Source organism: Canis lupus, chromosome 11, assembly GCF_011100685.1.
Source record: "Canis lupus familiaris isolate Mischka breed German Shepherd chromosome 11, alternate assembly UU_Cfam_GSD_1.0, whole genome shotgun sequence".
Taxonomy (NCBI): Eukaryota; Metazoa; Chordata; class Mammalia; order Carnivora; family Canidae; genus Canis; species Canis lupus.
The window spans coordinates 1,630,270-1,756,316 of NC_049232.1; the positions used below are offsets into that span (position 1 = coordinate 1,630,270).

Consider the following 126,047-nt stretch of genomic DNA (forward strand, 5'->3'; position numbering starts at 1 on the left):
CCATCTGAGGAAACTGCAGGACTTCTGCTGGAATCTCTGGGGAAGGAGCCCCCACTGGAGGTGCTCAGTAAGATATAAGCCTGGGACTACCAGGAGCCAGCAGGTAAGGGAAGCCGACCTGGAGCCAAAGCAGAGATAAGAGACTGGACACGGGATCTGAGCACCTGGATCCAGTTGCCCCTGTACCTACTCCTGCAATTTTGAGTTATGTGAACCAGCAAAGTCCCTTTCTGACTTGCCACAGTTTCAATTTTTTTTTCTTCCAGGTACACACACTCCAGATCGGTTCTAGGAAGAGTGGGTCACTTCCTCCACTTGCTCCTTTTTATCTGTTGTACTGTGCAGCACAGTGGGGATTCACATCTTCCTCCCGGCTTCACCGTGAGCTGTCAACGGCAGGGATTGGAACCTGACTTATCGCCATCCCTGGTGCCAGTGCAAGGCTGGTGCATGGCCAGCCCAGGAAGTGCCTGAGGGGTAAAAGAGTTTGATCCCCTGGTGGGGGAGGGGTCCACGCAGGGAGTTTTCTGAGTGGATCCCCATCCTTGCCTTGGGGGTTATTGTATTCCCTCTCAATCCTCTCAGGAAAGAGACAGGACTGCTCCTCTCTGGGCAAAGAGAAGACATAAGAAAGGAAGGTTCTCCCTGCTTCTGCAGCCTCTCTCAGACTGAACCTACTCAGTGAGTGTCATTGATGGCTGGCTCTAGTCTCAGACCACCCGGCATCTTCCCTTCTTCCCATCTGAGGACCCTCCCTTCAGCAATCATTCCAGGCGGTTCCAGGGCAAACCCCAGTCCTCAGCTCCCAGAACTGGTCCCCCTGACCAGGGAAGAGAGCTCCCTTCTCTCCCCACCCTGGGGGTGGTTCACTGTCTAAACCTGGCAACCAGGCCGGGCACCTGCCTGAGCCCCAAGACTACCTGGACGTGGGTGAATGAGGACAGCACCACAAGGATGCTATTGGAGCTCCTGGATCTATTTTTTGGAATAGAAGATTTCCTTTCTTTTCTTGCTTAAGTTGATGTCTTAGCTCAGGTGCCATAATAAAATAACCAGGTGATTCAAATGAGAGATACTTATTCCTACAGTTTGGAGGCTGGGCAGTCAGGTTCAAGGTGCCAGCAGATGGCGATTCTTCCAGTTCTTGGTAAGGGTCCTCTTCCTGGCACCGAGACAGAGCCCTCTGCTGTGTCTTCCTGTGGCCTTCCCTCGGCGCCTGTGTGTGGAGGGAGAGAACTCTCCCTTCCTTTTCTTGTAAGGGCACAAATCCCAACAACAGGATCCCACCCCCATGACCTCATCTCAATGGAGTCACCTCCCAAAGGCCTCACCTCCAGATCCCATGACACTGGGAGTTAGGGTTTTGACACACGAATTTTTTGAGGGGATGCAAGCATGCAGTTAGGCAGCCAGCTTGAACTGAGCAGGGACCTGAGGCCAGAACCATATGGCATTCCAGGCTGGCCTCGTGGCCGAGGTCGTGTTCAGGGGACAGAAAGCAGAAGGCGGGGGCCCGTCCAGAGTCCTGTGCTCAGTGGAGATCTTGGAAGTCCCGTCACGAGGCAGCTGTTGAGGTGCACAGGATTTCAGGGATCTCTTTGGTGGCCAATGAGAAAACACAGTGTCACATCCGGAATTATTTTCACTGTGCCAGATGTAAAAGGTGCCTGGCGTAATGTCACATAGTGGCCAGCGTCCCTGGAGGAGGCAGTCACCACGGACCAGCCCGTGTGTGTAGGGTTGGTGGGAGTTAAGACGAGGTCCACGTTTCCCCTCCAGGAAAGGCTTCTGTGCTTGTGCGATATCAGTATCCCTGCGTGATCCCATCTATGCGCATGGACGTGCCAGACTTGGAGGGCTAAGTGTCCGGATGTTGGCCTGCTTTCAATTATTTCCACTCTACAACATCTGCAGACCCACGAAAAGATTCAAAGTATTTCATTCCATAGACAGATTGGTCAGCTTCATGTGGGACAGTTTGTATCCCTAGAGGACACAGAGTGCCTTGTTCTCCCTGCCCTGGCTTCTCTGCCAAGGAGTGGGCTGGCCAGGCAGCTTTGCCAAGAGGCCAGCCCTGTGTGCGCCTCCACAGCCTTTGGCTTCATGGGGCCGGCTGGAGCCTGAGTCACAGGACTGGCCACTGGTTACCTTGCCAGCAGGACAGGAGGCCCACACTGTTCTTCCTGGGCTTGGGTAGGCCCCTCTGCTTTCCAGGAGCAGGAGGCCCTTTGTACAAGAAACTTTTCCTGCCAAGCTTGGAGGCTCCTGATTTCTTTTCTTTTTTTAATGGGAAGATGATGAAAATATTCTCTAACCGATTGTGGTGGTGGTTGGACAACTCTGAGAATAAATATACTTAAAAGCATTGAATTGTATGCTGTAAATAGCTGAATTATAGGATACATGAATTATATCTCTACAAAGCTGTTATATATGAAACCAAATGCAATGAGTAGAGACTTTGTAGCATCTCTGTAGCCCTTTTTTCCTGCCAAATAACATAGCCAGTACACACCCATGCCTCCCCTGAGTCCGAGAGCTGTGCAGTATTTCGGGGTGGGTATATTCCACACCATGAAACCAGGCTCCTGTTGATACATATTGCCACATTTCTCTCCTGAAGGCACTTTCTCAGGCACTATATGATCGCCTGCTATCCTCCACATTCTCTGGAAGAGAATGCCTTTCTCAAGGCCATACCACAAGGCTGCTGAGAGTCAGAGTGCAAACCTGACCAGCCCAACTAGGCCAGAGGCCAGCTCTCTGGTCTCCTTGCCTCCTATGAGCTCCGCGCCTCCTGCTTGCTCTGAGCCAGGCAGGAGACAGATGTGCCAGGGAGCAGATACTCAGCCTCGCAGGCTGTAAAAACACTTGCTAATATCAGACCATTGCATGTGGGAGAGGGAGATTGTATATGTTTTCGCGGATTATAAATGTAAAAGTCTTACAGGCATACCAGCCAAAGGCGACCAGTAAGACCTGTTGGGATCCCAATATAAATCAACAAGCAAAAAACTAAAAAATAAAAAAAGAAACCAACGAGCTATAAAAAGACATTTTTGCGACAATCAAGGAATATTGAATATACTCCAATATATATCAATAATAAAGATGAGGTGAGTGTTAGATAATATAAATATATCACTATTAATTCTGTTTGGTGTGATACTGGTTACAGCTTAAGAGCCTTACACATCATGAATTATTTAAGGAATAAATCAATCATATCATGACTTATTCCAACAACACAAAAGTTGGAGAGATAGTTGAGACAAAATCAATTACACATTACAATTATTGAATTGTTGACTCCAGGGCACCTGGGTGGCTCAGCGGTTGAGCGTCTGCCTTTGGCTCAAGGCGTGATCCCCGGGTCCTGGGATGGAGTTCCGCATCGGGCTCCCCACAGGGAGCCTGCTTCTCCCTCTGCCTGTGTCTCTGCCTCTTTCTCTGTATCTCTCATGAATAAATAAATAAAATATTTTTAAAAGTTTAAAAAATAATTGTTGACTCTGGGTGATGAGTACATGGGGGTTCATTAGACTATTTTTGAAATGTTTCAAAACAAAAAGTATGTGTGTACATATGTGTGTGCATGTGTATACATATTTGCCAAGGTCAAAAAGATTTTCTAAAGATGATACTTCTAGGGAAGTTAACAAGGGCACCCTCTGGTTGCCATTTACAAGAAAAGAAAGATGGTTTTTGCAGGCAGATCCAGTTATTCTAGAAAATATGTAAGACCTTCATGTGCCAGCAGAATGGGGAAACCCTGTGAGCTCTGAGACTCCCTCTCTCCCCACACTCCACTGAAAATCAAAGTTATGTTAAAGGTCACATTACCATGGTGATGTTCTCACCTTACAGAAACAGGTGGTGATGCTAAAAACCTCCCATGAGGAGTTCACAAAGATCAGTGCCTGGAGGACCATGTCCCAGGAAGGACCCGCCTCCACAACTCACAGCACATGAAGACAATGACCCCCAACTCAATGTCTGGGCAAGCCGCCTGGAAGCCCCCAAACACAGCCAAGAGCAGAGCCGCAGGAGTCAGGGAGAGGGCAAACAAGGTATCAGTGCCTGAGGGCAGGGGTCAGCCTCACCAGGTAAGGCAGGGCCCCCAGCCAAGCAAGGACAGAACGCCTGAGAAGCTCAGGCATGCATGCCTTCCAGCAGGACTGCAGCCAACACAGATCTGCTTTCCTCTATTTTCTCTACACTCTTGAATTCTCCCCACTGGGGTCAAGCTGGCACAAGCAACACCCCCAGTCCCATATTCTAATACCTTCACTGGACTTCACTGGAAAGAAAACTTCCTTTTTCCAATGGGTCCTGCAACACTCTTCCAGGATGATGTTCCTGGTTCTGGTTCTCATCGGCCTGATTTAGGTCTCTTGAAAAGCCCAGACCCAATTCTTGTGTTCTGAGGATGGTGGCCTCATTGTCTAGGCCTGGGCTATGTGCCCACCACAGTAGTTGGGAGGGAAGCCAGCTGCATATGAGCCAGCAAGCTGAGAAGGAGAGAAGGGGTGGTTCCAAGGAGGAATCCAGGGTGTTGTCTCCAGGGGAAAGGAAAACAGGCCCAAATGTCCTCTTTGCCCATTAGTCACTCCAGACATCTTGGCTTCTGTGTCCTAGTGAACTCCCAGGCAGACCCTCCCCGAAGCCTCCTTCTCACCCTCATATCCCACCTGCCTCAACAAACATGAAAACCAGGCTGCACATGAGACAAGAAAGGCTTCGGATTTGCTCTGGAACCCAGACCCTGCCCTATGCAGTTGGACTGATGCTTGCATAGGATGCGCTCCACTGAGCATCTGCATGGGCCACCCAGAAGCACACCCCCTCCACTGTCCAATGGAGATGGACACCAGAAGAGTCCTGGACCCCAAACCTTCACCCTCTGTCCCTGTCCTAGGCTCTAAGAATCATAGGCGAATGTCACTGTTAGACTGGACGACTTGGAGAGGACACGGGCCACCGCATTTGAAGAGCCCCTCCTCTACCCGCCCCCAGAATCTGCACAACATCAGTAGTGGATGGAGTAGTTGACTCAGCTGCCCTAGGGCCCAGCAGGAAACCAGGGCTGGAAGGACAGCCAGCACTCAGCCTAGGAGGGAGGCTAGGGAGGACATGGAGGGCAAGCCCCTCTAAGGATACAGCCACACTCAGCACCAGGCAACAGTGGCCAGAATTGTCAGCTCTTCTAATCAGTCAGAGACACTGGAAGCCCAGGACACAGACTGAGCCCTTCTCAACCCTGTCTCAACAGACAAGAAGGCGAGAAAGCAAGAATGGAGCATCAGAGCATCCAGAGAAATTGGTAGCAGCCAGAGTGGCCAACCACCCCAGTCTGCCCAGGACCGAGAGGTTCCTTGGGATGTGGAAATCTCAGAACTAACCCCAGGACAGTCGCAGTTAAAAAAAGTCAGACAGCTAGTCACCTTGGGTTACACCCTCAGACAGGATGACAGAGCATTTCCTGAAGGGAACGTGCAGGGTTAAGACAACCAGCAGGGCTGGGTCAGCTTCAGGGGTGCTCAGCCGGAGCATCACCACCCAGAGACCTGATGGATTGGACCCTGACAGGGCAGTGTGGGAGAGGCCACCAGACTTTACCTGAGCCCTCAGGGAGAATATTTATATCCTGACCGCACCCCCCCCTCCAGACCTTCTGCTGGCCAGAGCCAACCAGTAGCCAGGGAGCCTGGGATCCCCATGAAGGCCAGTCTCCCAGGGCAGAGAGTCAGGGGAGGGGTAAAGAGTGGGTCTGGTGCCTCTTTGTCCCAGAGGAGATGCTTGCCTGAAATAATGGGGCCTGAAATAATACACGGCTTGGAGTGGTGGAGCTTCTGTAGTCACATGCAAGCCTTACCATCACCAGTTCCCTGGACCTGGCCAGAGAGCCCCCAGAGTACTCCCAGCGCCTGTACCCCTTGGGGTATGCTACTTCTCTCCATTCACAGATACCCAATAGCCAGTGCATGCAATCCCAGGCTTCTGCTTGCCCACATGCACTCCCACCCTCTCTCACTCCCACCCAGTTTTTCCTGGGTGCCAAGGCAGCAGAAGTGCATTGGTAGCACTGGCTCTCCTGGGCCAGATCTGGGCTTCACAGCACAATTTGAAATTATTTCTAATCAGAGATCAATCTCTGGCTAAAAAAAAAAATTTGTAGTACAACCATATTATTGTTTAAATAATGACTACCAGGGGCACCTGGGTGGCACAGAATGTTGAGCGTCTGATCCTTGGTTTCAGCTCAGGTCATGATCTTGGGGGTCATGGGTTCAGGTTGGGCTTCCACACTTAGCAGGGAGCCTGTTTGAGATTCTCTCTCCCTTGCTACCCGCCCCTCCCCCCCCCCGCATTGTGCTCTCTTTTTCTCTAAAATAAATAAATAAATCATTTTAAGAAAAATAAATAATGACTACCAATGCAAAGAATAATGTTATAGGGGTTGGTAAAAATCTGACAGGATTAACTCTTAAAAGTGTTTTTTTATTCTTTATTTCCTAAAATGAATAGGTATCTCTTCTGGAAGAAAAAAGTTACAAAGATTTATAATTAGCCTATTTTTTTTTTAACTAACTTACAATCATAAAAGAATACAGGAGTTGAGGCTTAAGGCAGAACTCCCCCTCGGTCCCCACAGGACAGAGAAAGGAGGTAGAACAAGTCCATGGCTCCAAGGAATTCCTCAGGAAGATAACCTGTGTGTTGTGTTGAAAGGGATGGGGGGGGGCCTCTCCTGCCTCAGTGCTGAGGTGGGTGGTGGCAGTGGGGTGGAGCCATCTGGCGGCCAAAATTGCACTGGACAACCCTCCCACTTTCCCATGCCCGGACAAAGAACCTGAGGCCTTAATCCCTCCAGGATTCCTGCCTCAGTTTCCCATCCAGCTCTCCATTTCAGGCTGTCCTCAAACCCTGGCCTCGGGCCTGTCTCTCAGACCCTCCTTAGCCCTGAGCCTTTTGCATCTCACCCCATACCTGTCCCCATCCCCAACCCTATAGGAGGGAGGAAGGAGGAGTCTGAGGAGGTGGCTTCCTGATTGACCCCAGCTCTGGCCTCATGTTTTGCACTGCTTTGCACTCCCCACCACAGGTCTCATCTGAGGACCAGCTACCCGGAGGCAAGGAACTCCATCCAAGTCACCATACCTGGGGGTTCTGACCTGGGTTCCCCCAACCCTGTCTGTCATGGGCACCGCTCAGGGTCCCCTTAGAATCTGGCGCCCTGCTGCTGGATGGAGTGATCTAACTCAGAGCTCCAGCTGCAGGCTTCAGCATCCTGCACACCCCCCCTTCCTTGAATCCTCTGCCGAAGCCTGGGAAACCCTGTGCTTCACAGCTCTCTGGGAAGGGTTGGATCTCTGGGCTGAAGGAGCTGACACCAAGGTCTGCCTGGCATTTTGGCTCTCAGAGGGGAATAAGAAGACCAGGAGGAACAGGTGACTAACCCTGGTCACCCTGCAGCCACAGCCCAGCTGAGGTAAGTGAAGACTGGTGCTGAGGACCCTTGATGACAACATGGAAGCTGTTGAAAGCCCAGCAAGGACTCCCACAGGAGTTAAGGGCAGCCCTCATCATGCCATGGACCCCATAACCCTGCCCAGGCCCCAGCAGAAATGTTACAGAAAAAGGCGGCTGAACAGGGCCTGTAGCCAGATGATAGCTGGCACCATTCCATGTCTACCAGGACAGTCATGGGGCTTAGTGGACTGTGTGAGAGGAGGAAGCAGATCTCCGGGTTGTTTGGGAGAATCCAGTCAATGAACAAATCCCCTAAGTGTATCAGAGTTGACCTGAGGTTTGGAAAAAACAGTGCAGGTGAAGAAGCTCTTTGCAATCCCAGCACATGGTCCTGCTCTGCTGGCCAGAAGGGTCAAGGTCACTCCTGGAAAGTGGGACAAGAGCCAGGCTTCCAGCTCCTGCCACTCAGGCTCACTCTCCCAGGAAAACGGGCTGAGGCAAGTGTCTATATACATGGTCTTTCTTTCTCCTTCCTCTGAGAGGGGCCACACAAGGGCCTCCTGATCAGACCAGCCTAGCTGGTCTTCCTCTTCCTAGCTGAGTGACTTTGGGGAGATTGCTTAATCTTACTAAGTCCCAGGGGCCTCCTGGGTTGTACCAGGACAACTCCCTGACAAGGCTGACGGCAGGAAGGGTCTCTAACCAGCAGCACCTTACCAGCTGGGGTCACCAGCTGCCTAACTGCTCCCCTGAACCTCAGATCATGGTTCCTACAGGTCAAAGGAGTCAAGACTCTATTCAGTTGCAAATGACAGAAGTCACTTCAGAGTGCACGCAAAGATGGGAACTTATTGAGTCTTGATACTGAGAATTCCAGGGATAAATGCTGGCTTCAGTTCCAACTAAATCCCAGAGCTCAAAAAAATGTTCATCTTTCTCCATCCCACAGATCTGTTGTGCTCTGGATTGCCTCACTCTCAGACAGCCAGCCCTTCCCCACCCCACCGCACCCCAAAGTTGACAAGAGGGTCCCCAGCATCACTAGTTTACCTTCCAGCCAGCTGTGCCACCAGGCAGGAAAGAGGCTCATCTCCTCTGATTTGTCCCATGTCCCTGAGCAGGCAGAGCTCAGCACAGGCCACATGCTGATCCCTGAACCAAGGCCAGCACCAGCCAGATCTAGTGGCTATGTGGCCAGGCCCAGACCACAAAACTAGCCCCCAAAGAGAGGAGATAATGCTAACCAAGCTGCAGATACCTTCATGGGGGTCCTAGCATCCATGCCACTCCCCACTGGGGAGCTGTGAACCCCCAAGGAGGATGGGAGACAGATCTGGACCCTAATAGGCCCCCAGGGCTCCTGGTGTCTTGGTACTAGCAGAGGGCCTGATGACATGATGCTGTTCCCACCTCAGTTACATGGGGGGGGGGGGGGGCTGCTGGTCTAGGGTAGCTAGCACTCTAGTAGTCCTCAGCTGTGGGAACTTTGCATACACCTGAACCTCCTTTCTCAAGTCTGTTAACTTCCTCTGGCAACCTGCCATGGCTCTACTCTGACCTGCACCAACTCCAGCCAGCCCAGTCCCCAGGGAGAGCCTGGCACCCTCTCCATCAACCCCTCCCCATTCTCCCCCCACCAATCCAGATCCCACCTGGAAGTTTCTTCCTTTCTGTATGACACTGGATTAGTGTCTGCCTCCCACCACTATCCAAGCACCACGTACATGCCCAGGCTGCACCATTCTCACTCATCATGAAGTCCCTTTACGCATCAGGACAGGCATGAAGCAGCTGCTTAGGAATGAGGGAATGAGAGAATGAAATGAAATGAAAGCAACCCTGCACCGTGAATGGGGACAGGCGGATACAGTGACTCCAGAGCTGGCTCCACAACTTCCCAGCAGAATGAATCAACCAAACCCCTTCTTTACGGTCACTGAGCCTTAGTATCCTCAACGGGCAAATGGGCAACTCTGCGTAGGACCTGCCAGAGCCGTGGTGAAGCTAGGGAAAGAGTACACCAGGCAAAATGCCCCAGACAAGAGGCAAAAAGCTTCGTTTTGTTCTCTAACACGACTGGGAAGTATCTGTTTAGAATTTCAAGATGTTTTTTAAAAAAGTAAAATAAAAAACACCAGATGCCTTCAAAGTACGCAAATGATGGGCCAATTCTCATGACCTTCCTCGGGAGACTGAGGCCCAGGCCCGGAGAGCAGTGAGGAAGGGAGGAGCCAGCCAGGAACCGGGCGGAGGAACGAGTGTCAGTGACTCAGAGCGGGGCCAGACTCGGGCTCCTGGCGGGCAGGCGGGCGGGCAGAGATGCCCCTGCTGCCTCGGACCGGACCGGTGCGCTCAGGAGGGCCCCGGGGTGGGGGTAGGGTGGGGCTTCCACGACCTGCGGAATCCCCGCTTTCCCGGTCCAGCCCTCCTGTAAAGCCCGGGCTCGAATTCTGCCACTTTGACTTTGCCACCGCCGGCCTCCCCTCTCTGGCCAAGTCCCTTTCCACCTGGGAGGGGCCCCAGTTCTGCCCTCCCTCGGGGAGGCCCCTAGGGTTCTCCCCGCGCCGGGCGGGGGGCATGCTTGAAGGCCGTCCACGTGCTCGCTTCTGATGCCCTCGGGGAAGCCTGGCACCCGGAGGGGCCCCAGGGGAACGCGGGCCTCGTGCCTGACCCTGCGGTCTGTGCCCTACACACAGTCTTAATCCTCACCGGGACCGGGTAGGAAGCTTTCACTGTCAGCCCATTTCGCAGACGGGGTAACTGAAGCGCAGAGCTACTCAGTCCCCCGCCCACAGCCCCACGCCCGGAGCGTGCGGAGTCGGGCTGTGAACACGGACCGTCTGCCGCCCCCGGTCCAACTCCAGGACCCGACCCCCGACGCCCGCGCGTCACAGACCCGGGCTGCGCGCCAGCCGCCCCTCACCCAGTTCCCGGACTCCTGGGGGCCCAGGCCCCGCCGTTGTCACGACAACCGGGGGCCAATGGGGAGCGGGCGGCGGCGGAGGCCCCGCCCCGCCCCCCCTCCGGCTGCGGGCTCCTCGCTATAAGGGGCGGAGGCCGGCGCGGGAGCGAGGCCAGCGGAGCGCCGGGCGCGCACGGGATCCGAGTGTCCGGAGCGCGCAGAGTCCCCGGGCCGCGAAGGGCGCGAGCAGCAGCCACGATGTGCGGTGAGTGCGGTGGGCGCGGGCCGTGCCCCTCCAGCTTCTCGGCCCCGGGGCCTGGGAGCGGGGCGCCGGGGACCCTGACGGGCGCGGGACGCGGCCTCGACCTGCGCCCGCCCCAGAGGTAGAGGCTTCCACCGGCCGGGTTTGCCGCCTCCTGCCCCCCGCCCCCGCGGGGGTGTTCCAAGAGGTGTGGGGCAGGAGGTGCCCCTCCGCGGGCTCGGACTTGGCGAGGGCAACCCAGCCTGGCCCCCCACAAAAGGGACAGAATTGATCCTGTCCTGGGCCGGCCCTTCACGGTACAGAGGTCCCCCCCATGTCCAGTGAGGAAAGCGCCCTCAAGTCGTCCACAAAGGCGGCCACGCACAAGCTCACGCGTCCCAGCCCGGCTCTCAGCCCCCCGCGCCCCCCAGGAGGGGCCACCCCACCTGCACCCTCCCTGGCAGCCCGCCAGGCTCGCCCGCGTGGCGCCGGGAGCAGCCCTCGTGCGCTCGGGAAGGGCCTGTGCGTTCTCCTCGCGTCCCAAAATGAACCTCTCGTCCCTGGAAGGGTTGATGCCGTGTTGCCGCCTCTTTGCTGAAACAGCTCTTGGCGAAGCTTGGGGAGAAGGCAGCATCGCCCGCCGAGCCTCGAGCCTCGAGCCGCAGCGGGGAAGGAGTCGGGTCCGGGGAGCAGGGCCGGGCTCGGGCGTCCCCCGCACGGGGCGGCGGCGGAGACGCGGTGCTGTCCCGAGAGGCTGCTGCGTGGTGGGGAGGGCGGCTGCGGCCCTGCGCGCACATCTGCAATTCCTTACTCTCCTGGCTGGGCCGCCCCCGCCGGCTGGGGAGAGGGCCCGGAACTTCTGCAGGGACAAAAGGTCACTGTGCCTTTTTTTTCCCTTGAGTAGGATTCAGTTACCCATTTCAGCCTCCTGTGGCTGGAGGACCTGGTGGAACTTTTGAAGCCATGAAAGGCCTCTGTCTGACTTCTCGAGGGCTGTGCGGTGGGATGTGCCAGCAGTGAGCCCTGGGCCAAGATCTGTACAGGCCTCGTTTCTGAGGCCAGCCGCTTCTGAAAGTGAAAAAGAACCTCTGACTGAGAAGCCCGCAGCCCAGCGGCTTTGGGATGCAGCCTCCCCAAGGCCAAGCAGGCGTCAATTTAAATTCCTGAACCGCCAGCAAAAATCTCAGGGCTTTGGGGCATCATTAACAACGTATAGGGCTGCCTGTGGGTATTTCTGGGCTGAGAGGCAAGGCAAAGGTGCCACTTTTGCCAGAAGCCCATTGGAGTCTAAATCCCTCAGTGTGGCATTCAAGGCCCTTGACCAACTGGTAGCCCTAGCCAGACTAGTAAACCCACCAGGATCTGCCCGTCCAACATCTTCCACCTCCCTTCTTGCTCCTCTCAGGTACTTTCTTGCACCCTTCCCCACACCAGCACCCCAGCCTTCCCTCCTGCTTCCTACTTGCATCCAGCTTTCTCTGTGGTCTCTTTGAGCCTAGGGGAGAGATGGGCTCAGACTCTCCAGATCTGGGGTTTGGTTCTGCTTTCTTAAGGGGCCGCACATATTTGGTCCCCTAAGGAAAGGATGAGCTTTGGGCTGTAACCACCTATGTCCTTACATCAGGGCTCCCCACTAGCAGATCCCACTCTGAAGGACTCAGTGAAGTCGAGGAGCCACGTGGAATTCCCACATGGGGGTTATTTCCTTTTCAAGTAGCCAGGAGAAAGTCTCAGCTAGGTGCTAACGTGTCTTTTACAGCTCTCCTACACTTGCCAAGCACCCCTTGCACGAGGACACTGCCCCAAGCTCAAGCCTCATGGCGGCAGCTGGCTAGAATTAAACCTGTTGTTCTGGGTTAGTTCTGGATTATGGTCTGTGTATGTATGGCCGGTGATACTCGATTTCGTTTTATGGTTGTGCTCTTTCACAGTGCATTTATTTAGGTTTTCAAAAACTTAATCAATTTCATAGAAAACTATTAAGGATATGATTGCATGTTTGGTACAAGGATTTGGCAAAATTTGCAAAGATGCTCTTAGAATAAGTCGCTTGCCCTTGTCACTGAACTCCAAAGAAGTCTATGCGCACCTGTGTCTGAACACGAGCTGTTTTAGGTCCCCTTTCTGGGCAGGCTCTGGCCCCCACTACGATCTGCCACTTCGAAGCCTCCTCCTAGAGAAGTCAAATCTCCAGGGCTGCTCCTACAGAGGTGAACAGGGACTGAGCTGAAGGCCTTCCCTTTAGTTGCTAATGACCATGCTCAGATTGGCTCTCGTTCACCCTCATCTCTCTGCATCTCCCACAGAAAGCCAGACCCAGTACTGGCTGATCCTCCACACACTAAGCAGCTGATGTACTGAGAGTTTAGCATGGCAGCAGGGACCAACACATGCATGGGAATTTGGCAAAAAGGATTACACTTTCTGTCCACGGATTTTTAGATCTTCCCTATCCTTTACCACTGCATTTAGTAATGCATGGCGGTGGAGGCTGGGGGGAGAACTTGGCTATGCAGAATTAACGAATTCTTTGTTTTTTCTAGAAGGTAAAGCCCTTGCTTTGAATTCATTATCTTTTGTCTTAGTTGGTGTATTAGTGTCTGCTGGCTGCTGTAACAAGTTACCTCAAACTTGCTGGTTTAAAACAACATGAATGTTATTTTCTCACAATTTGGGAGACCAGAAATCCAAAACTCAGTTTTACTGGGCCAAAATCAAGGTGTCAGGAGGGCCTCACTGACACTCTGTTCTCTGGACACTCTAGGGAAGAATCTGGTCCTGTTGCTTCCAGACTCTCATGGCTGTCAGCATTCCTTGGCTTGTGTCTGTACCTTTGTGGTCACATCACCTTCTCCTCTTCCAAGTCAAATCTCTCTCTGCTTCCCTTTTATAACACTTGTGATGGCATCTAGGGCCCACCTGGATAACCCAGGAGTCTGTCCCATCTCTAGATCTTTAATTGAATTTCACCTGTTAAGACCTTTTCCCATATAAATATTTTTACAGATTCTAGAGGTTAGGACATGATATCTTTGAGGGTCATTATTTATCTTGCTACAGTTGGGCTCTTGCTTTTGGGCACCCTCTCCAAGAATAACTCAGTATCACTAATCCCATATGCTCAAGACACAGCCTCAAGGATGTTGACCAGAGGGCTACCAGTGTCCCCTCTATGCCCAATGCATACACACACCCAAGTCCCCGGGTTCCAGAACTTGCAGATTGGGCCCACCATAGTCAGAAGATGAATATAGGCATCAGTTAAAGATCCCGTCCTTCACTGGCATGGCCAGTTGGAGCAAATAGTCTTCACAATTTTTCTAGAAGTCAGGTCTTGTGTCATATAAATATGGTGCTGACCTTATCTCGCCCTCCATGCAGGTACATACTCTTCCTGCTCATGTCTCCCCTGCAAGAAGCAGACGTGGTTTTATTCCCCAGAATCAGGAGGGGCAGGATGCGTGTGCACGCCCTTCCCCCACAAGCTCTCTTTGCTTACATAGTGGTCTTCAGAAGAGCTTGTTATGTGCTTAGGGGGTTTGTCTCTCATTTCAGCTGAGGAAACAGCCATCCAGAAAATTAGATGACACCGGGGAGAACTCACCCTTTTGTTCCAGACTACTTCTGGCTCTGGGAACCCCATCATATATGACACCCATTTCCTCCCTGTAATGGTTCAATTCATGGGATGGATGCTTCAGAAGAGACTAACCTGGAGTTGATGGGGCACAGACTCTGGAGGCAGGCCACTTGCCTTGCCACCTCCCCAAGCCACAAGAACCTTGCAAAACAGAGCCCCTGCTCCAGGATGTGCAGATAAATGTCTGACAGCTGGCTCCCTGTGGCTAATTTCAAGTCATCAGTGTGGGGTCCTTGAGTGTGGAGTTGAGAAGAGATGAGTATGTTTGGCTCTCAGGAGCGAGCCCTAGCAGTTCCCGCACCCTGCTCACACCCTGCGTGCAAGATTCCTGTGGGCATTCTCGAACAGAGGGCTTCATAGGGGCCAGCTGGGGAGGGGCTCAGCACTGGAAGTGACTCCCCACGTCCCCCGCCTCCTCCCCATTATTACGCCATTCCTCCCTCACTCAGTCTTATTCATCCGGGGTTTCCCAAGTTCGCAGGAACCTTCTGGAAATTTTGTGATGTAACCTTAGTGAACAGTACTTTTAAACCGAAGGATTCTCTTTATGTTTAGTGAAATTTGCTTATAAAGGAAGATTGCCTTGAGGTTACAAACACTCCAAGAAGAAAGTTCTGGAGAATTAATTGGCAAAAACAAGCGCTTTCATCTGATTGTCTGTCTCTTTCATTTTCAAAGGGAATATTTCACCAAAAAAAAGTTTGACCTTTTTTTTTATAGCCAAATTTTGGCAGGTTAAGCAAAGACTTAAACTTTCTTAAAAGTATTTTTTAGTACAACTTAGAGTATCTGTTACTTCTCCCTTTGTTCTTTGTGAAATTCTAAAATGACAAGGACACCAAGAACTTTTTCATTAAAAATAGAAATGCCTTGCCCATGTTTACTGCAGGAAGCAGAGTCTCCTGTTATCTCAGAGATTCCAGTGGTGCAGTAACTTTAACTCATGGAGTCCCAGCGAGGCCAGAGGCAGGGTGAGGCCGTCCTGACCCTGAGCCAGGCCCTCAGGTGCCTGTGTCTGTGTGGGAACCCTGTGGTGGGACCTCTGCCTTGGCCCACTTCTGTGAGAAGATGGCAGCAGCTGTCGTTGCCATTTTATCAATACAGTGCTGCCCCGAGAGGCCACAACCTCCTCGGGGGTCGTCCCTGTTGGCACAGTGGCCTCCCCGAGCTGGGCACCTCACCCAGGAGAGTAGACCTGCCCCACCTCTCCTAGCACACCACATATATGCGCCCAACCCTCAAACACACACTCACATACGCTCAAACACGTACCCAACACTCAAACACAAACTTACACACATCCAGCGCTCAAACACACATTCACACCCATACGCATTCACGCACCACACACACTAATATGCTCTCTCACCCTGACACTCAGACACTCACATATATACATACTCTCACGGACACACACGCTCAGGAATTCTGGGAGGCAGGAGTCTGACTGGCTGGCACGTCTTCTGCCTGAGTGGGGAGTGACCCCACTTGAGAACCGGACTAGTATCTAATTTGTACTAGGCTCTGGGACCAAGCAATGCTAAGAAGCATGGGATGGTGGTGGGAAGAGCACCCTCAGTCTCGTGGAGCACTGGGGAAGGGATCCCCAGCCTGGTGGGGTGGTGGCGTGGACCTGCGGAGTGAGCCCCTACCCTGGTGGGGTGCAGACTGTATCTCTAGCTGCAACTGTCCACCCTCCCTCACAGTGAGGGCAGGGCTTTCATTGAGGAGGAGAGAGGGTGAGATTTTCCAAAACGACAGCCACAGATTCAGAACACAGACCCCAGCCTGCCAATTGTGAATTTGACCTCTTCCCATGTGCACTAGGCCCCAGACAGCCCCTGTTCTCCTCCACCACCTCAGGCATTCCAGGGTTGTAAAGAAGGTTCCAGGAGTTCGGTGCTACTAGTCCTGGCCATGAGTCCAGGGGACACGGCCACCAGACCTGATCATTGTCATTATGGTTCAGAGTCCCCCTGCCTGAGTGAAAGGACCTCATCATCCTGGTGCCTTTGGTCCTGATTGCCTGTATCTCTCAAACCGTTTACAGAGGGAGCGCTAGAACCCGCAGGTCCCCAAAGGGAGCCAGGCAGAGGGGCTGCAGCCCCCTTACAAAGGGCTAGTCTCCATTCTACGTCATGTCTGGAGCCTTCCCTGGAGTTTATCTTGGCTTTTCTCCCTCCAGAACCTTTTCTCACTCACTTTCCCCATAATATTTAAGAGCAGGGCCCTAGAAAGCTGTTTAGAAGCTCTGGATGCCGGGGTGGGGTGTGGGCATAGGGCATGTACTGAGCTGGAGTGGTTAGGCCACAGCAGCCTCTGTCCCAGGGCCAGACATTTCTGTAAGCCACCTTGGGAGGATTTCACCACCCTGCCTGTGTAAAGGAGGGACAGATGGACGTAGGGAGAGCCAGACTTGCTGTAGTTGCCATGTCCTATATGGCAGAGAAAGTGGAGTCAGAAATAGCAATGTCTGGTGGGGCCAGGGGGAGTCTCTTGATGTCACCAGGGCCCAGACCCTACCAGGGAGCTTGGAGGTCTTTCCATCAGGGGTGAGGTGGGCATCTCTCCAAAGACCAGGCCCCTTCTACACAAGCGATTTCTCACCCCTCGAATTGTAAGACGGGGCTTATGCTGATTTGAGGAGCAACAGGGAGACACTCGCCATCACTCAGATAGACCCGGCTGTGACTTCCTCGAGTCTTGGACTTGGAGCTAGAGATACCCTGTCCGTTCATGGGAACCACAGCCTTGGCACAGGATGTTGTGAAGATCAGACGAGATAAGGTTCTGAAAGTACTGGCTTCCTGTGTGCTCCGCGCATCTGCTGCTTGGCGTCTCACACTCCCCGGGAGTGGGAAGACCCTTGGGTGGCTCTGAGCCCATCCTTCTATGCATTGGAAGGTGTGCTCAGACAGGGCTTTCTCCTCGAGACCGTCATTCTTCTGGGTGAGCAGGACTTGGGAGCCACGGAGAAGTCAGGTTGGGCTGGATGACAATCCCAGACCTACCAAAACTAATTCATATAGTGGCACATGGTCAGATAGTGTACATGGGCAGAAATACTGTGACCATGCAAAGAACACACATGCAGTAGGAAAGGAGTTTCTGCCCTATAGCCAATGCCCTCTTCTGAGGCAACCACTGCCCCCCCCCCCACTCCCACCAACCTCAGGTCTTGAGAGCCCTTCCAGAAATACCGTATGTGTCTCCCAACCCCTCCCTGCATGATTTACTCAGGTTCTGCGAATTGCTTTTTCCCTTAACAGATCTTGGAGATGTAGCTTGTTTTCCAAGAGAATACAGAGCTTCACCTTGTTCTCTGCAGAAGGCCACCTGCCGGGATCCCTGGGTGGCGCAGCGGTTTAGCGTCTGCCTTTGGCCCAGGGCGCGATCCTGGAGACCCAGGATCGAATCCCACGTCAGGCTCCCGGTGCCTGGAGCCTGCTTCTCCCTCTGCCTATGTCTCTGCCTCTCTCTCTCTCTCTCTCTCTCTCTCTCTCTCTGTGACTATCATAAATAAATAAAACATTAAAAAAAAACTATTAAAAAAAAAGAAGGCCACCTGCCTGTGGTCCCATAGTGGCCCTGCCATGTGGCTATGCTGCCACCTACCTGGTGGCATCAGGGACCATCTTCAGGACCAGGATCAGGATCCCAACCTTGCCCCCATCTTAACTCCCACAAACAGTGCTGAGCAGTGGCTCAGGCCTTGTGCATGCACACATGCCCCTCTGCAGAGATAGCCGTTGGAGACATTCCTAGCAACAGCTCTGGTCAACAGATGTGTGCATTTTTAATTTTGACAGATTGCCAGATCCTTCCAGAGAGCGCACATGCATTTAAACTCTCAGCTTCTTGTCAAACTGTTTGATCTTTACCAATTCCGTAGGTAAAAAACCGAGTCTCCTTGTAGTTTTTATCATGGATGATCTGGATCCCAGAAGGGAATTCTGACACCAATAGAAATGCCTGGGAAAGCAGCTTTATTCCATTTCTTTATTTTTCTAAGCTAGTAAGAGTATGATGTTAATGCTGGGTGTTGGTTTTTTTAGTTTTTTTTTTTTTTTTTTTTTTCACTTCTTCTCGGGAGAGTGCAGGGAGAAGCCTGCCAAGAGGGAGAGCTGTGAGAGGAGATGGAGGCGCTTCGTTAATGAAAGAGCTTACTGAATAGGTGTCTGAATGCAAGAGATTTTTATGTTGAAATTAGATTTATGTTGTCATGTGCAAAGACCTCGAAAACCACTCCCTGGCACCCCCCCTCACCACAGTATTCTCCCAAACTGTGCTGGGGTGGCTGGGAACCTCCTGGCTGGGTGTGGACACAGCTGGTAGTCCTGAGGACAAGGCGGCTTTAACCAGCCCAGCTACCCCCACCTCGGGTGGAGGAGGGGCTCTGGAGGCAGCACCCCCACCTCCCCACCAAGCAGGCTACCCTGGATCTAAGAGCCAGGGGCGCCTGACAGGAGGACCTCAGAAGTGCAGTTTAACCCAGAGGAAGGAGAATCATAGGGGAAGATTGAAGGATTGCAGAGTAGAGCCTGAGCTCACTCTCATAGAGGCATTTCAGATTCCAAACCTTTCCAGGGTTGGTATATGGGCCTTTGAGTCATCTGCAGTGCCTGTCAGCTCCCCTCAGTGAGGAGCCGCTGTAATTCTAGAAGGATTCCCGGGATGCCGGGGAAGACTACAAAAATGATCTGTGAGTGGCTCCCTCCTTCACATAATTGTCTCCCATGGCTATGTGTCTTTACAGGGACTGGAATTGGCCCACGTCCCCCCAAGAAACTTCCTGATATTTTGCAGGATAATTAACGTGAAAAGTTTCACCCAAACATTAGATTGTAGTGGTGGTCGGACAATTCTGTGAACATAGAGTTGGCCCTTGAAAAATGAATAGTGTGTGTGTGGAGGAGTGGGGTGGGGTTAGGGGCACCAGCACCCTGCACAATCAGAAATCTGCATGTAACTCTGATTCCCTGAAAACTTAGTGACTATTGACTAGAAGCCTCACCAATAAGCATTAACACATATAACTATGTTATATGGAGCCTATACTGTATTCTCATAATAAAGTAAGCTAAAGAAAAGCAAATGTTATGAAGAAAACCTTTAGGGAGAGAAAATATACTTATGTACTATAGTTATCAAAAAAAAAGTGGAGTTGGTAGTTCAATCCCATATTGTTCAAGGGTCAAGTGTCCTGAAAACTATAGAGTTATACACTTTAAATGGGAGAATATTACGGTATGTGACTTACATCCCAATAGAATTGCTCAAAAATTTTTAATGTTTCCATTAGAAGGTAACTAGTGGGGTATTTTTTTTTAATGAGTAAGGTGAGAAAAATACATCCTCTGCCCACGTGTTGAGCTCTGAAGTGTAGGGTAAGGTGTGAGCTCCTGTGACCACACCTTCAGCACCTTCACCCAGCAAGTGCCTGAATATACACAAGCCCCTAGACACAGTGGCTCTCACCTTAGAGTTAACCAGGAACCAAAATAGCTGACCACCAAGATAACCTTAGCCATGTTAAAAAGAAAGCATCTGTCACTGCTCAGAAAGCATAGTGTGCATGTTTTTATATAGAAATTCTATACTTTAATACTTGTGTGCAAATATATCCTGTGTACAGTAATATACAGGACAGAATGCAAAATATCATTTTTAGCACTGTTTAATTTTATTGCCCAGCTTTTGACTGTGTCTAGAATGAATTTTAGCAAGTTGATTATTCATATGCTGTGCCCCTACTCACTGCTTAGAGATATAACATCCCTTTAAGTGACATTGGATAGCTCATTCAGAAATACTATATTGACTTAAGTCTAATCTTTTTTTAAAGATTTTATTTATTTATTCATGAGATAGAGAGAGGCAAAGACATAGGCAAAGGGAGAAGCAGGCTCACTGTGGGGAACCCGATGTGGGACTCGATCCCAGGACCCTGGGATTCTCCCTGAGCCCAAGGCAGACGCTCAACCGCTGAGCCACTCAGGCATGCTTGAATCTAATATTCTCAATGACTGGAAATATTACAGGTGGTTTTCTGTAAGTTGTCCCCTCTGAGGTTCATCTCTGACATTTCCCCCCAGTTTTATTGAGATATAGTTGACATATAACATTGAATAAGTTTTCAGTGTACTAAATGATTTGGTATATGTATATATTGTGGAATAATCACCTCACTAAGATTAGTGAACAGCCATCACCTCACATTGTTACTTTTTCCTTGTGGTGAGAACTTGAAAGAGCTACTGTCTTAGCAACTTTCAAATATACAATCAAGTATTATTAGCTTAGTCACTGTGCTGTACATTGCATCCCTAGGACTTGCTTACCTTATAACTGGAAGTTTGTACCTTCTGACCATGTTTACCTAGTTCCCTCAACTCCTACTCCCCCACCCCTGGCAACCACCAGTCTGATCTCTGTATCTCTGAGTTTGGGTTTTTTAGATTCCACATATCACACAATATTTGTCTTCTTCTATCTCACTTATTTCACTTAGCATAACGCCCTCACGTTCCATCCATGGTTTGCAAATGGCAGGATTTCCTTCTTTTTTATGGCTGAGTAATCTGTCATTGTAAACATATACCATAATTTTTTATCCATTCATCTGTGGATGGATAATTAGCTTGTTTCCATGTCGTGGCTGCTCTAGATAATGCTGCAGTGAATACAGTGGAGGGAGGTGGATATCTGGCAAATTTTTAATCCCGGTTAGACCTTTCTGTCATCCCAGGAAAACAGTGGGAAAATTAAAAATTAAAATAAAATCATTAAAATTAGAAAAATAAACCTTCTACACCTATTCATCCTTGAGGCAGCACTGCCCAGTGGTTAGGAGCATTTAAATCCTTTGGTCAGATCGCCTTGGTTCCCAGTCACAGCCTCCCAGGCTTCTGTTCCAGAGAGTAAAGGGAGGTCATTGGTAGGTCCAGTGCCTACAGCTGATGTGAGCTTTGATTGACATCTGTATGGGAACACTTGGCCCAGTGCATGAGTTCTCAATAAGAAGAGTTACTAAGAATGTTCCTGAAGGCCAGTATTGTTCACAATCCAACCTCTTGGCTTCCCTGATGAATGCAGATTTACAGTCATTCTACTCCACACACACTTATCGAAGAAGCATGGTATGCCAAGACATAGTGAGAAAGATAAAGATAGAAGTGCCAGCCTGTGTCCTTATCAGGGGATGTAAGTGTTCCAGGATGTAAGAGCACCGGGGTGGCCCAGAGCAGAGGAGCCCATCTGGCGGGGGCCTGAGAGGGATAAGCCTGCTATGGGAGGTGGTTGGATCTTTGAGGAGCACAGGTCTTCCCAAGTCAGGTAGGGAGAAAAAAGGGCAGAGAGATGTCAGGACAGGCAATTCGCAGGAGACCAAGGGTCTAACCTAGTCTCGAGCAGGCAGGGACATAGAGGACTTTGGCAAGAACCAGCATGATGACTGGTTTATCTCCATTTAGGAAACTATTATTTTGAAATACAAATACAGAAAATGCAGCCAAATAAAATCTTCTTGGTATGCAGATCTCCCTTGAAGATAAGGATTCTCCAGGGGCCAAGAGATAGTTTTATTTTTGCTGTTGTAAAAGTAGCGTTTATGGATGTTGAAGCTCAAGGCAATAAATAGAAAGGAATAAAGGCCCCAGTCCCTGTCCTCACCTGCTGTAAGAGGCTGCTGTGACCTCCTTAGGACTCTCTCCAGGCCTGTTCTGTATGGATCAAGGAGTCCAATAGGCAGGGACTTCCAGATGCCCCTGGGTGGCCAGGTGGTTTTGCTGATCTTTGCTTTTGTAAATATTGCCACAGTGAAAGCCCTGTTGGAAAGTACAGCTGTAGGAGAAATTCTCTGCAGTAGGATTGCAAGGCCAAAGTGCGTGCATGTGCTCTTCACGTGACTTGTGAGACCTTTTGTCGGTCTCACGGATGAGGCTGTGGGCCATGTCCTTCTCAAAGCAGGAGGGGAGCACGGCTGTCGGGTTATGTCAGGGAAAGGCTGTGCACATGGCCAGAGAGCCCTCCAGCCTCGTCACCTGTGCCAGCATCCTAGGAGCTTTTTTTTTTCTAAACACCAACCAAGCAATTGATAAACCTGTGGCCTCCCGTCTTTTCACAGGAATCTTCGCATACATGAACTACAGAGTCCCCCGGACGAGGAAGGAGATTTTTGAAACCCTCATTAAGGGCCTACAGAGGCTTGAGTACAGAGGCTATGACTCAGCAGGTAGGTCCTGCGGCCACCGCATGCAAGGACGCATGTTCGTTTCACTTGACAACTAGAGACCAATAGGAAGAAGAAATCAGGGCAAGCAGATCTCCACCGGAAGTGTCCCATCCATATCTTCGTGTCCCTGTTCAGGTCACTGCTGTGCATCTGCTGGGGTGCTCAGGGGTGGTGAGATGTCACAAATAGATATTATTTTTTCTATCTGATTTCATGATAGAATTATAATTTTATATCCTGTGTTCATTTCTCTCCCACATTTTCCATTGTCTCAAACTCTTCCTGACGCTCTTTCTTGGTGGCTGCACACTCTGACAGCCTCAGAGTTCACTCTCCATCTACTTGACCTATAGACATCTGGTCTGCTTTCCATTTTTAATTAAGCAGCCTGAGGGAGAAGGGGGAGGCAGATGATTTTATATATCCATTCATTTTTTTAAAGATTTTATTTATATATTCATGAGAGACACAGAGAGAGAGGCAGAGACATGGGCAGAGGGAAACAGGCCCCTTAGGGGAGCCCATTGTGGGACTTGATCCCAGGACCCTGGGATTGCGCCCTGAGCCCAAGGCAGACGCTCAACCGCTGAGCCACCCAGGCGCCCCTATCTCTGTTCATTCTTAATGGAGAGCAAGTCAAATGAAGGATCGCAGGAACACTAATGCAGCAAGGATACCAGCTAACACAGCAGAGTGCACAGTGCACAGCATGACAAATGCCCTCCAGTGAGCCTACTGCCCTCACTGGTGGGCCTGGAGGTGCCTCCCTCACAGGCAGGCTTCCGGGACTGCACCCCAGTTGGAAACCCCACCAGGCAACCACAGCCCAGGCCCAGGCATGCGTTCCCTGCTGGCTGTTGAGCACTGCTACAGCCTCTTTTTCCGAGTCGACATCCTGAACACTGTCTAGTTCTCTTCCAGGCCACAAGCCTGGTGAACGAGAACCGATAAATCCACAGTGCTGTGTAGCCCTCACCCGGGGTTGTACTCTGTAACAAAGGCAAACTTAAATTCCAAAACCAAAAAAAAAAATCATGTGTATACCACAGGTGTGGCCATCGATGGACATAATAATGAAGTCAAAGAAAGACATATCCAGCTGGTCAAGAAAAGAGGAAATGTCAAAGCTCTTGATGAAGAACTTTATAGTAAGTGTAACACAGGCCCTGTCAAAGCAGTAAGTGCAGGGTGCATCAGTTTAAAACCTTTTATTGCAGCAAGACTAAGAATAGGAACTTAACAAGGGGAATCAATAGAAGAAGGGTTCAGCCCACATTGTAAACTGTGTCTCTGAGGGTGTGGATTTTTTTTTTTTAGGAGGTGGTGAATGAGCATTTTTAATTTTTTAATGTTTTATTTTTTCTGGCAAATGATAGTGCTTTTCCATTTATAGTAGTGCTCTGTAATTTTCTTTTTCAAGTAAGCTCATCTTGGTTAGTGAGTTAGGATACTGAAGAGTACTGAGTAAACCACAGTGGTGGAAGGTGGGATGTGCTTCTGACCTAGCTGAGGGGACTCCTGTGTCAGTGCTTATTTTTCTTTGATCTAGAACAAGACAGCATGGACTTAAAGATGGAGTTTGAGACGCACTTTGGCATTGCCCACACGCGCTGGGCCACCCATGGGGTCCCCAATGCTGTCAACAGCCATCCGCAACGCTCAGACAAGGGCAACGGTAGGTCCTATGGCCCTGTTCCCCATCCTGAAGGTTCCATCGGGCCCTGACCTGTGCCAGTGTTGAGCCACACACATCACCAGCGGCTGGCTTCTCTCACAGCCCTGTCTTCCCCAAGGACCCAAACAGGTGGCACCAGGCCCAAAACAGGAGGTGAACTCAGCCTGGCTCCTGGGCAGCGCTGACCCTCCAGGCTGCCACAGGAAAACAGTGACGCATCCCAGGCCAGCTACTGGCCCTTGAGACCCAACCCGAGTGGGACCTGGCAGCATGAGGGGTCGAAGAGTCTGGGCACTGTTCTTTCCTCGACAAGGGACTGCAGTGTTCTGGAGGGCTGGGTGCCTCAGGGAGGGGTAGGTGATCTTGAGCCAAGGCCAGTGGCAGTGCTGATCTTGGTTAACATCTGAAGTGCCCGCTCCAAACCTGGGCCTTGCAGTGAGGCCTTGGCTGCCAAAGGCTTGAGATCTGGAGACGCAGAGGCTGCAACAGGCAGCCTGGGGCTCCCTCCAAGCAGCAGAGCCCTCCACTTGGTTCCCTACATGTTTTTTTAGACCTGAGAATGATAATACCTAAAAGTCTGGACTTCTGGCATCCCTTGAAAAACTGAAAGGTATGGTGACGGGGCTCACAGTAACTTGGAGTTCAGGTGGCAATCTGAGGCTACAAGGTAGGATTCCAGACCCTCGTTGGAGGACTGCAGGTTCCCCAGTTTCCCCACCCGGCCCCTCCACATGGCATGCCTGGGCCTCCAGGACAGTTCTCCACACCATAGTTCTTCACGCCCCCACCCACTCTCGTAGGAGGACTGATAGGTCTAGAGATCCTAGTGGGTCTCCACTGTAGGTTAGGCCTGGTCAGGTCAGAAGCCCCCAGTGACCCACACCTGGGCATGAAGGGGGAGGGTCTCTGGCCTAGAGAATGATCTTTGGAGTCAGCAGGGACCCCCACCCCAAGACATCCCCGGCCCCATATTAAAGTAGAAATCAGATACATCAGAGTTTCTGAGTAATTGAGGAGTGGTTACTGGCAAGCACTCAGCTAAACTCTTGGCCAACCTCACTGCAGTTAATCGTCATGCAAGTAGCATCACAGGAGAGACTGGTGCCTCCCTGCTCACTGTCCTTTACCCCTGTGAATGGTGGTTCATCATGCCTGATTTGGAAGGGTGAGCTCTATGCCCCCTGCTCGGCAGAACAGTTGGGATAACACAGGGGCTGGTCAGAGTCTTGGGTAGTGAGGGTTTTTTTTTTTGCTAGAGATTGACCCTTGGATCTGGTGCATGCCCAGAACCATGGGACATCCACTACTGGGGCAGGTGCCCCATATCCAGGAGGCAGATAGCAGACTCCCTGGTGCTAAGGACCCAGAATGTATGCCCAGCCGAATCCCAAGCCAGATACAGACGCTAGCCCCTGGAGCAAACAGAGTCCCAAGATCATGTACCCTGAAATGTTGCCACCCCAGGTGACACAGTGAACCCCCACTTCAGCATAGATGATGACTCCATGTCCCCCCAAGCAGGGAGGCTCCAAGAAGATCCCCCCACACCCAGACTTGAATATTCCTGCACTGACTCAGGATGAGTAATTGAAAACAACGTGAGAAGGAAGCAGAGATTTGTAGAATTCCTTTAGCAACTCACCAGGGATTAAACCAAAGAGCGTATTTTTGAGGAAGACTTCTACCCAGCAACAGCATTACACAAGAAACTCACTCAGAATTTTCACAAAGAAAACACAGATTCTAGGAAACAAACTACCGATGAGAAGTTAAGACAATTGAGTGAAATGAAAAAAAAAATGGGACAGGGTTAAGAAAATAATCTGAAGAAACCGTGTTGGAGTTGGTGTGAAAAATAAGAGGGGGATGGATATGGCGGCAGTTAATAGAAGTCCAACAGGTGGGTATCCCTGAGAAGAGAACAGAACAAATAAAACAGTAAAAACAAAAGACAAAAAAAGCCCCATACATGTAAAGCTGTACTAGAGTTCAGCTGTGCCTAGCACACTTGCTGAACGTGGCTTTTCTATTCAAGCCCTCCAAGTTTTTGCATGACTTCCCCAAAGTAAACCATAGGTTATAAAAAAATAAAAGAGGAAATTATGATAAAAATAAAGAAAAAGAATAAAGGACCAGCCTGTACTAAAGAAGAACTTGAATTGGGGAGCCAAAGTTTCACTGAACAATAATATGTAGACACATCCTGGTAGAATTACTGACTCTCAAGGACAATAAAGGGTCTTTCTATTATCTGAACTCAGGAGGAGTGGGAGTTACTTACCCAGAAAATTTCTCATGCTGGTATTAGACCTTCGAGTTATTTATCAGCTACTTATTGAGAAAATGCAGTGTTGACTAAGCTGATGTATCCTTGCTCTCTCAGGGCTGGCGGGCAGGGGTGGGGGTGGCTGTTCCTCGTGCAGGGAGTAGCCTGACCTGAGCAGGGTTCTGGAAGGCCGGAGAAGCTGCAGCGGGCAGACCTGCAAAGAGGAGTGTTCATGGCCACACAGGAATGTGGCTGAGCCTGGAGATGCCAGAATTTCTGGGAATTCTTCCTCCCCTGAGAAAATCAGGATTTTTTAAAATAGATTTTATTTATTTCTTAGAGAAAGAGAAAGCATGTGTGGGGGCGGGGTGCGGGGAGAGGGAGATCGAGAGGCAGATGCTCCGCTGAGCAGGGAGCCCAACGTGGGGCTCCATCCCAGGACCCTTGGGACCATGACCTGAGCCGAAGGCAGACGCTTAACCCACTGAGCCACCCAGGGGCTGTGAGAAAAAAATCAGGATTTTTAAGTGAAAATTCAAAAATTTTAAACTTAAATCTTTTTATAATGCGATGTGGGTCAAACAAAGCATCTTCATTCTGAATAATGAAGGGTTCATCCTCCCCCATTTGACATAAATACCAAAGTGTGTTTGACAATACTGTAGGGCACCAGCCAGAGCTCTGTGCATGGTCTGGCTGGCAGGTACTTTCTATCCAAAGAGAACTGTGTATTTCCTTGGGTTTAGATTGTAGTCGTAGTAGATGGTAGACGTCAGCTCTCATCTGCATAAGTGATGTTTGCTAAATAGCAGATGCTGTGGGAGCAGAGCTTGCAGAGTTTCAAGCTGTCAAATCAGTGTCCTTCACTGCTGACTTGAACTTCACTTTCTCATGGCATTTCTGTCTTCACCCAACTTTTCTTCCAGAATTCGTGGTCATCCATAATGGGATCATCACAAATTACAAAGACCTGAGGAAGTTTCTGGTAAGATACTTGCCCTGGATTAACATGTAACTCAAGTGATCTTCCCCAGAAGCTTTCCAACCTGCTCATTTGCCTCCGGGAATGGAGACAGGAACTGAGGGAGACCTACTCTCAGTGACATCTCCAAGCATCGGGTGTACTTCATCCCAGCTCAGCCGCCTCCCCTCACCTTGCTGGAGAAGATAGCAGGGCATTTGCATGTACTTCAAGTGCCACTGCAGATTCACAGAATCAAAAGAACTTGAACTTTCTTTTATTAAAGTGTCTGCATTACATAAGCATATCCACTCATACACCAAATGGAATGTGGGGTGGGAATGCAGATGGCCAGTGTCTGATGTATGACAAGGTTGTGGTGCTGGCTGGGACGTGGGTGGATTTGACTCAACATATTTGATCATTTTGACGGCTGCTGTTTTGCAAAGTCCAGATTAACAGCAAGGACAGGCTTCTGAGGAGGGATGATCTCAGGGAATACTGGAATGACTCAGCTGTGTTGGGCTGTGTGATTCAGGCAGACAGTTCTCATCCTCGCTTTCCTTGTTCTTATCTTAAGTCATGTGAGGGTGGGTGGGTCATAAGAAAGGAGGGGAGCTGGCCACGCTCTATTGCGCAATGACCTTTTCTGATCCTCGGTCCCACGAAATATTCCAGGAAAGCAAAGGCTACGAGTTTGAGTCAGAAACAGATACCGAGACCATCGCCAAGCTGATTAAGTATGTGTTTGACAACAGAGAAACTGAGGACATTACATTTTCAACACTGGTCGAAAGAGTCATTCAGCAGTTGGTGAGTTCCTGGTTCCACCTGGTGTCAATAAAGCAACTCTGTACCTTCACTCTTCAATAGCGTCTATGATGCAAATATGTGCAAAGCACCTAAAGTTTAGAAAAGGTTAGTCTACAGTGTCTGTCCTTAAGATGTCATATTGTGGAGAATTGAGAGAAGTCCTGAGGTTTTGGTAATGAACACCAAGTGGGGAGTGCCTGGCTTCATTTCAACCGCCTGAAACTGTGGTCAGAACTTCCCATCTGTGGCTCTCACGTGCAGGACTCAGTTGTGGTGGGTCCTTTGTCATCTGTCACTTGTGTTTCATGTGCCGTTAATTACATACCCAGGGGTCCATTGAACTGATGTGGGAGACTCCGAACTGTAGCCTTCCCTCCTGTTCCAGTGAAGTGATTGTTTACCACGTGTCCTTACTGAGCAGAGTTGGGAAGAAGAGGAAGTAGAGACAGCACGTGTGGACTTTTGAGAAGCTTGATTAAAGTGTGTTGAGAAATGGCCCAGTGGAAGCAGAGGCTTGTGGTTCTGAGGAAGGACTGTGTTTTTGTGATAGGAGCCATCAGATCAGGTCTGTGTGCTGATTTAGGAGAGACAGAGGCCAGTGGTGTCCCAGAGGGCTGGACCCATAACACTAAGCCTCGAGAAGGGGCACATGCTTTGGGAGATTGTCCACGAAGAGGAGGCAGAGCAGACCCAGGCCATCTGCAAGATGTACAGGGAGGAGGAGAGGTGTCCTGACTTTTCAGAGTACCTCCTCCCAGGCATCTGAGATGGCGGTAGCCTGGAGACAGTGTTTGGGGCCGAGGATCTGGAACATCCAGTGTCAGAGGCTGCTGCAGGCACAACACTGTGGTTTAAAATCTATCACCCTTTGGTGTTTTAAGAGCCTTTTTAAGAAATAAATCTAGCGTGAAACCCTTTGCCCTATGACTCCTGTTTTTGGGGGGTCATAACTCAGAAGACACTTATAAATAAGAGCCTGTCCTGTATGAAATGCATAGTGTACTGTACTGTGTGGTTTACAGTAGGCCGATTTGGTTTTGCAAAACAGTATTTCCTCATTTCCATTTGTAATTTTCAATTTTGGAACTACCTCCACAGTGACAACACTTGTAAATTTCAGTGAGTTCTCATAAGGCAGAGAATGGGAAGTGTTTTTCTCTTCAGAGCGACATTTTGTTGCCAGAACCAGCAGGATGAAGATCAGGATCCTCAGGATCTTCCTGAAGCCTCTTCATTTTGGGTAGTTGGAAAGGCCTGGGGACACTACTCTGGGTCCCTCTACCTGTGTGAGTCAGCAATCTGGCCAATGCACACTGGCAACGCGGGGTCTTGGGTCTGTCCAGGAATCAAAAAAATGGGGCATTTCAGGTGGAGATCCATATTTATAGCTCGTGGTACATAACCCAAGTCTACTAGGGTTGTGGCAAATTAGTACAAAATGGTCAGAACATAGAGAATTTTGCGTCAAGGATTTCAATATAGCACTTGGAGTCTTGAGTTAGGAGAACTAGATTTATTCTGGTTTGCACAGTGCAACAAGCTGAAGCACAGAGAACAAACGACAGTCATTGCTAAAGAAATAATCACACTGAAAACAGCCCATGCCTCTATTGGGTTTTCCATATGGCAGCCACTGTTCTAAGTACTTTAAGCGCATGAGCTCATAGCAGGCATAGAAGGTAGGACTATTCTCATTTCTGTTCACCACAAAGCACACAGTGATTGCCAGTTACAGGGTTTAAACCCAGGCTGTACCATGTGTCATGAATTTTGTTTCTCATAACTGCTCCCTGAGTAGGTACCATCCCGGAGGCCCCAGGCAGGACCCCCAGCCCCAGTTGTCATTTCCTGAGGCTCTAACTGCACCCATCCACCCATATGGTCACAGAGCTGGGAATCACTCCTTGTGGGCTTGGGCAGGGGTGGTTTCCGTCGAGTACCATGAAATCCACAAGTTCTGGTCTTTGGTTCTTCAATGTAGTCCTATTTCACTTTCTCCTCCTGTCATCACCCTGAATGAGCTGTCCTGCGTTCAGCCCCTTGAAGGAGTGACCCCAGGACCCACCCACTGTGCCAGTGGCCCCTGTCTGGGGCAGTGGGCCGGGCTGGCCGGGCCAGAGCATGTTGTTCCTCACCCTTGTTTGCTGTGTTTGCAGGAGGGCGCATTTGCTTTGGTTTTCAAGAGCATCCACTACCCGGGAGAAGCTGTTGCCACCAGGTGAGGCACAATACATTGACATTTCAAGAATAAATAAATAAAATAAAATTGTTTAGATTGAGGTCCAGAGGAGAAGTAGAGTGTCTGGCAAGCTGGAAGTTACCCTCTAAGGGATAGATGTGGCTTGTGTACCCCACCATCTCTGTGGCCAGAGCTACTGATTCTTAAAAGAGAAACCAGAAAGTTGGATATTTATTTGAAATCTCCATATTTTCAGAAGTTGACAACAAATGCAAACTAAAAAAATAAAATTGTAAGGGGCACCTGGGTGGCTCAGTCGGGAAAGCATCTACTTTCACTCAGGTCATGATCACGAACCGAACATCTGAACATCCACATCCAGCTCCCTGATCAGCAGAGAGTCTGCTTCTTCCTCTGCCCCTCCTCCACTTGTGCTCTCCATCTTTCTTTCACTCTCTCAATCTCAAATAAACTCATAAAATAAAATAAAATTTTATAGTGAGGGGCATATCTAGGTTGCAGGTCAATTTTGGAGATTCTCTTTAGAGAAAGCATGCAGAATTATGAACATGAAACTAGGAACAACTAGTTTATTCATCCACCCAAAATTTGTTACTCTACGCTGGGCCCTGGGGGACCTAGTAACCCCTAGCCCGGTCCTGCCCTTAAGGACCGGACAGCAGGACAGCGTGGGGTGGAAGGTATTGATGTTCCACATTCGGGGCTGGGGGGTAACGCAGTGGGGGCATGAGGAGGAACAGGTGTCAGCCAAGGGGAGTCAGGCAGAAGGACCAGCATAGCAAAAGCAAGGGGTGCAGAGTGAGCTCAGCACTTCAGGGATCTGCAGGCAGGTCAGGAAGTCGGGAGGTGGGGAACTTTCTTCTCTCCCAGGGCCAGCGAGTGCTCATTGCCTCCTGCTGTGTGCTGGGCACAGGAGAGGGAGACAGCTGTGAGCAGGGTCTTGTACACACTTTCCCTCCAGCTTCAGGGGAGGTGGGGAGTGAGGATGAGGCAGAGGCCCAGCTCTCTGAGATCAGAGGAGTACAGCAGGCTGCAGGCTTCGTTCTGAAGTTTGGGGGAAGCCACTGAGAAGGCACCTGTGGCCCTGGGCAACCAGTAGAGACGATGAGGCAGCCCTCGCAGACTGCCAGACTCTCTAGGCAGGAAATGATGCGAATGTGTCATGATTCAATGTTTTCCTAGGAGAGGAACTAATTTACTATCCAACATCGAGCTCCTTCAATCGTAGGATTGTAAAAGACCACTGGGTCCCTCTCAAATTTAGAAACCTCTTTTAGGGCAGGCCTGGTGGCTCAGTGGTATAGCGCCGCCTTCAGCCCAGGGCCTGATCCTGGCCACATCGGGCTCCCTGCATGGAGCCTGCTTCTCCCTCTGCCTGTGTCTCTGCCTCTCTCTCTCTCTCTCTGTATCTCTCATGAATAAATAAATAGAGTCGTTAAAAAAAATAGAAAGCCCTTTTAAAATCTGGTATTATCATGGGATTAACCATTTGAAATGTAAACAAAGAAGGCAGCAGTGTGAAGAAGCTATAAATTTTTTTCTAAATTGACTATAACTAGTGGCTCTGTAATGCCCAGAGCAATCTTTGGGTTGTCTTGGGAGCATTATCTGTGGCAAGGCTTAGAGAAAACATAGACCTCAATCTACAATAAAATTTGGGGGGGGATGTTTGCCAAGAAAGTTAGATAACCACAGTATCTTCTCATTGTCAGTATTAAAAAGGCTGTTTAAACTGGATCCCCACTGGACTCAGAACCACATCTCCTCTTTGCTTTAGATTTCTTTATTTATTTTAGAGGGAGAGAGAATTTCAAGCAGATTTCACTCTGAGCACAGAGCCCAACTCGGGGCTTGATCTCATGACTCTGAGATCATGACCTGAACTGAAACCAAGAGTCAGACGCCCCCACCTCTTTGCTTTAGATACAATAAAAGTTGTCCAAAATATTCCGGTGCTCAGAGCACCTTCTTCAAGGCCATAGACTTTGTCCCCTCACTTGGAGAAGCCAGAGAGGGGGCTGGGAATAAAAAATCTAGTTGCAGGTGCTCACTTAGGTCAGCTGCAGGAACTCCCCAAGGCTTTGTCTTGTGAAAATCACTGTCCGCTTTGCAATGGGGTCCACCTCATGCAGACAGGTCACTGCAGTCACCCAAGCAGACAAAACCACCCTTGAAAGCATGTTAAGTGGCTCACCAGGTTGAGCAGACCCAGAGTCAGTCATTTTAATGCCCCCAAAGCTAGAGAACAACTGAGTTAGGCAAAAGGCATGGAGGCAGGGAGAGAATCTTTGGGCAGAGTCTCAAGGACTCCTCCTTTGGAGATGGCAGCAAATGGAGGCCAGCTGGGGATGCCAAATGTTCCAGTATGTTGCCATGGACTACTGAAAGTCTCAGCCTCTGTGATCTAACTCTGGGGATTCACTGGGCAATGGGTGGCACCATGAAAACAAGCTGAAATTCTCCCGCTAGTCTGTTGGTCCCTGCTTCAAGCTCTGGGAGCATCTTCCTGTGGCCAAGGACTCTATCTGTGGCATCTCAATAGGACACCTTCCCCTGGGGGGAGGGTTGGATGTGGGTGCCCATCCTGAGAGCCTGGAGGCCATCCAGCCCTGCCCAGGGTGGCAAGGCAATGAGTAACCGGACTTTTTCTTGTCTCTACAGAAGAGGCAGCCCCCTGCTCATTGGAGTGCGGAGCAAATACAAACTCTCCACGGAACAGATTCCTATCTTGTATAGGACACGTAAGTTTTTCGAGAAGGACCTGAACGGGGCTCTGGTGCAGCCAGCCCCCTTCGGAGACAGGATGTCCTCACTCTGCTGGGGCCAGCCTGCACATGGCTCCAGGTTGGAACGGTTTTTGAATAACTGAGACTTTGCTTCATTTTTTGTAAAAGCTTTGTATTATGGATATTTAAAAAAAACTCACAAGTCCAGGGAGTGGCATGCAGCTCCGTTATATAAAGGCGTCCCCGCTCTTGGATGAGTAGTGATTTGGTTTTGTTTTGTTTGCAGCCATTTAAATGCTCTTGCAGTGGTACTGTGCTATTTGGGGATCATTTGCACAATTTGGCTGATGCAGCCAAAGCTAAAAATTGCAAATTTCTCCCACACATATTCAAAGGGGAAGCTGGAGCTTTGCTTCGTGTTATTCAAACAAAATAGTTTAATGGGACTGGAGATTCTTTCCTTCACTTGCTAGGCAATTTTGAGAATGTGAAGAATATCTGTAAAACAAGGATGAAGAGGCTGGACAGCTCGACCTGCCTTCATGCCGTCGGCGATAAAGCAGTGGAATTCTTCTTTGCTTCTGATGCAAGGTAGCTGAACCTTGTTTCTTTTTTTTTTTTTTTTTAAGATTTTATTTATTTATTCATGAGAGACAGAGAGAGGCAGAGACAGGGAGCCTGATGTGGGACTGGATCCTGGGACTCCAGGATCATGCCCTGGGCTGAAGGCAGGCGCTAAACCGCTGAGCCACCCAGGGATCCCATTGTTTCTTTAATTTTCTAGGATTATGTAATCAAAAAAAGACTGGCTAAACACCAGTGTTTCTAATTTATCCCCTTGTTTTGGCTGTTTTCTCACTGCAAGGAGCAGGGATGATGGCAGATTCAATTCTCTATGACCCTTCTCTGAGAATCCTTCTGTAGTGAGCACCTTGTGACCAGAGACCAGGTTGCCTGACATGCACAGTGTTTGGGGCCTGCACAGAATAACTGAATTATTCGCCAACATTTTAAAAGTGGGAGATTTCCTGTAAAAGTCTGGATTTCTAGCTTGTCTGGAAACTCAGCAGGTCTGAGCACACTGGGCTGTGCTCCCTCTGGCCCAGCCTGTCTGGGGCTGCTCAAAGGCTGCTCCCATTAGGTGGGGCAGATGTTCCCAGCCCCATGGTCTTTCTTGTACCCCAACTGCCTTGCCTCAGTCTGACCACTCATAAAAGACGGTGCCAAGATGTAGGGGTTTGGTGCAATTGATTTCAAAGTCCTTGTTCTCATACAGACAAAACCGTGATCCTGAAATTGGAGGAAGTCCGCTTCATACTCATTTTAGTACCAAAAATTTAAACACAGAGCAGCCTGGGTGGCTCAGAAGTTTAGCACCGACTTCAGCCCAGGGCGTGATCCTGGAGACCCGGGATCAAGTCCCATGTCAGGCTCCCTGCATGGAGCCTGCTTCTCCCTCTGCCTATGCCTCTGCCTCTCTCTCTCTCTCTCTGTCTGTGTCTCTCATGAATAAATAAATAAAATATTTTTAAAAAATTATACACACACATACACACGTGTTCAGAAAAGTTGACACACTTTCCTGGTAGTTGAAGTAGAAAAGCACCATAAACACCACCACTATCTTCTCCATGCAAACACTTCTCATGCCCCCTTCCTGCCGGCCTCTAGTAGGGTCTTCCCACAGCAGAAAGCAAGTGTGGTGGACACCAGACAAGATCTCCTGGAATGCATGGAGTCATAGCAACCTAGAGCCCTTGGCTGTAAAGCCTGGTGCAGCCCATAGCCAAAATTGTACTCAGTGCTCATAGGAAAGGGCAGTGTTTCCCAAACTGTGTTCCTTAGAGGACCATTCCAATGACAAGCTAATACAATCTCGGTGATTCTAAGACACACAATTATCTTACAGATTTTAGCATCTGTATATGGCATCTTACAATGGTAATTTGCTGCAATGTCTGTGTCTTAGAAGTGTATGAAATAATTGCAATCCCTAAGACCAGTATTACCTTATATTCAATGAAATATCCTAAGTGTTTTTTAAAAAAGAAAAAAGGCATGAATGCCTACAAAGAGATGAAATAACTATGTGTAGGCAATAGAATCCTATGATTTTAAAATCCAACTGAAAGCCTTTTGGAACCAATCCTAGAGGCTGGTCAGAGAATGAAGATGTGGAAATTTGACCTCCCAGCAGTAAGCTATCTGCTGAATGGGACAGTGGGATCACATGCATCCCGTTTCCTCTGTGCCTCCTCACAGGGCTGGCACAGGAGACTCTCAGCAAACCTTTCTTGAACAAGAACAAAAAGGAATCTATTTGCCAGACCTGGAAAAACTATTTTAATCCCTTAAAATGAATTTGAACCAAAATAGTCCAGAATCTGTTTGGAGAAGGCTACAAAAGTTCACTGTGAAAGACAGAAACGGATTTGAATAAAGGGAGAGAGTCCACATTCCTTGGCAAAAGGGCTTAGTATTATTTTTAAAAATTTATTAGTTTAAAATTATTTTATTTTATTTTAATATTTTATTTATTTATTCATGAGAGACACAGAAAGAGGCAGAGACACAGGCAGAGGGAGAAGCAGGCTCCATGCAGGGAGCCCGACATGGGACTCGATCCTGGGTCTCCAGGATCACACCCTGGGCTGCCGGCGGCACTAAACCGCTGTGCCACCGGGGCTGCCTATTTTATTTTATTTTTAAAAGAGATTTTATTATTTGGGAAAGAGAAAGAGTGAGCACAAGCAGAGGGAGGGGCAGAGGGCAGAGGGCAGAGGGCAGAGGGCAGAGGGCAAAGCAGACTCCCCGCTGAGCAGGGAGCCCAACTCTGTACTCCATCCTAGGATCCTAGGATACATATACAGATGTATATGCACATATAAATGTAAGAGCACTGGTTTTATAATTTGAGCACCACAATATAAGTGGTGCTTACCTCTTGGAGATGGAATCAGGCCATTTTCTCCCTCTTATTATTCTGTGTTTTCTACTTTTTACACAATGAGTTTATACTGTGTAAAGTTTTTTTCTCCAGTGCAGTGGCTTTCCATCCTTCTTTGCCTGTCTTCCTGAGTATCTGTCTGGAGACACCTCTCTCAGGGCCACAGAATATGATCATTTTTCTCTTTAACTTTGCATTAGGGGTTATAAATGTTCATATTTCTGCACAGGGCACATGTGGGTGTGGCACTTGGTACAATGAGGGTTTTTTCTCCCATGGTCCTATAAGCACCATCTTCATGGGATTTTTTTTAACCACTTGTGTTTTTGATTACCTTTTATTTTCACTTGCCAACTTTTCTAACTCCATTTATTTTTTTTAAGATTTAATTTATTTATTTGACAGAGAAAGAGAGAGCATAGCAGGGGGAGGAGCAGAAGGAGAGGAGAGAGAGAAGCAGGCTGTCCATTGAATAGGAAGCCCAAAATAGGACTCCATCCCAGGACCCCAGGATCATGACCTGAGCCGAAGGCTGATGCTTAACCAATTGAGCCACCCAGGCTTCCTAAATTAATTTATTTTTAAAAGAAACCTTGTGTTGCCATTTTGTGAGACAAAAATCATCACTACTTTCCATGCAGAGAAAGTTATTCTAAAAATAAGCACAGTGAAAAAAAAATAAGCACAGTGACCTTACATTTCATTGGTGGACATATTTTGTACTTTACTATTAAAGTATCCTTTTTACCTTATAAGGTATGAGTGTGTGTGTGTGTGTGTGTGCATGTGTGTGTGCTCATGTGTGTGCCTGCGTTTTGAAACTGAGTCATTTGTCCTGATGACTTTCCTACTGTCACAATTTTGCTGAGTGAATCCCCCATGGTGTCATTTAACATGTTCCCCTGCCCATCATATTTTCTGTGCCCTGGCATTCACAGGTGTCTAGAAACTTGATCTCCCTTGGGTTTGATTTTTTTTGGCAAGACTGCTTCATAGGTGATGGTATGTCCTTCCATCCAGAGGCAGGTAGATAGATAGATAGATAGATAGATAGATAGATAGATAGATAGATAGACAATATATTATTGTCTGTTTTTTGGGGGCTGTAAAGATGGATTGAAGGGTTTAAATGTCAGACAGCCTCACCCCTCCATGATAAAGCTGCTCTCTGCTCTTCACCTCTTGGTTTCAGCAGTCATTGATGGTCCTTGCTTAGAACTGTTAATAATTGGGAGTTCTGATACCATCATTCCTTCTTTATTAGCTATATTCCTTCTATAAAGAGAAACGTGCCTTCATAAATGCTGTGTGTATTCAGAAAGGCAAATCATTTTAAAAGGCAGGATAAGTGTTTCATTCTTTCCCATCCTGGTTCAGAATACTGTGTTGGCTCCCAAGCATTGTCCAAAGGAGATGACACTGTCTGGATCTTGACTGGAAAAAAGTAATCATAAAAGGACACCTGTGAGATTACTAGGGACATTTGAACAAACTGGATATTCAATGAGTTGGAGGAATAACTGACTAATTTTAGGTGTGATCATGGTATTGTAGGTGAAAAAAACAATCCTTTTTCAGAGATAGAAGTTAAATGTTTACAGCTGAGGTGAGATGATGCCTGGGTCTGGCTTCACAATAATTCTGGGGGGAAGGAAGGGGGTGTGAATTGATGTTTATCGTGCACTGTTCCTGTCCCTCCTAAAATGCCATCCAATGCTACTCATATGGACCCACACTTGGGAGGCAGTGACCGCCGTCTTGTAGCAGTCAAGCACAAGCCACATCTGTGACACCTGTATTTTCCTTGCTCCAGCGCTATCATAGAACACACCAACCGGGTCATCTTCCTCGAGGATGATGACATTGCTGCAGTAGCTGATGGGAAGCTCTCCATTCATCGGGTCAAGCGTTCAGCTAGTGATGATCCATCTCGAGCCATCCAGACCTTGCAGATGGAACTGCAGCAAATCATGAAAGGCAGGTGTCCTCTGAGGGTCCGTGGACAGCAGCCTTGGGCGGGGGGTGCAGGTGCTCTATGGGGGTGCTCCGGAGACTCTCTGGCCTACCCTGAATGGGTACCACAGCCCTCCTGCCTGCCATGGCCATTGGGGCAGGACTGAGGGGAGGGGGGTCTGTGGCTTGCACAGCCCAGGGGAAGGGGAGCTCCTGACTAGAGCCAGGCACCGGTCTCCCAGCTTGATCTGACCAGTCCATCCACTGCCTCCCTTTACTGGCTCTCTGGGACACATTCCTATATCCAGACATCATTGCTCCTTGGGGTCAGAGGCCTGCAATAACAGGGGTCTGTGGCCCACTTCTTCTTTCAGGGAGAGTCTGCCTATAACCCCTTCTCCGCAGGGCAGCCTGGGTAAACATTTAGGAATGTGAATCAGACCCTCTTATGCTGCTGCTTAAAGCCCTCTGATGGCTTCCCACTGTTCTTAGCATAAAATCCATACTTCCTGCCATAGCCCACAATACCCCACGTCCAGCCTGGCCCCACCTCACTCTACCCTTTCCCCACTTCGCCCCGCCTACCTCTCTGGCCATCTCACTGTGACTTAGGCAGGCCAGGCGCTTCTCACCTGGGGTCATTGCCCTTGACTGGCTCCTTTTGATCACCTACCCCAAAACATCACCCCCCTCAGAGAGCTCTTCTTTGACCCTCCTCCCTTGTCTCTGCTGAAGGTGGCAGACAGGGAACACTGTAGTGTTCGGTGTCACACGTGTTGTGTATCCCAGAAAACATTCCTACCTTGTCTGTGACACCTCCACAGCTTCAGGCACGACACCTGTCAGGGCCATAACCCCACTGCAGCCAGATCATCTCTTTGACATCACCTGGCTCCATTCAGATCAGAGCCTTAGAAATGCATGTGTGGCAGAAAAGGGTTTTTTTCTTTTTTGAGATTTTACCCATTTATGAAAGAGAGAGAATACAAAAGCAGGGGGAGGGGCAGAGGCAGAGAGACTGATGTGGAACTCAATCCCAGGACTCTGGGATTGTGAGCTGAGCCAAAGGCAGACACTCAACCACTGAGCGACCCAGGTGCCCCCAGAAAGGTTTTTCTTTAAATACAGATGCTAGGAGGGTATTTCTTCAGAAGAAAATTGCATATTTCTCTGGGCTTGCTCCATTTGTACCCCTGTAAGTAGCTTGGTTTTTAGAAGTAAAGCGTTTTCCTTTCCTCTGGCCTTGCTAATAGGAGTATGGCCCAGCAGGAGCAGCCACATACTTATCGCTTCCCTCCCTCACTCCTTCAAGCTGCAGGGTCCTATATGTAAAGTGGAAATAGTGATCTTACCTGACCTGCTTCCCTCTCACTTATCCCCATGAGCATCAAGCAGGACTGTTCCCGGGAGGCCCTTGGAAATCTGCAGCGCCCTCCACGTGTGTCACTGCAACTAACTGCTTCCATGACTTTTCACCCTGGTTGGAAGTGAAGCGCTGGTAATGTAACTAAATTAAAATTTACTCCTTTTGTTGATGTTTATTTGACCAGGCAACTTCAGTGCGTTTATGCAAAAGGAGATCTTTGAACAGCCGGAGTCCGTATTCAATACTATGAGAGGTCGGGTGAATTTTGAGACCAACACAGGTAATCGCTGGTCTGTGCCCTGGGCTGATGCACCTACCCATGTGGGGTCAGCACTGATGCCCTGTGTGTGTCCCGCAGTGCTCCTGGGCGGCTTGAAGGACCACTTGAAGGAGATTCGACGCTGCCGACGGCTCATCGTGATTGGCTGTGGAACCAGCTACCATGCCGCTGTGGCTGTAAGTGCAAGGCGCTGGGCCCTTGTTCGTGTTGGGGAGGGAGCGGTGGCCGAGAACAAGATGTGTCTTAAATGCTATCGTGTGTCTGACCTCCTGAATCTGGTGCCCGTGAGCCAGCATGAGAACTGGCGCCGAAGCCTTTCTCCCACGTGGTGGCTGGTGCATGCCTGCAATTCCCTTACCACCTGGACCCGGGGTGCCTGTGTCTCTGTAGCATCTGTGACTAACTCTGGTCCTCATTCTTGTTGGCTTTAGACGAGGCAAGTTTTGGAGGAACTGACTGAGCTCCCTGTGATGGTTGAACTTGCTAGTGATTTTCTGGACAGGAACACCCCTGTTTTCAGAGATGACGTTTGCTTCTTCATAAGCCAGTCAGGTAAAGAAGACAGGTTTGTGTTAGTTCATCTCAGGGTAATGTACCTCTTGGTAATATGCCTTACGTCTTCCTCCCTCCTTTATCCAGTGAAAGTCTCTGCACACTGACCATGTGCCAAGCTCTCTTGTGCATAGGGTCACTTAATCCCCAGAGCCATCAGTTACTATCCTGTTTTATGGGGGTGACCTAAGGGACCACTCACCAAAGTGCTTATTTATGTGTGCTGGGTTTATTTAGAGAGGAGAAAGTTCTTCAAAATTCTGCCGGTTGAGAGTCACTTTAAGAACTATGTGCCTGCTTTGCAGTGCCCATGCTGCCCAGCAGGGGGACACATAGAGAGACATTGCTCAGGTGTTAGGGCCCACCACACCTTCAGTAAACACTAAGCTTGGGCGTTTGCTCTAGTTGGGCTGGGCAGAGAGTCAGGGAGGTAATTCATGGCTATATGCCTGGACTCTCTATGACCTTTAGAAGGATTTTAAAAACATTTTAATTATGGAAAATTCCAAGTCTCTGTAAAAGTAGAGATTCATTTAAGGAATTGCTTATCCTCAGCAATGATCAGCCAGGCAGGGCTTGTGTCATGCAGATCCGCATTAACCTGTCCCCTCCACTGGGTTATCCTGAAGTCAATCCCAGGCATCATGTTGCTTCATAAATACTTCCGAGTGTATCTCTACATAGTAAAAGAAAAAAAAAAAACCATAACCCTGATGTCATTATCACAATGAAAACATTAACAGCAATACACTAATATCCACTGGGACTTTGAATCCTGTTTCCAATTTGAATTTTTAAGACCATTTCTTTTTTTTTAATATTTTATTTATTTATTCATGAAAGACACAGAGAGAGGCAGAGACACAAGCAGACTCCAAACAGGGAGCCCCATGCGGAACTGGATCCCAAGACCGTGGGATCATGCCCCGGGCTGAAGGCAGACACTCAACCGCTGAGCCCCCCAGGTGTCCCTTTAAGACCATTTCCATTTTCAATAACAAACTAAGAAAAAACAATACGGACACACCCACCATCTGGCTAACTCCCTGGAGCCATGTGCTGCCATATGACTTCAGATGCCAGTGTTGCCTTTGGGTTTGCGATCCTGTCAGAGCCTCAGAATGTTTCATGAATTGGGTGGGAGCTGTCAACCAAAGCAAAGAGGGAGATTTAATGTAAAAATAATGCAGTGGCAGCTTCTGGGTATCTACACAAAAAGAATTTAGTTTCATTTTTGTCCAGCCCTTAAGTTAAAAAAAAAAAAAACACCAAACACTGGGAGGGGGGTTGATGAAGATCGAGCCATCCTGCTCCCTGCCTCTGAGCCCTAAGCCCCGTTGGCACCGAGCAAGGGCTGTGTGACAGACACCCCAGTGCCCTAGACACACATGGGAAGAGAAAAAGGAGATGAAGACTGGACCAGCCTAGCACCAGCCTACACTGCAGAAGAGCAGTGGCCATGTGGACATGGACGGGTTTAATTTTCTGATTGGATCATATTTAATTTAGCTTCAGGTTTCGGGACTTACAAATACAGGGTTCTTGTGCTGGCTTATCTGCGAACCTATTTCAGTAGCTTTATCATAAAAATAATTTTGAGTTTGCACTGGCAGACTGCAAAAAGTGTTCTTTAAAACAAGATCTATTTGAGAAATGGTATTCAGGGGCATTCTTGCTTTTTAAACGTTAAATCTCAGCACATTCCAAATAAGGCAGCTTAAAGTCCTAGAAAGGAGACTGGGAGCCAGGCTCACCTAGGTAGGCACCAGCTGTCAGTCCCAGCTGCGTGGCCCCAAGAGAGCAAGGCACGACTTCCCTCCACCTCCGAAGACCTCGTCCTCCAAGGGAGAGCAAGCCAATGGCCCCAGGGTTGGGGGTCTGCCGTGAGAGTTCAGCGAAGCAGGGATGGAACATGCTTGCCACATAAATAGCCAAATCTCAAATCCAAGAAATAACCAGAAGCATTGCTGAGTGTGGATCTTCCTTTCTAAGAACATGCCAACTGTGTCTGGGCCCCGATTGGTGCATGAGTGACAGCAAGACTTCGTGAGTTGGGGGCTGGGGGGAAGGGCTTGAGATGGCACAGCCACACTCCTGTGAGCATGTGGCTGAAAGGGGGGACCCCTGTGGCAGGTGAGACTGCGGACACCCTCCTGGCATTGCGCTACTGTAAGGACCGCCGGGCCCTGACTGTGGGCGTCACCAACACGGTAGGCAGCTCCATCTCCCGAGAAACTGACTGCGGTGTCCACATCAATGCTGGGCCGGAGATCGGCGTGGCCAGCACCAAGGTAGCACCTCCCACCTGTGCCCCCAAGAGCACACTGCAGCAGGAGAGGGGGAGGCAGGGGGTTGTGCGTGTGGGTGCTTGGTGCTGTGCCTCCTCCCACGTGTCCCACAGGCTCCCATTCGCCCCTGCTCTGCCAGAGTCACCATTTTATCCACAGGCTTACACCAGCCAGTTCATCTCCCTGGTGATGTTTGGTTTGATGATGTCTGAGGACCGGATTTCACTGCAAAATAGAAGGCAAGAGATCATCCGAGGTTTACGATCTTTACCTGGTATGTTCCAGAACTGAAGTTTCTGTATGACTGTCTCCTGTAAACAATGCTGTTAATCACTTCCTCCCCCTCAGAACTTCCTAGTCACCATGAAATGCCTCAAGAAGCTCCCCCCAGGCCGTGATTAAAGTCCACACTCCTCACCAGCCCTTAGGACCCTGCACACTGGGCCCCTGCCACCTCTGACTTCATCCTACTCCCTCCCTTCCCTCCTTGGGCTGCCTCACTGACCTTCTGATCCTCAGCAATACCAAGCTCTTTCCACCACAGGGCCTTTGCACTGGTCCTTTCTTCTACAGAAACCCTCTATCTCCAGCTCTCCACACAGCTGATGGCTTCTCATCATTCGAATCTGAGTTCAGGTGTCACCTCCTGGGACCCTTCCTGGCCATCCAAACTAGTCCCCCATCCCAGCTACAAAAGATTAGCCCATTTCTTTTCTTTATAGCACATGCCATGATCTGAAATCACCTGTTCTCCTGTGTACTGGCTTGTCCCCCAACTAACATGTCAGCCCAGTGAGCAGATAATCCTATCTATCAGAATCACTACTGGCTGCCTGATGTCTGGGCAGGGCAGGCATACAGTAGGTGCTCAGCAAACATCTGGGAAAGAGCAAATGGCCCTGAGCCCTTTCCTGTCCCAGATTTATTTTCACCAAACTCCCCTGTTTTGCTGGGTCCCATCTGTAGTAGTCAGTGAGATGCAATGTCTATGACACTAAATCACAAGCTCTTTGAGGGGACCATGGTTTCAGTCATTCTCCACACATTGATCAGGGCCCAGTGGTAGTACCCTGCCCATGTGACATCCTGAGAGTGCCCAGATAAGCAACGGCTCCTTTCTTTAGGATACTTGCACTCCAGGGAAGCACAGACACCTACTGTGTTTTCTTTGTGCAGCTCTAAAAACCTGAAAGGAAGCAGACCTCACCCCTGGGCTGACTTGGAGAAAATGCCAGGGTACCATGGTCACAAGGCTATCGGGCAACCTCTCCCAGAGACAGGGAAGGACTAGGTCCCCCCTGGGGGCCAGGGGCAAACCCCAGAGAAGGCAGTGAGGGAAGGCCACCATCTAATCATGCAAAGCCCAGACCACTTCCCACCTATTATGAATATCTCTGATGAGGCCATAGTAGTTTTAACAGATGTGATTTCTAAAAAATATTTTTATGATAAAATGTGTCCATTTTTTGAAGATTTACATAACTCAGGCAACCTGTGTTTCGCAAATGGCTAACACATAATGTTACAAAATTATACACATGTAGAACGTCCATTTAAATAACTGTAAGATAGACCAATAAATTTTAATGTAACAAGGTAGGAAAAGTTTATTGATATGATTTCAGATTCTACATTTGCAACTGCTCTTTTAAGAAATTACTGTTTCTTGGGGTACCTGGCCGGCTCAGTCAATAGAGCATGTGACTCTTGAGCTCGGGGTTGTGAGTTCAAGCCCATGTTGGGTGCAGAGATTACTTAAATAAATTAACCAATTTTATAAAAAAGGAAATTACCATTTCTTTTTTTTAAAAAGATCTTTATTTACTTATTCGTGAAAGACACAGAGAGAGGCAGAGATGCAGGCAGAGGGAGAAGCAGGCTCCCTGCAAGCAGCCCAATGTGGGACTGGATCCCTGCATCCCGGGATCACGACCTGAGCCAAAGGCATACACTCAACCACTGAGCCACCCAGGTGTCCCTGAAATTACCATTTCTTGAGTTGGATATAATATCAGGGAAGAACATTCACAAATAGTTGAAAAAGTTATTTAAATGTTCCTCCTGGGGATCCCTGGGTGGCTCAGCGGTTTGGTGCCTGCCTTCAGCCCAGGGTGTGATCCTGGAGTCCCGGGATCGAGTCCCATATCGGGCTTCCTGCATGGAGCCTGCTTCTCCCTCTGCCTGTGTCTCTGCCTCTCTCTCTCTCTCTCTCTCTCTCTCTCTGTGTGTCTCTTATGAATAATTAAATAAAATCTTAAAAAAAAAATAAATGTTCCTCCCTTCTCTAACTATGAATCTGTAGGAGGCTGGATTTTTTTCCTATACTTCAACCAAAAGAACATATTACAAGAGGCTGAATGAGGAAACAGATGTGAGAATCTAAATGTCTTTATTACAAAGTCAGACATTAAAAAGATTTACAAAAATGTAAAACAATACCATTATTCTCACTAATCTTTAAAAATGTATGATAAGTTTACTGAGACTTTTAAATGAATGAATAAAAACACTTATAATTTTCTCAGTTTCTAATCTGATACTGATAGAACCAAAAGAAATGAAGTGTCTTAAGGATTGACAATAATTTTTTAAAAAGGTTTTATTTATTTCTCTGAGAAAGATAGAGACAGCACATGAGTGGGGGGAGGAGTAGAGGGAGATGGAGAAGCAGACTCCCCACAGAGCAGAGAGTCCAACTCAGGAATCGATCCTAAGACCCTGAGATCGTGATCTGTGCTGAGGGCAGAGGCTTAACTGACTGAGCCAGCCAGGTGCCCCGAATTCACAATAATTTTTAAGAGTGCAAAGAAGTGTTGAGAGCAAAAAATTTGGGAAGCGCTGGTCCAACATACACTGACATTGTTTCCAGAGTTAACATATGGGCTGGATTGGTGGGGCATTGATTTGGAGTGTCAGCTCTGTGGCTAGCCAGCTGGTGATTTAGCCTCTCTGTGCCTCATGCTTTACGTGTAAAATGGAGCTAGAAATAACACTTCCTGCTTGCCTTACATGCTCAAGAAAGCATGAACATAAACAAAATCCTGGCTATTAATAACTTATTTCCTATAATCTACATTTAAAATCCTTTTAAAGTAATGCAAGGAAGCCAAGGGTATTAAGTGATGTGAGTTTCAAAACTTTGTCTTATCACCATTTTTCTTTGTGAATCTTGCTATAAAGTCTATGTGATTGGCACCCTTCTGCTGTATTCATGACCTAGGGCTGATCAAGGAAGTGCTGTCGCTGGATGAGAAGATTCATGACCTGGCCCTGGAGCTCTACACACAGAGGTCGCTCCTGGTTATGGGACGGGGCTATAACTATGCCACATGCCTGGAAGGCGCCCTGGTGAGCCTCCTCTGCACGCCACACGCCCCCCACCGCCTTCCACCAGCCCCTGCAGGAGGGCAGGCATGGGAGACGCACTGAGACATAGTGGGAAGGAGGGCAGGGCACTGGACGAGGGAAAGGGAGGGCTGTGTGGCAGCATCAAGCACCAGATCAAAACCAGCTGGTCTAGCCTTGGGGACACCAAGGTGGGGGCCCCAGTCTCCTGAGAAGAAAAGAGAAGGGCACCCTCAGGTGAGCTCCTGAGGTGTCATCCTGTGCCAGGTTCCATCTGCGCTGGCCCAGTCATACTCCAATGAGCATCTTCTGAGAGGCTGACAGTTATTGTCCACATTTTACCTAGAGGGAAACCAAGACTCCAAAAAGTGCATCTTGCTCAAGAGGGAGTGATTATTCTGAGATTCAAATTCAGATCCATATGGCCTCAGGTTTTTCCAGAACCGCACGCAGCCCTCGTTGGAGGATTTGGGCAGATCAGAATTGTGGGGTGGGCTCTCTGCAGAGTTTCCCTGTTAGCCATCAAACTTACAAGGGGAGCTGTAGATCCTCAAGGAATGGACTTCGAAGGCCAGGCTGCCTTTTTTTTTAAATTGGTAACTGGCTACTTTGTGTCAATGAAGATCCAAACTTGAATAAGAGAGCTGATGGAGGATGGGCAGGTGCTGAAATCGAGGGCTTTCAGCCCTAGGACGGACAGGGCTGTCCAGGGGCAGAATCTAGTGCCAGCTCTTACCTCATTATCTGCTTGCTACTTATGGATGGGGATGCCAGCCAAAGCAGACAGGAGACAGTGTCACAGGTGAGGGAGCACTCGGTGCCCAGGCAAGGGCATCAATCATCCCTGGTCCAGCTTGGCTTCCCTCCTCTTCCTAGGGAAGAAGTCCTTGCTCTTTCCAGGTCACCCCCATTTGAGAGAAACATTCAGAGAGTTTTACAAGTGGTGGTGGTGGTGGGAGGGCACCAGCCAGAGTTGCCCAACCTTCAGTGAGCTCCAAATTCCACATGCGTCTATGGTCAGAACCTATAGAGGTTCTGACCCCTACCAAAGGAAGTGGAGGGCTGGACATGCTGCTTCCGGGGGCCGGGCACAATAGGAGCAATGCCTGGGTGGAGTACATGTGCAGCTCCCCCTGCCTCTGCTGCCTGGTGCGGGGCGGGGGGGGGGGGGGGGCGGCGCTGCAGAGCACCAGTGTGCTGTGAAAGATGCATATTGAGCTGTTTCTCCAAATTAGTCTTTGGGGGAAGAAAGAAGTTTTTACGATATTACTGGCACCTGTCAATGGTCCCTCTGTGGTCTCTTAGGGGCTGGCACTCTAGCGTCTGTGGTACCCCAGGTGGAGCCACACTCCTGACAGTGTCCCCCCACCAAAATTAATAGTTCTGGGGGAGTTGAGAAATATTTTATTTGACACTCACCAGTTCAGTGACATAGGTTTGATGGTAACTGAATAGAAATGAAATAGATCTCCCTAAACATAGGGGAGAAAATCTAGGAACAACCCAATGTGTGTGATTTTGCTTCATAAGTAAGTTGGAGGAACCTTTTGGAAATTATTAATGGTCTAGAATTGGGGGGAATGACAATCATTACAAATTAGAACTGTGGGGAGGCCATAGGGGCAGCCACAGAGCAGAAGGGGAGAGCCAGATCAGCACCGACTTGTCCATCCAAGGGTGGTGGCTGTGCTGCATGCTGGGCCTCGTGCATGCTCTGGACAGCAGCCAGCTCTGGCCCCTGCCTGTGGCCCCAGCCTTGTGAGATGCCTTCAGTGCTGTTGACCACTTGGTGCATTCGTCCGCCCTGCAGCCCTCAGCTCCCTGCTTCTGGATTCATCCCTTCCACAGCTCCCCTTCCTCCCATCGGCTGATCTGCTCCAGCACCGCCCACCCTCTGCCCCATGTCACACTGACCCCACCTTGTGTTTCCCCAGAAAATTAAGGAGATAACCTACATGCACTCGGAAGGCATCCTGGCTGGGGAGCTGAAGCACGGACCCTTGGCACTAATTGACAAACAGATGCCCATCATCATGGTCATCATGAAGGACCCTTGCTTTGCCAAGTGCCAGAATGCCCTGCAGCAGATCACAGCCCGCCAGGTGACAGCTCTCAGCTGGGCTGGGGCCCCTTCTTTCTTGTCCCCTTCCACACAAGCCCACCTTACCCACTGTCTGCCAGTGCTGGTTAATGAGTGGTCCTGCCACTGAGCAGGCTGGACCACACACTCTCTCCCAGGCCCTTTCATGAGTGGTACACACACTCAGAAATGGCTGGCCAGCCTGTGGCCATGTGCACACTGGGTCCTCAGGGAGACCTTGTGACCCACATTGGCTCGAGCTATTCTGGATCCCAAGCGTGGAGTGCCTTGGAGGTAGGAGCTCGCAGAGCCCCCCCAGATTCATCATGAAATTAACCAGGGCTCATGAAGTTACCAAGAGATGAAGTCCAACAATGACCTTGAGCTCAGCACAGTGGACAGAGAGAAGCTATAAAGCACAAATCACTTTATGTCCCTACTTAAAACCTTCCAGTGGCTTCCCATAAAACTGTAGTGACCACAAGCCTGCATTATCTGGCCCCTTTCTTCTTCTTCCCCTCATGCCAAGCTGATTTCTGCGTCATGCCTTAGCGCTGGCTGTTCCCTCTGCCCTCCATGTACTTCCCATACCTTTTCCGAGTTGGCCTCTAGTCATTGAGGTCTCTGTCCAAATGTCGCCTTTTTCGAGAGGGCTTCCCAGACCTCACTGGTGTCCTGCAGTCATATAACCACGTTTTACTGCCTTTGTGGCACATATCTGGAATTCATCGTTATATAGTGGTTGGCTTGTTTGTTTTTATTTTCTACCACTCAGTTATGAGTCCCCTCAGAATAAGGAGTGGGTGTGCCCTGCCCTTGGGAAGGCTCATTGAGGCTACTCAACGAATGGGAGCTGGATGAATGCCATAGGCTGGCGATCATCCTACCAGGGGAGAACAAGAGAGACTCACCAAACAGCATCAAACACTTTGTCCTTCACACTATCACCTCCTCCCATAATTGCAACAAAAGCAAAAGATCACTGTTATCATTGCAATGAGGTTTATCTCAGAAACTCTGCTGTGTGTGAGGGGTTGCTTCTTTCAGAGACAATCTGCATGTCCTGATCCTATTTCTGTGCTTTAGGGTCGCCCGATTATACTGTGCTCCAGGGATGACACTGAGAGTTCCAAGTTCGCATATAAAACGATTGAGCTGCCCCACACAGTGGACTGCCTCCAGGGCATCCTGAGTGTCATTCCACTGCAGCTCCTGTCCTTCCACCTGGCTGTTCTCCGAGGATATGATGTATGTCTAAAACTGCGCCGAACCCACCGAAGGGGAAAAACATAACCCCAGAACTTGATTTTGTTCTTAAGTGCTCAGTTGGTGTAAATATTCATAGGAGAAATTTTTTCATTTAAAATAACTCTCTTCTCAAATGAACTTATACCCCTTGAGAGCAAGGTGAGACCTGCAAGATTATGAAGACCATTTCATTAGGCTATAAACTCATCACCCAGAGAAGCAACGTTAATTAGTGCATTTAATAATTTACTCAGTCTTTTCCTTGTACATGTGAATTTTTTAAGATTTTTATTATTATTTATTTATTTATTTATTTTTAAAAAGATTTTATTTATTTATTTATTTATTTATTTATTTATTTATTTATTTATATGAGAGAGAGAGAGACAGAGACACAGGCAGAGGGAGAAGCAGGCTCCATGCAGGGAGCCCGATATGGGATTCGATCCTGGGACTCCAGGATTACACCCTGGGCTGAAGGCAGGCGCTAAACCACTGAGCCACCTAAGGATCCCCAAAGATTTTTTTATTTTTTATTTATTCATGATAGAGAGAATGGCAGAGACACAGGCAGAGGAGAAGCAGGCTCCATGCGGGAGCCCGATGCAGGACTTGATCCCGGGACTCCAGGATCGCACCCTGGGCCAAAGGCAGGCGCCAAACCGCCGAGCCACCCAGGGATCCCCCTGTACATGTGAATTTTTAAACATTTTTTTGAGATTTTACCAAGGATGGCATTTTACATCTTCCTTTTAAATATATTTATAAGCATTTCCTTATATCTTGAACTTATTGTAAGCAACATTGACAATATTCCCTATACAATAACGGGTTCATGTTGATACTCCAACACAATCTTGCAGCATGGATTATAACAGTGATTTAGCCAGTCTTCTGTTATTTAAACTGTTGCTAATTTGGGGGGAATATCTGCACAAATCACAACTGCAGTCAACATCTTTGCACATATATCTTCCTCCCGCATTTAAGATTTGTCCTCAGTCTGGCAAATGATTCAACATTTTGAGACTCCCTAAACATATTGTCAATTTATATTCCAGAAAAGAACCAATTTATGATCTCACTCGCAAGTGTATAAAAGCATATAATTCGCTGTGTAAAGAAATAGAAGTTTTGTTACAATTTTATTTTGAGAAGCTTTTAAAGATACATAAACATACCAAAAAAAAAAAAAAAAAAACCACACACATAATGTAACAAATACCTCATGGTGTACATAGCCAGAACTGCCATGGGCCAACATTTTGTCATATTTGTTTCTTTTTGTAAAACAAAAAACAAAAAAAAACAACAAAACCCCCCCCACATTATTGTCACAAAAAGACATTGCAGATAGAGTTGAAGTGTGCCCTGTCAACCATTCCTAATCACCTCTTCTTCCCAACCCCCACCCCAAAAACAAGTCTTGTGGATTTAGTGTGTATCCTTCGAAGAAAAGTGAATATTTAACAGGTATTTAACAGGACAGACTGAGCCAGCTGGTTTTAATAGCATGAATCATATCCTTTTAAAAGTGTTCACACAGAATGACACATGTTAGGTGCATACTAAATGTTTATTGAATGAACTAAACATTACATAGTTGAGTGCAGTTTCTAGAGTAAGGAAGCACTTCCAAGACGTAGGTCTCTGGGAGCTCATGGTCGAAGGTGACCAGGAAGCCCATGTCCTTGTCTTCAAGAACTCTGATAAGAGGCTGTATGATATGGCATGTTTGCTGAGATCTGTGGAGTCCTGAGCGCTTACTTTCTATCTTTTCAGGTCGACTTCCCCAGAAATCTGGCCAAGTCCGTAACTGTGGAATAGAGAACCAGAGGCTGAGGAGGCCCCTGCCACCTATATAGTATGTGGTTCAAGGCCTGCCTCAGGGACGCCCACGTGGGAAGAACAGCGGGCATTCTGTGTGTTCCGAGTAGATCCCAGTAGAGCTTGATGGCTTCCACGTGCCTTGTACCCAAGTGCTTTGCTTACAGCAGATACTGTTTCTCTGTGTCCTGAAATTGCCAGAGGAGAAGGGAATCATTGTTTACACATGGGGATCAGAGCAGACTTTCCCACTACTGTGCAATAGAGACACAGCTCTCTTCAGAGTAACTGTGAACCTTTTTTAACCAACACTAGTTAGTTTTAAAGACAAAATATTTATGATGATTGTATAGCCTTTAAGTTATTTTTCTAGTATGTGGCTTTCTGTAGCCAAGGCATCTCCCAAACTGTGTGGCCCAGCCTCCCGGCAGGGACACTCATCTCAGATTTGAACACAAGGCATTGCCCCTCTGGACTCCATCCTCCAGATTTCCTGTCCTCTCTTGACTCTCCCTGAATCCTGTCCCTGACGTCAGGGAAGCCCTCCCACCATTGCCCTATGCCTTCTAGAAATCCCTTTAAAATCTCAATGCCTTTCAATGATTTCTTCTCCTATAGATTTCCCCACCTCCCCCCACCCCCGCCAGACTCTCCAACTTCTGTTCAATCTGGTCATGGTTCTTTTTAAGCCCAGGCAGCATTTTGGTCCCTGCTCCGACCTATAGTAAAACAGCTTGAAATATCCCATGCAAGAGAGTAGTTTCAAGTGGGCTATCCTGCCCTCTATTTAAAAGCGTGCACAATCAAAATACTATGCAATTTTAAGATAATAAAGACAGTACAATTCTTTTTTGGTTTATGCGTTTGGATTTTTGTTAATCTCCTGCTTGTCATATACTTGGATCTTGAGGGCTCCTCAGGACAGGAAATCCACAGTATCTGGTGGGTGAGTCCTGTTTCTGGGTAGCCAGTGTCACCGTCCCCACATCTGTAACCTGCGTGCTTTCTAGCATGAAAATGAGTATTTATTTTGCGGGACCGAACAAAATGTAAGCTATTTGGGACTCTTGGTTGAATCCACTGAACAGCTATTGGAAGGGGTTGGACCACATGGTGCTGTTTAGGAGGATTGCCCAGAACCCAAAGGCAGCATGCAGGGGTGAAACTCTCAGATCTGTACTTTTTCTTTCCATGAGTCCATTTATTAACTATGATGGTCAATAAATGGTCAATAACTGACCAATTTTATTAATATAATCGTGCAGGAAGATAAGAAGCCAGGGACAGGGTTCTGAAAGCTTGAGGGGTCAGAATTTAGGCTCCCAATGAAAGTGGCCATCCCAGACGGCTTGAACGGTTTCTTCATGACCACTCATTGGTGTGAGTAGCTCTAGTATCCCATCAGACCTCTGTTCGGGATTACCTGCAGGCTACTCAGCAACTATTCTTCCCTCTTCTATGCTATCCCCTGTGTCATAGAGGTTTGCAACCTGGGAATTACATTTCCAAGTTAAATTCCACCAGGGAGAAGCATCATGGAAGGTCTGGAAGGTAGTTTAGAAATCATGTTATTGGGATCCCTGGGTGGCGCAGCGGTTTGGCTCCTGCCTTTGGCCCAGGGCGCGATCCTGGAGACCCGGGATCGAATCCCACATTGGGCTCCCGGTGCATGGAGCCTGCTTCTCCCTCTGCCTGTGTCTCTGCCTCTCTCTCTCTCACTGTGTGCCTATCATAAATAAATAAAAAAAAAATAAAAAAAAAGAAATCATGTTATTGAGAAATTATGTTACTATTCCTCCTCTGATAGAAGCAGAGAGAAGCATGGCTTCAGCAGAAAGGAGGGCCTGCTATGGCCACTAGCCCCAAAACACACACTATGACTAGCTCCCTGCAACTCCCCCACCATCCGGTGCTCTGGGCAATGGCAATCATCAGCAGAGGTTTCCTGCGGCTCCTCCAGAATCCCACTTCTGAAGAGCTGGCAGGCACCCTGGAGCCATGGTGGCATTCTCTGAGCCACATCCTCCAGACTTTCCCACAGATTATCCAGGCCTAAATCTTGCTGGAAACACCAGCATTGGTTTCTGTCTTCTTTTTTTTTTTTTTTTTTTTTTTTTTTTTTTTTTTTTTTTTATGATAGGCACACAGTGAGAGAGAGAGAGGAAGAGACACAGGCAGAGGGAGAAGCAGGCTCCATGCACCGGGAGCCCGACGTGGGATTCGATCCCGGGTCTCCAGGATCGCGCCCTGGGCCAAAGGCAGGCGTCAAACCGCTGCGCCACCCAGGGATCCCATGGTTTCTGTCTTCTAAACCAGACCATGGTCATTACAACTTCTGAGGTCAGAAGGCTTTACAAAGTAGCCAGAACATTTTTATCTGGACAAGAACCAGAGAGGTGCATTTCATCTTACACCCAAAAGGTGATTGCCATCCTGACTTTTGTGCTAATCATTTCTTTGCTTTTCATTATAGTTCTACCTGGGTTCTATCCCCCAGCAATACACCACCTAGTCTTGAAAATGGGGGCAAACACACACAAGATCATGATCCAATTTCCCCCTCTCTGGGAGTTGACACATGTTAGGTGCATACTAAGGCCCCTTCTGGGGAAGTTGCGAGCAAAGTCACAAGTAGTCTTGGGAAATATGGATCTCTTCACATTTGGCTGCTTAGCAAAACTAAGGTGTGGACCAGGCACTGGACGTGCAGTAGTACAGTCAAAGGGAATGGGCTGCCATGCCTCCCGCTGTCAGGGAAAAGCCAAGAACTTCAGTGAGTGACACCCATGTCCTCAGCAGAGCGTGAGGGGAGAGACCTCAGGAGCACATGGTCAGGACAGGCCAAATCCTGATGAGAATCTGGGCCAAGCTGCCCTGCGTGTTCTGTCTTTGGTTTAAGAAGACAGCCTGATAGAAATGAGAGGGTCTTAGTGATGACCATCTCCCTGGGGTCACACTGCTGTAGGACGACGGCTCAGCTCCCTCCACATCTGGTGCAGAGCTGCCTTCAGGGATCCCTCTGTCATCCTCCAAGGGATCCCCTGGTCATCCTGCTTCCTGTATCTCCCATCTTCCTTCTGAGTTTCCTTTTACATTTTGGTGGAGTATATCTTTCTTGAGCAATGGAGCCTGGGAGTTAAATTTTTGAGATGCTAGGAAATATATGACTCCACACCTCACATGGGACTGAGGGTTTAGCTACATAGGAATTCTAGGTCACAAAAAAAAATTTTTTTTCTTCAGAACTGTAAAGGTAATAATCCATTAGCTTGTTCACAGTTTTGCAATGGAGGGCTTCAAGGTCACTCTGTTGTAGGTGACTTTTTCATTTCCTTCTTCTCCCCCGGTTTTCTGGAATGCCACCCTGAGGTGTCTTGGGTCTCTTCTCATTTAGTGTTGATTTCAGTCTGATACCTTCTGCCTGTCAATTCCAGGGAATTTTCTTGAATTACTTTTTTTTTGTGGATTTCTTTGTTTTTCTGGCATCTTATTTCAGAGGTTGAAGTTTCTGGACTGGCCTCTCTTTTCCTATCATTTTTATTGTGCTTCTTACATTTTTGCTCTACTAATGGGAGATTTGACTTATTCCCTCAACCTGTTTACTACTAAGGGTTTTCCTCTCTGCCAATACGATTTCATTTCCAAGGGCTCTTTTTTCTTTTTTAAATTCTGAAGATATAAATTCATATATATTTAATAACACATATTTTTAAGCCCATACTTTATTCACATTTCCTTAGTTTTATCTAATGTCCTTTTCCTGCTTTTTCCTGACATCACATTACATTTTTCCTTAGGCTCCTCTTAGCTGTGACCATTTCTCAGACTTCCTTTGTTTTTAATGATCTTGACATTTTTGAAGGCCACTGGTGGCCTTTCTAGAATGTTCCCCAATTGGGTTTGTCTGATGTTTTTCACATGGTTAGACTGGGGTTATATGTTTTGGGGAAGAAGACCCCCAGAAGTATAATGCCATTCTCATTACTTCATATGCAGAGGGGTACATGCTATCAACATGTCTTGTCACTGTTATGTTAGCTTGGTCACTGCCTGAGGTAGTGCTTGTCCGGTACTCTAATTTTTCTCCTTTTTATACTGAACTTTTTTGGAAGGAAGTCACTATGCCCACCCCCATTGAAAAAGTGGGGAGTTATGCTTCACCTTCTTGAGATTATCTACATAAATTTTTTGGGATTCAATACAGACTTGTCTGTTCTTCCTTGTTTTTTCATTTATTAAATCATTTATTTCTATTAGTATGGACTCATGGATTTTTTTTTTTTACTAAGTTATAACCCAATACTGTTATTTCTTTTTTTGCTCATATTGTCTCCCACCATTGGAAGCTCTTTCAATTGGCTGTGTCCCTTTGACTACCCCCTATGTGTGTGTATTTTGCAAGCAGTTCCTTATTTTCTTGTACCACAAGATGCTTCAGGCTCCCTGCCCCAGCCCTAGAATCAATCATTGCTGATTTGGGATCACTGGTTTCTTTTGCTGGAGAGTAGCAGTAGAAAACAATTCCTGGGCTCTGGGTGTGCTTTTGCTATTGGGGTGTCACTGCTTTTATACCATCTCAGCTGAGAGCAAGGACATAGCAGTGCACTAAATATCTTTTTAATGGCTTCAAGGATGCAAGACCTTGTCATGCTCTCTGAAGCTGGCAAGATATTTTTCCTTTTAGAATTTCCTTTCTTTTTCACTATAGTTTCTGTTTCATTCTATATAATAGGCTGTCTTAGTTTTGTGATGTTTTGTTTTTGTTTCTGTTTTTTTGTTTTGTTTTGTTTTGTTATTTTTTTCCACATGGCCTTGGGCTGTCCAGTCAGATTCAAGGTGGGGGGGGGGATGTTTTGAGTACACCATGGGACCCATTGATGCCGAGATTCACTGCTGGGCAATCTGGGGGAGTTTGCCACAGGGGGGTCGGGGGTGCTTTAGGTTTTAAGAGGTCTGGAAATATCTAGTGGGTGAGGTCTTTGTTTAGGTTTTAGGGCTGGTCTGACTTCCAGAGAAGAATTTCCCAATCCCTTGCCTGACAGCAAGGGTCCAGTTGCTGGTGCTTTGGGGGATGCCTGGAAAAGGAGGGCTGAGTGCCACTGTATTCATTTATACAGCACCTATGCCCTTTTTCTTATCAGAGAATAAGACCCCAGCCTTCTGCCTCTCCCGGCTGTTCCTGCTCTTTTCTCCTGCCATGTTTTCCCATGAGTATGACTGCCCAGCCCAGGGGTGGGAGCCCATGCCCCAGGAGCCCATCAGAGTCATCTTCTGGAGATCTTCAAATTTGATTTGGGACAGAGGGCCTGCCCCCACTTGGGTGGTGGGAGAGCAGAAGGTGACACCAGGAGAAGGAAGCTGACCCAGAGGAAAACAGGGTGTGATGAAAAAGTTTCCCCATAGCTTCCAAGGCTCTGGCCAGGCTCTCTAGGTGGTGGTCCTATGGCCAAATCCACCCATGCTCTCCCAGGTGTTAAAATGCAGAAACATGGGATCAATTGTCCCCACTGGATTAAGCGCAGATTGGCTTTCTCTAACACACAATTGGAACAGTCTTGACTTCCATTCCCTGGCATATGAAGTCCTGGTCAGGGTTGGGGAGGAGATGGGGAGGGAATGCGGGAGCAGGAGGAGAACGGGCAATGTGAGGAGGGAGCAGAGGAGGCCAGCACAAGGACACTCACTGTCCCCTCGTGCACTGGCTATGCCCTGACCTTGGCACTTCTCTCCTTGAGCTCTTGAAGCATTCCCATCAGGTGGGGGTCACCACCCATGCCCACTCCCCATGGAGCTGAGGCTCCAGGAAGCAAACCTTTTGCCTAGAACAGCACAACTAAGTGAAAAGCCTAACAGGAACCCAGTTAAGGCAAGTCCAGATGAGTGGATGATGAGATTGGAGCCATGGAAACCGGTCAGCACTGTGATCCCTGGACCAGCCTCCAGTGCACCCAGCACTCCCAGGTCATGGCATGGAGCCTGAGTTCTTCTTTCTTCCCTCCTGTGCTCCACGCCCCCCCCCCCCCGCCTCTGCCGCCCCAGGGCAGGGAAGTGGGCAATGTCTGCCAGGTGGGCGGTGTTTGGTGTCTGCAGCTGCCACCCAGCCCATATAGGAGCCAATGGACTTCATCTCAGAGGGCACATGGTCAGGGCTGCAGAGGCAAAGGTGACAGGAAAGGGGGAGGTGACAGAAGGCAGGTGGGCAGTCGTGATGCAGGTACAATAAGGCCTTCTTCTCAGCAGGAGAGGGAGCAGCCAAGGCCAGAGGTCCCCACCCCAAAAATCAAGCCAGGAACCCTGGCATCCTCCTTGACTCCATCTCCTTCATCACCCCCACATCCCACCTCTAAGGCTGACAATTTTTTCTTAAACAGACTTCTTTACATCAAGTTTTTTAGTATAATTTACATCCACTAGAAGTTACACTTTTTTAGATGCCTAGTTCTCTAACTTGAAATAGTGATATGACCATTATCATCATTAAAATAGAGTATACCTGCCTGGGTGGCTCAGTTAAGCATCTACCTTTGGCTCAGGACATAATCCCAGGGTCCTGGGATCAAGCCCTGCATCAAGCTCCCTGCTTAGTGAGGAGCCTGCTTCTCCTTCTATCTCTGCTGCTCTCCCTTTCTTGTGCACTTTGTCAAATAAATAAAATCTTAAAAAATAATAATAATAAAATACAGAGTTTACCCATCATCCTCCAAAATTCCCTCCTGGCCCCTGGGTGATCATTCCTGCCCATGCCCCTTACCTTGACCTCTGGCAATCACTCATCTAATTTTGCTTTTTCTAGAATGCCCTATAAAGAAAATCATAGAGGATGCAGCCTTGTTTGGCTTCTTTCACTTAGTATAATGTCTTTTTTTTTTTTTTTAAAGATTTATTTATTTATTCATTCAGAGAGAGCGAAGAGAGAGGCAGAGACACAGGCAGAGGAGAAGCAGGCTCCCTGCAGGAAGCCCGATGTGGGACTCGATCCTGGGTCTCCAGGATCACACCCCGGACCGCAGGCGACGCTAAACCGCTGCGCCACCGGGGCTGCCCAGTATAATGTCTTTTGTACTTTTTCCATGTTGTACATTTGTCAGGCCAGGGTTTTTTGTTGCTAGGTAATATTCCACTGTATGGATGTACCACAGTTTGTTCACCCATCAGACAACCTACGGGCATGGGTTGTTTCTAGTTTCTGTTTTGAATAAAGTCGCTATATTTACGTAGAGCTCTTTGTGTGGACATGATTTTATTTCTCCTGGATACATATCCAGGAATAGGATTGCTGGGTGGTATGATAGGTATATGTTTGATGTTACACGAAATTGCCAAACTGTTTTACAAAGCAGACATGCCATTTTGCTTTCCCACCAGCAGCAGATCAGAGTTCTAATTGCTCCACATCATCACCACCTGATATTGTCTGTCTTTATTATAGCCATCCTAGCGGCTGTGTGGTGGTAGCTCACTGTGACTTGTCACATCCCTCAAATCTTGAAATAGTTTTCAAATCAGTTCCTTCCTCTTCACACCTGCCCCAGGCCAGGCCTCTCCTTCTCTTACTAGGGTCTTCTCTTGCAATAGCTCCCTAAATGGTCTTGTGAACATAAGCCCCTCGTCCCTGAAACTTCATGTGCTCTACTGATCTTTCCAAAATAAACACCTAATCACATCATTCACTTCCTTTCTTAAAATCCTTCAAGAGCTGCCCTTTACCTCCATGGATGGGCCCCTATGCTGCAATGCCCCAAGGGCCAGCTAATGAAGTCGTGACCAGAGATGGGTCATAAGAAGTAGCAGGGACTATGGTGACCTAGGAGCTGCCCCTAAAAGCTGCCACTCAGTTCCAGCTGGTCTCTGCCTTCTGGGAATGCAGGCCCCATGTTGCCAGAGCTTCTAACTATTCAAGAGAAACCAGCAATTGAGATTCTTTTCCAAGTGAAAGCTCCCAATTTTCAAATGTTGGCAACTAAGTCAATTAAAGAAACAAACAAACTGGGCTAAACAAGGCATATCAGTGAATTGAAGTGAGCCCATGGGTTTCCAGTCCACCTCAAGGCCCTACTAACCCCCAGTCCACCTCTCCCCATCTCCAGCAAGACCAGGTGACCTCTGATTTCCTGAACACACATATAGGTCCTTATGTCTGAGTTTCGGGTCTCAGGGCCCATTCTGCCTAAACCACTGGCCTAGCACATTCCTGTTAGCCTTCCCGCCTCAGTGGGGGCTTCCTCCTATCCAGGCCTTCTCAACTACTTCTCACCACCTGGCAGGCTAAGTCAGCTGTTAGTCATGCTCATGTGTGCAAATACCCTCTCCCTTCCCCCTGCACCCTTTATTCACTTGGCCTCCACCAAAATTCTGTGCACTTTTCCAAGCATGGACTAGATCCTTCCTCATCACCTCAGCTGTGTCCTCAGCTTTGCTCCTTAAACCAGAAAAGGCAGAATCCTTTTAGAAAATTATAAGTGTGAGTGTGTGTGTTTGCACATGATTTTAGGTACTCACTTTTCATGGGGTGCATGTTGTAAACTTGACTGAAGGGTGTAGCAATGGGTGTCCCATCCTAATCTAAGGGGAAGCAGCCATGAGTGCTTCTTTATGAAACGACAGCTCTGACAGCCAGGCTTTACTAGTCTCCCATAATCCTTGATGATAGCAATTTTTGGATGTGTTTTCTCTTGTGCACCTGGGGCAGGTGAGGCTGATGTGAGGACCAGTGTGGGCAGGAACCCACCGGATGGGCCTTCAACTCAGAAGCTACAATTTCAAGCAAGGATGGGCCATACTCAAGTTCAGAAAACTCCCTCTGGTGGCCAAGGTAAGGAGTGGCCTAAGGGAGGACACCAGGGCTGGATCCCTTCCTCTTCCACTCCTTCGCGGAGGCCCTGGAGCCCTCGGTCTGGCCCTGAATCTCAGACTTGCCATCCTTCCCAAATTCTCTCAGCACCCTCCATGCCCCCCAGCTCCTTGACCTCCCTAGGGTCCTGCTTCCTCCTCTCCGTTTGTCCCCTGCCTTATCACGCAGTGGGTTCTGGCATCCTGTGAAGGCTGCTCCTCTTTCACAATCCTCTACTCATCCGGTCCCCAAAGTGTGCATCGCCCCCCACCCTATTCACGGACCTCTGAGCTTTCTTTCCAACGTGTCCAGCCCCCTTGCCTCACTTCCAGCTTTGCTTTTACAAACGCAAATCTGGCAACACGCGATACCCTGGCCTCTCCCATCATTTCACACGACCCAGGCCTGCTGGAACCTGACCGAGGGCCAGAGTGTTGCAGAAGTTGGCTCAGAACGTCAGCGTCCACGGAGTCCAGGCCCTAGGGGGATCTTAGCACTGCATTCCCTTCAAGGCCTTGCCTTTCTCCGAGTCAGAGGCTTAACCCCAGCCCCGGATACACCCGCCTGTCCCCTCCTCCATTCTGTGAAGGACCCGCCGGGGACTCGAGCACGCGGCCACCCGTACTCCTCGCACCGGGCTCCCCACTCCTGGGAGTTCACAGAAAGCCGCAGGGTGCAAGACCCCTGCCTCTCCTTCCCGCTCCCTCGCCGCCTGCGGGTCCACATCCCTCCGGGGCCACACGGCTCCGATTCCTGGCCGCGCGACGCCAGGGCTCGGATCTCCCCTGGCCCTGGGCTCCCCCCTACGGGCCGCCTCTCCGCCGGCGCCGTGCACCTGCAGCGCGGAGGGCTCCACGTCCCGCCGCTGCGCCGCGGCCCCGGCCCCGGCCCCGGCCCCGGCGGGGGGATGGCCGGCTCGCACGCGAGCGGGGCAGGCCCGCGTCCCCCGGCAGGCAGGCAGCGCTCCGCACCGGCGGGAGCAGCTGCGCGGCGGCGGGCGCCAACCCCGCGGCCCTCGGCTCCGAGCCCCCGGCTCCGCCCGCCGCCCCTCCCGCGCCGCCCGTCACGCCCCGCCCCCCGGCGCGATTGGCCGCGTCCCTCCGGCTTCCCGCGCGCTGATTGGCGGGAGCGCGAGTCCGTCAGGCCGGCGGCGGCGGCGGCGGCGGCGGCGGCGGCGGAGGGGGAGGAGAAGGGAGCCGGACCGGAAGGGTCGAGTAGCCCCGGCGCCCCTCACACCCACTGCGGCGGCGGCGGCGGCGGCTGGGTGGAGCGGGGCGGGGCGGCCGGCCGAGACCCCGGCAGCGGAGCCGCGAGGGCCGCAGCGCAGCGCCGCCCGCCCGCCCGCCCGCCCTCTCCCCTGGCGCGGCGGCTGGAGGCGAGGTGAGCGGGGCTGGCGGGCGAGGCCTGGCGGGGCTGCTGGAGCCGGGCCCCACCGGGCCGGGGCGGCGGGGGCCGCGGGGCGGGGGCGGCGGGGCCGCGGGGCCGCGGGGCGGCGGCTGCCGAGCGGGCCGGGCTCTGCGGGGCGCAGGCGGCCCCGGCCGCCGCCCCTGCCCCCAAGGCTGCCGCAGTCCCCCTCCCGCCGCCGTCAGCATCCAGGGGCTGCGGGCCTGCTCCCGGCCCGGCTGCGCGGACCCAGACACCCAGGATCCGGCGGGAGGCGCGCAGCTGCGTACCCGCGCGGGGATGCTCGGGATCCCGGGTCTGGCCCCCGCGACCTTGGCTAAGGCACTGGCCCGCGCCGATCCTCTGCCTTCCCCTGGGGGAGTGGGGAGATGTCTACCCTTTGGGACAGGGCTGTTGTCAGGCGGTAGGAACGTGTGTGAAAGCGCCTGGGCAGGAACCCCCGGATTATAGGTGGAAAATCGGGCGGGATCCTGCCCCATGGTGGCGTGAGTAGGGCAGGAACCCCTCGGCTCCCCGTCCGCGCGGAGACCCGGCCCCCGCGCCCTGCCAGTGCCTAGTCATCGCACATTCAAGTGCCCGAGCGGGCCCTGCCCACCTCCCCCGCCGCTCCCACCACCCAGAGTACGCGTTCCTGTCCCATCCATCGTCTCTCCTGCCTTGACCGTGCAGCCCCGTTTACCTCAGGACCTTTGCACTTTCGTTTCCAGTGCTTCGAGCTGTCTCTGGGATCATTCCACAACAGTCTCTTGCTGGTCAGATGTCTCATTTTCCACGAGGCCTTCCTTGACCACTCTCTTTCTCCCCTTAGTCATTCTATCTCATTATTTTGTTTAATTTTCTTCCTAGCATTCACTCTGCTTTGAAACTATTTGTTTATTTTGTTTCTCCTCCTAGGATGTAGCTTTATGAAAACAGGTAGTTGTTTCACTTGTCCACCGCTTTATTCCCAGTGCGTAGAAGGCACACAGTAAAGTATTCAGTGATAGCAGTTCAGTGAACGAATGAATGACCCTGCCTGCTGTTGCTTTTGCTCTGTCCGCTTATTTAGTGACTTCTGACTAACTTGTGAAATATGTAAGCAGATGGAAGCTTGTTCTCATTTTGCAAAACATTTTAACGTCCTTGACCCCTTTATTTGGTAACTGTCAGAACAAGCTGGGATATAAAATTTTACGTTTTTGTAATATTTTAGCTCTAATTGCCTTCCACACATTCAGGAGGCGTTTACCAAATTCTGCTTTATCTAGGTCAGGCTTTCTGCTTGGCACTGGGGACACAAATGCAATAGCAACAGGGTCTCTTCCTCCAGAGAGCCCGGTAGAGGCAGCAGACATGTGGACAGGTTAGTGCCAGGACAGTGTGATGCTTGCTGTAGTGGGGGGTCCACACTGTGGAAGTATGGAGGAAGTAACAGGTGGTGCTAGAGTTGGGCCTTGAAGGGTGGTGAGAAGTTTGCCAGGCAGGGAAAGGCGAAAGAAGGACTGTAGGCCAGCGTGGGGTCAGGAATCAGCCTGCAGGGCCAAATGTAAAAGATCATGGACTGGTGGGGACCCTGGAAAACTAAACTTCAACCAGCAATTTTTAAAAGAAGTCAGAACTTTATGCTGTATTTCTGTGCTCCTGATTCTTAAATGTTGGCAATAGCTAATTCTTAAAAATTTTTAAATGCTCTGAGCCATGCAAAATTCACTTCGTGTGGTTGCAGGACTGTCGATCTCCAGGGCAGGTTATATAGGAGGGAAGAACTGCAACGAGCTGGAAAGGTAGCCCAGGGCCAGGGGAGCTGGGCCCTGTTTGTCCAGGTACTCTCACTTAATTGTCCCTGGAGCCCTGTGTGCAGCAGCCGTGAAACCCATTTCTGCAGAAGAGGACGTGGAGGCTCACAGAGTTTCAACAGTCTGCTTCCTAGCAGGCAGCTTGGAAAGTGAAATTTGAACTGGGATCTCTCCCCAGCTAACATCCTTTCCTGGGTGCCTCTGCTCTCACTGTTCTCTTTTGGCTTTTAATTTGTTCTGAAAGAACAACATCCAAGGTATTTTTCTTCATTAACCTTTTCTTTTTCTTTCAAAAGGATCCTGTAGAATTAAAAATAATCCTGTTTTGGCATAGTCTTCTCTGAAGAGCTTTGATATTCCTGAGGATTTAATTTTTGGGATGCCAGGACAGATTAACATGTGTTTAAAATAAGTGTCGGAGGGCATATTCAATTTGTCTATCTAAAATAAAATGTTCTTAATTTTCTGGATAAAGAAAAGTGCCAGATGAAGCAATTAACAGTGAGTAAAGCAGTTGTTTTCATGATGCATAAGGTAAAACAGAAACCACATTTTCTTAACATTTGATTTGGCAGTAGGGCAGCTATTTGTGGTTTAAATATGTAGCTATACTTTACCACTGATTAAGAAGATGACTTGTTTTTTTTTTACAGAATTTTCTTGAAGAATAATTAAATCTGTACTTCACCTTTTGTGATTGCATGAACTAGTTTCAAGGCCAGTCTTTATTTTAACTGTTTATTATGAGAACTTTCAAACAGACAAAATTAAATTAGTATCCAGCTTCCAATGTTATCAACTCCTGCCCCATCTTATTTCACACACAACTCATCTACTCATACCCTAATCCCCCTGTTCTTGTCAAGCAAAACTTAAATGTCATATGTCATATCTCTAAGAGATAAGGACTCTTTTAAACTTAGAAATGCAGTAATTCCTTAATATAATAAAATAATCAGTCAACATTCAAATTCCCACTTGTCCCATAAATGTCATAGTTCTTTAACTGTTTGTTTATTGGAATCAGGATCTAGATAAGGTGCATAATTGTGATTGGTTGATACATCTCTTAAGTTTCTTTTTAATCTGTAGATTCCCCCTTTATTGCTTTTTGTTTGTTTTCCTTGTAGTTTATTTGTTGAATCAGTTGCTTGTTCTATACCATTTCCATGGTTGGTGTCTTACTGACTGCCTCTCTGCAATGTAATTTAACCTGTTTCTTTGTATTTCCTGAAAATTTATAGTTGAATCTAGATGTGGCTTGGTCAGATTCAGGATGCCCTAGGTGGGGTGCTCTCTTCCATCTAGAGGCAAGTAAGCTCACTCTGTGATGTTAGCAGGTATTGGTGCTCAGTGCTTAGACCCATTGATGCATTAGGGGTTGTATTATTTGGGAAGCAAGTTTATATATCTTTTGCACAACAGAAGCTCATTGTTTTGGATTTTATATTGCTTTTAAATTGCCAGTTAAAATGTTTTTAGTTGCTATCTCAAATCCTCTTTGGAAAACGTTAGGGTATAGATTAATAGGTATAAAAATGAGCAAAGATAGTAGTGTTTTAATATCAGACTTTCTTATTGCTAAAGAAGTTTACTAAACATTTGAAGGTAAAATTCAAGAAATTTGATTTGATTTCATGCATTTGGGTTTGTTTGTTGAGGTTTGGTTTGGTTTCGTTTCGTCTGTAAAATATTCCACTCTTCCTCTCTGCCCCCAGCTAATTTTACTAATTTTTAGTATCTTTCTTACGCAAAGACTACACACTCTAAAACTTTTCAGAAATAGTAAAATTGGACTCTAAGGATACATGGATAACAAATGAAATAATTACCTTTTTCTTAAAAAATGAGGCCTTAGTATTAACTACCTGTACATTAAATGGGTTCTTGCCTATTCTGAAGTTGTAATTTTTTTTTTTTTTTTTAAGATTCTGTTTGTTCATTCATGAGATACACATGGAGAGTGAGAGAGAGAGGCAGAGACAGAGGGAGAAACAGGCTCCCCACAAGGAGTCCGATGCGGGACTCGATCCCGGACTCCAGGATCAGGATGTGAGCCCAAGGCAGATGCTTAACCGCTGAGCCATCCAGGTGTCCCCTGAAGTTGTAATTTGAAGTATTTCTATAAGTGGATTTTGGGCTTTAGGAGAACAAACACTGTGAACACCTTGTAGTGGTATGTTAAAAGTTTGTCTTTCCATAGGCCAGGATAGGAAAAACTTAGGGATTCGTTTAAAAAACAATTTGTCCTCCCTCTGCCACAACAGTGCAAAGGATAATTGAGAAAGAATGACTGCTTTTAAAAGAACTTCCTTTAAAAACTATATATGTGTATGTGTGTATATACGGATTTGTATAGATCTATGAGTGATTTAATGCGTTAGACTACTTAAGTGTTGTGCATCTCATCCAGTGCTGCTACTAGTTTGATTTTAGTGTATCAAGGGGTGAGGGTGCAGCCCAGGTAATGAATCCACCAGCTCTGATTCTGAAATCAAAATCTGTTTCACCGACTCTTAACTCTCCTCTCAGAAACATAGCACCTCTTATGAAGTAGATGTCTTCAACAAATGTCCTGAAATATCACCTGCTGGGCCCAATCTAGAATGAAAAGTGAATTCTGTGCATTGCCTCCTGTGTGTTGTTTTTGTTTTTGTTTTGTTTTTAAAGATTTTGTTTATTCATGAGATAGAGAGAGAGAGAGAGAGAGAGAGGCAGAGACATAGGCAGACGAAGAAGCAGGCTCCATGTAGGAAGCCTGATGTGGGACTCGATGCCAGGACTCCAGGATCACACCCTGAGCCAAAGGCAGATGCTCAATCACTGAGGCACTCAGGCATCCCCTGTCTGTTGTCTTTGACTGTGATGCTCGCCCAGTAATGGCCATGTCATCAGCTTTCCTCTTACCTGATCTTAGTTCACATTTTCAGAATGCAATTGTTTGTTTGGGGGAGAAGTAAATAGAATGGGTGTGGTAATATCTGTCCTAATGGCAGCAGACTTTGAGACCTTGCCCTCTGCGGGCAGTGTGCTCACTGTCCCCTGAGTTTGATCCTGTGCTTTTTCTCTGTTATACTGATGATTGTGGTCCAAGATCATCTGGCTACGTGGCAGGCCCATTGCCCTCTGACCCCGGAGTCCTAATCTGTTTTTTTTTATTTTTTAAAAGATTTTATTTATTTACTTGAGAGAGAGAAAGCACAAGCAGGGGAGGGCAATATTGTGTTTCCCTGATAAGCAAGGAGCCCGATGCGGAGCTTGATCCCAGGACCCTGGAATCGTGACCTGAGCTGAAGGCAGATGCTTAACCGACAGAGCTACCCAGACATCCCTAAACTGTTTTTTTAAGTAGATATCTTTATTGTGCTATTATGTGTCACAAATATCTAAAGAGAAAATATAGAAATCCTAATCTAGACAGCTATTTTGATAATTCTTACAAGAAATACTCACTCTAAATCTTAACTCTATATACTATATTCTAGAGGAGAGTAATACATGTTTTTTCTTTCTACTTTTTGGTCTCCTTCACCCATTTCTCCCACCCCCAACTGCACCCCTGGCAACCACCAATCTGTTCTCTGTATTTATAAGGTTGGTGGTTTTTATTTTGTTTTTTTAGATCTCACATATAAGAGAGATCATATAGTATTTGTCTTTTTTTTTTAGATTTTATTTATTTATTTATTTATTTATTTATTTAAGAGAGTGTGAGCATGAGTGGGGGGAAGGGTAGAGGGAGAGGGACAAGCAGACTCCTCACTGAGCCTGATGATGTGGGGCCCAACCCAGGACTCAATCCCAGGACCCTGGGATCATGACCCAAGCCAAAGGCAGATGCTTCACCCACTGAGCCACCCAGATGCCCCAGATTGTCTAGGTTTTTGTTTTTTGCTTTTTGCCATTGAACTGTATGAGCTTCTTACATATTTTGGATATTAGTACCTTATGAGAAATATGATTAACTGATATTTTTTCCCATTTTGTAGATTGCCTTTTATTTTGTTAATAGTTTCCTTTGCTGTGCAGAAGTTTCTAGTTTGTTGTAGTTCCATTTGTTTATTTTTGTTTTTTGTTGTTTTTGGTGCCAGATTAAAAAAATCATTATCAAGACCAGGAGCTTACCGCGTATGTCTCCTTCTAGAAGTTTTATAATTTCCGGATTTATGCTCAAGTCTTTAATCCGTCTTAAGTTAATTTTTGTGTATAGTGAAAGAGTGGTTGAGTTTTATTTTCTTGCATTTTCCACCATTGTGTGGTGTCCCGTTTTCCCATGACCATTAATGGAAGAAACTGTCCTTTCCCTGTTATATATTATCAGCTCCTTTGTCATAAATTAATCAACTGTATACATGTGGGTTTATTTCTGGGCTCTCTATTCTGTTCCACTGATCTGTGTGTCTGTTTCTTTGCCAGTACCATACTGTCTTAATTACTATAGATTTGTAATACTTAATTACTATAGCTTTGAAATCAGGGAGCATGATGCCTCCAGCATTGTTCTTTCTTAAAATTGCTCTGGCTATTCAAAGTCTTCTATAGTTCCATATAAATTTCAGGATTATTCGTTCTATTTCTATGGAAAATGCCCCTGGAATTTTGATAGGAATTGTATTGAATCTTTAAATTGCCTCAGGTAGTATGGACATTTTAACAATATTGATTTTTTCTAATCCATGAACGCAGAGTATCTTTTCCATTTATTTGTGTCTTTAATTTCTTTCATTAATGTCTTCTGGTTTGTTTTAAGTTATTCCTGGGTATTGTATTCTTTTTGATGCAGTTATGAAAGCATCATTTACTTTCTCTTTCTGATGGTTCACCAACATAGAGAAACATGAAAGATTTTTGTGCATTGAATTTGTATCCTGCATCTTTACAGGATTCATTTATTCTACCAGTCTTTTGATAGAGTCTGCCCAGGAGCTTGCCCTCTGACTCCAGCATCCTAATGCTAACCATGGCACCCCACCGCCCTACTACATTTATTCTCCTACTTAGTTTTGCCTTTAACAGACATTTACTGGGCACCCACTATGTAATTAGTAAAGGATCAGACACATTTTCTGCTCTTAAGGAGCTCACAGAGTGAAGTGGAGATAGACTCGCCATGCAGTATAAAATGAATATAAGTTGTGCTGCCAAACACAGGGCCAAGGCCCCCACAGTGGGAAGGGAGAGGCTGTAGACGAAACCTTGCAAGAGAAGCGGGTGCATTCACTAGATTTTGAAGGAGGATGAAGCTGGTCAGGAGAATAAAATGGGGAGGGAAGTCACTTCAGGCAGAGGGAAGAACTCAGGAAGAGGACCAAAGGTGGCCAGGAGCTGTGATGTCAGCCTGGGTCTCTGGTGATTTCATATTGCCTGAGAGTGGGCCAGAGGTCCTGCCATGTTAAAGGGTTAGAGCTTTACTCTCCAGGCAGTTGGTCACCATCAAAGGAATTTAAGCAAGAGAGTGGTATGATCCCTGTGCATGTTCAACAAATCTTTTTGAATTTCTTATTTTGAAAAAATTCTAGGTTCATAAGATAATGTAAAAGTCGTACAGAGAGGTCCCATGCATCCTTCACCCAGTTTCCCCCATTGGTTGTATATTTACATAACTGCAGTATAATACCAAAGCCAGGAAAGTGTGTGCATACAGTTCTATGGCGTTGTATCACCCGCAGAGGTCGGCATAAACACCACCACCAAAGTCAAGATTCACAACTGTTTCATCATCCCAGAGATCTCCCCTGTGCTACCCTTTACAGCCACATACCCCGCCCTGACTCTCCACCATTCATAACCCCTGGCAACCACTAATCTGATCCACAGCTCTATAATTTTGTCATTTCAAGAATGCTGTGTAAATGAAATTCTACTTTGCAGATGGGCTTTTTCACTTAAGGATAATGCCCTTAAAATCTACCAAGTTGTTTAGTGTAAGAGTCGTTGGTTTATTTCTGTTGCTGACTGGTAATGGTACGGATGTACAGCACTTTGCTTAACCATTCACCCACTGAAGGACACCTGAATTGTTTCCAGTTTTGAGCTGTTAAAAATGTAGCTGCTGTGAGCATCCGTGCATAGTTTTGTTTTATTTTTAAGATTTTATATATTTCTTTAAGAGAGAGAGAGATAGTGTGGGGGACAGAGGGAGGGAGAGAAGCAAGCTTCCCACTAAGCAGGGAGCCCCAAGTGGGGCTTGATCCCAGGACCCTGGGATCATGACCTAAGCCTAAGGCAGACACTTAACCAACTGAGCCACCCAGGCAGGCGCCCCATCCCACCCCACTCCTGTCATGTGCAGTGTTTTATGCGGGCAGATCTCCCTTTCTAAATGGCATGTGTACAGTGGTTTGGAGGTAGCAGGAATGGAGGCCTGGAGAGCACTTGGGCAGTTGCCATATCGAGGGAGCTCTGAGAAAGCCATAACCAGAGCAGAGGAAGGCAGGGCTGAGGAGGGGAAATGGACAGGCCCAGCTATTTGCAAGGGACCTGTAGGGAGGAGTCCTCAATGGATCCTTCCTTTCTAATCCAATCGTGGGGACTGTGATCACCAAACACTAGTGGTTGTCCTTTATCATAGTTTGTAGTGTAGTTTAAGAACTGACATCCGGAAGGATGTCTCTGAGATGCTGTAAGTCTCTTGATGATCAAAAACAGAGTAAGTTGTTATGCTGTGCCATTTTTGATAACAAAGTAGAAAAAATAAACGGATTAAAAACTTGAACAGCAAGTACTGAAATTAAGAGGGCAGTTGTGAAAACCTGCTTTTAATGGCAGTGGTCAGGTAATCTGTAGATACTGTATGTCCTGGGTATTCTGAACCATTCCTGTGGTTGAAGGTTGGTTGGCCTGAATCTGTAGATGACTGACTCATCATCATCAAAGAAAAACAGTCTTGGTGGAGTGAAGCCAGTAGGATGAGATGTAAAGGCCTGTGTTTTTTCCTGGCCTGGTCCTGACCAGCCCTTGGACATACCTAAATACAGTGAGAGAGATGAATTAGAATGGTCTATTGGGAAAGACATGAATATTGTCATCAGACACACCTAAATTAAGACCCCAGACCACGCCACTCTCCAGCTGAGGATTTGGGCAGCTCCCTCCTGTCTTCCGGCTCTTGTCTTCAGCTGTAGAGTGGGAGCAGTCCTGCTCACCTGCCAGACTGTGTGGAGGGCATTTATATCCATGTAGCTTAGAGCCTGGCCCACTCCTGCCTCCAGTCTCAGCTGTACCAAACCTACCCTACATTTAGGTCTCAGCTCTTCATTTAAAAAGATTTAATTTGTTTTTTGTTTTTTTTATGTGAAATATGTGCATGACTAAGAAAAAGCAACAGAAAGTTATAGTGGGAAGAGTGAAAGTCTCATTTTCCACTGTGTCTCAGCACTTGCTAGCATAGTGTGTGTATGCACAGGTGTGTTTGTGCATGCACACGTGCATGTGTGTGTATGTGTGTGTGTGGCTTTTCCCATAGATTGACATTTAATACGTGCACTCTTTAACTTGCTTTATTTCCTTTATATATCTTAGATATCATCCCTTTTCAGGACACAAATCCCTACATTATTTTTAATGGCTTTATTATGCTTTTATGCCATAGTTTATTCACTCATTCCAAGTGTACATTTTAGGTTATTTCTCATTTTTTTTTTGCCAGTTACAAGAAGTGCCACGAAACATTCTTGCACAAATATCTTTGAATATTTGTACATATATGTTTATCAGATACATTTGAGGAATTGTACTTTCCAGGTTAGGAGTCGCATGCATCTAAAATGTTCATTAGATATTACATATTCTCCTCCCCAAAAATGTTGTGCCAATTTACGGTGCTTACCAGCATGTATGAGAATGCCTGTTCTTTCACACCTGGGTTGATACTGTGAACAGACTTGCACTCAGGTCTTGACCCCTCTGGGAAACCTTCCTTTATATCCACTCTCACTCACATACTCCTGCTCATTCACTGGCTCCCCATCCCCACCCCCACCACTCTGCTGGGTTCCTGCTCTTAGGCCCACATCTACCCCCAAGCCACTTCCTAGGTGGTGTGATAATTATACTTTTGGCTGTTCATGGGAAGGGTCTATCTGGTTAGTGCTCTTTCAACAACCTTTGCCTTGTGCTTGGTGCACAAGACGCCCTCATGAAATGTTGGGAGGTCCCAGCGGATGATACCTGATGTCCCCGCAAGACTTGGACATTAATATTGTATTTATAGTAGTTGAATTGCTTATATTTAGAATGTCAGAGAATTTTTTATTTTTTAATGTTTTAAATTTTTTTGAGAATTTTTTTTTTAAAGAAACATTTCTTATTCTAGGCTCTAAACAAGTAGGATGTTCCTCCTACCCACTGCTTGTCTGTAGAGTGGGTAGATTTTACTCCAGAATCCTGGAGAGGATTCTACAAGTCTTCAGTCTTCGACAAATAGGGATTTTAGATCAGAGTGCTTCATTCAACAAGGGTTCATTGAAGCAGCATGGTAAAGAGGGAAGGGTGTGGATGTGAGCCAGATGCCTTTAGCAAGGGCTGTGCTCACTCCTTCCCCAGAGGGGTTCGCCCAGCACACTCAAGTCTGAAGAACCCAGGGAGCAGAGCGTGGCCCCCAGGGAGCTTCTTCAATGGCTGATTGGTAGACATTGGACATTTCCTTACATTTCTCGATGGAGGAGAGGGAAGACAGACCCTCCCTGCTTGTGAGGTGCTCCCGGCCTGGGGAAGGGAGACACAGGCCTACGGAAACTGACAGTCCAGAAGCAACTTGGGATGGGCAGGGACTGGGTCTCACTGCAGGGATCCCAGGGGAGGAACTAGCGCCCTGTACTGAGGGAAGTGAATGCACTGACTGCACCTTCAGTGTGGTGATAGCACAAAAATTCATACTCTTCCCAATTTGTAAACTGTCTTCTAAAACCTAGTTGACGTCCATTTTGTTGAAATATAATCTCAGCAGAGTTGATTTCATTATTGGCTAAATTACTGGCTTCCTTGGGTTGCCCTGAGGTGCTCACGAAGCCCAAGTTGGGCAGAGAAGGTGGCTTTGACAACTTCTCTCTTAGGTGAGTTTGGTTGGTTGGTTGGTTGGTTGGTTGGGTTTTTGGTTTTTTTTGTTTTGTTTTGTTTTGGTTTTTGGTTTTTGGTTTTTGGTTTTTGGTTTTGTTTTGTTTTTGTTTTGTTTTGTTTTGTTTTTGGCAACTAAGGGCAACATGCTTTAATTTAAAAATTATTTAAATCCTGAGATGAAAATACATCAATTCTCAAACCTAATGACATTATGTTCTCCCCATATTCACAAAAGCTAACCTATTGGTGTACCAGTCAGAATCTAGGCTACAGCAGCTGTGGCAGAGAGAGTTGCAGGGCTGCTCAACAAGGCTTGACTTAGCTTCAGTGTGGGCAGGTGGACCAGAACAGGGGGCGGCTCTGTGCCACAAGATCATTCAGGACTCTGGCTGGTGGGTGGCTCTGCTGTCTTCAGCATGTGACTTCCAACTCTGGGATCTATGACAGCTATTCCCCCAGCCAGCAGCAAGGAAGAAAGGTAAGGTGAATGGCAAGCAGCTTTCTTAAAAAAAAAAAAAAAAAAGAAAAGAAAAATGATGTTGAAGTGGCATACATCATTCTGCTCGTATCTCATCAGCCAAAAGCTGGTCATCTGGCCATTCCTGGCTGTCAGGAACGCAGTCAGATGTCATCTCTGGTTGGGCAGCCATCCGTCCAGCCAGAGCACAGAGGCTTCTGTACTAAAACCAAAGATGGAGGCGTGGGTCCTGGAGCTCGTCAGCAGCCCGGGGTTATCATGCTGCTCATCTCTCAGGCACTGCACATGCTTCTGCCCCAAGCCAGACTCGCAGACTGCATGTGTGCCCTGCCTATCTCCACTTGCTTCACCTGATTTCTCCTCCTTTTCTCTGGGTCCTGTACACCCTTCCTCCACACCGTGCATTCCTTTCCTCTCCACACCCGCCATGGCCCTGCTGTGTTTCTCCAGATCTGTCTTCTGTCCTGCCCACCCAAGCCACCGTTCTCTCAGCTTCCCGAATGAGCACTCTGGAAAGCACATCAGAGCACTTGCCTCTCTGCCTTGATGGCTCCACAGCCCTCAGGCCCGGGCCCAGATGGCTCCCAGCAGCTTCCAGGGCCCATGGTGATCTGGCGTCCTTCTCTTTCTCCTGCTTCTTCCCCTACTGCCCAGCAGAACGAAATCCAATGACTTGTCATGCTCAGAAGGCACGTCCACCTCTCTGCACATGCTCCTCTCTTGCCCAGAGCCTTGTCTATCCTCTGGGTTTAGGGGTCTCCTTGTGTCGGGGGCTCTTCCTGAGTATGCCCACAGTGTCAGCTCACCAAGGACAGACACACTGGCTGTTCCAGCATAGGACCTACCTTGTCCACAGTGGTGTCAGGAAGTGCTTTTTGAAGGCCAACAGTGCTGGTGTACTGCAGTAGGGCTAAGAAACAGCGGGTTGTAGTGGCCACCTGCCTTTCCTCTGGGTCTCCCTCTGATCCTTGGCACTTGCACGCCAATCTACCAACTTGAGCAATTCAGGTCTGGGCACAGTCCGCTCAAGCTCTGTACCTCTGCTGTCTGTCTCTGGCAAAAGAGTCCAAGGCAGATGCCACCTCCTCCATGAAGTCGTCCTTGCCTTCTGCACCCCTGCCAGTGCGTAGCACCTCTTTTGCCTTTTGAATTAGTTTACTTCTTGCTTATGCCCTTATGTTATTGTAACTTGTGTTATAATATGGATAGCAGCCTCAGTTCTCACATTTCTTCCCTCAACTAGCGAATTATGTGTGGTTTCCAGCCTAGCTGATTTGGGGGCACCTGGGTGGCTCGGTCAGTTAAGCATCCAACTCTGTTGTCCAGACCCCTGTTGGGCTCCACACTCAGCATGGAGTCTGCCTGAAGTATTCCCTCTTCCCCTGCCCCTCCCCCTGCTTGCCTGCCCTCTCCTTCTCTCTCTCTCTTTCAAAATAAATAAAATCTTTTTTTAAAAAAAGGACTAGCTGATCTTGCTATATTACCTATGTCACTTAACACCTTTTTGTACAAAAGGACCCCATGAGTGTTGAGTTGAATTGTCTCAGCCTCATAAAAACTATTTAAAAAATCCTCTTTAGAAATGGATATTCCTTCAGATGTCAGTAAAATGAAGCAACGTCATGAGAGAATCACTAGATACTGAATTATGGATCAAGGCAGCAAAAGTTTATTGAATGCTTATACTGTCATCCTGTCCCAGCAGTGTGAGATGCCTCAGTAAGCAAGACAGACCAGTTCCCGTACACCTGGACCTTAGGCATGGCTTGGCCAGGCCATTTAGCTCACAGCCTACCAGGCACTGATAATCCTGCTCTGGGTTGTCACAAGCCCGTGAGTCCATTCATCTAGCGCAGTGCTGGCTTCCCAGAGGTACTCCCTGCCAGTGTGCAATGAGTCTGTCACAGCGGCTTCTGGTAATCATGAAAATGGGTTAAAAAAAAAAAAAAAAAAAACTGGCAAGGGGCAGTGAAAGGAGTGGCCAGTTGGAGAAACTATCCAGTTGGAGAAACTATTCATTCGATCCAGATTCTTTGTTTACACTTGTTATTAATCAACCTATTTCCAGGTTTAATGGAAATTCTAGGCATCACTTTATTGAAATACAAATTATCAAAATTATCACTCCAGAAAACTCAGCAGGTCGACATCGAATATTAGATGGTAGAACAAACAGGAATTTGCTGGAGCTGTGCAATAAAATTTCCTGTTTTAAGGCATACAGAATGTTATTGTTGGCTTGGTAATTTTTTTAAAAAGAGCAAAATAAATAGCTTGCTGACTTTTAAATAAATGTCTTCAGACAAGAGCCAGGGAACCAAATTAATGTAGCTGCCTGCTGATTTCTGTTTGCTTGTTTTCTGTATAAAATCACACAGGCTCCTGCATGGTAGGGATCTCAGCCTATTGCCTGAACTACCAAAAGGCCACTTTGGGACTGCCAGTTTTTACTAATTTATCATAAATAAATGTCAGAGCATCCATGTCATTGACCATAGGTTACAACAGTTCTCCATCTAGGGATTTTACTGAGCCTGCTGGATGTGGGGTTTGGGCAATGCAGGTCCGCTCCAGGATGTGCCCAGGCACATACCCATGTCATCAGGCCCGCCATCCCATTGTTCTGTAACTTTCTCCTTTTACAGTCACTTTGACATAGGACTTGCTTTCTGCTTCATCACTTCACCTGAATTTGTGGACTTAGAAGAAGATAGGCCCTTTTGTAGTTTTTTTTTTTTTTTTCCTTTTTTTTTCCTTTTGTAGTTTTTGCAGGAATCATAGAAGGATCCCTTTGAAACCTCTCCCGAATGCCGTCATCCCTGAGACAGCCCAGCATATGCCAGTTCCACAGGAAGCAAGCTGATAAGAGTCATACAGTGACATAATCTTGTCATGGCTAGCAAACTGTACAAGTAAAAGAAAGGCTGTTATTTCCTAGTCCATTCCCTGGAAACCTGGTCATCCCTGGCCTGAGTGTTCCTTCCTTTCACGAGGGCCTCGTACCTCTGAAATGTTGCCTTTTTTTTTTTTTTTTTTTTTGCATGTTGCTGAAGTTCAGAACTTGGTGCAACTGAGTTTATCAACTTACAGCCCCATTGTCTTATGCCAGAAAATTTGCAGCACTCTTTAAGTGAGCTACACATGTGTAATCTCAGAATGTATGTTCATTCTGTTTTCCTTTTAGGGAACCTGACGACTGTACCAACTCTTTGGAATATTCTATGATACTACATCATGAGTGACAGTAAATGTGACAGTCAGTTTTACAGTGTGCAAGTGGCAGACTCAACTTTCACTGTCTTAAAACGTTATCAGCAGTTGAAACCAATTGGCTCTGGAGCCCAAGGAATTGTTTGGTAAGTATGATCTGTTTCAGTAGCGTGGACTGAGTTTTTTTCATCAAAAAACTAAATAAAACTAAATTGTCAGGACTTAGAAAACACCGATGATAAAAAAAAAAATACTCTTTTCATTGCAATAGGTTTTTGAACTAAATTGAGTCAACCTCTTGCTCTAGTTATATGTAGTCATATTGTAGGATACAAACCTAAATTCTTAGAATGCTGCATAAATTTAAATAGGTAGCAGTTTTTCTCTTTTTTCTTTTTTCTTTTTCTTTCTTTTTCATTCCTCCTGTCATTAGATAACTAGAGTAATAGGTATGACAGTGAGTTGTAACAGAAATTTGGAGTTTTATTCATTTCTTCATCCTGGCCACCTCTCCCTCCCCCCCTTTTACCCCCAATCACTCCTATTCATTTCTAGGCGCCGTCACTGCAGTGCCTTGCCCTTCCTTGGCAGGACGAGGCCACTCAGTGTCATTATCACCCCATGGATTAACCAGGAAGGGATGCTGTGTGAGGGGTTGGGCTGGCCGTCTCTTCCTTGGTGTCTCACTTCAGCCATGTGTCCAGCCCGTCAGAACTGTTGGTCTGACCGTGAGCCTTAGTCTCTTGCATGGTAAGACAGTCAGCTGCCGCGACATCACTGCCCAGCTAAAGGTAAAGTCTTTCACGTGTTTTCTAGACTACAGTTTTCAGCACTTCTCCAACTTTTTATCCCATAGTTTTCCTGGGCAAGACTTTTTTTTTTTTCCTTTTTTGGGTCAATAAAAACAAGATCATCTCTGCCTCTAAAAGAAACCCTGATAAAGCTAAATATCAAATGTTAACTGCTTGTAGGCAGAGGGGATTCCAGATAAGAGAGGACTCTTCTGGATGTTCTGGTAGGGGTGCTTGTTTTCATTAGAGATTTTGAGTTTAGAGACTCTGCACCAGTGGTTTGTAATGATCCTTGGTTATAGAGACCTGCAATCAGGAAGTCAGGTGCTTCCTTCAGCCTAGGTGGTTGGAGGCCCCAGGGGGTTAAGAGGAGATTGCAGTTCAGAGCTTCTCAGTTCAGAGCTAATGCAGGAGAAGGGGCTGTGTGGAAGGAATGTAGGCATGTGTCTAAAATAACGGTAATCTCAATTTCCAAATGATAGCATGCTGTACTGGTACTAAAATCCAGTGTGCCAAGAGAAGTTTTAAAGTCACTGGATGGTCCGATTGAGGACACTTCAATTCATATAAAAAGGTCTAGACAACAAAACATTCTTTTGATTCATAATCCATCTCTTATTTGGAATCAGTTGGTCATTTGACACAGGTAATTTGGCAAGACTGTTATCAAGGGCATTTAATGTAGTAACCACAGTGAGAGCCTGACTGGAAGTTTAAAAGTCATTGTAAAATGGAAGGTTTTATAAACGGCAGGCAGCTAAAATTAATGACTCAATACAGCATGGTGAATAACAGTAAAATCATGTGCTACTTGATGAAATACTATTTTACAGAGATTGGTTTTGACTTCCAGGTTGCATAGGCCACGTTTCATCTTTATTTTTTAAAGAAGTGTTTAATAATGAAATTACTCATTATGGATGTGTGGTTTTTTTTTTAATTAAAAAAAAATTTTTTAAGATTTTATTTATTTATTCAGAGAGAGAGAGAGACAGGCAGAGGGAGGAGCAGGCTCCATGCAGGGAGCCCGATGTGGGACTCGATCCCAGGTCTCCAGGATTACACCCCAGGCTGCAGGCGGCGCTAAACCACTGCACCACCGGAGCTGCCCTGGATGTGTGTTTTTCATTTAAAAATGTTTAGTTTCAAACACAAGTTCCTAATATGCCATTATAAACTAAACTTCCTCTGGAAAAGCAGTGGCAGAATTTTACAGGATGGAAAATTCTGAATTAAAAAAAAATTTAAAAACTCAGAGTCCAGAAATAAACCCATACATTTATGGCCCGTTGATTTTGGAAAAGCGTGCCAAGGTTATTCAGTGGGGAAAGAACAGTCTCTTTAACAGTGCCAGGACAACTGTATATCCACATGCAGAGGGATGCAGTTAGATCCTTACTTCATGTCCTGTAAAAGTTAGCCCAGAGTGGATCATTGACCTACGTATGAGAGCTAAAAGCATAAAACTCTTAGAAGAAAAAGTGGGAAGCTTCATGACTTTGGATTCTTAGAAATGACACCAAAAGCATGAGCAATACAATTAAAAATTGGACTCCATCAAAATTGAAAACTTTGGTTCATCAAAGGACATGGTCAAGAGAGTGAAAAAACAACTCACAAAATAGAGAAATGTTCACAAATCACATATGCAGTAAGAGTCTAGCATCCATATGTATAAGGAACTCTTACAACTATAAAAAGACAATCCGATTTAAAAAACAAATAGGCAAAGGACTTTAACAGACATTTCCCCAAAGATCTGTAAATAGGTTAACAAGCACATGGAAAGGGTATCATCGTTAGTCATTAGGGAAATGAAAATCAAAACCGTAGTGAGATACCACTTCATACCCACTGGGATTGAAGAAATTAGAACCCATACACATTGCTGGTGAGAATGTAAGACAGTGCAACCACTTGTGGAAAATAGTTTGACAGCTCCTCAACATGGAGTTACCTCGGGTCCCAGTAAATACACCTAGAATTAAAGACAGATATTCAAACAAAGATTTGTACACACATGTTCCTAGTGGCAGTGTTCATAATAGTCAAAAGATGGACACAGCCCAAATGTCCATCAGTGGATGAACAGATGCACAAGTTGTGTTATATGCATACATGGGATATTTATAAAAAGGAACAGACCACTGGCACATCTGACAATATGGATGATCCTCAAGAACATGCTACACAGAAGAAGCCAGACATTTATGAGAAACATCCGAAGTGGGTAAATCCATAGAGGCAGATACAAATTTGTGGTTAACAGAGGAAAGATAGTGGGAAGCAACTGCTTAGTGGGTGTGGGGTTTCCCTTTGTAATGATGAAAATCTTTTGGAATGATCTGGATACGGAGGTGGTGACTACATGATAATGTGAATATACCAAACGACACTGAAATCATTCACTTTCAAATGGTGAATTTCATGTGTAAGTGAATCTCACCTCGGACTTTTTTTTAAAAAAAAAGCAAACTGGAAGATGCCTTAAACAAAGGATCTTTGTCATTTATAGTGGATATTTAACTCCTGATACCATAGTATCATATGTGATGACATTTTCATACTATATTATGTATAAAATATGTTGTCATTTTCCTGTAGTAGCTAAATTTATATATTCACAGAATCCTAACAGTAATTTCACTAACTCTTAATATTTTCCTTTACATGATTTTATGACAATTTTATTAATATTTATAGGAGCAGTTTTTATTTCACATGCAGAAAGGTAGGAAGAAAGAAGTATGTTGTCACTAAAAATTTTTTTAATGATTTTATTTGTTTGAGGCAGAGCACAAGCAGGGGGAGGAGCTGAGAGAGAGGGAGAAGCAGGCTCCTCACTGAACAGGGAGCACAATGTGAGGCTTGATCCCAGGATCCTGAGATCATGACCTGAGCCAAAGGCAGACGCTTAGTCAACTGAACCATCCAGGTGCCCCTGTAGTGGCTAAAATTTTAACACCATTCTAAATCTTATCTCTTGCAAATCCCCATTCCCATAGCCTGAGTTTTGATTCAAAGGAAAGATCAAACACTGGGTTTCTGTTCTTTCTTTTTTTTTTTTTTTTAATTTTATTTATTTATGATAGTCACAGAGAGAGAGAGAGAGAGAGAGAGAGGCAGAGACACAGGCAGAGGGAGAAGCGGGCTCCATGCACCGGGAGCCCGATGTGGGATTCGATCCTGGGTCTCCAGGATCGCGCCCTAGGCCAAAGGCAGGCGCCAAACCGCTGCGCCACCTAGGGATCCCGGTTTCTGTTCTTTCTGCTCAAGAAAGAAGTCATTAGGGGATCCCTGGGTGGTGCAGCAGTTTGGCTCCTGCCTTTGGCCCAAGGCGCGATCCTGGAGACCCGGGATCGAATCCCACATCGGGCTCCCGGTGCATGGAGCCTGCTTCTTCCTCTGCCTGTGTCTCTGTCTCTCTCTCTCTCTCTCTCTGTGACTATCATAAATAAATAAAAGTTAAAAAAATAATTAAAAGAAAGAAAGAGGTCATTAGGGGCAGCCCTGGTGGCTCAGTGGTTTAGTGCCACCTTCAGCCACCGGGGTGTGGTCCTGGAGACCCGGGATCGAGTCCCGTGTCAGGCTCCCTGCGTGGAGCCTGCTTCTCCCTCTGCCTGTGTGTCTGCCCCTCTCTCTGTGTCTTTCATAAATAAATAAATAAAATGTTTAAAAAAAAAAAAAAAGAAAGAAGTCGATACTTGGAGCTGATTAAGCCTAATTAATTAGTTAAAACTTAATGAGCCCAGGCACACTCTACAGTTTATTTCACAGTCTTGGATGTCACTATTCACTTACCTTTGTAACACAGCCAATTAATCATTACCAGATCAAAGCCTATTGGCTGGGGTTAACTTTACTGGATGCATGCAAAGGGGGTTAATGTGACACAGATCATTGATGTCTTTTTTTAGAAATGTTGGTACAATTATGAAAATCATTCTTAAACTTCTGAGATGTTTCATCTTTTGGCCTTTAGATGAAGTGTCATCCTGGGATTTGGGCCTACATGGCTAGAGACCTGGTTTCTGTGATTACTACATTGCTCCTCCCCACCAGAGCTGGTGCTGCCTTGCTGTCAGCCAGGGCAGTGGGTGACTGCCCCTCACTTTCCTGCCAGGCTTGAGGCTTCGTGGTCCCGTTGAGCTGCAGCAGTGGTGGTCCTCAAATTGAGAGGAGAGTACTTTTCCCATGAGACTTTCCCCACATCTTCTGAGGACTTCTTCTTGGCTCTATTTTGCATTATTAGCATCTTGGGTATTGGCATTTTGCTAAAAGTTCTCGGAAGAAAAATGTTCTGTACGTGGTGCAAGGAGCAGCCTTACCCCTCGTTTGAATAGAGCAAGAAATCGCTTCTCGACCTTTTGGCTAAGATCAAGTGTGAATAGAGCAAGAAACTACTAATGGTGCCAGACAGACCCCTTTCTGTCCATCAGTGACAGAAAGACCTGAATGTCCCCACCATCAAGCCCTAACATCTAGATAACCAGTTCTCTCCAGCGTTCCTTTCCCTGCAAACATGGCAGGTTCTTTCCCATGACCATCACTTTTGTTCCCAACGCATGTTCAGTTAGATTGTCCTCAGAAACCCACCAGTCTTTCAAGACACTATCCCTGGTCTTTCAAGATTAATCTCGTGTATGAAATGTCCCCAGGTAATCACAGCTCATGTTTAGAATCCAGCCTCCGCTATGTTGAACCAAATGCTTGATCGATGTGCACATGTGCAAGTGCACATGCGTGTACACACATACACACACACACACACACACACACTATCTCACTCTCACTCCAGAACCATAAAATAGTAAATCTGTTATTTAAACTAGGAAATTTGTGGTAATTTCTTATAATAGTAATAGGAAACTAACACGGGGGCATGCATGTTCTTACTTTTTTTTTTTTTAAGATTTTATTTATTTATGAAAGACACAGAGAGAGAGAGAGAGAGAGAGGCAGAGACATAGGCAGAGGGAGAAGCAGGCTCCATGCAGGGAGCCCGATGTGGGACTCATTCCGGAGACTCTAGTATCACGCCCTGAGCTGAAGGCAGACACTTTAACTGCTGAGCCACCCAGGCATCCCATGTTCTTACATTTTTGAGAAATAAAATATCATAGTAGCAATAGTACATGGTTTACCAAACTTGTTCATTGTCTGTTCAAAGTAGAGCTTTATAAAGACCTAGGGACTGGAGTGTGGGCAAGCCAAGGTACCAGTACTGGAATGGGATTACATGGAAGAGCTGTGATCAGAGTAAAAACAATTTTTAATTGTTTCTGCAATTGTCCTTGATTTGTTTCTATGTTTTTGTTGTTCATTAAAAATATTAGTAAAATAAATTAGGAAGTAAGTTTTAAAATGTTAATAGCTTTGGATTATTCATAAGCATCAACTAAATTATTTAATAAAATTAAGTCATTGGAAGATTTTGACGCTGTAGTGGGGAAAATGTGTGTACATTTCTTTTATATCAATTCAGTTTTTTCTTTGTCCTTCTAAAATCTCAGGTTGTTCAACCAAATTAGGATTATCTGTTTTATGGACAGCTGTAGGAAGTGTATATTTTTAAAAAAATGTTTAATATTGGATCCGGCAGTCCCTAGAAGGGACCATTAACCTGAACATGAAATGGTTAGTCTAGCTCTTACTCCTTTTCCTCTCTCTGGTTCTGTGTACCCATGAATGTTGCCTTGCTCTCACACCGTTTTATTTTCTTTCTAGTAGTGCAAGTAAATAAACACATAACTTTCTGCAACAACATTTCTATGATGAAGAAGGTGTATAGCTTAAAGTGCAGGAAGAGTGTGATTCGAGAGGACTGGGTTCCTAGGCCAGCTGTGATCCACATCGCAGGAGTCTTTTGTGACCTTGGGCAAATCCTTTTGTCTTTGTGGGTCTTAATAGTTTCATCTCTAAAATGAGTGGTTTAGAGCTTCTGGATCAGAAGCTAACAAGATGATCCAGGACAGTTAGTGCAGAAGAGCTTTTAACAAGTTTCTCAAATGTAAAAAGTAATTGGGAACTGGGTGCAGATAAACAGAGCAGAGGAAGTGAGAATAAGTAGACAAGACATTTGCACAAGGAAGAGGACCTATCTATAGTAAAACCCCAAAGAGGCTGTGGGTATAGAGATGACAAATACAGAAAATGAAGATGACACAAGTGGCTAGAAATAGGAGTGTTCATTATGAAACATTCATGCCAGTTGGCTCCCAGCATTCCCGTCCTCACCCTCGCACTCAGCATTTGCACTTAGAGTGCAAGTAGGTGAATGAAGAATTACTAAGACAGGATCCAGAGGAGGGCAGAAGCCTAGTGAGGGGAGCCCCGGATTTGGGGCTCTTTCCCCTGAGGACATTTGAAAATTCTAGAATGGGCAGCTGAGGTATTGAGTAATACTTGAGATTGCCTTGGGGGGCACTGGCAGACAGACATTGGAGCCCAGGGCCCTGTAAGGGGCCTGGTGAACTTCTTCACTTTGAGTGGAGTCCTCTAAAGGACTGCATCCAGGAAGTGAGAATGAACCAGAAAGAAACCGTTCCCTGCAGGCACTGCCACTCTGCTTCAGATCACCTCAGTTCACTGAACTTGAACTGAAATTGCTAGTGCCCTGCACCAGGTACCCAGAAGAAGTGAATTTAAATTCTCCCTAGAGGAAAACAGTATCATACTGGATAGTAAATTATTTCTAGATAGCAACACATAATCACAGATAACTAGTCACTGAGGAGATTAGACAACATGCTCACCAGCACAAACAGAAAAGAAACAGATCCAGAGGGGAAATTGGTATTATTAGATCCAAACTTTTAAGTAGCTATGATATTATGTTCAGGATGGTAAAAGGGAAGATGAAAAATGAGAACTTAGAAAAAAAGAGAACTAAATAGAAACTCTAGAACTGTAAGATAAGAAATCAAATTATGAAATTAAGGGACCATAATTAAGGCAATAATTATTTCCATAATTAAGGAAATTAAGGCAGACCATATAACTGAAGAGAGATTTATCAATCTGAAAAATGGATCAGGAAAAAATTCCAGGATGAAGCCCAAAGAGACAAAAGTATAGAAAACTACAGAAGAGCAGATGTATTAGTTTTCTAGTGCTGCATAATAAATTACCACAAACTTGGTGTTTAAAGAAAAAAAACAGCCATTTATAATATCATAGTACTATAGGTCAGAAATCTGCATGGGCTTGCCCAAGTTTTTGCTCAATATCTCACCAAATTGACATCAAGATGTTGGCTGGGCTGCACTCTCATCTGGAGGCTCTGAGAAAGAATGTGCTTCCAAGCACAGTCACAGGACCCAGTTCCTTGCAGCTGTAAGTCTGAGGTCTCCATCCCTTGCTCTCTGTCAGCCAAGGGCCACCACACTTTTAGAGCCTCCCACATTCCTTCTTACAATGCCGCCCCCCCCCCCATCTTCTAGGCTGCAGTGGTCCGTCTAACCCTTCTCACGATAAAAAATCTCAGACTTTCTCCTCTTCCCAGCAGCCAGAACAAACTCTGCTTCTAAAGGGCTCTTGTCATTAGATTAGCCCCAGCTCCTGTTTCTTAATTTCATGAGAGTATGCTTAGCCTTGTTGTAGGACATGGGTCAATATACGTAAAAATCAAATGTCTAGAAATTGGTAGAATGAACCACTTTGACAGTGGTTTGACATTATCTACTAAAATATATACAGTCTCATCCTTAGCTATGTACTTATCAGAAATGCATGCATAGGGGACTCAGAGCCCTGTGTGAGAACATTTATGACCATGTTTTTTGTAATCGCTTGCAAACTGAAAACAACCAAAGTGTCTATCAACATTATGTCATATAGCCATGCAAAGGCATATTATAGCAATGACACAGAATAGCTACACACAACAACAGACGAGTCTCACAAATGTAATGTTGAGTGAAAGAAGTCAAATTTCAAAAACTAGGCAAAAATAAGCCATGGGAGGTGGGGAGAGGGAGCTTGAAAATTCATGTTTAGCTGGTTGAAGCAAGGAAGTGATTATCATAAAAGTCAGATGTAGTCAGAAGTATCCCTCCTGTCATCTTTGAGGGACAGGAGGGATAGTGATTAGTAGATGTTGTGGGGGTTATTGGAGTGATGCCAACAAAACATGGCTCTTTGTGATAAATCATTAAGCTGAGGAACAGGACAGGAAGTTGAGGAATGAATATCACCAGTACTCAATGTTGGAAATCTGTGGAGTTCTCAGAGAAAATTGAATGTGAAGTCAGAAGACAAACCATCAGTCAAGGCTGAGAGCAAAATAAGATCATTTATCTTCCATACACTTTTTCTGAGGAAATTCCTTGAGGATGTATGTATTCTACCAAGAAAGAGAATATGAGAACATGTATGACCAGAAACATGGGGGCCAGTGAAAAAAATTCCAGGGATGAAGCTGTGCAGCAGGTCTTGAAAGAAATTGCAAGAAAAAAATATCTTCAAGAATGGAATAGACCCCAAACAATATGTGAGTGAGAAGGTAGAAAGTACTGGGGATAGCCTTCAGAAAGGGGTATTTTTCTTCTCCCCACCCCCCCAACTTTTATTTGAGAGAGAGAGAGAGCAAGAGCAGGGAGGAGAGGGAGAAGCAGGTTCCCTGCTGAGGACCTTGGGATCCTCACCTGAGAGAGAGGAAGGCAGATGCTTAACCAACTGAGCTACCCAGGCTCCCTTTCTTTTAATAAGAACAATCCTTCGTTAGGAACTTGTGGTGGAAAAGCTAGAAAGTCATGGTCCACATGTCAAACAGCTTTAAAAGGACATGATGTTTGAACAACTGATGGAATTGAAAAGAATAAGAAAAGAAAATCCATTTGACTGATGCCAGAAGTCGTCTCATTCTCTTGTGAGTGGCAATGAGGGTCATGTGATCCTTAGAAAATGAAATGTCATCTCAGCTCTGCAATTAGGAACTTTGACATGTGCCTGCATACATAGTCTCTTTGTCTTGGTTTTCAACTTTTGGACACATCCAAAACAAGCCCAGAAGACTTAGTTGTAGAGTAAGGAGATATGTTCTCTGGCTTGACTATTTGAGACAGAGTTTGGAGGAAGGGAAAGAGAGCAGAGCGTGCTGAAGGCCAAAGAGATGGACTGTGATGGCCTCATCTTACATACTGGAGGTCCTGAGGTTCCCTTGAAAGTTGATAGAACAAGAAGTTTAGGCACATTGTTTGGAGTTATAAAGGTAACCAAGGGAAAAGTTTAAAATAACATGAGAGCAAAAAGCTGGGAGGAGTTCGGGGTTTCAAGTAAAGTGACTAAATCTTTAGTTTTGGGGGAGTAGATAGACAATTTCTGAAACTGATAAATGAGAAAATAATGATAAAAGTATATTTGGAGTTGAGGAGTGAGCACAAGAATTCAAACCAGAAGTAATTGAAGGTGGTTTTTCCAAGGATTGGCACTAGTAGTGGAAATAGGTGTCTGTACACGTCTGCCCATTTGGCTCATTTTGAACAAAAACTTTTGAGATCAAAAAAGGTGTAACTGTTGTCACATTTTAAGACTGATAAATATAGGTACAAGTACACATGTATATTAATTGTTGCACAAGTAGATTTATCATTAACATTTTATAATTTGTATGAATGGTGCATTTTCATATGAGCATGAAGATTTACATATGTGTATACATGTACACATAATGTGACCTGAATTAGAAATAATTACAAAGTAACATGATCTCTAGCCTTCGATTTAAAAAAGATTGACCTGAGGATTGTTGGCAGAAAAACACTAATAGAAATGAATAAGTGAAAACAGTGTTACAAACTGAATAAAATAAATACATAGAAATAATATATTTTTTAAGATTTTATTTATTTGAGGGAGTCAGCATGAGGGAAGGTGCAAACGGGGGGAGGGGCAGAGGGAGAGGGAGAAGCAGATTCCCCCAACAGCAGGGAGCCCAACTCAGGGCTCGATCCCAGGACCCTGGGATCACAACCAGAGTGGAAGGCAGATGCTTAACTGACTGAGCCTCCCAGGCGCCCCCCTGGGTAAACTATGAGCGAAGCATCATAGTTTAAATGATGCTTCGGTTCTTAGGTGGTCCTTAGCAGCTTTTGGCCTCTGATGAGTAGCTGAAGGGTAATAATAGCACCAGGAGTGCCATTAGTACTAATTTGTACAGAATGTACAATCAGGCTACTCAATTTTTCCTATTTTCTGGAAGAAAAAGGAACCATGGCTTTCAGCTGGGAACTTGAGATGCCAGAAACACAGCCTCTGCAAGATTTTATTCATACTATAATGGTACAAGGAGTTATTTCTAGCAGGATTTTATATATAGTAATTGCTTACATTAGGGGTTTTGTATCTTAGGGATTTTACCACGAGCTGAGATGCTGGCTTCTGTTTTCTTTTAGATTCTTTTGTCTGGGGAAAAACACAAACAAAGCTTCTCATAATATTCTTCTCATGAGCTCAACCCTCTCCTCCACCGTGATATGCCAGAATATATTTATATTTTATTCTGTGATATCCAGTGACTGTTTCAATTTATTGGCATATTTAAACTGAAGACTTCATTTCTTGACTGGTCTTACATGCTTTGTATTGAATTACTTGTTTCCAAATACAATAATGTCAACCAATATAATGAGAAGTCAGTGTGCCTCCTAACTGCAGCTGGCATGTTCGTGCTTCTGCAAAGGAGTCAGTCCATTCTACCCTCTTAGCCCCCTTGCCTTGCTCTTGGTGTGTAGAGGTACCCTAAGTGGAAACAAGCTGAAAGGTATTTCCTTATTTGTTACTTAGTCAAAAAGAGAATACATTGAACAAAGACCAAAAAGAGAATACATTGAACAAAGACCGTGCACTGCAGTCTTTTCCAGAATCATCCTAATGGGTTCCTTATTATATTTCCTGATTACAGTGCCGCTTTTGATACAGTTCTTGGGATAAATGTTGCAGTCAAGAAACTGAGTCGTCCTTTTCAGAATCAGACTCATGCAAAGAGAGCTTACCGTGAACTCGTCCTCTTAAAATGTGTCAATCATAAAAATGTAAGTTATGTCTATGTTTTCCTCTGATAATATGGTCAACAATATGGTAATCTTGTGGGTCTTTGGAAATACCTTGAGTTCAGAACTCAAGTAAACTAGTAATAACAGTAACTATTTAAATGGTTCTATTTTATTGACAAAAATTTTTTAATTTTATTTATTTGAGAGAGAGAGAGAGCATGAGTGAGGTGAGGGGCAGAGGCAGAAGCCGACTCCCCACTCAGCAGGGAGTCCGATGTAGGGCTCCATCCTGGGATCATGACCTGAGTCAAAGGTAGATACTTAACCGCCTGAGCCACCCAGGTGCCCCTTATTGACATAATTCTTAATCAGCATTGGGGGAATTGAAGTCAGCCAGAAGCATCATGGTTCAGTCTAGGTCTGATAGCAATATCAATTAACCCTGCATCATTTGACTTTCACTATTTCTGTTACTATAAAATGGCAATAATATTGACCTAACAAACTGAGAAACACCTAGATAATTTCTTAGAAAAACATTGTTCTACAAAGTGACTTTTTACTTTGTATGATGGAAGTTTCATTTCTAAATAAATGTGAGTAGATGGTGTGGTATTCAAGATAGCTGTACTTGACATCTCCACAGAAATCAAAGCACTGTAAATTTCGAGGAGAAATTGTATGTCTTCAGAAAATGAGGTACTCAGGCACATTGTATGTCCACTACTGGTCTCAGAGCATGATTCTGATAACCTTGCCATGTTATAAAAATCATAAAATGTAATGTCTGGAAGGGGCTTTGGAGATCACCCCTTGTGACCCCTTTTTTTGTTGTGGGGGATGAGTATTCAAGACTACACTCAATTCTACGTGACTCCCTTTGTTTTAGCGTTTATGCTGGATCTTTATGGTACAGGAACATTATGTACAAAACTAAGATAGGTTTATTCTTTTGAGTCTGTGGTTTGAATTTGTTTTTAATTTCTCCAATGCATACTTTATTTTTATACATTAAAATTTTTTTCAGGTTACATGAAACTATGATTATTATTTTTTAAATTCAAATAAAATAAACAAGGCAAAAATCATTGAATCCCTCAGAACCCTACCATTAACGTTTTGGTGAGCATTCTTACACATGTATCATATGTACATGAGCACAATCAGCTATGTTACTGTGAGTCCTGCCTTTTCCCTTAGGAATGTTTCTGGACCTCAAATACATTACATAGTGTACTATTATTAATACACAATAATTTATTTAGCCAGTCACCTGTTACTGGTTTTTAGATTGCTTCCAGTTTTTGCTATTATAACCAATGCTGCAATAAACATCCTTATACATGCATCTTTGCACACCTGTCCAGGTGAACTTCTTAGCCAGAGCATATACTGCACATTTCTAATTTTAATATATGCTGACAAATTGACCTCAAGGAAGACTGTCAATGAAAAGTTAATGAAAGTTTTGCACTTTCATTAAGATTATCTGAGGGAAAAAAAGAATATCAAAGAATGTGTTTTATTTCAGAATCCCCTCAGGACTATGTACATATTATACATTTTTTTGTTGTTGTACTTTACCAACCTGAGAAATGACAAATGATATTTTATTCTTACTTGTGAGGTTAATTTCTTTCCATACTTTTTAAGCCATTTATTGTTAAAGAACTTGTTTCCCATGGCCTTTGGCAATTTTTCTCTTGGGCTGTTTTTCTCTTTCTTATGCATTTATAGAGGATCTTTGTATATTAAAGCTATCAACCCTCACTTCTTTTCCATTTCAACTCATTTAGGTTGCTTTTGCCATACCAAAATTTTTTTTTTTTTTTTTTTTTTTTTGGTTTGTTGGTCTTGGTTTGGGTTTAACACAACACATGTCCTTGGTTTCCTATCATGCTTAGAAAAGGCGGTTCTTCACCAGGATTACATAAATGTTTATCCACATTTTAATATTTTGTGGTTTCGTGGTTTACATTTAAATCTTTGTTCCATTTTGAGTTGATGTGAAGATCAAAGTATGGATTTGGTTTTATTTTGCACTCGGTCAGCCAGCCACCCCAATCCTATCTACTCAATCATTCATCTTTCCCTTGGTCATTTAAAATGATAGAGGACATGTGTGATTCTCAAGCAGTGGGACTCACTGTTTAACTGTTGTGGTACCAGGACCAATGTCTTGTGGTAAAGGTCTTTCTAGAACTCTCTTAAGTAAATACATAATACTGTGAGGGATTCATCTTCATCATTCTAAAAATACAAGCTTCATATTTCAAAAGTTTAGAAATTTGTAGATAGTATTTCAGTTTTCAGAGTTAACATATTGCTTTCATATTTTTTTGCCCGTAATTTCTACTTTTTTATGTTCAGAGCCCGAATGACATTATGTGTTAAAATTCTGTCATAATAAGATACTAGAGACACATAAAATGTGATGTGATTAAAAGCACATCTTATTTCCAGGATAAGAATCCTAATCATTTAACTTTTCTCATATACCATGTAACAGGATGTTTTGGTAAAACTAATAATAAATACTGAGCTCTGCTATGCTTTGTTTTTCAGTTTTAATACATTTTCATGTTAATTTTTATAATTATGTAGAGTTAGAGTTACCTGATGTGCTGAGGTATAATAAACCTTCTCTTTTCAGATAATTAGTTTGTTAAATGTGTTTACACCACAAAAGACTCTAGAAGAATTTCAAGATGTGTAAGTATCGTTTTTACTCAGTAATACACTATGTATCAAAGACTAAATATTTAGAAAAGAAAGTAACTGCTTTTTTTTTTATTTAGGAAATGTAGGTAGCAATATATTTAGCCACTTTTTTCTGTGGAGGAGAAATAGTAAGGAAGATAAATAATAATATTCAACTGTTTGTACCTAGATATTATCATCTCCCTAACAGAGAAAGGATGATTGAAAATAATTCTTCAGAGCAAACAGTGACCATTAATGCTGCCCATTTGCTTTGCTGAAATATGAAATGTTTTTCTCCAGCCTCCTGAAAGCCAGGATTACAGGGTTTGAGGGTTTATAATTATTATTTGAAATCGTTACATCATTAAATGTTATGTGTTTCCAAAATCTGAAACAGAATTATCTTACTAGCAATAAAATATTAATTTATCGTATTGAGGTATAATGCACAACTAATGCTAAACTTACTGGTGTGTTCATTCAACAAATATTTGATTGCCACTCATGTGCTAGGCACTCTCTTGGACTTACTTGAGGGAACAAAACAGGCAAAAATCCCTTTTATTATTAAAAATTGCATGTAGTCATACTCACTTTTAGAGCTCTGAGAGAGAGAAGAAAAATAACCAACAAAAGTCAGGAAATGATGCTCATAAGGACTTAGCACATACTCTGGAAGAAGCAGAACTGGGTTTAGGGAATCAGAAGTGCTGGGACTTGGAAGTCAGGTTGAGATTGTAAGCAGGGTGGTTGGAGAAAGACCTCACTGTATTGGTGACATCTGAAGAAAGCCTTCAAGGAAGTGAGGGGTTAGTCCTATAGATATTTGAGGGAAGGTAGGTTCAAATAAAAGGAACAGGTAGTACAAAGGAGTGGAAGTGGAGCCATACCTGGTGTGCTTTAAGAGCTGCGAGTAGCCAGTGTGGCTGGAGCAAGGGGAGCAGATGAGAGAAGAGGGTGGGCTCAGGGAAGTGATGGGGCCACACACTGCTGGGCCTCTAAGCCATTGGAAAGACTTCCTTTTACTCCAAGGCAAGGCAGAGTGAGCTTCCCTGACTTACATGTTCAAAGAATAGCTTTAGTTTCTGTGTTGGGAACTCACCACAAAGGGTGGTGACACAGAAGCCCAGTTAGGAGGCTGTTGCAGCAACATAGGGGAAAGGTTATGGTGGTTGCATTTAGACCAGAGGGTAATAGGTAAAGGGGAGAGACTGGAGGCTGAAATGTCCTGAAGGGGAAGCTATGGTGGAGGACTGCAGTATGAGGAGGGAGAGGCTAAGGATGACACCTGGTGCTGGCCTGAGCCCCTTGCAGCCTGACAGTGCTCCCACCTGAGCCGAGGAGGGCTAAGGCAGCACAGACTGGAAAGTGAGGTGGAATCAAAGGCTCAGTTTTAGACATGGGCCTCACAGTGCCTCTTGGATACCCAAGTAGGCCTAGGATGTGGGCAGGTGGATACATGAGCCTGGGGTTCAGGAGAGAGGTCTGGGTGCAAGATATGAACTTGAGAGCTGACAGTCAGTGGATGGTATTTAAAGTATTGAGACCAGAGATCAGTAAGACTGGGATAGTCAGAGAAGAGAAGGAGGCCAAGGACCAAGCATCAACACCCCCCAACAGTAAGGTGTTGGGGAGAGGAGCAGGGCACAGTCAGCAAGACTGTAGGACAGGCCTTTGGGTTTAGCAACATACAAGGAAGTGCCCAGGAACCTGGGCGAGGACAGGTTCAGCAGTGTGTGGGGGCACAAGCCCCATCAGAGTGAGATGGAGAAAAAAATGGGAGAAGAATTGGTGATGCCAAGTGTCGATACCTCTTTGGGGAGTTTTGCTTACAAAGAGAGGGAGAATATGGGGCATGGCTGGTGGGGAAAGAAGGTCAAAAGTTTTCTTAACATAAAAAAAGTAGCAGCATGATTTCTATACTAGTGAGTATGATCCAATAGCAAATAAATAAAGATGTATGTGAGATTTTGAATGTTTGAGATTGTTTACTATTACATAAAAATTGTTTTAATTTGAAATGTATCATTTTTTTAAAACTTCTACTAAGTTCCATTACATGTTTAACTTTTTTACAAGACACCTTATAAATATTTAGAGAAAATAAGTTATCTTTTTTTTTAACTTTAGCCAGTGCAATAACTAGGTAGTAAATTATTACTGTTTCATAGAAATATAGTTCAGTAACCATAAAGGAATTTAGGGTGATTTTTATATGTACATGGCTGATCTTTTTTTCTTTCCCAGGTATTTGGTTATGGAGCTAATGGATGCTAACTTATGTCAGGTTATTCACATGGAGTTAGACCATGAAAGAATGTCCTACCTTCTTTACCAGATGCTCTGTGGTATTAAACATCTGCATTCAGCTGGTATAATTCATAGAGTAAGTGCTGACACCATGTCAGTTTTATTTTTAAAATCACAATCATTTTGTTATCGTGATTGTCTAGGTACAAAAGAACTATTTTTTAAAAAGTCATCAGTGTCAAGCATCCAAAAACCTATGGAATCGTGTTAAAGTCCCCAAATACCATTGAGATTAGAAGACATTTGTGGAGCACTTCATTCGCAGGAGCTACTCTGGATGCAGGCTTGAGCTACTCTGTTTGATGCTGTGGAAGAAATCTTATTTTTTTTTAATCTTTAATTTTGAAGTATTGTAAAATTTTAAAGTTATAAGAATGGAACAGAGAACTCCCAAGTATTATTAAGCCAGAATCATCTATTGTTAATACATTTGCCATATTTGAAATACCATTTTTAATGAGGCAGGAATTTAGGTTCGGGATGGGGAAAAGTTAGAGGCTAAGTAGTAAATGATACCGTTGCTTGAGAAATCATACATAAATTATGGGTCAAATATCCATGTCTCATATTGTAAAACTTTGCCACTCCAGCATTCTGGCCCCACTGATGGGAACTTTTAGAATGGCCCTGGGTGGGCGTCTTCACTGGGCTAACCTGGGATTTGATGACAGAGTTGCCATTAAGGTCAGGAAGTAACCATGAAAAACCAGCGGGATACAGTGTAACTCTCTAAGCTGATTTTATTAGTTTTTGTTTCTTTTTTTATTTCTATCACTGTGTAAGCAGAACATCATGATAGAATCTTCTTTAACTACTAGAATGTTGAGCGAGACTCCAGGCAGAGATAATAGAATTTTGTTGGAAACATTCTTGGCGTTCCCTAAGTTATTACCATACTAATTTTGTCGACAGACTATCTTTAGATATTATATTTCCAACATCAAGAAGTTGTCACTTCTCTGAACCAAAATCTGTGTGGGGAGAAAGATAGTGAGACCAGAACAATGAAGCCTATTCATATAGAAAAGAATAGAGAGATTTTCAATGATGCAGTAGATTTGTTAGGTGCCAGGAAAATGTTGGCCACAGTGGCACAGCCCGCCAGTCCGGAGAGAACCAAGCTGCCCTTGCCTCACACCATGAGCCTCAGGTCTGTGACTTCAAAGCCAGTAAGCCTGGGCATCATACCTGGTCCTCCTCCCAGGGCCTGTCTGGGGCCTAACACGCTTGTAAAGCACCCAGCTCCTGACAGTGCTATTTCTGAAAAATACAGCCTTTGCTGCCACCAGGTGTTCAGTTAAAATAATATAAATTCTGTTGACAAATTTGCTTTTAAAATAGTACTACTATTTAAAAAAAATAGTACTATTCATTTTTTTCTTTAGTTTTTATTTAAATCCCAGTTGGTTAACATACAGTGTAATATTAGTTTCAGGCACATAACAGTGATTCAGTACTCCTTAAATCACCAGGTGCTCATCATGCGTGCCCTCCTTACTCCCATCACCTGTTTCCCCCATCCACCTACTTTTCTCCCCTCTGGTTGTCTTTTGGTTTGTCTCGCTCTTTTTTTCTGTTTGCTTACTTGTTTCTTAAATTCTGCACATGAGTGAAATCATACAGCATTTGTCTTTCTCTCACTTCTTTCACCTAGCATAATAGTACCCATTTTTTAAAATTAAAAAAAAAGATTTCCCAATACACCATTCTGTATGTCTGCCTAAAATTTTACAGGCCATTACATAAATTAAGACACTCTTAGCAGCTCTTAAACAGATTTTGCTTTAAATTCACACTTTAGAATAAGTTTCCAGACTTATTATTATTAGGCTTCATTATATTAAGCCTTATTGGTTTTGTAAATGAACACAGTTTGCCTGACTTGTGTCTTTCTTCTCAGGCCCAGAGATGTGTGGGGAAACAATATCCTCCCGTTCCTGGGGACCTATTCAGGGCTGCAGGACACATGCCCATGTTAGGGAATATTCAGTCCCTGGAGTTTGGTCCCACTCCCACTAACCACAATGTCAAAGGGAGTTCAAAGAGGTGTCTGCTTTGCCCAGCACAGTGTTTAGAAACCTGAGAATACCCGAGCAAATGATCCCATGGACCACTTCTCCATCCTGTCCACCACCCCACCAGGCCTTGCCACTGCCCTTCTCACCTTGTACCTGCGCACACATTCATAGGTCTACCAGGCTTTATGTTTGCTCATGAAAGTACCACATGCTCCTTATGGGAAAGGGAGATAGAACAAATAGTGAGAGGCCTGAGTTGGCCCAGCCCACCCACGAGAGATGATGAGTTGCAAGAGCCTTTTAATGAGTTAACGGTTGTCCACGAGCCATTCTAGTCCTTTTTCCTGTATACAACACCATACTCAAGGTGTGCACTTTCAGTTTTGCTTATTAAAATGCTTCTGTATTAAAAGCAAAATTTAATTATTTGAAAAATAAAACACCAATAGTTCCACGACTTTTTATCTTTACAATTCAAAAAACTAAAAGACGGGAAAGTCCCCCAGCTCTCCACTGTTGCCTGGAGGTGGCCAGTGACAGCAATTGGTTGTGTTTCCTCCCAAACTTGACAGTGATGCTCTTTTCTTACTTATGCTAATACCAACATTATCTGTGTATACTTATGTCCTTTCCAATTTATCCTTTTCAAACAAGATCCTCTTGTATGTAATTGTTCTGAAACTCACTAAACAACTTGGTTGGTATGTTCCTTATTTTAATCAAGGATCAAATAGTTCTACAAATATATATTAAAAAAAACAAAGTCCCCATGTCCTCTGAATTTCTCACTCCCCAGAAGCAAACTCATTTCTTTCAGCTGTTATTTTGGTGTTTATCCCCATACCTTGAAATAATATCATACCTTTATTCATTGGCCTTTTTTTCAGTTTCGGGCATAAAGTACCAATTTAGCTCCCTTTCATCAACACAGACCTCCCTACCCCGCCACCTTTCCTGTTCCCTGACCTCCCAGGTATTTACAGCATCATTGGATTTGGACCATGATCCCTAAACGCTCTCTGATGCACACTCCTCTGTTTATACTGTGATTGGATTTCTTTTCCTTTCAGCTTTTTGTCTGTGGAGTTAACAACACCTGTCTTTTATTAGTTTGCATTTTGGCCTTTGTTGTTTTGTTTTTCAAGGAGCGAGCAGTATGTTATATACCCACAGTGCACTCAGCCAGCTCATTTCCTGCCTCTCTGCTGCTTTTTGTCCCTATAGAGCATGTGGGGACTTTCATGCACAACATTGGCATGCCAGGATAGGATTAGACACACAAGACACGTTCTGGAAGAAAGCCTGTGAGGAGGAACCAGGGAGTGGGCTGGAGGGGGTGGAGAGGCAGACAGAAGACAGCTCAGGTCTGACCCCCTGGAAGAGCCACAACTGTGGTACAGCTCTCAGACAACTTTGCCCACCCCAGAGTCCATGGGCCATCTGTCAGGGGAGTCTGCTGTCTCACAGGAATGGGTTTCTGCCCCACACAGTCACTGGCCAAGAGCCACACAGGTCAGGAGAAGCTCCCCGGTTCTCCCCATGGACCTCTCTTCCTGAGGGGAAATTGAGAAGAGGGCAGCCACAGGAGAACACTTTAGCTCCTGTCACTGCAGTTGTTATCTGGGCCCTAGCAGGTGCTCTTTCTCTATGCTCTCAGCCATCACCTCAGCAGGTCTCCATGGCTTGCCTACATGTGACCCTGGTGCCTCAGAATGGGCTTCTGGGTCCATGGATCCACCCAGCAGTCATCTCCTCAACCCTGCAAGTGTATGATTGGAAGGGCTACACTTGGCAGTTGGAGTGACCCCTGCATTGGTTCTTTGGCCTACGAGGTAAAAGGTGTCACGATGGGGAAGGCCAAGTGGAAACATGAAGTTCCTCACAAGATAAATCAAAAGTATTATTGATCTCAGGGGGCAGGAGGGATAGAGATTAGTGCCACCATTGAAATTCCAGGAATGCAAGGACAGCAGTCCATGTCATATCTCAGTTTGACTCCCTAGTCCGGCCCTGGAGGAAACTAGATGATCCTAGAGAATGTGGACTGCCAAGGCATAACCAGCTCGCAGTCCTGGCTGCAGCTGCAGTGGTGGCCACAGTAGAGTTGTTAGATCAGTAAGGCCTCAGGTACAGCGTGAAGCCACTGTGGGGGAAGAACTGGGGAAGTCAAGGCAGCAGACACTTTTCCCCATGTGCAGGGTCCTTCTAGGTCCTGCTTTGGTCAGTGGGTTGTGAGCTGAGAACTGACTGGGTGAGGTGGTACTCTATAGGGAGATGCCTTCAGGCCCCTGCTCCTCTGATCTTTCCCTGCTTTGGTTACAGATGTTTTATGCAGTCTAGTTGTCTGTCCCAGGGACACTGCTCTCTTAGCCATCCCCACACCCTGTGGTCAAGCCCCAAGTTCAAATGTCCTTTGTATGTTAACACGTGTTTCTTGTTTTCCTTGTTTGGAGTGGTTTTCAAGATTTGAAGGGGCAAAACTGTCTTTGCCACCTTGAAGCTCTAAGTCCACTTTGTTCAGGAAAACTGCTGCTGGCTATATGTGGAGGCTGATGAGAGCGCTGTGGAAGTGGGAGAGGCAACCGGATGCCTGTGAAAGGCGTCCAGTTGCCAGCTGCCTCTCCCAAGCCTGCCAGGACTGCCGGCCACATCCTCAAGCAGCTTGATTTGCATTTTGTTACCATAGTTTTCCAGCAGATGGCAGGAAAGTGTGTTGTTCCACCCAAATCTGTGCAAAAGGAGAATCTTCCAAGGGTAGAAGTGGCTGGAGACGGGCACGTTTGCCGGGCATGTTTTCTAGCTCACTCTGCGGTTCATTGAGTGGGCGGTTGGCGAGCTGTTCCACTGACTCTTATCACTGTGGTTGCACTTTATATCAAGGCCGGGCTGGATTTCAGGGGCTGCTAGGTGTCCAAGTAGAGACATTTCAAATTTTTAAAAAATCAGCTTCCTAAAAAGAAAGCACCTGTTGACATCCCAGCCAACAGTGTAAGGCTCTATGTTAGCTTCTCTTACCAGCCCTGGTTGTTGTCATTCTTTTGCTCATTGCCACACGGGAGACTATAGTTCCTTGTCATTTGGACATTTAAAAACTTTTTTTTTTTTTTTCACGAAGTTGAGCATTATTTCGCCTGTTAGCAAGCTGTATTCTAAAATTCCTTTTTTTTTAATTTATTTTTTATTGGTGTTCAATTTACTAACATACAGAATAACCCCCAGTGCCCGTCACCCATTCACTCCCACCCCCCGCCCTCCTCCCCTTCTATCACCCCTAGTTCGTTTCCCAGAGTTAGCAGTCTTTACGTTCTGTCTCCCTTTCTGATATTTCCCACACATTTCTTCTCCCTTCCCTTATATTCCCTTTCACTATTATTTATATTCCCCAAATGAATGAGAACATATAATGTTTGTCCTTCTGCGACTGACTTCACTCAGCTGTATTCTAAAATTCCTATTCTTGCCACAGGCTTGGTTTTAAAAAAAGAAACTAGAAGCAAATTGGTTCTTTGCCTTAGTTGCATGGTTGCCTCCTCAGGGGAAAGGTTTGCTGGTGTGTGTGAGGGGCCGACTAGCAGTTGCAGGTACAGGGTGGGGGTACCCCCTGGGTCTCCCCTACATCAGAACACACATATGAGAAGGTAGTGTTCACGCAGTGTTCTGGGGCCAACGAGGCCAGAGCATCTGCTTGGGAATTGGTGGGGAATTTTCATTGCATTTTTCAAACATATTTATACTGAATCCAGGAAGTTTAGAACATTTAATAGTCATGAAACATAATTTTAGCTGATGTAATTTTTAACTCTCTTGCACACCTGTCTGTACCCAAATGTGCAGGAAAGTGTTAGATGCAGGGCCTGACACCCCACATGGAGTCCTCCCAGGTCCTCCTGTGTGGCATGACTTGTGAAGAGAATAGATGAGCATAGCTTAGAAGGCAGTTTCTGGGGTGAGTTTGCAGGCTGCTGTCCCAGGCAGAAGTCAGATCCCTGTGGCCTGAGGAAGGGTCTGGGGACAGAGAGGGCTTCACCATGAAGGAAGGCCCAGGACTTCCTGTGGGAAGAGACTCTGGAAATTTGTTCATATGTTCAGGGTGTGGGGTAGAGGGGAGTGTGATGTGTGTGTTCACACAGCAAGTATTTCCTGAGCGTCTGCTGTATGCGGCTGGGCTCTGATTACTGAGAGCACAGCCAGAGTCTCCTGTCACAGACCTGGCACTGGCAGGGGGAGATGGGGCTGCCTCACAGGTGGTGTGTGCAGTGGGGTGGGCTTGCTGATCATGGCATTCTTTTTTCTGGGCGAAGAAGGAGCTGTTCAAAGATTGCAGAGTCAGAGAATTGTAGCCCCATGCCATGTAGTATGGCAGCCACAAACCACATAGGGCTGTGGAGACTCAGAATGTGGCTCTAATTGTAAATATACAGTGGATTTCATAGACAGTACCAAAAAAAAGAATGTGAAATATCTCATTAATAATTTCTAGATGTTGCTTAATGTTTTAAAATAATGTTATGGATATATTGGGTTAAATAAGATATACTATTAAAACCTACTTGTTTATATTCATTCTTCTTAAGATGGTTACAAGCAAATGTATGTAAATTATGTGTGTGGCTTGCATTAGATTTCTGTGGGACAGCTGGGAACTGAAGAATGAACAGGTGGGAGGAGGGATAAGTGGGTTCTGTGGCAGCTCCGAGGAAATTTTAAGGAAAGGGATGTCATGAAGTTTCTCACACAGGGATGAGGGCAGCCATCTGACTTCTGCAGGCTGATTTGTATTCATTTTAATTTGAGAGAGTAGGGTTTTCCCAAATCACAGGGTTCATTGCTAACCCTCCTCAGTGTCCCAGGACTCAGGTACCTCCATAGACCCCGGCCTCACAAATCCCCACCAACACAAGCTTGTCTCTTTAGCATGCTCTGGTTTGTTGCACTCATTTAAACCATTTCTGCCCTAGGATTTGAAACCTAGCAACATCGTAGTAAAATCAGACTGCACGCTTAAGATCCTTGACTTTGGCCTGGCCCGGACGGCATGCACCAACTTCATGATGACACCGTACGTGGTGACGCGCTATTACCGGGCACCTGAAGTCATCCTGGGCATGGGCTACAAAGAGAATGGTGAGTGTGGGCAGCACCGGCAGAGGCTGTGGCGCTCCTGTGCGGCTGCAGCTCACCACTAGCCAGGTCCCCTGAGCCAGAGGAAACACCACGTGGGGGCTGTGTTATACGCAGGTTGTCATGGCCCACAGACTCGAAGTCATTCATCTCCCGTCTCCACTGGCAGAAGTCACCCATATCTACAAATATACTTTCAAAACGAATATTTTCTCAAAGTATAATGTATTTAGTATAGAGAAGTATGTGGACCCATACCGCCAGCAGTACCCGGAACCTCCCCAGACCTTCTCCAGGTCTCAAACCCCAAAGGGAGCCATTATCCTAGTTCGTGGGGCCAAAACTTGGTTTTATTTATTTTTGAACTTGGTACAAATGGAATAATACATGTTCTCTTTTGTTTAAGACTGGCTCTTTAACATTAAAACTTACCCTACCGATACCAGAGCCCTTTGTAACTGAGCTCTTGACAAATTTGTCAAAAAGAGCTCAATCACAGTTATTTGCTGAGTCTGAAAGTTTGCACAGGTCATCTGGACTGAGCCATGCTTTAAGATATACGTGCTTTGTAACCAGTGCTCCCAGCCTGACAGACACGGTTCTGTGGCTACGTGTTGGCCCTGTTGGCTCCTCCCACCAGCGCCAAGGAGAGGTACTAAATAGCCCTCTGTCCAGCCATCTGAGGCCTGGGGTTCTGATGGGCCCCAAGGAAGCCTAGATGAGCAAGCCCACCCCTGTGAAGACCTGCCAACATGGCAGTTTAGCAGAGGATTACTTAGGAAGCATTGTGTCCGTATTTCACAAAAGCTCCCATTGACAAGCTGGGTTTGTCTTTGTTGGGAGGGGGTTTGAGAAAGATGCATGGGGGTCTCTGGCTGGTTTTAATCACCTGGTGTTTGGTAGTGGACATCTGGTCTGTCGGGTGCATCATGGCAGAAATGGTCCTCCATAAAGTCCTGTTTCCAGGAAGAGACTGTATCCTTCACAGGGAGAGCCCCCGCAATGGCCACCGGGGTGGGCATGGGGGGAGGGCATGTGGCCTACAGATAGCTTTGTGGGGACAGGCACCTCTTTTTTCTGGGGTTTTGTTTGTCTTTTCAGCCATAAAGTACTGGAATCTTTGACACTAAAGCCCAGATTGCTGCAAGCTGAAGGCCAAAGTAGCAGCCAGCAATCATTCACACTGTGTAAAAAGCTCACCTTTAGCTAGAAATTTTTTTCCATTTTTGTGTGTTTAGTACACTGTTAGAATTCCTTTTCCTCACCTTTGTTTTGTTCATGGCACTTCATAATTTTGTCATTTCATTTTATTTTCAGTTGATATCTGGTCAGTGGGTTGCATCATGGGAGAGCTGGTGAAAGGTTGTGTGATATTCCAAGGCACTGATCGTATCCTTCCCGGGACGCTCCCGGCCATGCTTTCCATAAATGCGAAAGGCAGCAGGAGCTCAAATGGAAAATGTTGTAATTCTAGACTGTGTCCTAAGGGGTTCTTTATTATGTTTGTTAAATTAGTGTCACAAACCAAATGGTTCAGGTTTCTGTTTTCTTTTTCACTTGACTACCTGTAATGACTTTATTAAGGCTTAGAATTAAGTTAAACTGATGATATTCTTAATTTTATTAAAAATAGCTTAGAAATTGATTTACTCTTTGACAAATGTATTCTGATATTTGAATGAAAATACTGCTTATTTAGTTCACTGAGTTAATTTAACAAGGGAAGTTGCTGTCTAAATTTAATAGACCAGTATTGTGTCATTTACTTACTATACCATTTTGTTAGTTATCAGTATGGATTGAAATATCTTCCCCCAAAGTAAGAACTGAAGCGTGCTACATAAGACTGAGGTAAAAGAGACCAAAAGGAAAAGTTTGTGAGGAACAGTATATTAATTTTCTCGCCTGTTGACATTTTATAGAAGTTTTTTAAAGATCCATCTAGAAGGTTCTTTTGTGACACACTTGGGGAAGTCTAAACAAACATGATGCAGAAGATTAACTTATACTGTGGTCAGCAAATCACATCAATGACATAGAGCATAAAGCAAAAGAGACAATAGAACAGTTATAAGAGCTTTCTTTCCTCGTGGTCCTCATATTCTTCCATCTTTAACATTTTTTACTCTGACATATTCCCTTTTTCATTTGTGTTCTAACCACTTACGATTTTCATTAGTCTTTGATTTTGTTTTTTTGTTATCAAAGCCTAAAGTAGTCTCTGTCTGTTGGCAGATTGATGGTTATTTTTAAAGGAACTCAAGCTGTGTAGTCAGTGTTTAAATGTATTTTATTGAAATTATTTTAGTTTTTTATAATTTTATGAGGGTGATTTTCTTGTAGTATAAATTCTTTACAACACAAACATGGAATGAAAAGATTTTGTTCCTATCATTTTATTTGCCTTCCTTGATGTTTTTCATATCACAGATTTTATGTGAAGTTGAATACAGCATTTTATTTGTTCTAATAAATTTCCTAGCAGTTTTCCATAATCTTTGCTTTGATTCGCTTGTTCTAAACTGTAAATAAGGAGGTCTTTCTTTGGAAACAGACTCAGCTTAAAAGGAAGAAGTTGATATATTCTAAAGAGAAATAATTTAGAAATATCTACCTAATGTTCAGTCTCAATTCATAGTCATTTTGTGTCTTTCTTTTTTTTTTGAATTAATTAAGAAATGTTTTCTTCAGAAAGTACAAAAACTGGATACTTTTTGGTGGATTTTTAAGCAATTTAAAATCCTTCCTTACATATTAGCATCTTGCAGTATTGGTAATTGATAGTTTTATATATAAGGCCATCTAATGTCATTCTCAAAATACACACAGAGATTAACATCATTTTGCAAAGGCAATTTTGCCCACTCTTTCAAACAGTAGATTAAAAACTGCTAGGATGGAAAAAGATTCTGGCACCAAGATTGCAGTTCTCTGAGATTTGCTTCAGATGCATGACCTGGGATAGAGGGGGACCTCCTGTGGCCACAATAGCCCAGCAGAGGGAGGGAGCTGCAGCCAGCCCTCCTCCAGCACATGGGGCGCCATGCAACAACCTTCGTGAGTCGGGGCCTCCCCAAGCCTTGCTCCTGCTCAGTATAACCAGAGGCCCATAGCCACCAAGGGACAATAATGCATGCACACAGCCGGAAGACCAGCCAGCCTTGTTGGGTTTGACTTTTCCTTTCCCACCTGCCCTGAGTCAGTCTACAGAAATGACCCTTTATCGTGAACACACTAGACATTGAGCGCCTACCCACTTCTAGGCTCCCATCTGACTCAGGTTCGAAGAGGTCATGGCAGCTGCTGCATGGAAGTCCGGTCGACTGTCCCAGCAAGAATAGAAGCAGGAGATGAGGGACTGTTTTGGATAACCCAGGGGAAGGGAGGGTGGCGAGAAGGGCTGGAGGGCTGCAGGAGTCTGCTACAGCTGCACGCAGGAAATGAGGGAGTGAGACAGGAGAACATGCTAGTTACTCCAGAGGCCAGAACCCATCTCGTGAGCCTGTTCAGTGAAGCAGGAGAACATGCGTTACTCCAGAGGCCAGAACCCATCTTGAGAGCCTGTTCTCGTCCTGTGTTCCTTCACAGTGATGTGACTGTTTTTCTGAGACAGACCTCAATCAGATTTTCTTTTTTAACTTTTGAAAACTGCTTTTTAAACATTGCTATTTCCATGATTTCTTTTTCCTACATCCTTTTGTATAATTGTTTACAGTCTCAGAATTCCTTTCCAGTTCATGATGCCAGTTATTATGCCAAGCCCCACCTCTGGAAAATAGGCCACGCTTGTATTCTCACATTTTATGAACAAGTCAGATGAAGAGCCAGGGAAGACTGGGGGCCTGGCACCTGCTGTGCGGCAAGTGTGGTGGAGTCTGAAACCCAGGGCATGTATTTTGAAAGGAAGTCAGATGCGCTCTGGGTCCTGCAATGACAATCAGAGAATGACCTGCAAAGTTGTCCATCTAAGTGCAGCTCCAGGGTGGCTCACGGCCCTGTTGGAGAGGACAAGGCTTGGGCTCCAAGAGCCCCAAGCCCCAGCTCATGCACTGCACCGGGCCTTTGCTTCTCCAGGCGTGAACCCAGGACTCTACTCTGTCTACTTCAGGGAGCTTTCAAATTTAAGACACCTTGGTGTGAAAATTGATTTTGGTTTGCCTAAGTCATCTTTACCTAATTTCACCTTTAATCACTTCTGTCACAGGTAGTCTTTAGTAATAAGAATAACTATGTTGATCTAGAAGGGCATGGCATACATCCCTCGAGGTGTTGGTCTAATAAACTGTGATCAGAGTTTAGAAAGGTGCAGAGGTTTTAAAAGTAGTCTCAGAAACCCACACTGTATTTCAATATTATTTCAGAATACCTGTGCTGCCCCAGTGGGGTAGCCTCGTTAATCACCTGTTGGCAGGTAGAAAGAGGATTTTAGCGTTTCTGTGAATGATGCTACTCTGTGTAATGCAACCGTAAGGTCCTTCAGTTATATTTTCCTCAAGAGACTTCTTAGATATTGATCAGTGGAATAAAGTCATTGAGCAGCTGGGAACGCCGTCTGCGAATTTTATGAAGAAACTCCAGCCAACCGTGAGGAATTATGTAGAAAACAGACCGAAATACCCTGGAATCAAATTTGAAGAGCTCTTCCCAGATTGGATATTCCCATCAGAATCCGAACGAGACAAAATTAAAAGTAAGATGCCCTTCATTTTCCCTCATACCTGTTTCTGCAGCCTGACACCCCTGGACGTGGGGAGATAAAATAGTGGAAGCCCTCAAATTGAGTGAGGTACAGGTGAGCCTGAAGGCTTCTAGACCTAAAAGTTCTGTCCTCAACAGAATGGCCTCATGGAAACCTTTGGTCAAAACAAAAAGGTTCACGTCAGTCTGAAAAACTCATGTTAATTATAGCAATTGGAATTCACACAGTTTTCAGGTCCATGGAACACTTGAATTAAGATTCTAGCCCATAATTGATTAAAAAAAAAAAAGTGGGTGCCTCAGTGGCTCAGTGGTTGACCATCTGCCTTTGGTCAGGTTGTGATCCTGGGATCAAGTCCCAGATTGGCCTCCCCACAGGGAGCCTGCTTCTCCCTCTACCTACTTCTTTGCCTCTTTCTCTGTGTCTTTCATGAATAAATAAATAAAATCTTTAAAAAAAAAAAAAAAAAAAGCTGCTTCTCCCTTTCTCCTGTGCCCGTCACCAAAAACATGATTTAAAAGAATAAATTTCTCTCCACATCAGGGTAAACTGCCTCGGTCAGAAAAGCTCTGTCTCTCCTTTGCCTACCCATGTGAACTTTAATTGCCTAAACCTATGTGAGCCTTACATTTGACTAAGTTACTGAGCTTGTTGGTTTTTTTCTAGCAACTAACCTCTAGATTTTTTTTTAAGTGTCTGTTTCCAACATTATATATAGCTGTGGTCATAGCGGAGGTATCTGTAAAGTATTCTATGGTGTGCAAATGTGAGATTGTTTTATGGCTTAAAAAGCCTGTTCTAATTTTGTTTTGATGGGCCATCAAGAGAAAAGCCTTGCTCATGCTCTGTGCCTGCACTCCAGGCAGCGCCATCCTTATCTCAGCTCCCCTGCCTGCCCTGGTGGCAGCATTCCCCGGGCACCATGTCAGCCTCTGGCTGGCCTGTGTCCACCTGGTACCCTTTTCCCAGGCCCTGCCACTCCTCCCCTCCCAGTTCCAGAGGCAAGAAACCTGAGTTGGAAGACCAGATTTGTAGTGAAAGTGCCTCCTTGGCTTATTCTTAAAGAAAAAGCCTCAGCTGATCCAGAACCTATCAAAAATGTCAAGTTTTAATACATCTTTGTTCTATCTGTACTGTCACATTTTCTCTGTGATTTTCTATGTTTCAGCATTAATTTATTAATTAATCTGATATTTGTTTTCATCCTAGCGAGTCAAGCCAGAGATTTGTTGTCAAAAATGTTAGTGATAGATCCTGACAAGCGGATCTCTGTAGATGAAGCTTTACGTCACCCTTACATTACTGTTTGGTATGACCCTGCTGAAGCTGAAGCGGTAAGCATCTGTTTCGGAAAGACTCGTGTGTAAAGGCAGGGAGTCCGCTTCCTTGGATCTTCTGTCGTTCCAGAATGGCCTCAGTAAGGATAGCAAGTTCTAGATTTCAGAGGACTCCCGAATACAAAGAGGCCAGGGGTTGTCCAAGACCTGGCCTGCTTCTGGGACCTTTGCTCTGGGGCTGTCGCTCAGTGTACTTTAGGGGTGGACATGCTTCTGCTGTGGTGATAGCATTGTCTTCCTTTATGCAGATGCTGATGTATGAGTGTAATAACACGGTTTACTAAGCCTCCATCGTGTACCTGGCAAGGTGCCATGTGCTTTGCCTATAACACCTTGGTTAAGCCACCCCCTCAGAGAGGCTTAAGAAACTTGCTGAAAAGCACAAGTTTATTTATCCTTTCCCAGAGGCACTTGCTGGGCGAGTTCCACTTCCGAGCTCAGTGTTCAGGCGCATTTTCCCTTAGCAGCACCAGCATGGGTGATCTCTGGCTGTAAGCGAGATAACTGGCATAGGGGTGGGCTCATTTTAGGGCTGGCCTGTAGATTTTTTTTTTTTTTTTTTAGTTTTTTTTTTTTTTTTTTTGGCCTGTAGATTTAACCACCACAGAAACATAACGTTTCATATGAAAGTCCCATTTATAATAAGCATGTGATTTTTAAGGAAATTTTTGGGATGGCCCAATGTGAGCTGCGGATTGGGTACAGGGGCTCTAACATGAACTGTAAACCTGAGCTGGCATGTCCTTATCCAGGACTGGTCTCTAGGAAGTGGCTCAAATTACTGATTTTATAGTTACATTTGGACAGATGCCTTTAGGGTGTCTTGAGGTCATGTTATAATTAAGAGGACCATAATAGCTCCATTTTGGGGGGGGCTAATTTCCCTCTAATTATTTTGATTCTGAAAATGATGTAATATCACACTTATAAAGAAATCTTTAAAAAGCTACATATGAAATGAAAGCCACATGATACATAGATTAGACTCTCCCTGGTGATTTTAGTGTCTTCATGCCTCGTTATGGTTTTAACTGTTGACTTCATATGTAATTTAATTTTCAGCCACCACCTCAGATTTACGATGCCCAGTTGGAAGAAAGAGAGCATGCAATTGAAGAGTGGAAAGGTAAAGAACAGAGCTGATTTTGCCACTCGCTTGCGGCACTTTACTCTCAGCAGTAGCCTTCCTAGGGTAGGAGCTAGGGACCATGCAGCCCCTCTCAGCCCATCTCTTCACAATCCCTAGCACAGAAGAAACTTGCAGATAACAATTAGTGAGGAGCAGGTATGGATTGCATATTGTTTGCTTCTGAAGACTGTAAGATAAACCAAACAACCCACAATAAACTAAACCCATAATCAGGAGGTCAAATAACAATTTTCCATTAAGAAGCAGAATCAGTAGTAGTTGAGAACCATGGTCAGTGCAGGTCAAAGGTGGCAATGTGCCCTGCCCAAGCAGATAATGTTTCCTTGCTCCGGGGCGTCCAGAGTGCCATGACCTGCATGAACACATGCTCAGCAGGCCGACACACACAGGCACAGCCTGTGGCCAACGGTTGGCTCATAGGCCTCCAGAAATGTTTGCAGTGTTCTCATCTTGATTCACAAAGGCCAAAATTTTAAGAACCCCTAATGCTTCCTTAGTATGTTGTTAGCTTTTCTCACAAATCAGAATCAAGGAAATGGAGGTTGAAGCCAAGAAATGACTGAGGAACTTGGATTAATTTCTGGCCAGTCTGGAGGGGCTTCTCACCCATAGATAGATATCAGTTCCTTTTGGAGAATCCCAAGTAACAATGGAGAGAAACATGTGCAAACAGTGTGAAAGCATCCAGTACTCTGAAATGCTCTGTGAGAGCCCTTTTGCTGGTCTCCAGCCCCTTATAAAACCCCCTGTGGGTTCAGAACTGCCTACGTTTTTGGCTGCCCTAACAGTTGAGTTAAAGACGTGGGTGTTTTGGTTTTTGTAGGTGATACTATTGAGTTAACCAGATGATATTATTGAATTAACTGTATACCATAATTAAAAATAAGGCATCACAGTGCCCTTGGAGTGGTTCTGATTGATTAGAAAGCAGGGTTCAGAGACACAAAGAAACTGATGAAGCCTTTTAACTTGCATTTCCATTTGAAGAACTGATTTATAAAGAAGTGCTGGATTGGGAAGAAAGAAGCAAGAATGGTGTTGTGAAAGATCAGCCTTCAGGTTAGTGATTGCTTTAATAGTTTGATCTTAGCACCCCCTCAACCCCATTTCCAAACTGGTAGCAGTGCGCTAAATGCTGGCTTGACCAGCACTGGGCCTGAAAGCTCCCCGAGGTAGATGGTCTTCCTGTCTCAGTGTGTCGTGGTAGCAGCAGCTAACGGGTTACTGATGTAACAGGCACTAAACTGTGTTATAGACATCCCTGCTCTGCACTTGTCCCTGCTGCTGTCAGCTCAGTTTACAGATGAGGGAGCTGATTTAAAATGTTACCAATTTGTGTGACCCTCTTTGTACCACCACACACACACACACACACACACACACACACACACATACACACAGTGATTAAAGAAAATTAGCATGAATCTAAGCAAAATGGAATTTGGTTTTCTTTTGAGAAAATCATTCATGTGATTCTCCTGTATTTGTACTTGGTCTGCCTGGGAATCTGTTCACACCGTGTGACTGTTAGAGACCTAACACATGTGTCAGTAGGATCCCACCTGCTTCCTAAGTGAACTCCTTTGAGTTGTATTTATCTTCTCACTTCACATCCTCTGCCACCCCCCACCTCCACCCCCACAGGAGCACACGCACACAGAAGTGCAGATTGCACCGTGTACTCATTCTTGAATTTTATATTCAGCATGACATATGTGTCAAGCATCTAGAGATTATGTAACTTTAGCACAGATTTAGGTGCTGTGGTTAATCAGGCACAAATTTAAGAATGCAAGCACTGGCCTCCAAGAGCTCGACTGTTTTATTTTTGCTCAAACCAGCCTAAAATATGGACAGTCGGTAATGGCATGGTTTTGTGTACTTCAGAAATCAAAACATCAGTATTGGAAAAAAAAAAAAAAAAAAAAAAAAAAACATCAGTATTGGGGATGTAGAAAACAAAAATAAAATGAACAAGAGGCCACTAAATTTTTTCCTTTTTTTTTTGTTTGTATACAGTCTTTAACAGTTTTTTTTTTAATTTAAATTCAGTTAGCCAACATATAGTACATCATTAGTTTCAGATGTAGAGTTAATAATTCATCAGTTGCATACAACACCCAGTGCTTCATCACATCACGTGCCCTCCTTAATGTGTATCACCCAGTTACCCCATCCCCTCACCCACTTCCCCTCCAGCAACCCTCAGTTTTGTTTCCTAGAGTTAAGAGCCTCTTATGGTTTGTCTCCCTCTCTGATTTCTTTCCACTCCATTTATATTACAAAAGAATTCTTCAAAGGTTCCTGTTTTTTCCCTTGGACAAAGTGTTGATGATTATAGCTGAAATGTCTGATGACCGTTGAACCCTATTTGGGCTTCAGCCTTTTGTGACACCTATATTTGTAGGATAGATGCAGCAATTTTCTATTAATATCTTTTTTAAAGAAGCATATTTTTCAAACATTATACACATGCACAGATGTGATGTTTAGCCACTAGGAAGAAAAGGAGAATGTTGTAGGGACAGACAAGAAATTTTTGGAATACTGGACCCAAAGAGAGACTCCAGAAAAAGTTGGGCACGTGTAGCAGGCTCATGGGTTGTTAGTACGAGCAGTTAGGCTGGGGGGCCACAGAAGCATGGAGCTGAGAAAGGCCTCATGTCTCACTGCCCGAACCTGCAGCAGTGTCGTGCCTCAGATTTTATTATATTTGGTTTTCTTAGCACAGATGCAGCAGTAAGTAGCAATGCCACTCCTTCCCGGTCATCATCCATCAACGACATCTCATCCATGTCCACGGAGCAGACGCTGGCCTCAGACACAGACAGCAGCCTTGATGCCTCGACGGGACCCCTCGAAGGCTGCCGATGATAAGTCACAAGTAACAAGCTCGTCAACAGTGAAGGAGCTCTCGCTTCCATGGGCCTGAAATGCTTGGGGGTTGATGGAACCAAACAGAAAACTCCATGTTCTGCATGTAAGAAACACGATGCCTTGCCCCTACTCAGTTCTAATAGGATTGCCTGCCTAGATTCTACAACGAAGCAGATTATGTCTGGAGAAAACACGTGCAAGCCACACTCTTAGAGATTTTGTTCAAGGTCATTTCAGGTGAGCAATTAGAATAGACAATTTTTTTTTTAAGTTGTGCGGTCATAGTGACAATTTCTCATCCTCATAACTGTTGGGACTTACATGCATGTGACCACATGTGCTTGCTCAGACTTGCCATCTAGCACTTTGGAAATCAGTATTTAAATGCCAAATAATCTTCCAGGTAGTGCTGCTTCTAGAATGATCTCTTAATCCTCTCAAGTAATTTGGTGTCTGTCCAGAAAAAATAGATTTATGTGTTAATTGGCCACCATCATATTATCACGTCTTACCTTTTATGATACAATTTATTCTATCTTTTGTATTTCAGAAGGAATATAATTAAATCTATTTAATAAAAAAATACAACTTTTTTTTAAATTTTCATGTTTTGGGCTGAGAATTATCACTGCTGAAATCTAGACATTTATATGGACACTTTGTTTCCTCTAAATTGTCTGAATTTGGGATGAGTGTACATTCATCTTTATTGCATGATAAAATTTTAAGTTTTGTGCTGCCTAAGACAGATATACCTTTAAAATCCTAATCTACCCTCACTCATTTTTCCTGGTCTTCTGGACTTATTAATTTAAAATCCCACCTAAAACTTCGCCTTCTTGATCAGGCACCTAACACTTCATGTCAACAACACAATGGCAGATTCTCAAGTCCATTAGCGGTGAGAGTAGAATTTGACAAGACGGTCACTGAAGCTGACTGCGGTGACTTCCTGAGCGCTTGCTTTCCCCAAGCCTGGTCAGGGTCATTCCCTCATTCCTGGGGAGGTGCACCATCTCCCAGGACAGCGTTTCCAATTTCCAACCTAATGTTCTTATTTGGCTTTTCTTTCTTTGCTGAAAGAAGCCACATAACCCCATCCATCCACCCCCAACCTCCCCACACTTGGATCTGTTCGAGGAAGCGAAGTGATTCCAAACGCCTGTGTGGTGGTGGTGGTGGTTTTTTCCACTTCGTGGAGCATCCCCTTTTCCTAAGGGAAACCCATGAATTTTCTGGGAAACCTCCTCATGGGGTTTTTTTGGAGGAAGTGCCCTCAAGAGTGGTGATTAACCATTGAGTACTTTCTGATTTAAAACTGCTCACCTGAAATTGATGCTTTCAGACTTTCTGATGTGGAAATTATTCAGAGTTCACTAAGCTACTGAGTACTGAAGTGTCACTGCAGAAATGGAGTTACAATGATCACATTTTTTTGGTTACCTGTGCTCCTAATGCTTGCCCCATGAGCTTATTCTGTTAAAAATTCATATCTTGTGTTTTACTGTTTTTGGAAGCTATTGGGTCAGCATTCTATAGGAATGTGTTCTGAGGAGGAACTTTGATAAGAAATTTTATTATAAATATTATCAAAAAGATATGATTCTCTCGCACCAGTTGTATCTTATTGGTGGGTCTGATCACTGGAAACTGGAACCCTTGATGAACAAAATTATTATTGAAGGTAATAGTTTTATATTGTGAGGTTTAGACACATTCAGGTACAAGATGGAAATTCTGACTTGGATTAAAGGAGAAATACCTATTATGATATGGCTCAGGATGGTTTTGGCTTTGGAGGCCTGATGGTATAGTGAAGAAAGTTATCATTATCTATATATAAACATCTTAAAATGGCCTTTTCTCTAATACATATTCTTTAAAAAGACTTCACTAAATCTATCTTTAAATAGAAAAAGAGAGAGGAGAATTTTTTAAATGTATGAACTGCCCTTGGCTTCTGTGAACGCGGCCTGGGGATGCTGAGGGCTTGTGAAGCTCCTGTATCCATCCAAGGTCTGGATCCTGAGAGGAGCTTGGGTGCCTCTGCAGACTGGCTTTTTACTCAGTTATCATTCCTCCTGCATATTCTTGGATGGAGCTTGTCTGGGCGTGGGTGGGCTTCCTGCCATGCCCACCACCCATCAGACAGCAGGAGTGCACCAGGGTGGGACAGGCCACTGGCCGCAGAGAGCAGAGCTCCCATAGAAATACCTCAGCCCCCATCATGGTCCTCCGTCCTGAGCCAAAATGTGCCAGGGTCCTGGTGCATTGCAGACAGTTTCAAACTGCTGTCTATGGATGAATGCTGATGTTGGGAAAAGAACTAAAACGTGCTCAACTTTTTCATCTTTTCTATTTTATTTTTGTAATTTATATTGTACACAACCCTGGAAGTAACTATTTTGGACACATATTTTTATAAACCAGGTAATTTATTATTAGCCTGGAATTGGGACTAGGTTTATTTTATTTGTTGGCTTAGTTTTCAGTCAAAAAGGAAACGACTGCCTCCCCTATGTCAGGTCTTGACCTCAGGTGCAGGTTTCAGAGAGCAGAGAGGGTCTATCAGAGCAGGAGAACATTGTGGAAACACGGACTGCTCAGTGCTGATCAGTCGTGGTCGCAGAAATGGAAGTGGGGCTCTGTTCTTCTCTTGGGGACATGAAACTCAGAGCCTCCATGCTGGAAGGAGAAAACCCTTGGCAGGGCCCCCTGCTGACACCCAGAGTCCCTGGTTGAACCTCTGGATGGGATAATCCAGCAGTTTAATCCAGATTCAATACTGTGTAAGTCATGGTGACCATGTATGAGTCTGTCTGGTTGATTTCTAATGTCCTCCTCTGGTGTTTCATGCTGGTAGTAAATACAGGTGTGACCTTCAGATTGCAGATCTCAAAAGTAACATTGCCTAATGTTTTATAATAAAATATATTATGTGTGTTTTGATTAGTGAAAATAATACAGATACATTTTAAAAGAGAAGTATATAGCATGTCCAGTTCTTGTGTGTTTCTAAGTGACACTTGGCTATATTTCTACATCACCATCTCTGATTACAGACTTAACGTGAACACGGGTGGATGTTGGAGTGTCGTCATTTCCTTCCAATATTAGCAAATATTTTTAATCAAAAGGCAAAACGTTTCTTTTTCGTCTGTTGCTAAAAATGTCCTGCAAATTTCTGAATCTCAAGTTTTCAAAAATATGCAAGTATACTAATCAGATATTCCCGAGTATTGGTATAAGTGTTTTTCTCACAAGGTGTGGCCAGGAGGATCCACCGAGGGGTCTTTCCTTGTCTTACTTAGAATCCTTAATGGTGCCTATGTGCTTATAGTTTTGTGAACAGGATGAGCCACTTTGATTTCACTCCTAGTTTTGAGGTACTTGAAGATATTTACTACTCCAGGGCAACCAGGTAGCTCGGTTGGTCAGGTGTCCAACTCGATCTCTGCTCAGGTCTTGATCTCAGGGTCATGAGTTCAAGCCCTGCTTTGGGCTCCATGCTGGGCATGAAGCCTACTTAAAAAAGATGTTCACTATTTAAAATCACAGGACTACAAGGGTCCTCAGTGCCTCGCTTTCTCTTCTCTGCTTAAAAGAGCTAGAATCGTTCCAGATAGATGAGTGTTAGTCTTATTTTTTTAATAAATTTATTTTTTATTGGTGTTCAATTTACCAACATACAGAATAACACCCAGTGCTCATCCCGTCAAGTGCCCACCTCAGTGCCCGCCACCCAGTCACCCCCACCCCCTGCCCACCTCCCCTTCCACCACCCCTAGTTCGTTTCCCAGAGTTAGGCTTATTTTTTTTTAAAGATTTTATTTATTCATGAGAGACACAGAGAGAGAGAGAGAGAGAGACAGGCAGAGACACAGGCAGAGGGAGAAGCAGGCTCCATGCAGGAAGCTTGATGTGGGACTCGATCCTGGGTTCTCCAGGACTATGCCCTGGGCTGAAGGCAGCGCTAAACCGCTGAGCCACCCGGGCTGCCCTAGTCTTATTTTTAAAGTTCTCTAGAGAAGGAAAATATTTCTCTTGATACAGATCTGGGTCCCATTTTTTCCTACACCCTTCAGACTTTCAATGCAGACAGTACTAAAATACTTTTTTATATGGACTGAAAGGGTAAATGGAGTGGAGCAGGAGCTTTTTGGCAGGGGGGAGGGTAATCTTTCAAAAGTTCCTGAGGCTCCTCTGGCTATTGTATGAATTTAAGCATAAGGTTACCTTTGGCAATAAGGCAGTTATTCAATATTTTGCTTCCAGTAAGGAAAACTGGTAACAGACTGACAGAGCGGTCGATCACATCTTGTTGCGAGTGGCCATTGGGAACTTGTTCGCTGTGTCCTCAAGGCCCGTGGCCACACACTCCTTTCACACTTTGAAAGAGCAAGGCTTTGAGGGCCTGGAGTCCTTGTGAGCAAGGGTGTTTGCTTCTGCCCTTTCTCTGCTGGTGCTTTAAAGATGAGAGGGAAGTTCAGAGTGAGTTCTCTAACATAGCCCCAGCCCCGCACAACCCGGAGGCTGAGTGAGGAGGGAGCACAGGCATGCTTCCGAGCACACCTGGTGTTCGTGCAGGTGTAGAACCAACTCATCTTTTAGTTATAAGTCCCATTGGAGGAGAGGGGGGCTGAGGCAAATGGTACTCCCTCCCAAGAAAATGCCATGAGCACAAAATTCTGCCATACTTTTCGAGGAGTCTTGGCCCCTGGTGGCTTCTGTGTGAAGAGCTCCATTCTAGAAGCAGCTTCTAGATGCTTTGTGTGTGGGAAGGGAAGCAGAGCCTGCACAAGAAGCCTGTTCCACTCTTACCAACTGTGACACTTTCACACGGATGTCAGACATCATCAGGGACGTCTTCACTCTGAGCCCCAGCACTAGTCAGTAGTTTCAAAAAGAGAACATAGGGGTTCAAGTCCCATGAAATGGATCATTTCTATTATTCCTTCCATGTGGAATTTAAGTGCAAGATTGAAAGGAGCTCTAGGATTATATTACAGACTTCATGGATAAACGGATAAAATTAAGTCCCATCTCTTCATTTTAAAGAAGTAGTTCGTGGGGCACCTGAGTAGTTCAGCAGTTGAGCGTCTGCCTTTGGCTCAGGACGTGATCCTGGGGTCCTGGGGTTGAGTCCCACGTTGGGCTTCCTGCAGGGAGCCTGCTCCTCCCTCTGCCTATGTCTCCGCTTCTCTTTGTGTCTCTCATGAATAAATAAATAAAATAAAAATTTTTTAAAAGAGTGAGGATGGATGGACAGACCCTCCAGTCAACACCTGGCTCAAGGGCAGGAAATCAACTGAGGGGGCTGCCCATCCTCCACTTAGATGGCTTTAATGAAAGGAAGGCCCTCCACGCATGTGCGCGGAGTCTTGTGTAGTTTTGACTGTCAGTTCTTCCTTAAACAAAACTGAATCCTGGCTCCCACAGCTTCCATGACGGCACCCCAGGCGCCCTTGTGTGAAACAGAAGAAATTGATCCATCTCAGGAGACAGGCTTCCCTCCATTTGTTGAGAAGCTAAGCTCTAAATCTTCATCTCTCTAGCTTCAACTCAGAGTTTGTCCAGCCCTCTCCCACATGACCCCACCCCACCCCAGAACCTCACCATCTTGGTGCCCCTACAAATGTGGGTTCCAAGGCGAATGTAATGTTCCAGATAGAGCCTGAGCAGTGTAACAGTCTGCAACTGACAGTCTCGGGGGCCTTAGCTTGACCAGCATGGCACACATGATGCCTGGAGTCCAATGGGGTCACTGGATTTTGTGCTCTTGCAGTTAATCCTGACTCTGTCATCCTTCACAAGCATTCTCTCCGTCAGCTTGTGACCTCTGTCAGTTTTTAAGAACATGAATATGCCTCGTGAAAATTCATCCAAGTGTTAACAGCCTTGAGTGGCAGAACAGAGCCTCGAGGCTGACCCCATCTGTCACAGAGAGGCACCCAGGTGGCCAGTGCTTTGTCGCCTCCTTGGTGACAGCCCCAACGCTCAACAGCGACGTCATCCAGCTCGTGCAGCGTGTCATCTTGCCACCAGGTCAGGAAGCAGGACCTTGATGGACGCCACACAGAAATCATGAAGGCACTTTGGCAGCATCCTGTGAGCTACTTCCTGGTCACATCTCAGGAGGAGAAAGGCATCTGTCACTGTGCACTGGTGCTCAGAATTCATGCTTTTGTTTTCTCTTGGGCAGAGCAGGTGCAGAGCGCCAGCTTCCTCTTCTATATCTATGTTCCTGACAGCCCATGGCCAGTTGTCCTAGTATCAGCAGGTCAGTGGGTAGGGGCCACGGTAGAAGCACATGGTGGCCTTACCCTGTCTCCGTGTCTGGCCCCGACACTGAGACGCTCTCACGTGGCCCATCCACGACAGAAGCATGTGTCAGGCAGAGCCTGGCCCCGGCCTCGGATGAGTGCAGAGGCTTAGCGCCTTGAGCACACACGCCGTTTCGGGAGGCCTCCTTGGTTTTCTCTTCAAGGAATAACCATCACACTACTGTCAAGAATCTGTAAGAAGTATTTGAGCAGCAATATTCAGCTGTATGAGTTTAGTTTCACATCCCATCAGAGGTGGTCCCTCTCCGGATGTGCAGTAGAGTCTCCTGCCCCATTCCCCACCTCCAGTCACGCATGTTAGAGGGAGTGAGCTCCTAACCTGACATCCCCCTTGACTCGCTCCCCTTTGCAACACAAATCAAGAGCACTCTATATTCACTTTCTCCACCTCATCACCTCTCATCAGCTCCCTGTTTTAAAAAAATGTGAAATATATATATTCTCTCCCCATATATATATGTTAGAAAGTATAATCAAAGATGAGAAACTAAACATGCTCTATTCCCCCATTGAGAAATGACCACTGTTAATAACCTTGTTCTGTATCTTTCAGATGGTGGTCTATGGACATATGCACATCCAGACGGGGTTTTTTTTTGTTTGGGGTTTTTTGGTTTTGCTCAAATGAGGTCCTACTGTACATGCTTTTTATAACCTGCATTCTTCATTTACTGATCTCTAACTATCCGTGCCTGCAAGTTCTCATCCAGCCTAGTACCTAGGGATTGGGATTTCCCTAGTGTCCCCAAAGTCTTTTAATGGTATATCCGGCCCTCACATTCCTGGTGCCATTTGTTCTTTTCCTTTCTTTCTTCTTTTCCTTTTTTATCTTTTCTTTTTTTCAAGATTTTATTTATTTGACAGCAAGAGAAGAGAGCAAGCACAAGCAGGGAGACCAGTAGAGGGAGAGGGAGAAATAGGCTCTCCACTAAGCAGAGAGCCCAATGTGGGGCTCGATCCCAGGATCCCAGGATCATGAGCTGAAGGCAGGTGCATAACCAACTGAGCCACCCAGGTGCCCCCCCCTCCCCCCATGCCGTTTCTGCTTGTTGTGTCCCTAAAAAACTTCTAATCTCCCAGGACAGTGGCCTGTGGGACCCAGCAGACTGTCCTGAGAATGTGGGCGCCCTCTAGCGCCATGTGGCTGCTTCCACAGTGGTGCATTGACCCTGTTCCTCATCTCCAGCATTTGCTGGATTAGCAGGTTTTATCTAAAGGTTTGATAGATACATGTATGTCTTTAGTTATAATTCATTTGGGTGATACTGTGTCCTTTGCATGAACTCCCATCAGAAGATCTTTTCATTCTTTTTAACCCACTGTGGGAGATGCTAAAATTGCCCTCTGGGTTTGGGGGTCTCCAGCCCATTCCTGTATCCTACAGCCATATAGAGTCACAATCTTTCTCCCCCTGACCAGAAGGTCATCCATGTGGGCTTACTTTGGGGGTGCCATGTGCTGCCAACCCCAGGTGGTCATCCTTGCCACAAGCAGGAATCTCATGAGAGCTAAAGGAAGATGGAGGCCCATGATTCTGCCCTCCCCCACCTCTTGACACCATTACTGGGGTTCCGCTTTCAGGGAGAGCCTCATGGCATCAGCTGGGGCTGCTTGGTGGCCCCCAAGGGCAGCCTGGCTAAAGGGTGGACTCCACACCTGTCCCTTCTCTCCAGCCACCAGTTTTCAGAGTAGGATGTGGGTTTAATCGCTGCCTCAAGTGGTATCACAGGAGGGCTTGTTTTCTCTTCTCGTTGAGTATTCAAACCACTTTTAAAATATTTATTCATGAGAGACACAGAGAAGGCAGAGACATAGGCAGAGGGAGAAGCAGGCTCCCTGTGAGAAGCCTGATGTAGGACTCGATCCCAGGACCCCAGGATCACAACCTGAGCTGAAGGCAGATGCTCAACCACTGAGCCACCCAAGTGCCCTTCAAACCATTCTTTTTGAGACTTAAATGGCCATAACTGTGGCCAGGGAAGCTCCTCAATTCCTGATTCCCACCAGTCCTCTGACTGCATTCAGCTTTTAACTTTTTGTTTTGAAGTAGTTTCAGAGTGGGAACACCTGGCTGGCTCAGTTGCTAGAGCTTGCAACTCTTGATCTCAGAGTGGTGAGTTCAATCCCCATGTTGGGCCTGGAGCCTACTGAAAATTTTAAAAGTAGTGATAATGAAGTAGTTTCAGAGTGACAAAAAAGTCGCAAAAATATTCAAAGGATTCCCTGTATACCTTTCTTCACCCAGGTTCCCAGGATACAAACACTTTACCACATGCACTTTAGCCTTCTCTGTATCTGCGCAGGGTATATACCTGTGTAGGTAATACATGCATTTATGCTGATATATCTATAGTCACAAATCTCCCCCTACTGATTTTTACATACGGGCAACCAGACTTTTTAAAATCTATAATCTCATGCATACCTGAGGTGCATGCTTGCACTTTGCAGACAAAAATGTAAGTACACAGAGACACATGCACATAAACACCTATATATCAAAAGTGGGTGTGTTCATAGGGTTTATAATAAGCAGCGTTCTTGTGGGTAAATGTGTCCACATGACTTGAGAAAATCTGCTGAAGAATCTGTGTGTGTGTGTGTGTGTGTAAAATGACTGATGGTACCACAGAGAGAAAAAAAAGTATAGTTGGAATCCATTCCTCTCAGAAACTAACGGGTCAAGCAGGTGAAAAATGAGCAAAGATCTAGAAGATTGGAATGCCAATTTAACTTGGGCTCATACACAGTGTTATACCCAATAGGCAAATTCCCTTTCATCACACATAGAACTTAAAGGAAAGCAGACTATGTGCCAGGCCACAGAGGGCATCTCAGTAAATCCCAAAGTCAAGCAATATACAACTGATTTTCTTTTATAAAAGATTTTATTTATTTGAGAGAGGGCATAGCAGAAGAGCAGAGGGAGAAGCAGACTCCCCACTGATCAGGGAGCCCAATGTGGGGCTCGATCCTGGGACCCCAGGATCATGACCTGAGCTGAAGGCAAATGCTTCACTCACTGAACCTCCCAGGTGCCCCACAACTGCTTTTCTATGATAATGCAGTAAAATTTAAAATAATTAGAAAAGATCTCCCCCATTTGGGGACTAAGCAGTGCACTATAAGCAATCTACGTGAAAGAGCTGAAATCATGAAAAAAAAAATTGAGATATTCCTAAAAGAGCATGGCCTCTCAAAAACACAACATACCATATCTGGTAGCCCTCAGCTAAGACCTAAATACATTTATCATAAGACGAGACAAACTAGGGATGGCTGGATAGCTCAGCGGCTGAGTGTCTGCCTCCGGCACAGGGCGTGACTCTGGGGTCCTGGGATCGAGTCCCACGTCGGGCTCCCTGCAGGGAGCCTGCTTCTCCCTCTGCCTGTGTCTCTGCCTCTCTCTCTCTGTCTCTCATGAATAAATAAATAAAATCTTCAAAAAAAAAAAAAAAAACAAGACAAACTGTTACACTTGAGTTCATATCCAACTGGAGGGATTGGCAGAAGAGCAACAGAGCAAAGCCCAAAGAAACAAAAAAGTAAGAGTAATAGAAACAGGACAAGGATAAGAAACTAAAAAATAAAAATGAGGAGAAAATCACCAAAATCAAAACACTACTAAGGTAGACAAATCTCTGGCAATACCAGTCAAGGAAAAAAAGAATATACAAGTAACAGCGAAGGGAGATAATCATAGATGTGATATTTGCAATGTTCCAATGCATATGATAATCTGCAAAAAGATCATTTTCAATAGCACTAAAAAGACTGCAGTTGTCTCAAGAGTGACGACTGAGTATACGGTACAGGTGAATTTATCCACTCTCTATAGTTCCCGTGAGCTCAGCATTATTTTCTCCATCGTGAAGTTGGGGGACAGAGGCAGGCAGACAACATGAGCTCCCACAGCCAGCTTATGTGCAAACAGGGTCTGGACCAGTCAGGTAGGTGCCAGTCCCATGCTCATAGCTACTGCAAGTTCTGGACAGTCTCCAGAAAAGTCCAACAGACCAGTGACCATCAGAGAAGGGGAAGTGGCAACCAAAGGCCACCCCTACCCCTTGAAATTTCTCCAGGACAAATCAGTCTTCCAAGCCAGTTTGTACTAAACTGCCACACAACAGAAAAACCTTACCTAATCCAAGATTTCCAAACCACCCAACTACCTTTAGGAGGTTGGTATCCTCTTGATTCCAAAACTGGAAAAAGGACAGCCCGGTTGGCTCAGTGGTTTAGCGCCGCCTTCAGCCCAGGGTGTGGTCCTGGAGACCTGAGATCCAGTCCCATGTCAGGCTCCCTGCATGGAGCCTGCTTCTCCCTCTGCCTGTGTCTCTGCCTTTCTTTCTCTGTGTCTCTCATGAATAAATAAGATCTTAAAAAAAAAAAAAAAAAAGGAAAAAAATCAAGATCATATGCCCTTTCCACGGATGCTGACTGAATCCAACATTGTCTGGCTTCCAGAATGGGAGGGTAACTCAACACAACTGTTTCAATAAATAACCTATTTTTGTTTAAAAAAAAGGGCTCAGAAAACTCTGAAAAGAGCTTCCTTTGGGGAGTGGCAGGGCTTATTCAGGGAAGAGCAGGGGGAAGCAGAAATGTCAAACATCCCAAAGCCACAGCCTGAAGCCACCTCCTGATGGAGACTGGAGCACATGCATGTATGTGTGTGTGTGTGTGTGTGTGTGTGTGTACCCACATATGAGCTGGCCACCAGAAACGCATGATACACCACCAGTAAGGGACCGCCTGGCACCCAACCAACCAGGAGAAGTAGGCAGTGGCTGCACCCGGTGAGAGGACAGAGACCAGGCCTAGCACTGCTGAGGTGCAGTGCCTGTGTCCTGTTAGCCTGCCGATGCCCCAGACAGCCGCTCCGCTGGAGGTAGAGAGCCCTGGTCCCCAGGGAAGTCCTGCTGCCTCCGTGCAAACGAAGATGCATCCTTCCACAGGACCACATGCAGAATCCTCACCCTCCTCACCCGGGCTGCAGTGCTTCCCCAGCTCCCCTTCCCAGGTCCACCCCCCCCCCCGCCCCCATCCCCTCTTCTCCTCACCCAATCACAGGCCATTCCTTTATTTAGTTCCACAAATGCTTACCGAGCAGCTCATAAATACCTGGACCATAAACCAGCACAGACCCTACCCCTGGACACTCTGCTCTGTGGCTGCAATCAGACACTTAATGCAGGAGAGTTGACAACTGAAGACAAGGAGAAGTCACCTGGGTGAAGGAGGACCTAACCCCTCACCTCCATCACCAAAAGATAAGTCAGCTCTGCTGCCTTCTCCCCATCTCTACCACCACCGGGCTGCAACCCTGTCCTTATGCGTAGGGACCTCGGCTGTCGTGCCAGAGGGTCTCCCTGCATCCACTCTTGTCCAGCTACTGCCTGCCCTTCACCCAGCCCTGGAATGAGCCTCCAGGACACAGCCGTGACCACCGTGCCACTGACTCCATGGCAACCTCTGTGGGTCCCAGTGGACCACATGGCTGTTTTTCAAACTTGAGTCCCCACCCACTGCCACCGCTACACCTTTACCTGTATATTATTGGGGTCACCAGCATCATGTTTAGGACCGATGGATGTCCCAAAAGCGCATTTTGTGTTCTCTCTGCTGGTCCATCATAAAGAACCGAAGGCCGGTACCATGTTGATGCTGCAGTGATGGTGCCACTGCTGCAGGATGCAGATTCCTGTGCCCACCGGACCCTCTGAGACTCAGCCCTTGATAGGGTCTCTAGCATCTGTGTCATAAATGAGCTCCCAGGACCAGGCCGAGCATACATCCTCTCTGCTCAGCCATGCGTGGGCCCTGCGGAGGACAGTTCCCTACCCCAGCCATTCTGCCTCCCCCACCCCACACGGGGCAGCCAGAGGAAGGCAGGGAGGACTTGGGTGCTGGCTCTGTTGGGCCACCTGCACAAACTGCCTGCCCACTCTGAGCCTCTTCTGTGGAATGGTGTCTTAGTTTCCTACTGGCTGCTGTCTCAAGTTGCCACTTACCACAAACTTAATGGCTCAAAACAACACAAGCATGTTATCGTGCAGTTCTGTAGGTCAGAAGTCCCACACGGGGCTCAGTAGGCTGAAGCAAGCTGTGTGCAGGACCAGGTCCTCTTGGAGGCTTGGGGTGGGGTGAGGGGGGATTTGTTCCTTGCCTTTTCCCACTTCCAGAGGCTGGCCACGTTCCTTGGCTCACCCAGATAATCCAGGAGCATGTGCCCATCTCAGAGTCCTAACTGAACCACACCTGCAAAGTGCCCTTTGCTGTGTCAGGTCACCTACTCACAGGTTCCAGGGATCAGGATGTGGACAGCCCCTGAGGGCCGCTATCTGCCCACCACAAATGGGGGTGGTCACATTGCATCCCCTACAGTCAGTGTTTTTCCAGAATGTGCCCCATCTCCTGCCAGCATCTGCGTTACCTGGGGACTGAGGGACCACTAAGATGCCCAAACCTGAGTCTCGATGGGGGTCTTGGGGTGCTGCCTCTCCAAAAGTTCTGGGTGATGCCTCTGCATGGTGGCACTGGACAGCCTGGAAAAGCGAGGTCTCCAGTGTGGCAGGAGCTAGGAGCACTCAGAGGGGGCAGGAGGCTCATGCCATCAGTCCCCTTAGAACCCAGCAGTCACATCACACTGCAACTTTGCTTCCCTGAGCTTGGAGGCTGAGGTTGCTAGGGAGGTGCTTCCCGGGCCCACAGACTGAGGCTGTGCTGGATGCTGCCCCCGGGACCCAGTGGGGGCTCCTCTGATCTATATCTCCTTTGATCTATACCTCCAGGACAGCAGGTGTCCCCAGTGGCCACCTAGGCTAGTGGAGTTGCTGCCTGCGGGTACGGAGGCTCCAGGGAGTGGCGGAGGAGGGGAGTGACCATGTGGACCTAATGTAGAACCTGAGGGAATCTGAATGTTCCTAGGTGGGGGCACTGTTGCTGGCAAGCTTTGCACCCCATGCTGAGTCCCACCTAGCTCAGAGCCTGGGTGGATGGCTCCGTGCACGTGTCAGGAGCGGCCCACCTCCCGTTCTGCGTTTCCACCTCGGATTCTGCTTGATATACAAAGTCTGCTCAGCCTTCCTGCAGGAGCCATCTGGAAGTACAGGGGACATAACTAAGCTCTCTCAGCAAAAGAGGCGGGGACACTCCCCACACAGTTTCCCAAGATCTGAGCCCATGCTGGCCATGAGTGTACCCATCCCAGTAATGCACCCTTTGCGGGCTATTCCCCCTTCTCTACTTCTGTCTCTCTGTTCTCCCTGGATTCCCGGGGTCCTCACCCACACAAACCATCTGCACAGACCTCAGGCTTTGCCACCAGGGGACCCCACCTTTAATGCCTGCCTCTGTCCTCAGACCAGCCCCGCTTGGAGCCTTGTGCCAGGCGGGGGGGGGGGGGGGTGAGGAGCAGATGGGGAACACAGTCACATTCATCCCCCCACACACACATGCACACCACACAGAACACACACACTCACATACCACATGCCTGTGCCATATGCATGCACCATGCACATAGACGGAACACACACCAGAACACACACGCAAAAGTGCACACCCTCCCTCTCTCTGACCCTCACTCAGGGGGCATCGGTGCGTAGTCAGGACCCTGGCCCATGAACAAGAATCAAATGTGGCTGTCTTGGTCCCATCAGGCCACTATAGCAAAGGGCCACAGACCGGGCGGCTCATAAACCACAGAGACTTACTTTTCACGGTCCTAGAGGCTGGAGGTCTAGGGTCAGAGAGCCAGCATCACTGAGTTCTGGTGGGGGGCCATGTCCGGGTGCACAGATGGACACTGTCTCCCTGTGTCCTCACAGAAGGGGCAAGGGAGCTCTCTGGGGTGTCTTTTATAGAAAGGCATTAACCCCGTTCATGAGGGCTCACTCACTGGACCCGGACCGCCACCTCCCTAAGGCCCACATCTTAATACCATCACCTTGGGGCTGAGGATTTCAACCCATGAATGGAAGGAGGGGTCCCATTCACTCACAGTGACCCCCGCCAGTGGCTGGCTCTCCCCTGGAGCCTTGCCCTTGCTATAAGCGTGGAGGATTTGCCCCAGACCCAAGGACAGATGAGTTCGGAGTTGCACTAATACAATGTTGGCTGGAGCCCAAAGTTCTGTCTGCACCACTCACAAATGTTATTGGTGACACCATTCGGCTGCCCTGCTCAGGTCAGGTTCCTTTCTGAGTCACCTGCTCTTGCTGGGCCAAGGGTTGGGACAAACATGCTGCCATCTCTCGCAGGCTCCAGGTGCAGAGAACCCCAGCGTCCCCTCCCTCCAGCCCTGGCGGCCCACGAAGGGCCCAGCACCCCAGCCCAGGAGACTCCAGGCGTCCTCCTCGTATCCTCCCTGACCCCAGTCTCAGCAGATCCTTGTCCACTCTAGCCACTCTGGCCAGGCCCCAGCCACTTCTGTCACTCCTCAGGCATCCTTCTCATCCTTCATCACCCGGACGCTTCTCCTCTGGCAATAACCCCCAGCGCTGCCCCTTCCCCTGCCCACCACCCTCTCCCTCTCCTCCACCCTCTGGTGATGAGGACCCCAGCCCTGCCAGCCCAGTGCTGGGCCAGTGGAGCAAGCTCAGGTGGCCTCAGAGTCTCAGGGTAGGAGACATACCATCTGAGCCCAGGGCCACCAGGAGAGGGGCGAGGGGTGTGAGGAAAGGGTTCGTGGGTGCCAAGACCATACACCTGGGGACAGTTCACCTCCCCTGGGCCACATCCGGAGAACAGAGTCCCAGCTTCTCATACCCCAGGATGCCCCGGCCTGGCCTTGCCGCCTGCCACCTGGGCTCCTGCTCTGTCTCGCACCCTCTCCTCCTCTTTAGGCATGGACACTGGGCCTGACCTCTTGCAGGGCCCAGACACAGCGCCAGCAGCCAGAGCTCCCCTGGAGTGGCCCTGTCCAAGGCCAGATCAGGACTCGGCTCAAGGGGCTGCGGGGCTGTGCTGCTCCCTTGGCATCCACCTGACCTCCTGTGCAGCAGGAAGAGACACAGCAGACCTCGCGGGACCATTTCTTCCCACCACAGGGCACAGCCCCACCCACTGCCCCACTGGGACATGAACTGTGGCCACAGGCAAGTTTGCCCTGGGGTTTCAGCTGCTCCCCCCAGCACTGCCCCAACCCCCGGCACCCACTCTTCACTCAGTGTGGCAATCATGTGTCAGCGACCCTGGAGCTTTTGCTCCAAGACAGGCAGCAGGGTGTGGAGAGACTGCCCTGCTTCTCTGAGCTGCACTGGGTTGGGAGGTCCCGCATGGCTGCTCTGACGCCTCATGTCACAGATGAGCAGGCCGGCTCTTACCAGTGCTCTCCTGCAACCTTCTCACCCTAGAACCCAGCATGCCTCTGGTAACACCCTGGGCCTAACCTGAGGGCCACGGGATGGGAGGGAATTGGGGAAAGCATCCCAGCCTGAGGATTGGCCCCAGCACGTGCCGTTGTCCCCTGCTTGCCTCTTCACCCCAGCCCAACCCCTGACGTCGGTCTTGGATATCACCCTCGCGGGAGCCAGCCTCTGCCCTGGTCCCGTCCCAAGGTCCTGTTGCCTCCCTGCCCCATCCAATCAACCCACACCGGCCCTGACACACGTGTGTGCCCCAGGCAGGCACCTGCTGACTCCAGGCCTATTTCCCCAACCATGCAAACCATGGCTGGACTCTGCTGTTGTCACTCATCCAGTGGAAACAGCTCTCAGGACATGCTTGGAGCGGAGCCCTGCTCCATCCATCCTCAGGGTTAACACAGAGCAAACTCCATCCCAGCTCCAGGGAGGCAACACCCGGGCCTGTAATCCTCAGTGTCCAGGTCTGTGGGCCTGAGCCAAGCTCCTCCAAGCCTGTGAGCGGCAGCCTTGGGCTCTTGCCAGAACTATCACACAGGTGCGCACTCTTTCTGAGGGTGTCAAC

General features: G+C 46.4%; 2 protein-coding genes across 6 annotated transcripts; both read left to right on the plus strand.

Annotated features, from left to right (window-relative positions):
* The first annotated feature begins 10,510 nt into the window (after positions 1 to 10,510).
* Positions 10,511 to 51,873, plus strand: GFPT2 (glutamine-fructose-6-phosphate transaminase 2). Its single transcript, XM_038551713.1, has 19 exons — positions 10,511 to 10,640; positions 22,382 to 22,489; positions 23,539 to 23,637; positions 24,039 to 24,164; positions 27,357 to 27,415; positions 28,070 to 28,204; positions 30,361 to 30,422; positions 33,066 to 33,145; positions 33,604 to 33,721; positions 37,891 to 38,054; positions 39,581 to 39,676; positions 39,755 to 39,852; positions 40,108 to 40,228; positions 42,362 to 42,519; positions 42,676 to 42,790; positions 45,737 to 45,864; positions 47,796 to 47,963; positions 49,028 to 49,189; positions 50,972 to 51,873. The coding sequence occupies exons 1-19, from the start codon at positions 10,634 to 10,636 to the stop codon at positions 51,014 to 51,016; spliced, it is 2,049 nt and encodes a 682-aa protein (XP_038407641.1). The 5' UTR covers positions 10,511 to 10,633; the 3' UTR covers positions 51,017 to 51,873.
* Positions 51,874 to 61,156: 9,283 nt separating this feature from the next.
* On the plus strand, positions 61,157 to 112,758 carry MAPK9 (mitogen-activated protein kinase 9). Of its 5 annotated transcripts, none has more exons than XM_038551718.1 (13): positions 75,780 to 75,916; positions 76,326 to 76,561; positions 87,465 to 87,594; positions 90,209 to 90,267; positions 90,446 to 90,582; positions 92,506 to 92,644; positions 99,545 to 99,710; positions 101,025 to 101,096; positions 104,215 to 104,397; positions 105,616 to 105,740; positions 106,806 to 106,869; positions 107,881 to 107,952; positions 109,625 to 112,758. In XM_038551718.1, exons 5-13 carry the CDS (start codon positions 90,545 to 90,547, stop codon positions 109,765 to 109,767), a joined length of 1,002 nt encoding a protein of 333 aa, XP_038407646.1. In that variant the 5' UTR covers positions 75,780 to 75,916; positions 76,326 to 76,561; positions 87,465 to 87,594; positions 90,209 to 90,267; positions 90,446 to 90,544; the 3' UTR covers positions 109,768 to 112,758. The 5 variants fall into 5 exon arrangements, with proteins under 5 accessions (XP_038407644.1, XP_038407645.1, XP_038407643.1 ...); XM_038551719.1 differs by having other exon boundaries at positions 75,796 to 75,916; positions 76,362 to 76,561; XM_038551716.1 differs by lacking the exons at positions 76,326 to 76,561; positions 90,446 to 90,582; positions 101,025 to 101,096 and adding exons at positions 61,157 to 61,226; positions 100,611 to 100,682 and having other exon boundaries at positions 75,745 to 75,916.
* Positions 112,759 to 126,047: the final 13,289 nt, after the last annotated feature.

Coding starts and splice junctions, on each gene's coding strand:
- MAPK9 (XM_038551716.1), top strand. CDS start 75,795: ATGAGTGACAGTAAATGTGACAGTCAGTTTTACAGTGTGCAAGTGGCA. Junction 105,741..106,805: donor ACCCTGCTGAAGCTGAAGCG/GTAAGCATCTGT, acceptor TTTAATTTTCAG/CCACCACCTCAGATTTACGA. Junction 107,953..109,624: donor TGTGAAAGATCAGCCTTCAG/GTTAGTGATTGC, acceptor TTCTTAGCACAG/ATGCAGCAGTAAGTAGCAAT.
- GFPT2 (XM_038551713.1), top strand. Junction 42,791..45,736: donor AGGTTTACGATCTTTACCTG/GTATGTTCCAGA, acceptor TTCATGACCTAG/GGCTGATCAAGGAAGTGCTG. Junction 49,190..50,971: donor CTGTTCTCCGAGGATATGAT/GTATGTCTAAAA, acceptor CTATCTTTTCAG/GTCGACTTCCCCAGAAATCT.